We start from the raw sequence: 144,179 nt of genomic DNA on the forward strand, positions 1-144,179 counted from the left end.
TTACATCCAACGTAGTCTGCTGAAGCCTCCCTCCACTGCTTGTTTGGGTGACATGTAAGCGGATCTACTATCGGTGCGCAGAGTATGATGTCTTTCAAAAGTGCAAGCTAGCACCTGTTGTTCATTTACTACTTTAGCCTTAATGAATATGCAATTTTATTGTGCAAAGTAATGGGAGGGTAACATACAAATACATTTGTTTACTACACGCAACGTGATCTAACAAGTCTAAAAGCAATTTCATGTGAGTGCAACAGCATCTGTATTTAATACGTTTGAAAGGAAGGTGCAAACCGCCAAATGTTACGCAGAGATGGCTGCTGTTATCGTTGCAAGTAGGCAGACACAGCTGTAATGAAAGAAGATGTAGAGAAATTAAAAATATTAGATAATTATTCTATATCCAATATATAGAAATAAAATTATTTATTCGATGAACTATAAGAATTTAATTGTGTTTTTTTTGTATTTTCCTTGAAGCTTTGGTAATACTGTTTTAACTGTATGAACTGTATTAACATTCATGCCAATGAAGCAAATTTCGTTTCGCCCTGACTTCTTTCCTCCGTGAGATGGAAGAATTTAGAAGGATGTGTGGCGCTGAAGAGAGCCCCCAGCTGCAGTAGTGCGTGAAGTTTATCCAGCCAGAGGGAACGATCACTGTTCCCAACTGTTTACAGCACGGCGGTCGTAACAGCAACACAACCCATTGTAGGTATCAGAGAGGGAATGGGGCTTTGGGGCGTACAGGGACAGGAGATCGTGGAGCAACCGGGCACGCTACGGACGGTCGGCTGGCATTTCCACGCATCTGGGTCATTCCAAAATACTGTAGCTTTTTTCTGCTGGGGTTTCCCAAAGCAGTTTTTCAGGTGTGCTGTCCCAAGTACTTATTGCAGTCTCAGAGTGATGTCATTACACACGGTTAGTGGTATATTTGTGAGGCCACTGAAATGTCTCCTGCTTTATCAGAGAGCGTGGTGGGGTTACTGCACTAAATGGTTAACCAGCCTTTAGAAATAAGAAGGCCATAACTAATGTTGCCTTCAGGCAAGGCGCATTTATGTGTCGGGGAGAGCCTGGAAATCATTCCAACAGTCTAGTCTGTCTGTACTCACCAAGCAGCTGAGGATTACATTTTGGACAAAGTGTCTGAGCTCACTCTAAACCAATGTATTTAGAGTTATTTTAAGAGAGCCAAGAATTTGCTTCGATGGAAGGTATAATGCTTTGGATTCAAAAAGATAGCGTCACGGCTGGCCAAGGAGCCCAACCATAGAAAGCTTTACTTAATGTACTGTATGGTCTGCCTCTTCTGTAAGTGACCAGAGCACTTAAACTTGATCTGACACTGAATAGCTTCTAATGGGGTCTGGGGTTTTGCTGCACCATTAAACTCTCATCCACAGCCTCCTCTACTAGCAGCTCTCATCTGTAGACATCATACAGGAAAATCCCTGACGGCTGCTCAGCTGCCAGTTTGCAGCAGTACAATAAAGATGGTTAGGTCAGCCGGTGTCGGTCTCCCAGTCAGGCCAGTCATGTTCTTTTGACATTTTAAAACCTAGAATGCAATACCAATTTGAAAAGCAAAAGTCCTCTTGCAAATATTTTTGTGACAGCAGTCATATGTAGCAGACCTAAATTTTAGTTATGCAATTTAATAAATTTATGAGAATTGATACCCAATTATGAATTTTAATATTCATAAAATCAAAATTTCCGACGTTTCAGGGCACCACGGGGTTGTTATAATCCTAGAGTCTCCGGACCTCTAGGTAGTAATTACAATACAATTATTACTAGTGATCAGTTAGTTAATAATCGCTCAATAATCTTAAATCAATCAGTCAGTCTCATATCTAAAGTGTCAATTCTCTTGGCAGGAACTAGAAATAGGCAACACACACAGCTCTTGATTATATTACATTTCCTGGAGACATACCCTAACCTTAGAGTTTATTTATTATTCCCATAATGAATATGGGAAATGTCAGGTCTGTCATAATATCTTTAATAGTGTAACTTGCCCAACACTGCCTGTATCTCTGGGACATGAAGAAATTTGGGCACCATGGCTAAAATTTCCCTGGCATGCCCCTCCTGTAAACCTATCAACAACGCAATACCCTAACCAAATCCACTCTTCTTCACAGTGCCTAAACCTTACCACACCCAACCTCTATACCTAACCACACCTCCACCCTAATACTTGACCCCAACCTCACTCTGATCCCCATACCTACTCCATCTCTGATTACTCATTAATAATAATCTTTATTTGTAGAGCACTTTTCAAAAGTTTTACAAAGTGCTTTAACAAGTGTAAAGACAATAATACCCAAAAGACAATAATACAAAAACAATACAAGATAAAAGCAAGAAAACATTGAAAAGACTAAAATACACGTTTAAGATTAATATAAAATAAGTCAAGTAGAATAAAATAAAAGGGATAAAATAAAGTCAAATAAGATCGGGAAAGGCTCTCCTATAAAAGTATGTTTTAAGAAGGGGCTTAAAAGAGTTCACTGACTCAGCCGACCTGATTTCCTCGGGCAGGCTGTTCCAGAGCCTCGGGGCCCTGACAGCAAACGCTCTGTCCCCTTTAGTTTTCAGTCGAGACTCTGGAACAGACAACAGACCTCTGCCCGAGGATCTCAAGGTACATGCTGGTGTGTGTATGGGACAATAAAAGGTCAGAAATATAACAAGGCGAGAGGCCATGAAGAGCTTTAAAAGTGATCAATAGAATTTTAAAGTCAATTCTAAAACATACTGGGAGCCAGTGTAATGAAGCTAAAATAGGGGTAATGTAGTCATATTTCTTTGTTCTGGTTAAAAACCTGGCAGCTGAGTTCTGGACAGTCTGGAGTCGATCAATAGATTTTTGGGTTAAACAGGTGAAAAGGCTGTTGCAATAATCCAGGCGTGATGAGATGAAGGCGTGTAAAATGGTCTCGGTGTCCTTAAAAGTTAACATAGATTGAATTTTTGCTATATTTCTGATTTGATAAAAACATGATTGAACAAGTTTTGTTGTGTGCTGCTGAAAATTTAAATTACTATCAAACCAAACACCAAGGTTCTTTGCCACAGGCTTAATGTGATTTACTAGGGAACCTGCAGGTTTTTATTTTTATCATCTGCTGGGACCCGATGACCAGGATTTCTGTTTTTCATGCTGTTTTTGATATTAGGGGGCATCAGAGTGATGAAATACTAGCTATATCTATAAAAACATTAAAGCTCTGTAAACACTGGTTTATTTTCACATATGTAGTAGTACCTCCTTTAATAGCTGTGAACAGAATATCACCTTTAAGGACATAGCGTTCCCCTTTAAGGAAAATTGCATCCAACTGCCCTTTCCACAACAAATACCCACATTCAGTACAATGTGAATGGAGCCAGAAATGGTGTGTTGCTTGTTGAGACTTGATTGATGTGCATTTTTAAATAATGATGATTCATCCTCCCTGATGGCATCTTTTGTGCTGTTAAATGGCATTTTCAAGATTTAGTTTTCAGTCAAGATAATTTGTGACTGCAGTCAATAAGAACTTGACAGTCAAAAATGCAAAGAATGACTTTAAGCTGGATAGTGTCCAGTAGCCCAACTGTTCTTTGTCCTTTATCTTCCAGGTGATTTTTCTTATTGTTTTTTTCTTCTCATCATTCCCCCATGGGTCTTTGCATGACAGCTCGATATATTTTCTGTTTTCCCCTGTAGGCAGAGAGCCTCAGCCTTAGTGAATCACCAGTCTCATCACTTTGTTAGAATATTGTGTAACATAATACACAGTATTTTGAAGCATATACACATTCCTGGACATAAATAGTCCCACATCAGAGTCATTCCTTTTCTCCTCAGGCTCCTCTTTAACCAAACATAAGCCTTCTTTCAGACCATCTCAGTTTCACTATGCAGATTATCCCTCAAGGCCATTCCTTTGTTTCTTGGCTATTGGTTTTGCCTAAAACAGTCAGTTGGTAATTTGCATGCCACCATTGTTTCAGATGAAAAATGTCAGTCTGAAGTTTCTTTTATTACCACACAGCTATGCTGATGAAATTAATCGCAGTACAGATATGGCTATGACAGTACACCACATACAACATTAGTGCAAACAAAGGACAGAGTTTCCAAGGTTCCGAGGTTAGCGGTCCTGTTACTGAATGAAGGTGCGGATGAATAAATTGTAGACCCACTAATCTGTCACCAGGTCTTCTGGCCTTCCCCATTTGCTCCTAAGATGTTTCTTCCAACCTTCAGGCAATGATGAAAGCTTAGCATGACATTGTCTGTCGAAGTGTAGAATTTCAGTTTTGAATCAGAAATCTGATAACAGCAGTCAAGTAATCAATGTTGAGACTAACTGTCTTTATCTCCTTTAGTGTGGATGTAATAACTGCTGTTCCAGCCTTTAATCCCACCCTTATGACATGCAATCATGATTTTCTTGATTCACTCTCCAGTGCTGCACCTCAGTTTTTCTCAAGCTGGACCACTGGAATACCAAGTTGAACTATCTATGCATGCAACTTTACAACTACTGACAGGTATTCTGGTAGATATCCTATAGACCTAAAAGTACTATAACTGTGTGACAACAACAAGCTCAGTAAAACTCGCAAAACTTGCAGTGTGTTTTCTAATGTTTTTTCAGTCAAGGTGTTAAATGCAGATGAATCCATAACTCACGCTACATTAAACTGGCTAAAAGTTTCCAGCTAACCTCTCTGGACTTTCAATTGCCCAAGGAAGTGAAATGTATTTATATACTGCATGTAATACGTGTTTAAGTATTACACATGGAAAAACTTGTATTCCATGTTAAAATTAAGTTTCTTCATTAGGACTAAATCCTGTGTTAGTGGTCAGACACGTCAATCTCTTTGGAGATTTATGACTAAGGTCCCAATTATACTCTGGTTATTTGGTTTTACTGCCATACAGGGCCGGTCCTAGACAGTAAAAATATGGACAGCAAACATCAGACACCACAATGGTTTCAAGACAAAAATATATATTTTTTAATTTGTCTAAATTATATTTGGTTCACTGTAAAGCTATGGGACTAAACAAGGAAACATATAGCATGAATAATATAAACCTTCCACTTTGAAACATGCATTCAAATATAGTAATTTATCCTTTCGTAAAGATACACACACATCAGGCAATAAACACATCTGAAGCATACATTTTAGATAACAGTTGACCTGTACTGCACACTAAAAAGCTACTGGGTTATTTCGTCAACCCTTTTTCTGGGTTAGTTGTGTTGGGTTAAAATTATGGGTTATTTTTTCAGAGAGAGAAACCATTTTCTGGGTTATAGGGCTAATATTGACCCAATTCCTGGGTTGTTTGAGTTTCTGGGTTATTTTTCAGAGAGTAACCCATGTTCTGGGTTATAGGGTTGGCTTTCTCTCTCTCAAATTCAAAATAGCTTTGTTGGCATGAATGTATAGCAACCACCCCGCAGTTGTTATGGAATTTTCAAACAGTCATTTGAAATAACAGTCGCTTCGCGCTCCATCCGTTTTCGGTGCTTCTTCGGTGCAACTATTCAAGGTAAGCGAGTATTTTCAGCAAGTATTTTCAGTGTTGGTGTAACGTAAACTTTTCTGTGTCCATGTCCCCGTTGCTAGTTTAGCACCATTTGCTGAAAAAATTACCATGGCTTAGTTGCTACGCTGAGACTAGCGTTAGCCGTCATCTAACTAGTTGAAAGTCCGTGTAAAGTCACACATGACATGACGCAGCCAATGAACTTAAACCTTAAGTTCAATCCAGTTATTGAATGTTGTCGAATGTTTGAGAGTTGTTTTTTAATTTTTTTTTTATATAGAGTTTAATTTAATCTCTGTGATGGACTGGCGACCTGTCCAGGGTGTACCCCGCTTTTCGCCCGATGTAAGCTGGGATTGGCACCAGCCCCCAGGATAAGCGGTTGACAATGGATGGATGGAGTTTAATTTAATGCAATAAAAATGTAAAAGTGCTTGAAGTGTGTAATATTGTCACAGTCACCCCTAGTCACATGGTTTCTTTGTTCTGTTTTCCAGCCACTCATCTGTTTCCATGGTTTCTGTCATTTAGTTCACCTGCATCACCTGTGTTAAGTTAATTACCATCATCATCTGTTCCACCTGTGTTCTGTTAATCAATGTTCATCTGTGTTAGTATTTAGTTCCTTCAGTTCAGTCAGTCATATTATATATGTCATATATATTGGCCGTTCTACTTAGTAGTCTTGTCTAGTGTGTACATCCTGCCTGTCTGTACCTTTTGGAGTTACTTTATTAGTAAAACATTTGAATTGGAACTTTGGACTCCTCCTCCTCGTCTTCTTCTGCCTGCACCACACGGTGACAGATATATTGTAAAACAAAGTTTTATTTTCTGAAATAAGGCATACTGGCATAGTAACCCAAGTTAGGTTATTTTTGACCCATCTCCTTGGTTAAAAAGGGACCAACTAATTTCTGGGTTATTCCAACCCAGATATTGGGGTTGTTCTTTTGACCCAGAAGTTGGGTTATATTAATTACAATGTTGGGGTTTTTTAACCCAACATTTGGGTCAAAAAGAATAACCCAATTTTATAATGGGTTATTTTTGACCCAGGAGTTTTTAGTGTGTGCTTATTTACATGAGTGAATAAAGGTCAAGAATCTAGTTCATATTTTGAGGGGAATAAGTTATTCAAGCATTATTTTGTCCTGTACACAACATGAATACATATAGATGGTTGTAGTCTAATTGATTAGTATTTAGGTTAGCTATTTTCTCTCTTAATATAGAAATGTACTTTATTGTGTTGGTGTTACAATGATAATGCAAGTATGTCAGAAGAGTTTAATAATAGATAATATTGGCATTTGCCTAGAAAGGCTCTTAATTAGAATCATAGTTCAGTTCTAGCTCATTTGGAAACATTTTGTGGTAGGTGGCGAAAACTAGGATCTGTGTGTGCAAGCTACAATTCCCTTGGCTTTCTGTCACAGTGAAATGGTCAAAGGTTTGTCCAAAGTATTATTAGAATAAATAGATTCCCTAGCATCCATTTGCGGACAAATGGACAATATTCCAGATGTACTGGGTGAGTTACATATGTTCATAACTGACTGTGAAGATATGATAGAATTAGATAGATAGAAAATGTGTTTGGATCTGGCCATTGTGACATCAGTAACATAACTGCAGGTGTAACATAAACAGAACTAACCTGTAGGCTGTGTTTCAATGGGTATAGCTGGAGTGCTGGATCTGGTGGTGCTTCAGTTTGGCAGTAAACAGATACAACTCCTCAAGACCAAAGCCTAGTTATTGTGTCTTGCTTCCCAACAAAAGTAAAGGGAAGCGGGTTATGCTGCGTTATATTTCCCTTAGAAGTCAGAGCTGGGAATGACGTCACACCTGAGTGTTCCAGTACAACAACATATTTAAGTTGGAAAACCAAGATGGACGCCCCCAGCCATTGTTAGTACCAGTTGATAACAAGACATAACGCGTTATTTTGCACATACAAACATCATAGCAACATGTCCACAGACATAAATTGTGCAGGACTGTGTATGACTGATTTAATGAGACAGAAATAAGACGTGTGTAACACACGGCTCCTAACCCTAATAAGGATTACAGAAAATAAAATATTACAACTAAACTGGACCAGAATCAGTATTTTTTTAACTCGGCAAGGAGCAGAATGTTGCTTGCAATATTCAGTGACCACACAAGACAGTTATGAACTGGTACCTTGTATTTTTTAAACAATAAGAAAAAAATAATAACCATTGGAAACACCTCAGTTTCTCTCTCAAAGAATTATTTCCTTTGGCACTTTTCTGTAAGATTGAAACCTCTGAGCTCGTATAATTACCTCTATTTTTCAACTGGGCTAAAATCACTGAAATATTTTCAACTATTTCTCTTATTTTCTTACTGGGTTAACCCTATTTTCAATAACTCAAAATCTAAACCTTCAATATTCAGTTCTGGTGAAGGAACTGTATATGAATATGAAGGAACTGGCTAAGACACTTCCGTGTTGTTAAGCCTTTGTGACCGGGGTTACACGTGCAATAAAACAGTATATTAGTAAAGCTTTCACTACTGTTGATGCTCAGCCATCTTGGATTTTGAGGTTAGGGCTGGTGAGGTTCTCCTAACTTTCCAAATTGGAAATCCGACTTAAGGGGTCGTTCCAGTTGAGTACTCAGAAATTTCGACTTCCCATGTCAAATGGAATGCAGCTTCATCCCCAAAGGTAGCAACAACTGCTGCCCTGGAGCAGAAACCAAAGTCTCCCCTGTGTTTCTCAATATGGACTGGAAGGTGAGGCAGGTGAACATGGTTAACATGTGATACAGTCACTGCTGGGGAAAACACTCTAGGAAATCAGTAACTGTCAGGAGGGCAGTTCACACAAGTGTTAATTGTACTTCATATTTTAATCATTTTAAAGGTTTTAATAATTGCATTTTTCCTATCTCATGTTTTCATAGTGTTTTAATCCTTGTGTTTATCAGAGTACTATTTTGTTGTTAACCAGCTACAGCACAGGACGCAGGGACAGCGCATGTGGTACAGATATTTTATCTAGAGATTTTGTCTGTTAACTTCTTGTCATAATACAAGAACTTAAGGACTCAAGGCAGACTCGGAACAGTTCGAAGGGGGGAACAAAGGGTTTTATTGAAAAGTGCAACAGAAGACTGGGTGGTAGGTTCCAACAGGGCAGAATGGAGAACACGGAGGAGGGGAGTTTGTCCAGGCAAGATCTGAGCAGGTGTGGCGTTCAGCAGAGTTCCCGGAGGTAGTGCGATCTTGGGCACAGAGGTTAATCCAGGGAGACACAAAATTACAAGGCATCTTACTGGGGTAGATAGTTGGCCTTGACGCATGTACCACATGTGGTTAGCTGACAATCTGGCGAAGAATGTGAGGAGGACTGGGGTTGAAATACTGCAGGAGCTTGATTAGTGGAATGAGGACCAGGTGCGCCGCTGGAGCCAGAGAGTGTAGCCACGCCCAGACAGACATGGACAGAGAGGACAGACAGAAAACACTAGGAAGGGGGGAACAAAAGAACACAAGGTAGTGGGGAGATCCTGCAGTACCACAACACTTCTTGTTTTGGATGGGACAGAACAAACTAAGGACTTCAACCCAGGAAGTCTTGAGAGAAAAGAAGTCAATTTTGAGTTTTAAGTTGAATAACGTTACGTAGGTGACTTATGTGAGTTTGCAATGGTCACACAACACAGTGAAATACCAGCCTGTTCTCATTCCCAGGGCGTTAAATACCTTTGTCACATCCTTTGGCATCTGGTTCCAACACACATGGCACCCTTTAGCATAATGGTTCAACACAATGGGGGAAGCCGTTTAGTATTACTGTCCAGTGATAAAGGTAGGCGTACATTAAAGAACAGAAAAGTCAGAGTAGGAGGTGGTTGGGATGGGTGGTTTGGAAACTGGACTTTTACCCAGGAGACCGGTGTTTGTTTGCCGTATGAAACAAAACAGTTGACTTTGTAATGTGAGACAATACTATCAAACTGGAAAACATAATAAAGCAGGTTACTGACGTAACATTTTAGTTATGTTACGTAAGTTACGCAAATAACGTAAGCCAGCTTCAATTGAAAATTCTGGTGCCAATTTATCTGCTAAATTCCTGGGTTGAATAGTGTTAAAGGTTACATAAGTTATGTAAGTTACGCAAGTTGCGCAAGTTACGTAACTTAAGTAAGACATCCAGGGCTTATCATTAGGAAGTGCAGGCACTTTTAAATGGAACAGTAACTGTTCCATTAAAAAGTGCCTGCGCACATACCAAGACCTTAGACATGTGTTATGAAACTGTCAAAGTTGCACTGCATCCCTGCTCACTCCACTAGGGGCTTCCGACCACAGTGTGGTCTATCTGCACCCTGTCTATCAAAGGCTAAGAGAGAGGGAGAAGACTCAAAAAGGGCTATCAAAGTGTGGAAGAACAGCATAATGGCTCTGCACATTATGGGAGGGCTTGATATTAATGATCAGGTTATAGTAGTGTCTGATTTCCTTCATTTCTGTGTAGACTCCTTGATAAGCTCACCTACTAAGACCCTTAAAGTGTACCCTAATGATAAGCCTTGGATGTCTATCAAATTAAATAAACATTCAGAAAAAAAGCAGGATGAAACAGACGGGAAACACAGAGACAAATTAAAAAACACCTACCCTTGTCTTGCATGGCAGTGAGGTACTGGAAATGGCAAACCAGCTAAACACCTTCTTTTGTCACTTTGAGTGTGCTGAGGGTGCTACTGTGATGCTACCTACTATATGGAAAACATCTACAATCGTACCTGTGCCATGAATTCCCAGACCCTTAAGGCACTATGTCTTTCATTCAGTAGCATTAACATTGCTTGTCATAAAGTGTTTTGAAAGTCTAGTTAATATATTGGATCAAAATACAGCACTTTACAGACCCATTGCAATTTACCTACCAAGAGGGGTGGAAGATGCACTTATTGTGTGCCTTGAGAAACTAAAATATATTCTTTGTGGACTTTTCATCCACCTTTTAACACTATTCAATCCAGTAATTTCAGCCTGTTCTCATCTCAGGGCGTCAGATAACAACGCACCAGGTGCGTCTCCATGAGATGCTTCCGGAAGCATCTCTGAGACGCTCTGGGGCGTCCCGTACAGACTGGAAGTGCTAGCTAGCTACGTTAAGTAAAGTAATAAAGGTGTTGACAGCCCCCCGAAGCCCAAACCCTTACCACAACCATCAGAAATGTTAGTACCTAAACCTAAGTCCCTGAATGTATGCATGTCAACAGGCTAACCCTACAGCTGTGCACATCGGCCTCACAGCAACGTAGGAAACAGGGGCGTTTCATACGGACGCTGAAGGGTACCCTTTAGCGTTTTACTCCTTACACTTTGTCACGCTGTCTGAAAGCGTCAGTTATGACGCGTTGAGATGAGAATGTGTTGGTAATTTAGCAGATGTATTGGCTACAGAATTTTCAGTTAAAGCTGGCTTGATTTCTTGAAATGTTGATTTTCTTAGCTATAGAATTCAGTAGGTCTGAGTATGTAGATTACTCAGACCACCTTGCACAGGTGCCAGCGATGTGTTTATCCTTTATTGTTTATTTTATATACTAATTCCTGCACTAACACTTTCTCTAACTGGCACGAGTACTAACACCACCTGTTGCTGATTGGCTGGAACAATGTTGTGTAGCAAGGTCCACACCACTTTCTTTGTTTCCCATTTTCAGAGACAGGGCTGTCTAGGAAAAACTGATTTTTTTCAGAGCACACACAAAACAGAGAGCCACCGAAACCGTGAGGAAATATTCACTGAATTTAATGAAAGCTGTACCTTATTACAATCACAATGGCTTTGAGCGCAAGTCATGTGCAAAAGATAAGGACTCTTCTCTTCCACACACACTTGAAATTGTTCTTAATCTTTTATTTACAAATTTTGCTTGCTTGCTTGTTTAAAGATTTACGAACACACTAAAAAACTGTCAATTTCGTCTTTTCTACAGTTAAAGCTACAGTCATTGGAATCAGTAAAGGTTTAGTTGAAAAGTTACAAAGTGAATGAAAATGCAGTTTTATTGTTGAATCTATTGCTGGCCCAGCTTGCTATAAATTACTGTGATAGTTGCAATTCTTACCCCTACAGTGGTATTTGAAGTACTTTTAATACATTATTCTAACCGTAACCTTGTTCTTAATAGATTTCTACCACAGGCTCTGATTTTAGGAGATGTTCACATTTTGTTCAGTAAAAGGGAAGTCACCTCAGGTTTTGAAAGCTTATGTATGTCTTGTAAAACTGTATTAAATTTTATTTCTTTTCATTTATTTATTTGGTCTGGACCTTAATCATGGTAGGGAGCACAAACAAGACATAACAAATTACAACAAGACAAAATGTTGGCATACTGCTTGGTGGGTACCTTACATTATACTTTGGCAGATGCCTTTCTGTGAAATTCATTATGCTTACATTCTTATTGTCAAAGAAAAAAAAAACTCGTCTCCCAGACGGTTGTCATTACAAAGGTTGCAAATCCTCTGGTTTCTGTCTGGTCCTTTATATCTTCTGATGTCATCTAGTATTATTCACCCTGAAATTACAAATAGCCTGTCTATACTTTTGCTTTTCATGCAGCAAATACTTTCCCAGTATGAATGTTTAAATTCTACATACATATCACATGATGACATACTTTTAAGTTCACTTTGCCACTTTTGCATAAACTGGTCTTTCTGGTCTTTAATAAATGTTTTGTTGCAGCTCTGACTCTGGTTTTATTTGACAAGAGAATCTAATACTGTGTTGATGAATTAACAGCAAGCATGGTCTCATTCAAAATATGCATAATGTAAAGATGTTAGTAGCACAGTGCAGGTCCGGCATAGATATGTAAAATAATAGTAATGGAAGTGGTAATAATATAAATATCAGCTCCAGAAACACCTGCAGAAAGTGACAGAAGGAGAGGATGAGAAAGCACAAAACTACAGGAGAGGGAAGAAGCTGTGTTAGTAACATGCATTAATGGGATAAGAGTGCATACAGATGGAGAGGGAGTATTGTATTGTGAAGTATTAACAGCTATTTATAGTAACTTCTCTAATTTGAATGGAGTAAAAGAAAATGTAAACTGGATCACAAACACTTTTTTTCTGCAAAAAAATGTATAGAAATTACAACAATATTACAACAATATAACAAACCTAGAAATGTATCCTGTAATATATTCTAATGTTTTTCTCTAGTAATTTAAAGGAATTTTTATTTTATTGGCAACTTGGTATTTACTGTCAATTCTTTACAGTGCGTGTACACACGCCATTTTAATTGTGGCACACACCCTTATATTGCCACAACCCTGGCCTGGCACATCGTCTTGTTGGCCTATGATGCGTCAGCCACATGTCCTGCCTTTTGCCACATTGAAACAAGCCTCATCAACAAATACAGAAGTGTGAGGGATTTTCTTCCAGATGCATTGTTCTCTACAATAAATAGGAGCAACAACTTTGGTACTTTGTAGAGTGTCTTCATTGTCCACTGATATCTCTTCAGCACTCTATGGTAGATATGACCATGATGTTGTTGTGTATTCCTACACATTAAAATTCACAAATAGAGCATGTAGTGATCAGCCAGTGCGGATTTGTTCATTTTATATCAAATAAATTTGGAGATCCCAAATTCTTTTTCTCTCCCTGAGAGAAAGAGGAGGGGGGTTGAGATATCGACCCTCAACAGACAGCTGAAGCAACTCCAAAGGAGGGGTTGAAAGGTTTGCTTTCACTAAGTGCTAAACTTACCACCTCTGGTGAAGCTGAGATAAGACTCGGTGCCTGACTGTTAAAATGACAAATACTAACACTAACCAGAAAATAACTTTCTCCTGAACAGCCTATCAGAACTCTTTTGGAAGGAGGGCAGGAAACCCTAAACTGCCCCCCATACACGTAACCATGGCAACTGACCTTCCTCTTTGTTTAATTACCTCACAGCAAAGGATATTCTCCTCTTCACACCCAGATGTGAATTGGTGAGAAACTCCAGAACACCAGAGGAGGACAGCTCACATTCTTGTGGGGGCAAGAATTGTGTCTCCTGATAAACTTGCATTACCTTGTTTAATTAAATAATCTTTGTTAAGTTAACAGGTCTCTCCACTCCATTAGAGTAGTTATATTACTGTGTTGTTGCTATTGAAAAGAAGAATCCATGTAAGTTAATTTTGCAGTGTTTTAATCTTCAGCAATGATCCCTGACGCTCTTTTAAGTGATGTCTCCTTTTGACTTCTTATAATTAGAAATTATATATAACCGAAATTTTATCCTGTGTTAAATAATGTAATTAATTTCACCAGCTCCTGAGCAAATGATTGTTCAAAGAAATAATCATTTGCTATCTTCAGTCTCCTCATGAAACCAGAATTTCCTCAAGAGGACAAAATAAGTATTACGTCATTGTCTGTCTTCTGCTGTTTAATCTTACCGTTTTATTGTTCATAATATGATGCCATGTTCGTATAACTTGCCTATATATATTTAAGTAAGAATGTTTAACAGCCAATATTATCCAGGAAGCTATTTAAGTTCCATTCAATTTTATTTATATAGCGCCAAATCACAACAACAGTTATCTCACAGCGCTTTTCATAAAAGAGCAGGTCTAGACCGTACTCTGTGATGTATTTACAGAAGCCCAACAGTTCCCACCAAGAGCAGCACTAGGCGACAAAACTTCCTTTTAAGAGGCAGAAACCTCGAGCAGAACCATGGCTCAGGGTGAGCGGCCATCTGCCTCGACCGGTTGGGGGGGGGGGCAGCCTACACAATATACACACAGAGGTACAGACAGTAAAGGTGATGTTGCTATAGACTAAATGAAAAATGGTAAAGATATTTATAGTAGTGTTAATGGTAACAGTCGTAGTGTTAATTATTATAATAACAATAATTATAATACGACTAGTAACAATAGTCGTTGCAGCAGAGGGTGTCGAGCAGGAACACGGGGGCAGCAGGTGACCCGCAGCCACAGATCCAGACTCCACAGCTCCAGAGCCAGAAACACCTGCAGGAAGTAGAGGGACGAGAAAGCACAAGACTACCAGAAAGGGGAGAAGTTGTGTTAGTAACATGCAATAATGGGATGAGGTTGCATACAGAGGGAGAGAAAGTAGAGGAGAGAGGACCTCAGTGCATCATGGGAAATCCCCCTGCAGTCTAGGCCTATAGCAGCATAACTAAGGGATGGTTCAGGACTCACCTGAACCAGCCCTAACTATAAGCTTTATCAAAGAGGAAAGTCTTAAGCTAGTCTTAAATGTGCAGATGGTGTCTGCCTCCTGAACCCAAACTGGAACCTGGTTCCACAGGAGAGGAGCTTGATAGCTGAACGTTCTGGCTCCCATTCTACTTTTGGAGACTCTAGGAACCACAAGTAACCCTGCATTCTGGGAGCGCAGTGCTCTGGTGGGGTAGTAAGGTACTATGAGCTCTTTAAGATAAGATGGTGCCTGACCATTAAGAGCTTTGTAGGTAAGAAGAATGATTTTAAATTCTATTCTGGATTTTACTGGAAGCCAATGCAAAGAAGCTAAAACAGGAGAAATGTGATCTCTTTTCCTGGTTCCTGTCAGAACACGTGCAGCAGCATTCTGGATCAGCTGAAGAGTCTTAACGGACTTTTTCGAGCAGCCTGATAATAAGGAATTGCAGTAATCCAGCCTAGAAGTAACAAATGCATGGACTAGTTTTTCTGCATCATTTTTAGACAGGATGTTCCTGATTTTCGCAATATTACGTAGGTGGAAAAAGGCGGTCCTTGAAATTTGCTTAATGTGAGACTTAAACGACATGTCCTGATCAAAGATAACTCCAAGATTCCTCACAGTGGTGCTGGAGGCCAGGGCGATGCCATCCAGGGAAACTATATCTTTAGATAATGCGTCACGGAGGTGCTTAGGTCCCAGAGCAATAACTTCAGTTTTATCTGAGTTTAACATTAGAAAATTACAGGTCATCCAGGTTTTAACATCCTGAAGGCACATTTGAAGTTTAGCTAACTGATGAGTTTCATCTGGCTTGATCGATAGATATAACTGAGTATCATCTGCATAACAATGAAAGCTTATGGAATGTTTCCTGATAATATTGCCTAAGGGAAGCATATATAATGTGAACAGGATTGGTCCGAGGACAGATCCTTGAGGAACTCCATGACTAACTTTGGCATGCATGGAGGACTCGTCGTTAACAGGTACAAACTGAAATCGATCTGATAAATAGGACTTAAACCAGCTTAGAGCGGTTCCTTTAATGCCAATGAAATATTCCAGTCTCTGCAATAGGATCTGATGGTCAATGGTATCAAATGCAGCACTAAGATCTAATAAAACCAGTACAGAGACAAGTCCTTTGTCTGATGCAATAAGGAGGTCGTTAGTAATTTTCATCAGTGCTGTCTCTGTGCTATGATGAGCTCTAAATCCTGACTGAAAATCCTCAAATAAACTATTGCTCTGTAGAAAGTCACACAGCTGTTTAGCAACTGCTTTCTCCAGAACCTTAGAGAGAAATGGAAGGTTAGATATAGGTCTATAGTTGGCTAAAACATCCGGATCAAGTTTGGGCTTTTTCAGAAGAGGTTTAATTAGAGCTACTTTAAAGTACTGTGGTACAAAGCCTGTTGATAGAGATAGATTGATCATATCTAGTATAGAGGTGCTGACTAAGGGTAAAACATCTTTAAGCAACCTAGTTGGGATGGGGTCTAAGAGGCAGGTTGATGGTTTAGATGAAGAAATTATTGAAGTTAGTTGATAAAGATTGAGGGAAGCAAAACAGTCTAAACATATATCTGGTTCTACAGCTGTTTCTAAGGTTCCTGAGTTAAGAGATAAGTCGGTGCCAGTTGAGGGCAGGTCTTGGTGAATTTTGTCTCTAATAGCTAGAATTTTATCATTGAAGAAGCTCATGAAGTCGTAACTACTGAGAGCTATGGGAATACTTGGCTCAATAGAGCTGTGACTCTCTGTCAGCCTGGCTACAGTGCTGAAAAGAAACTTGGGGTTGTTCCTATTTTCCTCTATTAATGACGAGTAGTACGCTGCTCTAGCATTACGGAGGGCCTTCCTATAAGTTTTAAGACTATCTTGCCAAATTAAACGAGAATTTTCCACTTTGGTGGAACGCCAATTCCTCTCAAGTTTCCGCGATATTTGCTTTAATTTATGAGTTTCATTATTGATTGATATGGAGCTAACTGTCTTTGTTTTAGTATTTGCTTTTTTAGAGGGGCTACAGAGTTGAGTGTCATTCGCAGCGAGCCTGCAGCACTATCAACAAGATGATCGATTTGGCAAGGACTGAAATTAGCATAGGAGTCCTCCGTTACTTTGTGACTAGATAATGTATTTAGAGCTGATGGAATCGCATCCTTAAATTTAGCTACAGCACTATCAGACAGAGATCTTGTATAGAAATTTTTGCCCAATGGCGTGTAGTTCAGCAATACAAACTCAAAAGTTATCAAACAGTGGTCAGATAAAGAGGGATTCTGTGGGAACACTATTAAATGATCAATTTCAATACCATACACCAAAACAAGGTTGAGGGTGTGGTTAAAACAGTGAGTCGGGTCATGAACACTCTGAGAGAAGCCAATGGAATCTACCAGAGAGATAAACGCAGTACTAAAGCTGTCATTCTCAACGTCCACATGAATATTAAAATCCCCTACAATAATAACTTTGTCCGTTTTAAGGACTAAAGTTGACAAAAACTCGAAGAGAATTGGTTGCAGTGATTTCCAACTTGGGTGCGAAAGACTAAGAACAAGACTTTCAAATGAGTTATAATTTAGTTTAGGTTTAGAGCTGATTAGTAGGCTAGAGTCGAAGATAGCTGCAACTCCACCTCCTCGGCCTGTGCCTCGAGGAATGTGAGTATTAATATGACTGGGAGGGGTGGATTCATTTAGGCTAACATATTCTCCATCACCCAGCCAGGTTTCAGTAAGACAAAATAAATCCATATCATAATCTGATATTAGTTCATTTACTAGTACACCTTTAGAAGAGAGAGATCTGATGTTTAAGAGTCCACATTTAACTCTCCTATTCGTTTGCACTATTGCTTGTGGTTTTAATTTTTATGAGGTTTTTATGCACAGCTCCTCTTCTGTTTACCTTTTTAAATAATTTCGATGGTCGGGGGGCAGACACCGTCACTATAGGATTTTCACTAAGTAACTCCTGAAATGGAGGAGCAGAGAAGTGTGTTAGACTGCGACTCTGCGTAGGGTTTTGGGTGGGTAACTGCTGAAAAAGAAGGGCAGAGAAGTGTGTTAATCTGCGACTCTGCCTCCTGGTCTCAACTATGGGTTGTCATGGATTTGGTCCACCAATAAACTTGGCCAGATTTCTAGAAATGAGAGCTTCCTTCCCAAGTGGGATGGATGCTGTCTCTCCGGATCAGACCAGGTCTTCTCCAGAAAGTCTGCCAATGATCAACAAAGCCCACATTGTTTGCTGGACACCACCTCGACAACCAGCGGCGGAGTGACGACATGCGGCTATACATGTCATCACTGGTCAGATTTGGCAGGGGTCCAGAGAAAACTACGGTGTGAACATTGTTTTTGCATATGTACACACCGACTCAACATTAATCTTAGTGACCTCCGATTGGCGTAACCGGGAGTCATTACCGCCGACGTGAATAACAATCTTACTGTATTTACATTTATCCTTAGCCAGCAGTTTCAAATAAGACTCAATGTGGCCCGCTCTGACCCCAGGAATGCACTTAACTATGGCCGCTGGCTTCGCTAACTTCACGTTTCTCAAAATGGAGCTGCCAATGATCAGAGTTGGTTTCTCAGCGGGTGTGTCACTGAGTGGGGAAAATCTGTTAGAAACGTGAACAGGTTGATGATGCCCCGTGGACTTTGAATGCTTACGACTATTCCTCCTTCAGACAGTCACCCAGCCCCCCCCCCCTTTCCTGGCTGCACAGGGGATCCCGGGGGACGGCTACCAGAGGCTAACTCAGGCCGTTCCGCACCGACTACTGGGGACTGGCTAGCTACAGTAGCTAAAGACTGATCTACCAAGGTGCGGAGCCGGACTTCTAAATCACTGAGCCTCACCTCCATGTCTATAAATAAACTACACTTATTACACGTACCATTACTGCTAAAGGAGGCAGAGGAGTAACTGAACATCTGACACACCGAGCAGGAGAAAGTAGGAGAGAGAGAGGGAGAAGGAGAAGCCATCGCTAGCTGCTAAGCTAAAGTCGCTAACGGCTAAGCTAAAGTACTGTAGCGTCAGCTACCAAAACTTTAGAACAACTATGAGATTGAACAGCAGTCACTAAAAGATGGAAAGAGCTGTGAGTGCTTAGGCAAAATTACTGTAAAGAATAAGTGTTTAGCGAACAGTTGGCCGCTGTAATCTAACAAATGAAACTAGCGAGAGCAGCACAACACGGTACCAACACACAAGCACCGGAAATGGAAATGAGTCGACACGCTTACCACAATACGTCAGCAGTACGTCTCCCTTTCATCAGATGTGATTCCTATGAAAAACTAACCATTCTACTGACAATAACAATAGTTTCCTTCTTATCAAATGCTTAAAATCAAGAACGGTATAACCGTTTGACATTAAAGGTTTGATTGTGGGAAGATATTTGATTAAAATACGCGCAAATAGACTTTTAAAATAAACATTACAGTTAAAGGAAACAAGCCCTAAGGGGAACAAAGCCAAGCCCCCTGGGGACACGCCCCAAGGGGCCAGACAAGACAGTGGAGCTCTTTGTTGCTCGCTCTCTTCTCTTGCTCTTCCCTTGTACTTCGGCTTCCAGCAGCTCTCGGCACGCGCTCAGCGTGCTCCGTCTCCCAGCAACGCCCTAAGAAGTCCGGCCCGGCTTGCCACAAAGATTCCTTTGTTCTTTTCAAGCCACACACGCAAAGCATCGCGACCTCGGCTTTTCCCTGGTTTCCAGCAACTTACTTGCTCTATATTTTTTTGTTTTGTTTGTTAAAAGTTATCAGACTGTTAAGTCACGCAATTTTAATTCAAGAACGACCAAGTTCTTTTAAGCTTTATTGTAGTCGAGTGAACTTATACTGCTGCCACTGAAGTTCCACCCAGCCACGTGGGCTGTTACGCCAGCAGTAACAGGACAACCACGAAACTAGCCAAACTAACGGCCTAACTTACCACTGCAAGTTTTCTTCAACCTAAGCTGACCGAAGCCGGAATTCCAGGAAAACCTGCTAGTAAAAAGCCGGTCCTGGCATGCCAAACTAACTAGTCGTGAGGTCGGCCAAACACCAACCGACAGGGAGAACCAACATGCAGTAAGGCAAAACAAAGCCATTTTGTGGTTGAGTTGATGTCTAATAGTCTGTTACTCCTTTAGCTTTTATCCTTAAAACTCAGCCAAATTTAACTGAGTTAGTATCATCTAACTTGCGTTTTAGTTGCCCTTACGATTCAAATCCTTCCCCACAATAACTTAGACCAACTAAATTCACCTGGAACCCTTACTGTCATTGTCTGCATCCTGTTTGTTTAGTCATTGTTTATGTCTTTGATGTATATTTAACCGCATTTATATCCACTTTTAGTTAGTTAATAAATTTCACCTAAATTACAGAAACTGTATGTGTGTGTATTGTTTAAAATACACACACACCTCCAAGTCACTGTCACGGAGGATTTACGCCCTTCGATATGAGACTGACTGATTGATTTAAGATCATTGAGCGATTATTAACTAACTGAATAATTGTGTAATTATTAAACTATAACATTACCCAGGGGTCCGGAGACCCTGGGCGAACTGAATTTCCGGTGGTTTCGAGGTTTATGAATTAATATTCTCTGAATATTAATAGTCATAATTTGTATTACAAAAGTAGGTATGCTACAAGCATTTACAATGAAGCATGCAAAGCATGAAGAATTACAGTATTGAATGATTACATACCTGTACCTGCGAAATGTGGATGATCGATGACACTGTGGACCAGCCTCTGCCATTGTAAGGCCATGGTTTATAACATGGTCCACAAGTGTGGCCCATATTTAACCTGTGCCTTTGCACTCTTTTGCATCTTCCTATATTCTGCTGCCACACCGCCATGCATGCCTCCTTCATAGGCAGACTGATGTCCCCATTCAATGTTTATTTAAGCAGGCCTGTCCTCCATGTCCACAAACTGTAGTAACTCTGTTGTGCTCAAGCTGTCTACAGTAGATGTGTTTTATACCTGTTAGGTAAACTGGACAGCATGTTCCATCTACGATGTGAGAAACTCCCCATTTGCTATTGAAGTTCCAGTTTCACTTTAACTAATTTCAATTTAGCAGACTATTCTGCATGTGATGACTTACACAATGAAATAATTCTAACATATTTTGGAGAGTAAAACTATTCAACTGAGAAGAAACAGTCTGTTTTGATCACAAAGACGTATACAGCCAATATTGTTCAAGTTGTAGACAACAGTGCTTAGTCATGTCAAAATGAGCTAAAACATTTGCAAATGGTAAAGAATGAGAAACTATTTCTGTTGTGCACAAGTAACAAAATGTTGTGACGGATTTCACATTGTTTTGATGACTTCAGCTGTCACTTGAGAATTAAGCCAAAGCAACTGAGAAAAACTGTAAATGTTTTCACACTGGTGCCAGCTCATTAAATGGATTAAAGTGGAACTCGAAATTTGATTTTACAATGCGATTAACATTTGGCTGAGAAGTGTCCTTAACATGTTTAATCATGTATCAGAGGTGGCTTTGCTGGGTTTTATTAAATAATGTTACCATGAGTACCATCTGTGCTCTTATTACATGATGGCTTAGGGTCATTATTGTGCAAATTAAAGAGTTCATTCTGCCAACCGGTTGTTCTCCTGTCACTGGAAAAATTCTGTGTTATTTATGTACTTTTTAGTTTGTACATATTTTAAAACAAATCTTTTACACACAAATACTGAAATCATTTTTATGTACCTGTTGAAAACAAACAAACAATGAAGGAATATTGGTCCTTATGATCAACATTTTTCATATTTTAGTTCAACTTCACAGTCTTGAGTCAAAACTTCAAAAGCCTCCTGGTAATGACCTTGATCTACAGCAATAGGTGTACCTCAGGGGACCATCCGTCTGGAGCTGATGACTCTGCATACAAACAGATACAGGCACTACAGGTTTTTTAGTTCAACAATCTCCTAAGACCTGTGGTGGGAAACCAACATTGATTTCATCATCAAAAAGTCCAGGAGAGGATGTACCTCCTGCACCAGTTCAGGAAGTTCTAGCTGCCTCAGCAGCTGTTGGTCCAGTTCTACACAGCAGTCATCCAGTTTGCAGCAGTCAGGACTGTAGTGTAAGAGGTACTGTATGCCCACAAAGATCTTCCACAACCTCAAAAAATCAAACACTAACTTGTAATGTTTGTGACTTTCAGCTTTCACTTTCTTTTACTTCAGTGTCCGAAATATAGAAACTGACAAATGTCATGAGTAATAAATGACTGAAGTCTAAATTTTGGCTCCACACACACCGGAGGCGCACATTTAAAGTACTGGTACCAACTGAGCTTATGACATGTTGCTATGAAGGGAAAACAGCAGGAAATTGAAGCTGCCAACAAATATGAAGTCTCAACAGTTTGATCTGCAGAAATGTCTGAGAACTGAGCTAATGTCATAGATTTGGGGGGGAACAGCAGGACCAACTGACCCAAGAGTGGAGTAATAGTGCTATGTCTGTATACGGTTTATTTAGATCAAGTGAATATAACTTACAGGTAAGGGGGGGAAGAATTATCTGGAAACTATATACACAAACTGTCCAACACATGTAATGGAAGCAGACAGGGGACACTTGACAAGGAAGGGAGAGAGACGGACTGACAAAGACAGGAAGACTATAAAACACAGGGAGGGTAGGATAACTGGAAACAGGTGAAACACATAATAATCACAGGGCCATCCTTTACTAAAGGAAAGAGAGAATACCGTCCCACAATTCTTTGCGGAGGCAACATTTAAAGTGATGCACATTCTCAAACTCAAATGATAAAATCCATTGACCCCATTTAGGAAAATCCTTGCAATATAGAAGCACATTATGATACTTGAACAAGACTCTCCAAATTTCCTTCTTTCTTTTGGTTTGTTTTCTTTTGGCTTTGCTGTTATCCGATGCGGTTTCAACAGGTTAGGGAAGGAGATTTTTTTTTACTTTTTGATCATAGCCAAAACACACAAGGAAGGACATTACCAGGAATAAAACAGGAGAATACCACAAACCAAAACCCCAGGAAATGGTTGGAAGCCTGCAGTGAATGGATAAAACAGGAACTTTTTTTAAAGTTTCATTAATTCAAAGACTTATTTTATCAGTGAGAGAAAAAAAAAAGCTGGAAACTGAAAGACTGAATGACAGGTATCCTTTCTTTCTAGAAGCTCTGCTTTTAAAGTCTACCTGCCTGGCAGTGATGTGAAAGTGATGTCACTTGAGTTATCTTCTAAGACTTAAAGCTCCAGAAGCCACAGAACACATTAAATCTTTTTTTTTCTCAGGCTGAGAATCACTGCTCAAAGCTTTGGCATATATAATTGGTGGAGTGCCCCGTTAAGTTTTAATATAGAGTGTAATGAATAAAGAAACACTCTCTGGTCAGCCTTGTCTTAAATGTATTTTATTACAGCAATGGTACCAGGAAGAATCCTCCACACATCAAATGCAACTGAGTGTCAGCTTGCCAACCCTCCTTCCCACTAGACCAGTTATTATAGCCAAGCTGCCATGAGAGTCTTAACTGTCTTGTCTGTCTTTTAATCTTTATGACTGGACAGTCTGAACCTTCTCTCTCATCAGAGGTTGCAATGCCCCTTGTGGGTTATTCAAACAAATGATTTAACAGTGGTTCGGTGGTTCCATATTATACATATAGATGGACAAACATGGACAACTCTGGAACTCTTGTGCTGTGACTGCACAAAACATCCCTCAGTTTCTGATTCACACCTCTTATTGGCATCTTCTCCTTGCCAACAATGGTTGAAGTTCATGGGTATTGTAGTTTTTAGAGCAATGTCTGAGAAACAGGTGAAACAACTAAAACTAATAGCAGATAACTTTTAACTTAAACCTATTATAACATCAGTAGGACAGTCTTTATTTGCCACAGCAGGGGTTTGATACACAGGTAATCTGTCAGTTCAAAGTCCAAAGAACATTTATACAAGTACAATAACTGAAATTACAGTCAAGAAATACTATACAATCTGGCACGCAGACTGGGAAGCAGATGACTTAAATACTCTAGGGAATCTATTAAGGAACAGGTGAAAGTAATGAAGGCAGACAATTACACAGACTGGGGAGGGGCAGGAAGAGAGGTGATCTGAAACGTGAGTAGAGGTGAGTAACAAAGTACAAACAGAAAACACTGAATGAAAGAAACAACATAACAACAAAATGAACTTCCCCAGGGCGTGTTGACATCACTGATTTCACAGATTTTTCACATAACAGTGCTTCATTCATATACAGTATGTTTGCTTTTGATTGAAACCTTTTTGGACTATTGAGAAGTTATACTTGTGCAACCCAAAACAGAATTTTGTGACTACACCTCTGTGTTTGAATACGGCTGTTGTCTCACACCCTGAATTGAAACCACATTTGATTTTACAACTTGATTTTAGGTTCCATTAGTTTCTCCTGCTGTGTAACTGTCAAAAGAGTCAGATGAATTTACTTCCATTATTATTATTATTATTTATAAACACAGAAGCGCTAACTGGTAAGGTGGCACTGAGGTAACATGCATGAGTGAGTCATATTTTCCAACATGACTTGAAAAATAGAAATGAGAAAGAGGTGTGAAATGTGACTGCTTAGGTTAGCTGTGTTGTTGAAATATCTGTGTGTCCACAGTATGACTTGTGTACAGCTCTCTTTCCCGGTCTGTGCTGTGCAGTAAAATTCTAAATTAGTCTTTTGGAAAATCAGCTCAAGACTCATTTTATAACAGGACAATCTGCTGGATGCTGGTTAAATAAAGTGATATAATAAAATGAACTGTATAACATAATAGGAAACTGAGCACTGATTCATCATTTAGCATTAGCTTCCTTCACTGTGAGAGAAAAAAGATGTGTAGCACTCTTCTCACAGCGCTTAATTAGACTAAACAAGATCAAACTGCTTAACATCATATTCAGTGGACTCTGCTCCTCCTGAACAAAATGTGGCTTCATCTCAGTGTATGGAAGTACACGAGCAGTTGGCTAAGCTGAAAGTCAGTGCTTGGGGAGCTCAGAGTGCAGACTTGAGAAAGAATTTCAATGCAACTAAGAAATAATTATTTTCCCACCCTTACTGTTTAATGTTTTAAGGCTATATTTGTAGTCCTTAACCCAGAACTTGTGGGGTCCCCCACGGGAGTGTCCTGGGGCCATAATTCATTTTATTTTTATTTATATTAATTGTTAACATATTAAATTAATATATTATTTGGTTACTTACATACTGTGTCAGCTAGTTTGTGTTGATTTGTTACTGCGGGCTGGTGAAAGCTATTTCGGTTGTTTGACAGACGGAGACAGCAGGTTTAAGTCGAAGGCAGGCTGTAAGATTTACGTTTGGCACTTAGGCTGCTGACCGTGGTGCTGATCAAGGGCTGCAGGTTTGAGATTGCATGAAGTCATTGTGTGTATGTACCCATGATGCAAAAATATTTGCACTGGGGCCAATCACAATTATGTTAGGCTGCTGCTGTGGCTATCCAACACTAAACGTTCCCTTTATTCAGGGAAACCTAAGATGAAGCTAACAAAAACAGAATTTAGGTAAGATACAGTAGGTCTGAAAGCAGGCCTGCTAGATAGTACGACATTAAAAGTTCTTGCTGGCTTTACTTTAATTCCATTTAAACTTTGCTGCCTCTGTCACAACGTATCAGAAACAAGCATCAGACTGCTTAAAATAAAAGTATCAGGGTTATATATTTAATTAAGATCCAGACTGACAAACTGTTGATGGCTAACCAACCAGACATTGTGTTGAAGAGGGCAGTAGTGATTGTTGTAGCAATCCCAAGTGACAGCAACATCAAGCAGAAGGAACACGAGGACCTGGAAAAATACTGAGGGCTGAAAGACGAGCTAGAAACAATGTGGAGAGTAAAAGCAACAGTGGTAATAGGAGCACTGGGGGCCGTGACCCCCATACTGGGAGAGTGGCTCCAGGAGATTCCAGGTACAAGTGTTGAAGAGTGCAGTCCTAGGAACAGCTAAGATACTGTGCAGAACCCTCAGACTCCCCGGCTTGAGGATGACAAATAACCTCCCTGTTCTTTGCTGAGTGATGGATGACTCATACTAAGTGGAGAGCAATGTCTGAGAAACAGGTGAAACAACTAAAACTAATAGCAGATAACTTTTAACATAAACCTATTATAACATCAGTAGGACAGTCTTTATTCGCCACAGCAGGGGTTTGATACACAGGTAATCTGTCAGTTCAAAGTCCAAAGAACATTTATACAAGTACAATAACCTCCCTGTTCTTTGCTGAGTGATGGATGACTCATACTAAAATTTCACATCCACATTAGGCGTTGAGAAATGTTGAAATAAGGTACAATTTTACTCGTCCCTGCGTAAGTGCAGGTTTATTTATAGGTATTAGAAAATCATGTTTCCTCAGGGCCAGAGTATAAAACTGACAATTTGTCACGCAGAACATAAAAGCATCAAAACATTAAACATTGAACATGTATGGGTGCATCCTCATAACTAGCATTTTAGAAATAGGAAAGATTTGAGGAAACACTTGATTAGTCTGAAGTCTCATAGGCTATAACTGTGTATGCTGTTCGTCTTTTACATTGGATACATGCCAGGAAAGATCTCTTCAAAGCCAGTAATGGACAGAGGAGGGCTGATTACAGTGACCTTTAACTCTTTCAGTTTCAGTGTGTTAGTATTGCACTTCCATAAAAGTTGGGGGACAAGATAATTCTGAGTTGTAGTTCCTGTCTGTGAGTCAGGCAGCTTTCATTAGATCTCCCTTAGCTGTTCCACAAAATGCCCTGAGTTTAAACATAAACAAATATCTGAAATGTCAAGCCTAAATTAAGTTCTTTTGTCAGTAATATATATATATATATATATTTTAACAATCCCCAGCTTTATTATTAAATTATTGGTATTAAATGAGAAGTGAAATGTTGGCTTGACTGACAGGTGCCCATCAGGATTGTGACCTTGGTTGTGCACATCCAAGTTGTTGTGGCTGACATTATGTTACCTCTTGAAGCACACCTCTGAAGAAACTAGGGTCTTGCTCAGGGACGTCTTAGTGGATGTGCCGCAGTGGGGTATTGAACCCCCGTCTCTCACGCTAAAAGTAGACTATATATCCACTGCACCATCACCTTTTGACCTTTTGACATCCCCTTTGAGTATCAGGAGCCAAACACTGGCTGTGATTTTCTGATAATGTGTGCTAACTGGACCAGTTAATTGGTCTACAATAAACTAACTGGTGTGTTGTTTTATGAGAACTTTTGTTTGATACCATCCAGGCTCAATAAACCAGAACAGTCATCACCCGCCCTCCCTGCGGCCGGGGATCAGTACTCCTCATGACCGTTAGGGGGCGGCACTGAGGCAGGAGGGGCAGGCAGGCTTGAGTGCCGCTGAGCCGGGCACAGCAGACAGACAGAGGAGGGCTGCTGGAAGGAGGAAGGCTGCTCATGCCACCGGGGTTTACCGGGAATTAAAAATCTGTCGTCCAGCGCTGCGCGACGGGCTCTGTCGGTTCAGGAAGGAGGAATTAAAACACCACAAAATGCATCTTTGGGGGATTTGGATGCTGATGGCGGCTCTGCAGGTAAAATATTTTCCCAGTTTTCCAGCGGAGGCTGCAGCAGACACACAGCGGGACTGATGCCCGTTACAAGCGGAGTCAGAGAGAGGGGCGACGCGACTTCATTTGACTTCTTATATTCATTCTCTGCTATCTTCCGCTAAATTAGGGCCGTCAAAAGCAGCCTATATTTCACATAGTGATCCCAGACCTGCCCTGGTCCTGCTGCACAATGAGTAATTTGTCAAACATGCAGGAGAACGTAATTGTAGCCCGATGCTTCCTTTGTATGATCAAACACGAGCGTGTGTGCTAGAAAGAACCGTTACGCAGGTTACGCATCCATCGCCCGTTCCGGCACCTCCTCATGTTGTTCTCTCAAGCAGATGCTTGACTTTTGTCGGGCTGTAATCCAGTTCAGCCAGAGAGACTGAGACCCGTAGCGTTGTTTTTCTTGTGGTGAGAATACGTGGATCTCCATTTAGAAAAGATGGCAGTTTTATGTGTTTTAGGGTTTAAGACGTTTGAGGAGTCGTGTCTATTCTTGAGTTTGGCACCCTGTCCCTTAATGAGTAACGTTAGGCTACAAGCGGTATTTATTTCAGTATACATTCTCAAGTCTCCTCGTCATGTGCCCTGGAACAATTCTGCATTAAATGTAAAACCTGCCACTCGGAGTGGACCCAGCGTCTGGTCTAAGCTGACGTTCAGCCGTATTTCTCTGTTGGATTTGGCCTGTGTGGGCTGTGGGACTAGGAACCCATCGTCAAAGTGGGCATTGTGTGATTGAGATAAAGTGCAGCACCACATGACTATTTTCTATTTTCTAAACGTCTCAAATCGTGTTAAATGGAGGTTTGGCATTAAGCGAGAACTGCCACATTCGTGGATAGAGTTTGACGTGCAGGATTTGTTTGTGAGAGAGAACACTACACACAAGGGGCTCACAGTGCAGACAGGGATGATGCTTAGGCCACCTGCTGTTCAGCCCATTTCCACAAGTAAGACTATGACTTTTAAAGGACCATACTAATATTTGTCACGTTTCATTCCATTTACTGTCATTAGCATTGTAGCAATTACTACTGACCATGTTCTTAAGTGTAGGCTAACATTTGTTTTAGTATTTACTGTAGAACTTGATGAATGGCTTTTATTTGCTTCAATCCCTGAACTCACCCTGCCTATATTAGGGACAGAATGAATGGGACAGACCTTTGATTCCTATCCCACACAACTCTTGCTCAGCAAAGATGGGAAATAAGCTACTATGAAATTGTTCATTTAAACCAATGTGAATATTATTGTATAAAAATTAGGCTATCAAATAGCATATCAATTACAAATCATTGATTTGATCTAACTCAGAACAACAGCTCAGGACAACTTGATGCACAGAGAGAGAGTATCAAAAGGTAGCCTACCTTAGAAAGGATGAATGCCGAAGGTTTCTGTGGTTATTTCATCTTGGATTCAGTTTTGACAGACCTTTCTGATTCTTTTTTGATCGGTGGACCTTACTGACTAAAGGAATATTCAAGGAATAGATATATATTCAGATTTTATTCTTTACTGTGAAATGAGCTGAACGATTGAATTGTGGAGAATCTAACTGATGTAACTATGTGTTGCATATCCATATTAATGAAAGTTTAAACATTTAAATTTGTATGTGCAATCTAAGGAGTTTAAAACTAGCTCATGCTTGTGACCCGGTGGGCTTTAGAAGGTTTTATACATCCAGAGAACTTGCTTTTATTAGTCAAAATAAGCTTTTATTTGTTTTACCGTAATGGGTTTTGAGTCATTTCAGCAGTACACTGAAAAACATTTCACCATAACATTTCATTATATTAAATGAAATGAAAGAAAGCCAATAACTGAGTAGAAGATTAAAAAACAGATATTTAGAAACCTTACTAACTACATGACCTTGCCCTGCATTCATTGTTGTGCTTCCTCATGTTCGGTCTTTTGTCTTGCAGTAAAATATATCTTATGAACTAGGGTATGCTTTGAAAGTGGTCAGTAGCAATGTTACAGATGCGTTATTTGTATTTGTAAGAAATGCAGACAGCACCATACTTAACACACTGCTGTACTGGCAAATCATTGTGACAGTGTATTTTCATGTGTGAGCCTCAAAGCTTGTAAATGTACCTCGAGCAGGATTTAATGACAGCAGAAAAAGAGGAGATCCACACCATGTGGACAAATCAATAGAGAGGGGACAGTGCTGTGCCAAAGGGTCAAAGGTCAGGTAAAATAAACCCATCACCAATGTCATACGTCCCAAACAGCAGGGTCAGCACTCTCAAGGGATTACCTTAAATCCCCATACAAACCTTTGATACGTTTGCTTTTGTTGCTTCTTAGCCACAATTTTCATCTTCTTATGAAGGCTTTAATGGTATGTTTTCTATTTATACATGAAGGCACCTTTGAAGCATGCTAATGTATGTGGTTGTGGGATGTAAGAACATCAGGTGTGGCAATACGGTTACAGCAATGGGCAGAACGTTGTTTAAGTGTGTGGAGAATACTGTATTGATGCTCCAAGTAACGCTTGGAGTGCCTCTCATTCGTCTCACTGAAAACTTTAAAGTTATAGCAAACATTTGACTCATGCAGTATGCTAGAAGAGATAAGAGATATGGAAGGGGTCTGGAACAGATGCCTGGGTGTGTTTAACTTTCTGCCTGCATCATGGAAACATTTGTCTGTATAGTTTTACCCACCGTGCAGGACTGAATAATGTTATTAAAAAAGGTTGTCACTTCTGAATGCAGTAACTGATTGTGGTATATGATGTGATTAATGTGTGGCAAAATAATGGAATGACATTAAATTAGAAGGGCACTCGGGCAGTGCAGACCTCCACCAAGGCCAATAGTTTAGTCCTCTTTGAAATGCAAATCTGCAAGTGCAATCAATGTATCTGTCTGGATATATTTCCTAAACAATTAGAATTACAATGTCAAAATATCTTTTTTTTCCTAGCTGATGCCTCATCATCTCAGCTGTGCATTTTTTTTTTTACTTTGCATTGGTAGGAAAATCGGATTCAGATCCACTGCAAAATTGAATGGGTTCTCCCTTGGCCCATGCTACACCCTTCCACCAGTGTTGATGAAATTCAGGCCAGTGGTTTCTCAGTAATCTTGTTGACACACAAACAATCAAACAAACAGCACCGTCAACTTAACATCAGTGGCAGAGGTAATTATAGGCTCAGAGACAGGTTCATCAGTGAGATGTTTCTGAGGAGTTGTGTTGAGTTCATTAGCTCAAGAGGGAACCCAGCTGCTTAGAGTTAGATTGCGCCAGCTATCTTGTCAGAACTCAGATTTTATATGATGCAAAGATACTGTTTTAAGGTCAGACAACTCGGACTGTTCCCCAACTCAGCATGGCTGTTGAATGAATTGTGTGAACGTTTGTCAGAATCAATCAACACTTTGCTGATCAGTGCGTTTAGAATTTCAGTGTGGGACTCCATGACAGCTGTGCAAACGGAGGCTAGTCATCTTCGTCTTCTGGTCAAGCATCCCAACCCTATGTTTTTGGATTAGCTGTTGTCTTTAGTTAATGGAAATTTTATATTTTACTGTGGTTACTGTTTTACCTTTTATGCTGCATTATTGTAGGCCTGTGTTTCACTGTGTAGTGTTTGATAATTTTATTATGTTGCAGCTAGGTGAAGGTTCCCATTGAAAAGCAACTCATAAGAGGGTTTCCTTATCTGACCGTCCTTGATAGGCCTTCCTCTCTGGTTCCTACTCCCCTCCTCCCTAAAAGACAGCTGCGTAATACCCTTGACCACCAATGTGTAGCACCCACATGGGTGATGCACGGCAGCCTCACCACACATCAGCTTGATGCAGAGAGGAGGAAAAAAAAAAAAAAAAAAAGCTACGCTGTGGACGGTCGGTGATCGTTCCCTCTGGCTGAATGAAGCACGACGCTCCTGATTTTACACATGATCCATGATGATACAGAAATATAGAAATTAATGACAGAAAGCATACTGTCTATAATAATATAGACCCAGTATAGTCCCATCACAATTTTTTTTTCTCATGTCTTACTACCCCTGGCTCCCTCGTACTTCGCACCCTCTCCTTGCGTCTGGGTCATTCCAGCATACTGAAGCTGTTTCTGCTGGGGTTTCCCAAAGCAGTTTTTCAGGTGTGCTGTCTTAGTCTTAGTGCAATCTTAGGCAGGATGGGCAGGTACATGCGATTTCCACATATTCAGGATGCACTCAAAGAAACAAACCAAGGTTTTTACGCAGTGGCTGCTCTCCCTCCCAACTCACCAGGGCAGAAACCATTAAACCATGCAAAACCCTCATTTAAATACTGCTACCTCCATTGTGTTTGCACCTGTTGTCATCTATGCAATAATTCTTAGCTGATCACCCATAACAGGTCCTACAATTACACTCGCAATATTTTAGAATGCACACGCCCTTTTGTGCGCTTTATTCGGGGTGTTAGTAAATCCAGCCCATAGTGTCTGGTATATTTTGACAAAAGATTACGATTTTCGTACATGATATGACAGCAACAGCAACTGCAGGAATTTAAAATTGGCTAATGTTTAAATGTTTTTTTATTTAAAGTGTTAGATGTGTGAGGGGGTAAGAACCCTTAAAACTTACAAAATAACAATACATGGGACCTACATTTTTCATTTCAGGGAGAAATTTACACCAAATGTGGGGATAACAAATGGATACATTCATTTATTGTTATACTGTATACTGTTTAAATGCCTTGTGAAGGGCAGAAACACCTTAAACATGAACATGAAAACGTCCCTGAATTGTCAGCTTCATTGAAATATTAAGGTTTGGCTTAAGACTAGGCCACGTTGTGATTTCGATAATTTTCGATTAATTGTTCAGCCGTGAATTAAAACCATATATAAACTATTATAGGAACTTGTTTTTTTACCCCATTTGCGCTCACATTTTACACAACTTTTGTGGTTCCAAAGACATAATAGTTAATGCATTATGTGATGTCACGACCAAAATGGCCTGGAGAGACTCTACACCAAGGCTGGACTTGTGCATAAAAAGATGTACAAAAATGCTCTCTTAATATCTAAAACCTCATATTATGCAAATATCCCCAGTACAGGTGAAGGGGATGCTAGAACTCTGCTTTTCATGAGCAGTTAGCCTCTGCTAACATCATGCAGACCAACTTACAATCAACAATTGTCATGAAACTGTCCACATCCACTGCCCTACATGACTTCAGTCTTCCAACTGAAAATCACATATTTGACTCACTTATTACTTAGTCCAACAACTCCGTATGTACCTGGTTCCAATCCCCACCACCCTAGTTATAGCATGCTTGTCTGTCATTTCCTCCATTCGATAACCTCCATTATAAACATCTCTCTGTCCACTGGTACAGTCTCCTCTTCACTGAAAGTTGCCATAATCAGACCTCTGGAAACACCAGGTTTAGAGTGCAATGACCACAACAAAGTACAGGCCTATTTCCAACTTAGCAATTATGTCCAAAGTTCTTGAGACCATCTCAACTACAGATCTACCTTAAGAACAAGATCACCTATGACCTCCTCTGTGCATCTGATTCAGATCTACTCTCCATCCTCATCCTCCTGGACCTCACTGCAGCCTTTGATACAGCATCCCAAAACCATCCATCCATCCATCGTCAACCGCTTATCCTGCGTACAGGGTCGCGGGGTGGCTAGAGCCAATCCCAGCTGACATTGGGCGAAAGGCGGGGTACACCCTGGACAGGTTGCCAGTCCATTGCAGGGTATCCCAAAACCATCTGGTTTATTTAACCTTCACTAAGGAGCATTAAAGTTGAAAGAAATAATGATTTGACATTTATCGAAATCATCTGAGATGGCATTTTTCATCGTGACAACATTTTTGGATATATCACCCACCACATCCTTGTTAACGCTCTGTCACCAGTACGTGGGGATGTAATTACTGAAAGGTCCATTAGTACGTGTTGCGACATCAGGGCTTTATCATAAAAGTGCTGCAAAACGTCTGTGTATGCAAAATACAGTTACTTTCTCAGGCAATAAAGGAGTGCTGTTACTAAAATATTTTTAGTAGTTAATCTACCTATTACTTCCTCAATAAACGGATTAATTGTCAGTCAATGAAAATAAAAATAAAAATTTAGTATTCAAGTTATGTTATAAAACAGAAAAGCAGTAAATATTCACATTCAGGAAAGTGGAATCAGTAAAAAGTTGACTAATCAATTAATCAGCTAGGGCTTCCTGGCATGACCTCTGAGTCCTCCTGCTTTGTTCCCCACTTCACTTTTCACCTGTCCTCTAAATGTCACCACTTAAGCCTGCGGAGCTTTATGGATAAACGCAGAATTAGACCGGGGTCTTGCTATTCATAGTTTTTAGTCACGTGACATACGCGGTGACCTGGAGGGCAAAACAACAGAACAAATAGCGGCTCCCTGTAGAGACGCCACAAAAGCAAATCCATATTTGATTTGGATCACCTCTCAACTTAAGATAAAGAACCAGATAAACACAAACTGCAAGTGTTGGGCATGTCTGCTCCATATAACGTGACAGCATCCACTGCCGCTTTTCTACCATTAAAAACCGCCAGGTCCCTGCCGCCGCTCGACTGCGGTATGTTTACGTTTACCTTGTGGGGAATCCCTCACCTAACACAGCTCAGGCTTGTCTCCTCCTCGATTAGTGCATCCGAAAGCACAACAGCCATCCAGTATTTCCAGCAACTCAAAGTAACAGTGTATCACTTGCTTATTGGTTGGCAGGCAGCGGAAAATAACGTCTTTTTTGCCCTCCAAGGGAGCGCTTTCCATGGAATGTGAATTAGGGCTGGACGATACGGCCAAAATGTTATCACGATAAAAAGTTTCATATCTTTCAATATCGATAATTATCACTATAAGTATCAAATTGTTATTTCTTTAGAGTTTAAAGGCTGATTTTTGCTCTTGAGTGAAAGTTGAAGAAACCTGATGGTTAATTGTGGTTTAAACTTTTCTTTATGGTCAACACTTATTGCCAAACAGTGGATCACTTCACAAATCTGAGGCAGAACATTCAGAACAATTCTGATAAAATCTTTGTCAACAAATATGCACGAGTAAAATTTAAGCTTTTTTCAGTCCTTTTTCCTCAACAAAATAAACATCTTAATAAAAAGTCCCAATTTGTGTATTATTCTAGTGAATAAAATCAAATATTTATTGAATATTTGTTGAACATTTATTATAGTGTAAATTATATTCCGATAATTATTGTTATTGTTTTATTATCCAGCCCTACTTGTGCTATGTGTGTTTACTTCCTCCTTCCTTATGCTAATAGGGGAAGAGATGAAAGCCAGCCTTGCTAAATCCCCCCTCCCCCACCTCTTCCAAACATGTCAGGATGGGCAGCGAGGACATGAGGGTTTAAAGTTTTTGGGTTAAGTGGAAGCAAATCACAGCCCCCCTTCTTGGCTTCATTACTTTAATCACAGAAGAGCACCCCCACACATGAACACGCGCATGATCAAACTGCAGCAGATGCTTTTGTGCTGCTGTGTGTATGTGGGACAGGAGGTGGAAGGGGGGTCATGTTGGGCCGGGACTCAAACAACAGGAGAAACAAAAGTCTAGACGCTAATTATCATCAAAATTAATTGACCCAGTTGTCTGCTGCTCCTCATGGTGATTAATCATGGTCTGTTGGTTTGGACTGTTTTGGACAAACTCATTAAGAAAATGTGGAAAACTAAACCACTGGTCTGTGTTAATTGCTGCTCTTCTTCTTCCCATGTTTGTATTCTGCCTTAACAATGGCAGAAAACCAAATAAGTGTCAATCAGTGGATATGGCTTCAGTCCAGGGAGCTACGTGGGTGGGGATGTGGGGTGCTCGGCTCCCCTGAAAGAGACATCAGCTTCCCAGAAAGCCTCATTTGAGAAATGTAGGGGAACTCTAAAATATCTTAATTTTCAGTGCCACTGGTTTTTCTCAGTATAATATCTGTTTTCCTGTGTATTTAGGCTGCTGACATGAATAAAAGGCTGATATTAAAGCACTCAAAATGCATGTTTCTTCACGCATATCATTTTCCGATAATTTCAGTCTAATTAACACAATGCTGTCTGTTCTTGCTGTGGTCGTCCATGCGTGGGGCTGCATGTGTGTGAAAGATTTAATAGTGCTGCAAGCACCTGCTTCCAGTTTGATGAACCACGTCTGATAAGTAATGCCATATTATGTAGCCATGTGGTGTTTCAATGATATATTTGTAGGTTGGTGACAGGTTGATGCGTAGCCTACTGTGTGATGGTGTACAGATTGTGACGTTACCTCCAGAATGTTTTACTGTGCAGTGAGCATTGGGTATTGTTTTTAGAGTGGCTGTTGACCCAACATTTGAGGCTGTGGGCATGTTGTCGTGGGATGTAACCTCGGTCTGGTCAGTTTAACAAAGTAAACAATTACAACAGTAAAGAATTTTTGTTTCTTTGCTGTCCCAGGCTGTAATATCCTCTATGTGAATTTGAAAGGTATTGATACTATAGTTTTGCATGTAGGTTTGCGCATTCATGGCTGCTCGGGCTTGCGTAGTAGTAAAAAATAGGCCACGGTGTAATTTGTGCACTGCTTCAGCCAAAGGCCTCAGCTATACAAAAGGAGAATTTGCAGACTTGTTTTATTGTTTATTCCATATTTTGATTTGAGGTTATGGATGCAAATGAATGAATACAGAAGAAAGTGTCAACTTCAGCTTGAAGAAAAGTTATTAAAATGTCACACACACATCTGTGTCAAGAGGTTGTGTGGGCATCAAGATGTAATCTAATATGAATATTCTTTTTATTCTCTTTCATTGTTCTTTTCTTTCTCTCTCCAGGTTGTTGTTCTGGCTGGAGAGGACAAGCGCTCGTTGTCAAGCAAGCAGGGGCCGTTGCCATGCACAAGGGGCTTTACTCAGAAGGAATACATCATCGAAATGGACCAAGAGCTGGCAGAGGGACAAGCCGTCTTCAACGGTCAGTACACACACACACACACACACACACACACACCATAAGTTTGGAGAGGGGACAGGTGTTGGGTGGGGGTTGTTTAAGAGTCCTGCTGATATTTGAACCATTATGGGGCTTCAAGGGGACTGACCTTTGTGAGTAGGATTGGACTGACGTACTAAGCCAATACCGTCCCTGTGTTAAGACAAATGTGGTCCAGTCTGTGCCGTCCTGAATACTGGTTTAAATATTGTGATGAAACATGACTGTGATTGGTGTATTGAGCTTCCTCTGATTGTTTTGTGAAACCGCTTTTCTTGGAAGATGTTGGATGGTGGTTTTTATTCTTGGTGAATGAACTACTCCATGCCACAAGAAAATATTGTTATTAAATACTGGTTTAAGCAGCGTCATTACTGCTTTGGAAAAGAACCTGGTGAAGACTGAGATCATTAGAGGGCTGTGTCGTTAAATGCATGTCAGTGTGATTATTGCATGCCCCGCTGCCCTATTGGTTGTTCTCTTTGTCAATGGAAACCAGAGGAAACTGGGGAGCTATGACCATGACACCAAACGCTGTGAAATTGTCACTTCATGTAGTTAGGGCAGAACGATTGAGGGGAAAAAATCTAACTGCGATTTTTCTGCCAGATATTGTGTGATTACGATTTGATTTGCGATTTAAAAAAAAAAAGGAAAGTAAAATATACACTGTGTAATAGATAAAACATGTTATGGAGCATTTCAACATGTGACACCATCAAAACTGTGATGTGGCATGATTTTCAAAATAGAACACCCTGTGCGATCGCATATTAACAATAGACACAGTCAAAAAAGAAACAATTTAACTATGTAGCCTACTTAACAATGGTAGAAGCACAAAAATCAAGGACAACTGAAGAAATCGACAAAATCCGAACAAGTCAGGAAAATCAGTCAGGCAAAACGCTCTTATTCTGAAATTCGTCAACAATGGGGGGCAGGCTAAACGCTGAGCTGCTGAAACTCTTCCAGAGTGAGTTGACACCCTGGGCAGAGGACTGAACAAAACCACGGAGCAGCCGCTGCCTCTGTGGGTTCGGCTGACGGCATTTTCCCACACGTTTTCCTCTAGTTTGGTTTGTTGTTGTAAAATGTACACACCCTGTGCACGCTGTGATTGGTGAGTAGGACCGTAGCAGGAGGCACAGGGCAGTGTGACGTTGTCACACAGAGATGACATCGGAATGAATGTGTAACTGCATGACTGTTTAAAACAGGTCAGATGCTCTGTATAATTAACCTACATTTTTAATCGCCACTTCACGATTAGCTGATCGCTTCCTTTCAAATCGCAATTCCGATTGCGACTTCATCCCTAGTGTGGAAGCATTTTAGATCTGACACCAAAAAGGATGACTGCTGCCTTTTACAAAAAGCAACTGCCTTACAGTTACCATGACAACAAAAATGAAGTCATCCGGTTAGGTCATGACTGCCATAAAGCACATCAATGAAGAAAACCATGTCAATTTTAATCAATAAAATGCTTTAAGACAAACTCTGGATGGAGTACTACCGCATGTGTAAAATCAAGACTATACGATATTTCTTCTTCAGTTCCAAAATATGACTGCAGGCCTTCAAAAACCCATGTAGTCCAACCATAGTCTGCAGAAGCATGTTACCATGGGTCACAAATGCTGTAGTCTACCTGACCAAGCAGGATGTTTCTCTACGCTGTGTGTCAGAGGGGTTGGAGTGATCAGTATCATTTACTGGGCCTTGGGGTATCAGCAGCAGGCTGATCAATACGCAGTGTACACTTGTAGACAGGGTGAGAGAGTGAGTGTGAACAGAGCTGTTTCTCATTGGTCTGCCATGTTTTTTCTCAGCCTCGTGTCTGAATGTGTCTGCACTGGGAGAGATGTGTGTTGATAGTCTATCTGTTGTGTGTTTGCTGGTAGCTGTCTAAATGAGCATGTCACTGTTGAGAGCATTCTGCCTTTGAATATCAGTGAATAGGAAACACAGGCATTGTTTTTGAGTGTGATGGTGTTACTAGATTCGCTGCAGTGCCAAACACAGATAGTTTGGCTTCATTGTTGCTTATTGCTCTGATGAGGGTTGTGTCGTGGGCTTTGGCCCCGTTTGAAGTCCTGGACTTTCCTGCAAATTCAATCAACATCTACCGCTGAGCTGCTCTTCAGTTTAACAGAGGAACTGCATGCACACAAATGTTTTGCTCTAGAGAGTAATAAAGGTCAGAAAGTACAATAAAATCAGTTTTTGTGATTTTATCCTGCAGGAAGGTATAAAACAGCCAAACTGGCTTTATCTAACCACACTGATGTACCCGGCAAAAAGAGTGAGTGTGCTCACATCTTTGTGTGCTTCAGTGGGCTTGTATGGGCTCTGTGAAGTGTAACAAGGCAACAGTGACTGAAGCTGACAGAGCGGCGGAGATGAGAGTGTTTCAATGTGTTTGTCTGTGATTCCCGTGGTGTGTGTGTGTTTTTGTAGGTGAAGGGTGTTCAGAAACATGTTGTTTTACAGTGTAACCAAGCGGCAACCTCCAGGTCTGAAAAGTGAAGCCAAAGCGGAGTGCCTTAAACCTGCATTCTTTTTAATGGGCAGAAGGGGGCGACTCAACTGGTTGCAAAAAGAAGTCAGATTGTATAGAAGTCTATGGTAAAATGACCCTACTTCTCAGCTGATTTATTACATCAGTAAAAACTTTCCTAATTAGTTTATGCTCTCAGTTGCTAGTTTCCAGTCTTGTTCAACACAGCATGATGTTCATTCAGTAAACTATAGTCCCATTTAGAGGAAAATAGACCAGAAGGCAAGAAAGAAGCTTTAGGGCGGGGCTACCATGTGATGGACAAGTTGCTTCCTGTCAATCAGGATAGATACAAATTGTATTCAGTGCATTGTGCACATTCAGCCAGCTGTGAACTTGTTTTTGGGTGCTGCTGGTGTTGTTGTCTCAGAGCTTTGACACTTTCAAAAGCAATGTTTCCATCTAATTGACATGAGAATTTTAAGAGTACTTTTGAAATGTCGCAAAAAAAGGATGTCCAAAATATGTGCGTTTCCATCAGCTGGTTTGGAGCGAATAAACCAGGCTACGGCAAGCGTAGTTACGTCAGTAGTTGACGTTACACAATAAACAAGACGTATGGGTTCCAAACCAGAAGCACAACCAGTTGCATGAACCTGGTGACCAGAATTGTAAATATTCTAACTTGGGAAACAGCTGTGTGTTTTTTTATAGTTGCAATGACAGAATAAACTTCAACTTAAACTATTCACAGTCAGATAGCTAATTGGAGTTGGATTGTATTTGCCAGTATTAAGTGATAAACTGAACCAACGGCTGTGAACATGCTACATGTAGCTAAATGTATCAGGAACATTGATTTAGATCAGTGTTTAAATTTGGCTGAAACTTTGCTGGATATTAATGGAAAGCGGTACATTATTAGACAAAGTTCTCTAAACTAACACAATACTGTTTGTTCTTGTGTTTTATATGATATGTTTCCAAATGAAATAGGACTGTCTTTTTCTCTCCATAATCACACAAAGTCAGCGAGGTGTATTGGCAGCAGGATGTAAGGAGTGAGCCGTTCAAAGACCAGCACAGGGTGTCTTTGGTGGGTTACAATCTGATGGCTCTGGGCGCTGTTAATTATTTAATTGGAGCAGAGGAAGACTGAATTATTAATGAGGGGATGGAGGCGAGAGACATAATTAAACAGACAGACAGAGTGTCGGGGGTGAGCTGTGAAGGAAAGGAGGTTAGAGGTGGAGACTTGGTCAGACTGAGAGACAGACAGGAGGAGGAAGTAGCAGTGAAGGTTATATGATACAGTCTTTTGTTTCAGATACTGTCTTCTTTGAGTCCTATCTTGAGTCTATATCAATCTTTTAACAAACAGTTGCCCTGGAAACAGATCAGGTTTTAAAATAGCCTGTCCTGCTCCATCAAAAATTCCTAGAATCTGGACCAGTCTCTATTCTGGAGATCAGCTCGGGACTTTGGATAATTACAAATAATATCAAGAAGTAGGGCTTGGTATGGTGCCGCAATACTTTGATCCCGGCTGACATGTTTGTAGCACCTAGTACAGCTTCAAGTCAAATCAAAGATATAAAAATCCATATTTTCTTAAAGTAAGGTAGTATCAGTACCAAAACCCATGTATCCTATCAGCACTAGTATTGAAAATGTCACATAACGGGGAGCACTACTGTTACAGTGATTAGGTTCCGGTGGGCTTGATTAGCATTAAAGCTAACATTGTCTTGTTAACAAAACTAATCAGCAAACATTCTAATTATTAAATCCTGATAGGAAAGTGCCTAAAAGCAGTCGTGGCTGAGTCACGTTGGTGTGTGTGTGGGACAGAGAACAGGAATGGAAGGTTGATTCAGCTGCTGCAGACCAGCAGTTCAGTCAGTGATCATGTGTGTTCATGTGACTAAGACTACAGAAAAGATGAGTTGTACTTGTGTGTGTTTATTTGAGCTCCAGAGCTTGTTTATGCTGTGTTTGCATGCATGTACAGTGTGTGTGTGTGTGTGTGTGTGTGTGTGTGTGTGTGTGTGTGTGAGAGAGAGTCAGGCTGAGGTCAGTAGCTATCCTGTACTTCCTGTGGAATTCTGCAGACCTGACCTTCTCTGACCTTCCCATCCTTCCTTCCTATTAAGGCAGTGCGTGTCAGTTGGGCTCGTACAGCTGGCTGCTGGTCAGCGCTGTCATACCCAGCCATGGAAACCCCCATCCCGCACAGAGCACATTCATCTGCCCACATCCTCCCTCTAAGTGCCCCTCTCGTTGCCTCTTCCTTTCTTTTCCCGTTTCTTTCCCTTCTCTTGTCATGCAGGGGATTGCCCTACTTTATTCTAGCCTCATATATCACTGTCTCCCCTCGCAGTCACATTTGGGAAAAGGGGATGAGATACAGAATGAGAGCTCTCTCTCTCTGGTTCCCTCTCTCTCTATCTGAATCAGTCCCACTCTTTCTTTCCTCTCAACTGATTCCTGCTCTTGCCATTGTTTTGTCTCTTAGGGGCTTGTTAACATCTTAGCAATAGGATGTCCATTGCTATTGCTCTTCTGAATACAATGCAGTGTTTGTTACTTAAATGTTGTAGTAGAAAGTACTCAATTTGTACCACTGGTATAAATGATGACTTTTATCTTAAGGATGGGTGGATAGATGTCCGTTCTTCAGTCCAACGCTTTGTTCACTACATTAGCTGCACTTTCAAATCAAAATATCTAGCAACTAGCAGTTAGGTGGCTATATAGATAACATATTTTTATGAATGTAGACATTTGTATTGATACAGTAAATGTTCTAGAATTTTAGCTGATTTATAGATAAAATAACCAGATTGGAATATCTGGATTGGATAATACAGTAGATTTACAGCATCAATGTGAAGAAGCACCTGTCTATCAGATATTTAACTCAGTGTCATAAAACTATCCATCTCACTAATTTGTGCCATTGCCTGCAATGGCCTAAAAGATACTACAGGGTTATCAATCTCAGTAGAAATAGTATAAATCTTTAGTACGTTTCTCCATAGTCTTGTATTGTATACTGTCATATTGTCCAAACCTATTGCCAGGCAGGCTGATGGTGAAAGTCATCTGCATTTTTCTGGTGCCCAAAGGTTTAATTCCAGTGTTTTGGTGAGCACTCTGAGGACAAATTCAATTTAGTTCAATTAAATTGTTATAGCATAACCGACAACAGATTGAACATACAGAGCAGGTCTAGACCGTACTCTTTGTGATATTATTAACAGAGACCCAACAATTCCCACCATAAGCAAGCACTTGACGACAGAGGCAAGAGAGAAGAAAAGCAGCCCAACGCAATTTGCACATAGAAAGGGAGTAGTGGTACAGACATCAATGAAAAGGAATAACAGTACTAATAATGATCGCAATATTACTGATAATAATAATAGGACTAATAATAATAATAATAATAATAATAGCAGCGGGTGTCGAGCAGGAACATGGGGGTAGCAGGAAGCCCGCAACCGCAGATCCAGATTCTGCAGATCCAGAGCCAGAAACACCTGCAGAAAGCGACAGGAGGAGAGAGGAGACTAACTTTGGCGTGCACGGAGGATTCATCGTTAACGTGAACAAACTGAGATCTATTTAATAAACAGGTCTTAAATCAGCTTAGAATGGTTCCTTTAATGCCAATTTAATGTTCTTTTTCATGTTATAGGTTGTGATGGTCAATTGTGTCAAAGGCAGCACTAAGATCTAACAAACGAGTACAGAGACAAGTCGTTTTTCTGATGCAATTAGGAGGTCATTTGTAATTTTGACAAGTGCTGTCTCTGTGCTATGATGAACTCTAAATCCTGACTGAAAATCCTCAAATAAACTATTGCTATGTAGAAAGTCACACAGCTGTTGTGTGACTGCTTTCTCAAGGATCTTAGAGAGAAAGGGAAGGTTAGATATAGGACTATAGTTAGCTAAAACCCCTGGATCAAGAGTGGTCTTTTTAAGAATAGGTTTAATTCCAGCTACTTTAAAGGACTGTGGTAAATAGTTTGTTGACATATTTATCATATCTTGTAAAGAAGTGCTGACCGAGAGTAAAACTTCTTCAAGCAGCCTGGTTGAGATGGGGTCTAAGAGGCAAGCTGATGGCTTGGATGAAGAAATCATTGAAATTATTTGGAAAAGAACGATGGGAGAAAAGCAGTCTAAATATATATAGGTTACATATCAGGTTATACAACTTTTTCTATGGTTCCTGAGTTTAAGATAAATCAGTACCAGTTGAGGGCAGGAGGTGATTCGTTTTGTCTCTAAAAATTTGAATTTTATCATTAAAGAAGCTCATGTAGTCGTTACTACTGAGTTCTAGGGATGCATGGCTCAATAGAGCTGTGACTCTCTGTCAGCCTGGCTACAGTGCTGAAAAGAAGTTGTTCTTATTTTCCTCTATTAATCATTAGTAAAAGGCTGCCCTGGCGTTACTGAGGACCTTTCTATATGTTTTAAGACTACCATGACAGATAATATGAGATTCTTCTGCTTTGGTGGAACACCATTTGTAACCCTGTTACAGTATATAAAATTCAGCATCATGTCACCTTAAATGTACCAGCCAACACTCTCCTATAAAATAATAATACAGATACAGAATACAGAATTTGCTTAGCCAAATACTGTACATTAAAGAGAAAGTTGTCTGAATAATCTTTATGCACAGCGGTTTTGACATTGTTATACTGCAGAGATAGTAGGTAGTCGGTCGGGAACATCATAAGTTTGACACTAAAACACTAGACTAGCATTTCCCAAAGCTCTGCTGGCAGCACAGCTGATTTAAATGATCAGCTTGTTATCCAGCAGCTTCAGGAGTTCAAAACGAGTTGATCATTTGAATCAGCTGTGTTGGAGTAATTTATTCAAACAATGCGCAGCATTATATTTAAAGGCCATTTTCCTGAGCTCAGAATGAGCCAGAGGAATCTCTAAGACTAACCAATCTTTGGAGCGTGTCTGATAACCGTTGACTTTCCAATTTATTTTAGCAGTTAGATAGCTGGCAATTTTATGCATTATAGCCTTATAGATGAATAATAACCAGTGCCTGGTTCTCCAGGCAACCAAAGAATCCCACCCCACTAGCGAGTACAGTAGACAAAACTGTGTGATGAAATAGGCATCCGTAATAAACCGCAAAGCAGCATGATAAACTGCATCAGGAGGTCTCAGCACTGCAGTTGAAGCATACAGTATATCACCATAGTTAAATAGTAACATAAAAGGAGCTTCTACAATGTTAATTCTATGTTGATAAGACAGACATGATTTATTTCTTCAGAAGAAACAATTTTTTACTCAGCTTCCTCACCAAGACAGTAAGATGTGTGGCCCAACCCTAGTGTTATAACAACTACATCTGTTAATACCTCAGCTCTGTCACTCTTTCTGAAAGCACTGGTATTGGACGCCCTGAAATAAGAGGTTTTTGTAAAAATAAAAATTTTGAAGAAGAGCAAGTGCTTGAGAATGGGATGGGGCAGTAGCATAAATGACTGTGTCATCAGCATAGAAATGATATTTACAGTTCCTCACAGTGTTACAGACATAATTTATATAGAGAGTGAACAACAAGGGACCTAATATTGAACCTTGAGGAACCCCCTTTTGCACCACAGCTTTATTGTCACTTACTCTATTCTTAGTTACACTATAAGTAGCCTCAGAGTTTCTTTCAAATCAAGAGCCATCTACAATAAAATGCAGATTGAATGCTTGCAAAATTTCTTTTTTATCAGTGACTGGCCCTGTATCCAATACTATTTCTTTTTTCCAGAATTTTGCCGGATTGCTATAACATTCTGATAAGGTATACAAAGTATGCTAATTTCGCCTTTGGTAGAATAATGCACAGATTTCTCAGTTGCATAAAAGACTGCCAGTCAGAAATTAGTGTTGATTTCCTACCTTTCATACATGCTAAATTTATTTTACACAGATATATACACCTATCAGCCATATTCTGACCACTGACAGGTGAAGTGAATAACACTGGTTATCTCATTATGATGGCACCTGTCAGTGGGTCGGATATATATATATATATATATATATATATATATATATATATATATATATATATATATATATATATATATATATATATATATATATGAGGCAGCAGGTGAACATTCTGTCATTATAGCTGATGTGTTAGAAGCAGGAAAGGAGCAACTTTGACAAGGGCCAAATTGAGATAGCTATACAACTGGGTCAGAGCATCTCCAAACCGGTCTGCAGGTCAGTACATATCAAAAGTAGTCCAAGGAAGTAAAAGCTGTGAACCAGCGACAGGGTCATGGGGCAAGGCTCACTGATGCCTTTGGGGAGCGAAGGCTTTTGCTTTTGCATTTCAAAACAAAATTACTCAATCTACACATGCTTTAAAATTGTGAATTTGGCTGCTGAACTTTTTAACTAAATTCCTGAGGATTGAAGAGTGATGACCCTGACCCCTGTGGTGGGTAATGTCACAAAAGGCCTACTCATAAAATGCACCGACCTCAGCAATACGGAATCTCACTCCAAACTAAATTGAAAAGTTGGCAGCCCTGCTGAAAGTTAACATTGCATGGCTTTCTTTAATAAAAACTCTAAATGTCAAAGCTTGTAAATGAGGAAGAGTATTTCTCTCTCTCCTCAGTGAATATCTCTTCTCTGTGATGTCCGAGCTGAAGCACTGGAAAGGTCGTAATTACAGACTAGCAGCCAAGAATTACTGACATCCCAATGTGAAGGGAAGACGGCTACACTTGATCTTGTTTTATGCTCATCACTTCACTGTTTTAATTCCTTTGTATGTGACTGGGTTGGGACATTGATATCACAGCTAAAATGTGAAGACTCATAAGCACCCAGTGAACAACCTCTGCTCTCAAAGCATGAAGTCCAGGTCTGAGTGAGTGAGACGTCTCCCATCTGATTTCCCTGGCTGGAGTCAAGTTACGGTCAGTGATGCAGGATGTGTACGTGGTGGAGCTGGAGGAGCGTTTGCATACGTGTGTGTGTGTGTGTGTGTGTGTGTGTGTGTGTGTGTGTGTTTGTGGTGGAGTAGGAGGAGTGTTAGCACTGTTGCCATGCAACCATTAAGCTAATTTTAAAGTTGTTCTGTGCATAATGTTTTAACATCAGTATGCCACTGTTCCAGTTACCATGAACAAATGAGACCATAGTAGAGATGTCCAAATTAGCCTAACCTCATAAACTACATTAGTTCTGCCCACTTGAAGTGGTAATTTTGCCATATGCCTTTTAGTCCTGTCTGCCTTTACAGAACCCTGCGTTGGTGCTGTGAGGGAGTGTTCAGACTTAATGGCTGAGTTGACAGTAAGGATAGGGATATTTTATTGTCATTCCAGAACATGTTATACATGAAGGGAAACTAAATAATGTGTTCAAGTGCCGGTGCAGGTGAATAGGAGCTGCTATCATTCCAGAGTATGGAGACAAGAAAAAGAAGAAGAAGACCTTGAGATCTGTCAGAGGCTCAGGCTAAACTGCCACCAAACACAAACATACTCCACACACACAGTCCGTGCACACGTTACTAGCTACTTTACTACTACAACTAACAGCTGTACTGTTTGTGCGCTCGCTATTAGGGGCGAGTAAACACAGACTGCCAAAAATGGCCAGCAGTCAAATTTGAGTGAATTTTGCAAGGTGAACATTTGCACCATTAAGCCATTAAGCACTATCCCAAGTGGTAGAAAGCAATTCAGATCATTTCCTGCCTGGCTGTCGTAATGCAGAAGAATTGGTTTACCTCTTCCAACCACTTATATTAAATGTAGTTGATTATTTTTCTTCACATTGGCACATTGCTATTTTAAAACTAGCTTAAATGCTTACATAAAATATTTCAGCACAGAATTTGTAAAGTCTTAATCACTGCTGATCAGTATCGATATTACTCGATAGTAGTATCGCTCAGAGCTGCACTAATGAATGTTTCTGACTATGTTATGTCAAACTCTGCAGTGGCCTCAGCTTTACAGAGTTGTGGATCCTCTTGTAGTTCTGTGTTTGGGTTTTGTGGACTGCTCACCTCTGATAAACCCACTGTACACTAACTGCCCAGCACCAGACAAAGTTAACACAGCTGGTGAGGAAAATGGAGCCTTTAGCAGCTAAAGAGATAGATATTTCCCTCAGAAGTTGGTGGAGACCAAACCAGAGCCAAAAGGAGGGATTATAATATAATATACTTCACACAAACATGACTGAATGAATGTCATTCTGTGTCTGCTGGATCGTCGTCGTTTTTTTAGCTCGTTCCACTTCTTCATATGTTGTTAAACCACAGTGAAGACTTGTGGAGACTTGGAGTCCTGCACATGGGACATTTCTGTCACATTTCTGACAGTCCATAGCTACTCTTTAACTTTTCTTCCCATGAGACTCAACCATTCCTCCTTGACAAATGTCATGTATTAACAGATTTCCTCAAAGATAATTGCATTTTTTTTCTCTGGTTGTAAACACGTTTCGCTGATGTTGAGGAAACCAGATCAGTTTTTTCACTCTGCTTTTGTAATTCTATTCACTTTAACTCATATAAAAATACTCTAAAGCCAGCTAGAGACAGTTATGGACCACAGGCTAACCGCACAGTGTAGACAGAATGAGGCCCACTTCTACAGAACTTTCTTTGTGTGTGTTATGTACTGTATTTGTGTGTGCGGGGATCTGGTTCTCATTATAACGTCTACACGATGAACTGACAAAACCCAGGCAGTGCCACTCTCAGCTCCACAGATATGGCTGGAATGTGTGGATGTGTGTGTAAGTGTGTACTCCCACGGGTGCTCCTCCAGTTGTGGTTGTTCATGTTCCACTAAATCCTGTCCTCCCATTTGTCTTTCTGTGCTTCCCTCCCATCTCCCTCTCCATCTCTGTCTCTCAGCCAGTTTCAGTTAAATGAATGATGGCTGCATGCCTGACCTCACATCTGACTAATGGTGTGTGTGGGTGTGTGTTTTTTTGTTTTACTATGTTTCTGGGGTCCAAAACCCAGGATTTACTATACATGCGGGGTCCCACCAGCTGTGTGGGGATCAAAATGCTGGACCCCACAAGTTTAAAGGACTGTCTGAGGATTAAGGCTTGATTTTAGGGTTCAGGTTGGAATTAAGTTAAGGTTAGGGTACGGGTTAAGGTTAGGCATGTAGTTAAGGTTAGGGTAAGAGGCTAGGGAATGCATTATGTTCCCACAAACATAGTAAGACAAAGTGTGTTTATCCCAAAAAAATGTATGGATGATTTTCTTTCACTATGAACCCCTAAGAGTATGCAGAGAGTCATAAACAGCTTTTCTGTGAAGAAGAATGTAACCTCAGAAATAACCACAATAAACGGAACGAGGAGTCTATGTTCTGCAGGTAAACTCACAGCAGAGTGACGTTTCATCTACCGAGTTCATTCTTCTCACCTCAGACAGTGTCGTACTTAAACAATGGCCAAAAAAAAAAGTAATGTCCTGAAAGTTCCTTCTTGTTCTTGGAAATGGTAGTCCAAAAAATGCTTCAATTCCCACGTTGTGACACATCCAACAATGTCCTGAGCAAGACACTTAACCCCTAGTTGCTCCAGAGGCGCGCAACCTCTGAAATATATAGCAATTGGAAGTCGCTTTGGATAAAAGCGTCAGCTAAATGAATAGACGTAAATGTTGGGGGCGACTGTGGCTCAGGAGGAGAGCAGGTTGCCTGTTCTGCCATCACTGTTTGTAGTTCTGCTAAGTTGTATCCCGACACCTGACATTCCAGCTGATGCCCTGCAGTAATTATCACACCCAGGTTTCCCTGGCTAGGTTGCTAGTGAAAGAGCTTAGGCAGAGATGTCTTCTTATGTTATGTATTAGTCTGTAGCTAACAGAACACACGGCTCTTCCTCCAGACTGTAGCTGCTCTGACAGCAAACTTCACAGAATGAACAATTTGACTCATTTTTCCTAAAATGTTTCACACTGCAACGATGTACATGTCACTAAAATCTGCAGATTGGTCCTGTTGTGTTTACATTTTTGCCAGCAGGTAATGAGATCTGCACTGGTTCTTTGTTTGTTGTCCTGTAATATTTTCATTGTGTCTGCCTTTTAGAGCCGATACTGTGACCACATTAATTTATTAGGTAGTTGACAGAAAAGGAATCTTTTGGTAACCGCTTTTCGTTCAAGTCATTTTTCAAGCAAAAATGCTCAACTGTCTCTGGTTCCAGCTTCTTAAATATGAGCAGTGTCTGATCTTCCCTGCTCTGGGTTCAAAAACAAACATTTTGATCGCCTCAGGCTCTGAGAACATAGTGATGGGCATTTTTCATTGTTTCTGACGCTTTATATACCTACTGCCTTTCTTTACTGCAGCACCCTGTCATGTTATTAACTAAAACTGTCAGCCGCTGTGGATTTATTCTAAACGCTCTGCGCTGTAGCTTCTGTTGACGCGCTCACGCTCACACACTGTTCCATCCTGTTAAGGGTTTTTGACAGCAGGTGTACCTGTAGCAAACAAACACTGCAGACAGATCAGGCTTCCAAAACGTCTGGATTGGGCGTGATTCAGATCCTGGGAATTAGCTTGGGACATAGCTAGTCTGGTAGTGGATCTGGATCGTAATAATTACAGAAACAATTTCAAACAATTCGGCTTTGTAATAAACCGTGGTACCAGTGGAAATTAAATAAGGCTACAGCTAGCAATTAACTTCATTATCTACTCATTATTGTCCCCTTATATGTATTGTTTAGTCCATAAAATGTCAGAGATTAATAACATGTCCATCACAAGATGTCTTCAAATGTCTGTCAAATTTGTCAGACCAACAGTGTAAAAACCCAAAGATCCCATGGTGTACTGTGTACTGTAATGTATTGTGCTCCCGAGAGAACTTGTGTGTGTGTGTGTGTGTGTGTGTGTGTGTGTGTCTGTCTATCTAATAGTGGGGTAATATAATCAGGAGGGCATGTCACATTCAATTAGGGCTCTGCTGCTATCATCCTAGTCATTGTCCTGCCCTAGACACCAAAAACACATCAGCATGCACACACACACACACACATAGCTGTACAGTATACAATGGATATGATTATATGGTATGCACAATGATGAAGAAAGTGTTAGTGGGACAAATCCACCTCCTTCGAGATCTGGATACAGGAAATGATATTTGAAGAGACACTGCACGGGTGGTTTGAAAAATGAGTTGGCATGGACACTGTAAAAGAAGTGACACCATGTCATACATGTTAAAGACTACAAATTGTACCAAGAAGAAGAAATCTCATCATGCACTGAGACTCTGCCCCAAAATGGAAGTGGACTTTGAGATTCAGGTTATTAGTGACAAAACAATCTCAACTCCTGTAAGGCCCACTTGGGTTGAGATTGGTTCTGGAGCTCATTATTTGACTCAACAAAAGTATATGTAATGTTGAAACATTGCTAAAAAATTTACCGAATAATCTTTTATAATGAAATATATTCATTATGCTTTCTACTACTGTATTTTCTACCTCTTGAAGTACTTTAAACTTTGTTTGATACTGATACTTGATCTTTGAGGCAGATAGTGTGTTGATATCTTTCATTTAAAAAAATCTGCTTTTATAACATAAATCATTATTTTTGGTAAGGATCCTTTAAATTTGGTTTGGTTAAACATTTTAGAGTGTATCACTAGACTCTTTAGTGATCTCTGGCGGACACTATTTTTAAATGACCTCGTCATATCTGTCACATTTCTCTGAGGGCATTTACTGTTACACAGTGGCCAACATCTACGCCCAAACCATTTATCTGTGATGAAACCCTCCATTTACCTCCAGTTATCCTGCAGGTGGCTTCAAAAGAAAAACCTTTGCATGAACTGAGAACTTCATATTTCCACATAGCAGTCCACAACTATAAACATCATTAATTCTTTCTTTAATCTGGGACGACAGCTAACCCCGGCGGTCCACCAAAACACATTCCCAGCCAGTCCAGGCTGTTTCTGTGTGTGTGTGTGTGTTTGTTTGATTCACACCACATAATCATGTGGCTTTCCCTTCATTACATTTCTCCAGTTTTTCTCCTTTAACCCTTTCATGAGCTTTGCGAGAGCTTCATGCTGAGTTACAGCAGTATTTCTGTGTGCAAGCTGCCGGCGTGTGTTACCAACATTCAGCATCTTTGGATTTGACGTAAACAAGGAAGTATTCTGTGTTTCCAGAGTGGATCCACAGGACAGACAAAGACATCTAAAATGTCAGAATAAACTTAAAAGATTTACCTAAGTTGGGTATTTGAAGGCCAGTACTGCTATGTGTTCAGATCTTCGAGTTGGCAGGATGTGGACATGCTGGTTGTTTGAGGTTCAGGTAAATCAGCTGCCCAAAAACACTGCTTTTTAAAGTACTTGTACTTTGGTTTTAGAGCTTCGGTCACATGAAATTAAGGTTACATGATGACACCATGTACTGCCATTGAAGGCAGGTCCTGGCATGTGTCATTTCAGGGTCTGCCGTAACCCCCTCCCTCCTCACATCCTAAAGTACCAAACCAGGGGGACAACCAGGACACATGTCTTCTTTTGTAGACGTTGTGGGAAAATCCTGCTCTCACCTCCACCATGTTGGACGACATGACACCTGCCCTGTATGTTGTAAAATCAGTGTCTTGTCAATCATAATTTTGCTATTTCAGGTCCGCTGCTTCTACCAACCCAAAGAGAACAATAGGGATATCTAATCCACCCAAAAGCTGATGCAAACACGTTGCTTTGACATGTGATTCTTGCTGGTGGAGGTTTTAATGCAAAGTATCAGACACCCAAATATTTTGTCCCAATGTCCAGAGCAGCAGGGAGTGGTCCCATCTCTGGGGGAAGGCTTGGCTCAGGGAGGATTATGGGATTGTGCATTAGGAGGAGGAGGGGGAGGGGATGGTGGTGGTGGTGGTGGTGGTGGTGGGGGGGGTTGTTGATTTTAAGATGATGCTATTTCAAAGCCAGCATTCATTACATCCATAATCCAGCTGTGTGGTATATGGCTGGAAAAAGCCCTTACCCACATTGTTTGTGTGAAGATAGTGTGTGTGTGTGTTTGTTTGTGTGGACAGGGAGACAGCTGTCCTACGAGGATTAGCTGTGTGTGTCTGTGTCTGCATGTCCTGTCATTCAGAGTTTAGCCCACGTCTCACAGACAGACAAACAAACGCAATCCTGGCCTCCAGGTTTCAGACATACTTCTTTACGTGCACTCACTCAAACGTTTACCGTAAACCTTCAGTCGTGCAGTCCTGAGCGTGGCTAGAAAGTGTGACTCACAACCTGTCTCTAGAGCAAGACTGTAAACTTAGAAATAGCTTCCAATGAAAAGATGAAGACAGTGTTTGTGCGGCAGTGCAGTGAGCTGGGGAGCTCTTAAACGCATGTTTCAGTGATGTTAGAAGGCGTTACAGACGAGCTTGACTCTTCTCTCGTCCGAGGCTATATTCATAGCTTACTCACAGTCTTCCTGCACTCTGTTATGTCTTCTTGGACAATTTGATGGGCTCAGTAATACTTGCCACAATGCATACTTGTGTAAATGTGTTTTCTTTAGATTCCTAAACTGCTGGGCAGATAGGAAGCGCTGGTGAATGCTGCCAGCACCTGGGCTGCTTTCTTCTGTTGCGTGTTTCTGCTGACACTTTAATGCAGTGGTTTTAACCTGTTTGGCTTGTGACCTGTTTTTAAAGGAAGCTGCTGCTGCTCATCACAGGTTGTGTATGTCTACCAGCTGTAAACACTCAGCCGAAGAATAACCTGTTACTGAGTTACTGATTACTTCAATCATTTAAAGGCCTGAGGAAGTAAACTGTTTAAATAGATTCCTTTCTGCTCTCAGATTGATCCATGACATTTATCTTGTGGCCTGGAATTTAATCATTTTAGGGGCAGGGCCACTTGACCTTTGGTGTCGTCAATCTTATGAGGGCACAAAGGCTAACTGCCAGGGCAGCAAGGCCATCAGATAAAACAATGATTTTAAGAAATTATGAATAATGATGATAAATTTAAGTTGAGGGTTAGGGATGATTTTAGTTTTATAATTTTTTCCTAACTTGTTAAAATACTAACTTTTCAATAATTCACGGATAACAATGAGTCCGTGGCACGTCGAACTTTTGTAATGGTAAAAAAAATACAATTGCGATTATTAGTGGGAATGATAATATTTGCTTCACACATGTTTATAAAAACACGATTAAAATCATGATGATGCGACACTTGTTGGGGTCTGTACCAAACAAGCTGTTTTCTTACATCTGGAGAACAGGATCTGCTGGCCAGCATCTCTGCAGCACTGCAACACTTCATTACGCTGCTGTTTGTCACATATTTCCAAAATCAGCTGAGCAGTTCAGCCAGGGCTTTAAGGCAACTGTGGCCCACAGAGCAGATAGGGTTAGCATAAGGCCAAACTGAGGGGAAGTTCCTGCCCTGGACCCCTCCCTAGGACATGACCCTCAGGCTGGAGACCAGGGGGCTATGTGAAGACTGTGAGGTTATTATAATTCACTGGAGTAGTATGTATATTTAAAAAAAAACCCTATATATATATATATATATATATATATATATATATATATATATATATATATATCACATCCACACCATGTGGATTTTTTCATCCATAAATAAAACTCACCTAAAATCAAAAAGAGGCCTTCTAATAGAACTGGCTCGATACACATATTGTTTTTTGCTGTTTGTGAGCGCATGAGACTGAAAGCATGCGTCTCACACCAAAGAGTCTGACCCAGCAGTAATACTGGCTGTTTGCTAAATGGATTGTTGGCTGGTCAGCTCATTAACAGTTTGTTGAGGAAGACTGAGCCCAGTCTTCTTGAGCTCCAAATCAAGAGATTTTGAGTTGATATTAGAACTGAAGACAGTGTGCCACAGTAACCTACATTTGGAAATTAATCTGCTTTTCAGTTCACTTTGATTTAAGCCATGTCAGATCAGAAGAATATTCTGTACAAAGATGACCAGTAAGTGAAGTATGTAAGTAAGTAAAAGGCCTGCTGTAGTAATCTGGGATAGAGTACTTCAAATTTTCTTTAGATGAGTGCTAAAGTTGAGGGGTTTTTTCTACCACAAGTAACCTGTGGTTTGATACTTACCAGTAAATAAGAAAAGCCTTTTTCATGTATTTGAGCTCATTATTTTCAGCCTGCAAACACTGCTCTCTCTTCAACCTCGTTTCCAGCAGCAGCAGGCAGCTGTTCAGTGGAAAACCTCTGACCGTTTAGCCGTACAAATGAACAGCCCAGTATCCCTAGGAAAAGTGTTGGACATTTTGCACCTAACGATTTAGGTCTAACTCTACATGCCGATGCACAGCCGGTGTGCCCTTCATGCAGCGAGGCGGAAAGTATGGGTGCAGAGGTCAGGGTGGTGGCTGGACATGCACCGAAGAGTCTGACTTTGCAGAAGGGAGTTAGGGCCCGTGTCCACCAAAGCGTGGAGGGGGGGGGGGGGCTACAGGAGCTGGCCGAGTAAAATGGAAAGGATTTGAGGACATCTACAGGCTGAAGTGTGTAGAGTTTTAATACTGTAATATTACTTTTCCCAGTAAAGAGTAATGTAACGGATTACTATTTCCTAAACAGTTACTAATCAAAGTAGCGCTGCTACTGAACGCACCATCCCTGACGTAAATGCGCAACCGCGCTGCAGCTCAGCGGCACCGGACCTTATGTTGTTCAAGTCAGCTGTTAGCCAAGAAGCTATAGGAAGACAGTAGAACAGAGAGAGAGGTATTTTAGACAGCTGTAAGTTACATTATCGCCATTATTGTGTCACAGTCTAAGTTGCAAAGAACATTGTCGTCCGTTGTAAACTTTGTGCGACCAGCAAAAAGTTTTCAACCGCGAACAGTTCTACATCTTTACTTAACTAAAACATCAGCTAAAGTAGCGCAGCAACGTGAAACTCGGGAAAACTCCGGCGGCTGCTGCCACTGATGCTTGGACTCGTTGGGAGAGAGTGGCGTTATATCACCCAGTAATAAGTAGAGTAGCTAATATTACTTTTTTAAGGAGTATATGCTAAGTAACTCGTAAGTAGCTATTTTATTTCTGAGTAACTTTTCCAACACTGAGTTGACAATAAGGACCGGATAAATTGGGTCTGTTTTAATTATTGCTTGTTATATGCTATCTCTAATGTTTACTATGACGTTGTTGTTGATTGATCAGTCATGTAACCTATATAGGCTACAGTTTTCTGTATGAATGGTTGCTTTTTATGTCGTCCTTATGTTAAAGGTTTTGGCATGTTATAAATTAATTTCTTGTGAATGGTTGTGACAGGGTTTATATGAGGCCTTTTCATGAGGCTTTAATCCGCACGCTTTGCTCTCCTCATCAACAGGCAGGCAAACAAGCCCCTAACCATGGCAACAGCCTCTGTGTAGTTGCCGCAATCCCATAAAACTGTCGCGGCCATTCTCACGCACACGCCTGCTGCCAGAGTTGAAATGTCAAACTTTTTCCTACAGTTTATCAACAGAGAGAGACTGATCTGCTGTTTGATCTGAGTTTCCTGAATAATATAACTGTATCTTTAGGCCACCAGGTCTTAAACAGGCGACAACCTTTGCTGCTGTCTCTTATTCATTAAAAATAATCTATTATTCTACTATTATTCTTATTCTACTGAACTAATTTGAAAGTTAGTACTTATAATATTTAGTTATAGACTCAGTTATTTCATGTTGCACATTTAGCTGTGAAGTTGGTAAAAAATGAATACAAAATAATAATTATTGTAGAGAGGTTGCGATGGTGGTGATGGTGAGGGGGGTCTCAGTATATTTTCCTGCTTTTTTGCCCTTTGCCAATCACATGCCTGAATATGTCATTTTGTGTGCTTCAATTACGGATCACAGCTCTCTGTGAGCCCGTTCCGCTCTGTGCAGGCTACATATGGAGCATTTCAGAATAAGAGTCTTTTGCCTGCTGATTTTGTTGACTTGTTCAGAGTGTGCCGATTTGATCAGTTGTCCTTATTTTTTGTACTTTTACCATGATAAGTTAGGCCAGGGGCGTAAGAGCGACTTTGAACCTGGGGGGGACGCAGAAGGGCTATGATTTTTTTTTTTTTAATAAAGCACTTAAATGCTCATTTCTAATGACTTTTGAGAACAGAATGTATTTAATAGTGTGGCTGAAAGAGGGTATTTGCAGTGACAGAAGATGGAGAATAGACTGGAGAGGGAAGATTATGAAAACTCAGGTGCAGTTTAATATAACTTGAACAAAACCGACTACATACAATAAAAACCATGGAACAGCTGCTAGTTAATGTAGCTAGCTACAGTACAATTGTATTTAGTTATCCTAATGTTTCCTGTGTCTCACTTGGCCCTGACTCTCCCTGCAACAAATATTTGTGAACACAGAACTGTCTTGTGAATATTAGAATATACAGTATGTCTAGTAGATATCCATACAACTTACAAGCTCATCCTCCTTACTTTTTTCTACTCCTACTCCTGTGACCTCTGACCTCTTCCTCTTAAAATACTTTAGGATGCTCATCTCAGTGTGACAATTTTGACTACTTTTAAATTGTTTATGGACACGTAGCAGAGACACATACACACCTCAGGACACATTGTTTTAAGGCCAAGGACAGGGGCAAACAAATGGCCCAGGAGTTTCTCTCTCTCTCTCTGCATCTCAAAAACGACTGTTTGGTGAATTAATAACAACTGGTAGCTGCTGAGTGAAAGCAAAGATAAGTTTCACCTGCAACATTCTGTTTATGGACCGTCAGACATCACTAAAACAAATAGTAGCCTAACTGATGAGAAAGAAACCGGCTAATGTCTATCAAAATACATTGGGATACTAAGACAACAGGATACTGTTAATATATCAGAATCGATCCAGGGATCATCTGACTTACATGTTACAGTGTCTGTGTTTGCTCTGCAGAGAGTAAATACGCTTTAAATGCGCCGTTACTGGAAAGTGAAAGTATTTATTTACCGGCTTGTTAAAGAGCGACGCAGGCAGCTTTCCTACACGGCCAGCAGTGCCATGGTGTGCGCTCACTGATTTCAGTTGTATTAGTGGGACAATAAAGCCTTAAAAATGAAAAGACACTTGCCTGATTTTCTAAATGTTTGCATCTGCCCAGCTCTGTGACTGTGACAAGCGTCCGACAGCAGGGCTCTTCTGCGTAACTGCACGCACACAGCCTGATGACAGCTCGTTTCGGTTAATGAAGCCTGATGCGTATTAAAGACTGGTTGAATTATGAAGGTGTCAATCGAAAATGAAGCGCAGTTAAAAGTAGATTACTGGCCTAAAGAAAATGCTAGAGTAAAGAGTAAAAGTACAGTTTTAAAAAAGGAACGTGAAAATGTGCCAATGACTTTGTTTATTTAATTTATTCATTTTGCAAATTTGCGTTACTTGTAGACTAATATTCCCTATCAAATAATGCTCCCACCACAGAATCATTTTCTATTGCACCACTACTCACTCCATGTGTACTGTACAGAGATATGGGAAGCATGCTGAAATATTATATTATGCCATCTTTAAGATATCAGGGGTAGCGTATTCTGGTAGACTAATAATGATTTTTTTTTTATGTTACTGACGATCAGCCACTTTCTCAACGGCATACCCCAACAGCAAGGTTGCACAGATTGATGGGCGTGGAAACAGACCACGCTTGTGGGTCATCCGCATGCGCAGAACCCCTAAGTAGCACATCTTGATAGGCTATGAGCCAACTCCGAAATCGCCTGAAAAAAGTGAAGGGGACAAACGTCGATTTTGAAATGTGCGGGGGACATATGAGTTAGGCTACGCAGTTTAATGTTTCTTTTTTGTCTGTTTTAACTGTGTTGATAGTTGATATATGATCGGGAGTCTCCACAGGGTGTTTTTTTTGGAAAACTTACCGGATTCTCTATGCCGTTCTGTGTCTGACTTCCTGCCCGGTTCATCTGCTCTGTGGCTACTTGATGCTGCTTCCGTCAAAAATAGACTGACAGTGAATATTGAACTTAAGCTAAACTTAAAAAAAATACATAAATCGCAAATCGTAATTGGAATATCTTGCAGAAAAATCGCAATTACATTTCCCCCCCCAAATTGTTTAGCCCTAGCAGATACTGTAGAAAGTGAGAATTAAAAAAAAAACTTTGGTATTGAATGTAAAGAAAGTTTTTGCTTTTTACTTCTTGCCTGGTGAAATGGGGTTGAAATGAATGCTGATTTTGTGCTAACACATTCCCATTTACAGTTTTATGGGTGATAATATGTCACCTTACTGATTACTGAATGCAATGTTGTGTTCACACCATGGACAAATCAGTCAACGCAGCTTTAGTGACTGGATATGTTAAATAAATGTTGCTCAGCCATGACTGTGAGTCCACTGTTAGAAAGCCTTGTGCACAAGTGTAATTACAAGGTTTTTGTTTATCTATAACTCCTGAGCTAAACGTGACACTTAATCATGAAATGGATTTCAGGACATATCGCCCATCCTTATCATGGACTGCTTAAAAGAACTCAGGCCCTCAGGTACCTAGACTCCTCCAGGGTCATGCTCAGTGCATGAACACACAGCCATCACACTGTTCACATCACGTAACCTGATACCAGACTTCCTAAAGATCTCCCGTTTCCACCTCAAAGATTTCCCCGAAGCATTTTCCTCAGGGATATCTTTGGTGTGCGCTGCGGCGTGCCTGTAGCCCCGAGCAAAATGGAGTGGAGGAGAATATGCGTGTGCACTTGTGACAGCTCTAAATGCCTGTTCCTGAGCTGGATAAAAGGTTTATTTCACATGAAAGTCCTTTTAGTCCACAGATTGGCACTCTTTATCCAGGGCCATGTCGAAATTCAGGTGGTGGTTGTGGAGGATTTTTGGGTGGGGGGGGCGGGGGGATGTGAATGGCTTCATTAACACGGAGGAGATGGGTTCATTAACACCCAGCAGCCCTGCCGAAAAGGAGAGCCCCACTGCTAGACTAGGGAGGAACAAGGCGTGCTACATGTGTGTATGTGTGTGCTTGTTGGCAGGTGCAGGAGGTGATAATTGGTAGTAGTCTCACGTTAGCCCGGGCACAGATCTAAAAGTGGAGATCTTCACTGTCTCATTGGCTTTGAGATCCCAGATTCCCCCATGGCTGTCTGTGTGTGTCTTTGTCTCTCCTCTTTTTTCTCCCCGTCTCTCTTATGCTCTCCTGTGTCCAACCCTTTTTTTCTTTGAAGGGGACAGGCAGACGTGCATTCTGAATTTTAACTGGCACTGGGCTGGAGGTATAAATAAAAGCAGAAAGCAGAAATGGATTGCTTGCTGGTGTACATTATGGGCCAGATTTACAAAAGGTTTGCCTGAGTAAAAACGTGTGCAAACTTGATATCACCAACAAATTAGCATGTAAGCTATCGGTGCACGCAGAATGACGTCTTTCAAAAGTGCAAGATAGCACCTGTTGTTCATTTACTACTTTTGCCTTAATGAATATAATAATATATTTGGGGAGTTTAAATTTTATTGTACTAAGTAATGGGAGGGTAACATGCAAATGCATTTATTTACAACACGCAATGTGACCTAACATGCCTAAAAGCAATTTCATGTGAGTGCAACAGCATCTGTATTTAATACATTTGAGAGGAAGGTGCAAACCGCCAAGTGTTACGCAGAGATGGCTGCTGTTATCGTAGGAGACACAGCCTTAATGAAAGAAGATGTGAAGAAATTAAAAATATTAGATAATATTATTCTATATCAATATATAGGAATACAGTTATTTAATTTTATTCAATCGATGAACTATAATAATAATAATAACTATAATTGAAAAGATTTTTTGTATTTTCCTTGAAGCTTTGGTAATACTGTTGCGTTAACATTCTTTGTCAATTTTGTTTCAACCTGACTGTGGGAGCACTTTAAACTGAGGATTCACTAGTAAGGACCACACAATCAACAGGTACGATTAAGTGATTTATTGATGATCGAAAACGAAAGATGTACGAGGCTTCCAGTTGCTGAATAGACATTCGAAGCGTTGTGGGGAAGCTACGATAGGGAAATCCGCCGTAGCACCCGGGCATGACGGACCCCCTTATAACCCTATGGAGAGGGAGAAGATCAGGAGGCAGGACAGAGAAAGGGGTGGGGGGGGGGGGGGGATGCAGGATACGGGAGCGAAGAAGAGGAGTTACGACGTGTGGGTATTTATGGAAATGCTGGCAATGACGTGGTTGATGTCTGGTCCTGCTCCTGAAACTCTGCTAATTAGCACCACTTCATTTTACAAATAGTCAAATAGCCAACATTTTAAAGTTCATCATTAAACTATAGGCTACAACAAACAAACAACAACATAATGAGCACATTTAAATATATTTATATTTTGAATTTTGCATAATAACTTGCTTCTTAAAATGGCGCTCTCGGATTCAGCTCTGGACTCTCAGCTACAGTTCCCCCCCTGCTCTGCACTGCAGCCACCAACCCTGCAATAAATATTCCTCTTTTATCTAACTCCTCCCTCTCTTAGTCCTGCACTTGGGTCTACTAGCCTAACTGTAACAAATTGAAAAGCAAAGTTTTGCTAATAATAACTTGCTGTTTTACTTAGCCGACACTATGAGAATAAAGAAACGGAGTACTCTCTCTCTCAAACACGCACACACATACTTACAAACTCATGCTCGCTGTCACCTCTCCTCCATCAGGTTCTCCCTCACTCATGTCGTTGCCAGAACTTCTTTGGCATTCATCCTTCTTCTGCAGTTCCGCGTCTATCTATTAAATACACAGCCCCAGCTCGTGAAATGACAGCTCGCCACAGACGTCTAAACGACCAGCGCATAATGCGACTGTTGAGTGGGTGCCCCTGCTGGGTTACAGTAACCTTAACAAATTTACACCTTATTTATACTTCTACTAAACCAGGCGTGTTCAGTGTTGCTTTACCTGGCTTTACGGTGTCCCTGTCTTCTAATGTAATACCATATTTATACTTTTCTTACTGTTGGTTGGAGTCACTGCATCTGTTGTCATCAACTCGAGTACTTCACCTGTCACCTGCCCTTATTATTTCTTGGGAGTTTGGGATAATGCGTAATCATTTTTAAATATGAAGCATTCAGTTTTAAAAGTTTAGTAAATGCATGCTGTTTCTTAAGTCAATTAATAATCGTGTTAAATAATCTCAATTATGACCAAAATAATTGTGAATATGATTTTTGCCATAATGGAGCAGCCCTAAATTGACCGGAGGATTTTGCTATTTACCTCTTTTGTCAGAGCAAACAGAGATCGCCTCCGAAGATATCCTGGTCTGGCTCTCTGTATCATAACACAATACAAAACCAGCGGTTACAGTCGCACTGAGTTAAAAAGACAACATTAATAAAAAATAAAAATAGATACATAGAACTAGGCATGTCAACATTTTGCAGAACTAATGCCAATACAACTCCTGAGTTTTCAGTGTTCAGAGAAACATTTGAAATAAGATTATGAATTTGACCAAAAAGTTAATGCAGACTTTTGGTACTTGACAAGACGACTATGGTGCCACAAAGCGCTGTGAAGACAAAATAAAGACACTAAAGAACAATAACAGTGTGGTAACATAATGTGTTTGTCTCTAAGTGTCCTTGCTGTCCCCAGAGACTCATCAGTGTTTGTTCCCATGCGCCTCCTCACCCACGCTCTAGTTTATCAGTGGCGGGAGGCTGGGTGGGTGGATCAGCCTCAACATGGCTGCCGTGTGCTCCTCTAACCACTCGGCTAATCTGTCAGTCTGTCTGCGTGTCTAATGTGTGTGTGTAGTGTGATTAGAGGCAGATCAATGCAGGCATTGATCAGAGCCCTAACACGCATAGCATTAAGAATTGATAATGAACACTGATTGCTGTAGGTTGTTTGCTCAGACGGCTCTGTCTTAAGATTGCATAGAGGGGAGAGGAGCCAGGCTCTGCTTAACTCTGTCACATTCACAACGAACAACGTTGCTATGGTGCTCAGGCCCCTTCAACTAAATAAATGCTGTCTTTGATGTAGATGAAAATGCTCTGAAGGCCAAACCATCACAAGAAAATCACTTGAAGCCAGTAAAAGGATTTATAAAATATAGTATAACAGATATAATTCACCTTCAGAGTGCCAGCTTCTTTTGTGCTGTTAGAAATGGACAGTGGCTGGAATTGTTTTCTTAGACATGAACTGGAAACATACTTTGTGACCACAGCTCTAGTGGTCAGTCTAAATTCTCCAGGGGCTATTTTGTGGTTTTGTACTGGCGCTGCTACAATTAGATAAAGCTGTATAATGAAGTAAATCTCATTTAGCTTTGAGAGTCCACCAAGACAATCAGCAGTTGTCGCAGATCTGCGCTCCAGATATCGATTGCCTGTCCAACACTGTGGGAATAACAGATGGGAGCTCTGGTTAAGATGAGGCTCTCTTTAAACCACTTCACTATGTACTCCGCCTGCAAGCTCACAAGCACTCCTGATCTCACTCCTATGTGTGTGTGTGTGTGTGTGTGTGTGTGTGTGAAATGGAAAATCCGCCACAAAGCAGATTTATATCTCTGAGCAAGTCAGCGATTCATTATGATTGTGTTGATTTATGCTGATGCACAACAACCTGATGCAGTAAGATACACTATGATACAGAACTCTGTGGGATGTAAAACAATATGACAGCTCACTTAACATAACATACATATAACATAATGCACACGGCAGGGTTGACCTCTTAGGGGGACTTGTTGTTGGGCCCTTGTTAGATGTAAACCGTGAGGTAAAGAATAGTCCGATATGAAAAGAGCAAGAACAGGGATGCTGTTCAGGACAGGTCTACAGGTTTAGCTAAATAATGCAGAGGCCTATCTTGGTCCATACAGTACTTTAGTCTTGCAAAAATAATTCAATTATAGAAAAATGTGAGGCTTTTGGGGCCACTAGCAGTTTAGGGCCCCAAAAGTCAGATGGAGGAGCAAAAACAATTTACATGGCACAAGTGCATTTAAGGTGTGTCCAACTCCGCTTTTGCTAGTTAACCGGCGCATAATCGCACCTTACTATGTGAATAATGCGCCCTTTAAATAGCAGGAAAATATTTACTTTAGACCAGGTTTTTGTGGCTCAAAGGTGCAGTCACTTTCTGCTGCCACCATGCGCGCTGGGCGTAAAAATGACAACTGTGTCGCTCGGAAACTAGCAGTGACACCGACACTGGCAAATAACACCAAGCACAGTGAGTAAAGTTTACTCAGTATTCTGTTGGCTATTTGTTGACTCACGCTGAGTGCTTCTCAGTCTGTGGAATATATGATATAATAAATGACAGTAACTGAGTTAATGCACAATTCAGTATGACATTTATTTGTTAATGCATCCTGATGAAAAAGGATACAGCATTAAAGAATATGTAGTCAAAGAGCAAGTTACCTCTAAATCCAATTGTTTGAGTTAGTGAAATATATGTATGTGCTGTCACTTTATTAAAATATCAGTTGGTTCTAGTCCAACATCGATCATAATCACAGCAACCGAAGTCATTTGCCCTTCTAGACATAAGTAAGCAAAGACAGTATGCGTAAATTAGTCAGCACTGATGTAGAGGATGGGATTCTCAACGAAACAGGAAACAACTATGATACAGGCATGTTAAAGGTTGGATGATAATATCAATAAACAATAACAAATATTAATAGAAGGCTTTTATGACACGTTTCTCTGAGATTTCACAACATAAACCTTTCATTGTCAATATACATCTCCCTCTGTTAAAGGCAATACCAGCAACATGGCTGAAAGCTAGAAATATAAAAATCTCTCATTCAGCTGTGCCAAAAAGAAAGAAAAACCCATGGCCGCTCTGCTTCTTTAAACGACATGTTGCGGTCGTACACTGTTTCTATAATGATTAAAAATGTATGAGTAGCAGCAGAGGAAAACAACACGTGTCTTTGTAGGCCTGGACTGCAGCCATGTGTGAAGTGTGTTCAACACATATCCAAGCGCATTAAGGCTGCCAGCTGTTGAGCAAGAAGGCATGGTGGGTCAGTAAACGGATGGACCTGTGAACAACAGGTGAGGATAGTGGTCGAGGCTGCGGCTCTTATTGCCTGTGATTCATCTCTCAGCCCTGTGCTGTCTTCACATGCTAATGCCCTGACAGAGTGTGTAATGCAGGTATACCACTGCAGAGCTCTGTCTGCCAGCTCAGCATTCACTCTGCCTGTGTGTGTTTATTAGCAACATATTGGCCTTTCAGGGCCGTGGCTGATTGATTTTGCATGCTTCCCAGTGTTATCTCTCTCAGGAGGAGTGGGGGTGAGTCATGCAGCCCAGCCCACCGACACCAGAGGAGAACACTGGCTTTCCCAACAGGGGAACAGGGAGTATTGTTTTAGATGGAGGTTTTATATTCAGGGTGGGGAACACCACATAGTTAGTCTTTTAGGTCATTTCTATTGGAATACTTGAAATATAGTGACCTTGTGTATTTCCAATATCAGAGCTCAGCAAAATACACATAGGTAACACAAAGACTGTGAGCAAGAGGAAACCACTAGCCTAGCTCCATGCAGTATGAAGAAGACTTCCTTTAAGCTCCTTCTTATTGACATGTATTATGAAACATGTAGAAATAGAAATTTGGAGCAGTTAGCATTAGGACTAACATTTTTTTTATTATTTAGTTTTATAATAAACGTTAAAAAGTAAACATATATAAAATGTCCCTTTCCGAAAATATCTTCATGAATGCTGACATGAATGCTTGAAAAACAATGTAGAGCTAGTTAATTTAAAATAATAGCAGCATGGTCAGTGGAGTATAATGACGATGATCATGGCCCAAACATTTGTTAAAATGACATTTTTCTTCTTCTCAGCTAACCATGCTACATTGTTCAGTTTAATCACATCTAAAGGCACTGCCCATCCAAACTGCTAAGAAAGCCAGCACATTGTGTAGAAAATGTCCAGAGTTGTAAATGACGCAGCAGGAGCCTCTAACTGAACTGAAACTCATGAAATATTATTCTCTATATTTTTTGTCTGCACGGGTTGGGTTGACAGGGAGAAGAAGGAAGTTGGCCTCTGGCTTCGCTCCTAGACAGAGTTTATCTATCAACACCCAGCTGTCACCACGACACACACACACACACACACACACACACACACTCTCTCTCAGCAGTGGTTGTGAGCATTTAGCAGACAGAAAATTGTTTTGGAAGATTTAGTGAGGCTTTAATCCTGTTTAGTTCTCTTTGTTGTCTTTTAATCTTTGCTTGAGTGTGTGTGTGTGTGTGTGTGTGTGTGTGTACAGGTTCACATGTCCCTTAATTTGTGTGTGTTCATTTATGTAAATGTGTGTGTCATTTTATCTGCAAGTGTGTTAAGCCTGTCATAGCACTGCTACAGCTGGGCCTCGTGGGCCACACCATGTCACAGGATTTGGTTTGACTGTTGGCCGCCTGTCTGTTTATCTTTTTACCTTTCCTGCCTTAATATTGACTTTAAAATATGGACTTGTAGATGCTGACACACTGATTTAATGATTCAGGAGTTTTCTCGATCAGCAGTCACACCGCTCTTCCTGAATCTGTCAGATTAGACAGGATAAATCCCCTCAGGTCAAAGTCTGTGTTCCTCACGGTGACCCTCAGTGTCCTGCAGATACAAGATCAACACACTGTTTGCTTTACCCTCATGGCCGTACTCGTTGTTTGGACAGTCCACCAACATCGCACTGATACTGATGTTAATCACTAACAGGAGTTAATAAGCAGTCAGCTCCAGTTTTTGTGCCACACGACTGAATGCAACTGAACTTAAAGCTAACATCAGAGTTTACTTCGCAGCGTGGCTGTAGGAATGCTAATGTTGGTTGGTCCACCACATTGGTCCAGACCTAAATATCTCAACATTCATGTTCCCCTCAGGATGAACTGTAATAAGTTGGGTGACCCTCTGACTTTTCATAGCACCGTCATCAGGTCTTACAGATCTGTGAGTAAACTGATGATTCTATGCCTTTAGTAAGAAGTCATTTTGATTTAAGGTAACAGGAAAGTTGCATGAGCTTCATGCAGTTGGATGCGTTTGCAGTCAGTTTATGTGAATTAGGCTTCAATTTTGAGCTCAAACTTCTATGTCACTGTAAAGACTTGTACACAAGCTTGCAGCATTACTTGAGGGGCTTGATTTTGTATCTCTTGCACCCCTTATCTTTACTGTAAACTCTTGCTTTCTCCAACTTCTTATCATAATGTAAGGCTTGTAGCTTTGGTGCGTGCGTGCGTGCGTGTGTGTGTGTCTGCTGGGGTTTTCAGAGATAAACTACTGTTGAGCCTTTTTTTTCCAGCAAGGATATTGATCATATCCCAGTAGTGCATTGATCAAGCTGCCCTTGTGTGGCACATTCAGAACTGGGTGGGGTTCTTGGGAAATACGCCCCCGCCATTACCGAGTAGCTCTTCCAGACTGTAGCCCATTTACTTGATTATATTCATTTATCTCACTGCCCTTCTGCCAGCACTGTGTCTCAGAATGTAAACTTACACACTTTTGAAATACTTTTATAAATTACTAACCCTTACCCACTAACCTTTCTGAATATAAAATAAAACACTAATTCCCAACCAGTGCTTTTACATGCCAGTTTATTGGCAGTAATTGGGTTACAGATAAATTGTTATGGGTGTCTGTTGGCAGATACTGTAAATTCTGCTATTTACCTGCAAAGACGATCAGGCTTTCATTTGAAACAGGCATATGTAAGCATTTAGAAATGTACTAAAGCAAAAAGAACCTCCAGATTTTGAAAATAGGTATTGAGAGTTGATGGAATAGGTTATAGCATGCATGCAAGACATTAAAACTATGTTTGGAGACATGTAAAGGCTACCTCTCAGTTCCATACTCCAGTACACACTGCAGGTTCTGAGTATGTAGTGTGTAGAGTGGCAAAATGAAGTATGCTCAAAGCAGTGTTGCTAAATACTTCGTGTGATTGATCTTCAACAACAATGCAGTATAACTACAATCAGAATAAATTGTGGATGGTGGTGAAACAGCTCCAAAAAAGTAAGAAATCTTGAGAAAACATTTAGATGCCTTTTTGTAGTTGAATTGGTCATGATGTTTGATTGAAGGGTCTAGTGAAAAGACTGCACTATGGGTAATGTTGGATCCAGTGTATTTGGAGATTCAGCCATACTAGGGACTAAATATCTGGACTGATTTGATTTAAACCATCTCTTTCAAGTTCCCCAACTTTTTGAAAGTGCAATACTTAATTGCATATTTTGGCATCTATGGTCTTTGTCAAATAAAACAGCTTTGAAATATTTTAATTAGGAACTTCCTTATGTGTGAAATATGAAAAAAGTTCCATATATAAAATCACATAACAACATTTCTTAATGATAATAGTGTTCTCATGAACCCTCTGCCATCAGTTCACAGAGGAGTCTGTCATGAGACCTTCAAGACAAAATAGTCCTTTTATTAAATTCAGTCTGCTGCACTTTGTTCTGATGGATAAGATGCAGTTTGATAGATTTGTACTGCAGAACACTGCAGTGTCAGGGGTTCTGAAACGTTTTTGGCTCGTGATGCCTTAAAACAAAAGTGACTTCCACCCTGTCAAGCCATGCATATGGTGAACAGCTCAACCAGAAAATGATTTAGCCTTTTTAGCTTGTTTGATTTGATTCACCATCGCAGAAGGCCTGGGGGGCAAAAACTCTTCAACTGTTCTCAAGAAAATAGGACAAACCCGACTTGATGTGAATTTATAAAGTAGATGTACGTTGTGTTTCTGTGTCATGCATTATGTCATAGAGGTCTCAGGGCTCAGACTGAGAAGAGCTGGATTCAGTGAAAACTGGTTTCCTGTGATCTAAACTTATTTGTGAGGCTTTGACCAGAAGAAGTCACAAAGGGGTCATTTTATTTGGACAACATTAGGAAAAAAGGTGTAAACCCCAGCTGGTCAGTAGCAAATGTATTGAATCATGCTTTCATGATCAAAGAGTTTATATCTTAATCAGACAGAAAATGTGAATTTCCCCGCTCAGCAGTATAGTTACTGATTAAATACAGGCCGTGTGAAAGAATTGGATGTGGAGAAGAGGCTTGCTGCACGCCAGAATACCCTGCTCATTTGGACCAACCATTTTATGCAATTATGTTTAGTCAGGTTTATCAATTAGGAGCACAAAGCACATAAACATAGAGGGCTTAAATCATGTGATCACAAGCTCTGCATACATTATATATTGTAATGAAAACAGCCAACAATGGGGCCTGGTGCCTTAAACATAACAACAAATACACAGTTATAATAAACAGGGAAAATCAAGAGTGCAGTCACTTCCCACTCTGCACATTTCTGGGCAAGAATATGCATGAACACACACACACACACACACACACACACACACATCCACAGAATCACAGCAGCGCCTATCACTGCTAACCACACTGCCTGTGGTTGGTTTTCCACAGGCACCCTCTCTCATTTCTTCCTTCTCTGTCTGTCTCTCTTCCCCTTCCTGTCGCTCTGTTCTCTGTCTCTTAAGTGCTGTTTCCATCCAGCCATCAGGCACATTTAAAATGAACTTTTACAACACACTAAAAAAACTGTGAATAAGGTGTGTTTCTATCAGCTGAGCTGTGGAGAAGGGAATACATTAGCATCCTGAATGTGAAAAACAAGACAAAAATATGTGCTGGTTAGTGCTGTCCTTAAGAGCTACACAATACAACTAGTGCTATGTGGGTTTTTTTTGCGATAGACGGTTCTGTATTGGTTCTTGTTCCTTGTTGGCAAAATATCTGAATTTTCTAAGCTCTGATGGCAAAAAGTCTGTATCTAAACCTTTGTTTTTCCTTGTAATTTAACCAGGCTAACCATGTAGCTCTCGCTATCAGAATCAGAATCAGCTTTATTGCCAGGTATGTGTACACATACTGACTCTGGATTGTACAATGCTCATAATGTGCTTACTTATACAACACAATAATACAGTAATAAAATCAAACACAGGCTACAGTATTTAGAACACATATATACACACTATGAAGAAAACAAAATGGATAGATTGAGACAATAGTGTAATGAGCAGAGTGCAAAGCATGCAGGAGTAAATTATTATTACCATTCTGTGTACATGTCGGAGGTGGATGTGATATACAGGTGCACATACACATTCAAGCAACGGCAACGACTCTGTCTAATTTGATTTGATATATTTATTTTATTTATTTACCAGGGACCTGTCCAGGGTGTACCCCGCCTTTTGCCCGATGTAAGCTGGGATCAACCGCTTATCCTGCGACCCTGTACGCAGGATAAGCGGTTGACAATGAATGGATGGATTTATTTACCAGGGACAATGCACATTAATCAACATTGATGGTGCCCAACATTGTCAGTTCAATGCTTCAAAAAAATCAATTGAATACAATATAGTGCCAAATATCATCAGTATAGTACCTAAACAAGAAGGATCAGTCGATTCACCACTTTGGTCCAGGCTGAAACATCTCGGCTCTCTTGGCTTGGCAGCATTACAGTATTTGGAGCATCCCAGGAAGGAGCTTAATCAATCAAGGACAACCGACCTTGGTAAAAGATACTTGAAAATGTTTCGGCTCTTACCCAAGAGGCTTCATCAGTTCTAACTGACTGCAGGGATTCCCAGCGCCTTTCTAAGCTTTTGACCACTCATACGCTTTTACACTACCATTCACACTCAAAGGCTGAGGTGCCTCTGCCACCAGAAACAGTAATACACATTCACACATGCACAGCCATCGGGAGCAATTTGGGATTCAGTAACGTGTCTAAGGATACTTCGACATGCAGACTGGAGGAGCCAGTAAGTGATAAGTGGACGGCCACTTTAACCCCTGAGCCGCAGCCACCTCTCATCATCAAGGTGACGGATACCAATTGGATGGATACTGATGGATACCACAGTGGTAAAATGGCTGGGATTCCCTAGCAGTCAGTCAGAACTGAAGAAGCCCCTCGAATGAGAGACCTATCTTCTATCTTCTCAAGTCCAGTTGCCCTTGATTTAACCTTTCTTGGATAACTATGACCTGGATGACTGTATTTGGAAGTAAGAATTTGGAGCATTAAAATTTGGGCCAAAGTACTAGACTACAGCTGTTATTTATTTATGTCAGGTAGCCTACATATTTAATCAACACTTTGTATGGTCTTTTTAGGCTATAGCTTGTGATTGTGAACGTAAATTAGACTAGCATTAAAAGCTGCAGAATCTCAGCCAAGAGAAGTTATTACTGACCTAAACCATTAAAATCATTCATAAATTTAGTTTCTTTCAAATGTTGCTGACAACTGAACTTAGTTAGATTTGATGAGGGCTTCAAAAGGATTCTTAATTGTTAAGCCGATTCAATAATGGATCCAGATTTGATATAGTGCTATAGAACCCCAACCCAACTGCTGGGACGATCGATCACTTAATTAGTCAGTTAAAATGGAAAATGTATCACATCAGTTTTGATTTTATTTAAGTAGTTTATCAAGCAAATGTGCCAAATATTCCTTCAGTTCCTTTTCAAATATAAGGATTTGCGGATTTTCCATTGTTATAGTACTATAAATGTAATAGATTGGGATTTTGGATGGACAAAACAAGCAATTTAAAGAGGTCTATGATTAACTGTGATGAGCGTTTTTTTTTCTATTATTTCATAGATTACTTGATTAATTAAAAAAGTAATTTAAGGATGAATGTTTGATGAAATGAGTCCTGAGCTGCGGCCCTACATACAACTGCATTGCAGACTTCACGTTAAAATCATAATGGAGACTTTTCTGAGGCTGTGTTGAGGAGACATTCTGAAGACATTTCAAAAAATGTAAGCGTGCCTTTGTGGTTGCATCGAATAATTTGTGGAAATCTTATCAGATTTCTAATTTCCACCCTCCTTTTCTGGTTTGATACTCCATCACTTGTCAAAAGAAGTGCTCGGACAGAAACCAAGGCTGCAGAAGCCATTCTGGATGCACTGACTTTTTTAATGTGGAGACTGTGATGAGCTGACATTTGCCGTTGACAGCTTTGTTCTGCATGAGCGTGCTGTGTCTGCTCAAATCACACCGCGGACAAACTTGTGATGATTTCCGGTGAAATGCAGTCACGGTGCTGCGTACCTCCCCCCAGGCATCACAAAAGCTATTTCCTCTCCGAAGGAAGGCTATACTTGGCAGACAAATAAAGAGGAGAAAATTGCAGGGAGTGAAAACCTGCTGTTCCTGCTGAAAGCTGGTCCCATTTCTGCCCGTTTATGGTTTTACTTCTGCAAATCCTGCTTCAGCTTTGGGATTTACAGGCAGGCTAAACTCTCTCTGGCCAGGTCCATCGATCTTTCCTCTAATACTCATCTAAGAGCAAGTCAGCTTTTACATGACTTTTTCTTCACTCTGTTACTCAAGCATCCAGTTTTTCTTCTTCAACCTCTTAAAAGCCTTTTAATCCCTTACATTTTCCCTTAAGGAGCTTGAGCAGGGGAAAAAACATTTTTCCGCACTGGACAACTTCACATACAGTATCTGCTCGTTCCATGAAGGGTAAATAATTCAATTCTTGAGCATCCTTTTGTGCACTTTCTTTCCAAATCTCAGTCTGCATTTGGTATTTTTTCCTCCGCTGGAAGGGCGGTCTCAACTTCTCCAGGTCGCACAGCTGGGCAGCTGTTGAGTCTTGAGTTTTGCAGGATGGTGCCAGGATGTTATTTCAAGGTTTCATTTACAAAACCGGCAATCTGTCCAGCTCCAGTGACAGGGTGAAGTGTTCAAGCATCCGGAAAGAACTCAAAGTAGAGCCGGTGAAAGCAGCCAGTCATTTGTAGGAGCGGGTATCCGTTTTGTCTCTCTGGTACGATGCGCACGAAAAATAGGAATGCAATTGTTTTATTTGGAAAGGAATGCATTCAACAAGTCTGTTAGAGACCTCCACAGGGCACCTTTAACTTCTGCAGGGGCTTTCACACATTATTAAGCTCGCTGTAGTCTACCTGGCTGTCATGTTAGAGGTGCTGGAAACGGTTGCATCCTAAAATTCACTTTCCTGAAATTTTGCCTGAAGTGACCATCTTTAAATATAAAAATAAAATAATAGTATGTAAACTTGAGCCCACTGGTGGGTTCAGGAGGGATGTAAAGATTAAACACCCTATGAATTGGTTGCTGGGTGTGTTCAGATATTTAACCATATCACCATAAAGCACATCTCGCAGGTGACCGGTGGGTTTGTCCACTCAGTCTCACATCTGCCTCTGTCTGTCTCTCTCAGTGAGCTTCATGAACTGCGGTGGAGGGAAGGTGTGGTTCGAGGATGGAGATTCTTCTGACTTCAGGGTGAGTGAGGATGGTGTCGTCTACACCCTGCGGCGCCTCAGCCTGGTGGGAAAGGGAAAAGTCGCGGTGGCGGTCTACGGCCGAGACCTGCAGTCCAAACAGATCTGGAAGACGATAGTGCATCTCCACGTCCGTCCAAATGACAACGGCTCAGGACATGAACAGGTAACACAGTAGCAGAAGTAAAGAGCTGTTTCCATGTACGCCCACTGCTGAAAAAAACTGTGAATAAATGTGAAAAATATTATTCTATTCTCTCTATATTTGACTCTGCTGGGCTGACAAATATTTGGTTGTAAAGTCTTCTTAACGTTCCTCCATGATAACTGTGTATTTATGTGCATTATGTGCATGTGGCCCGCCTAGGGCTGAAACGGTTCTGAAACAACAACAAAAAAGTCCACGGTCTCGTACACACCCACTCCCTGGACTGTGGAGCTGTCATTTAGACAGTGTAACTGTGGAGGCGGCGGCCGTTGGAGTGGGGGGCGGTAGCGGTGTATAAAGTAGCTGATTTGTATTTCTAGTGGGTTATTCTAGGTAATTTCCTTATATTAGTGTTTATTCACTACTTGAATCTGCTCCCTTTCTCTTCATTTCTCTCCACGCTCACACACGCACACACCTAGCCTACACCTGTGGTCTGTCACTGCAAACTCACCGGTTTGCCCTGAGAGATCCTGGAAGACAACATCTCTCTACACGTTTAACAATCTCACCCGCAATTTAGTTTTCAAGTGCGCCGCATGTGGATCGAAACCAACGTGGTTACTGTGTGCTCTGCAGTGGCACGTTCACTGTTGCTCCGCAATGTAATATTTCCACTGTGTCCGCCTCTTTTAACCTAACACCAGATAACATCTCTCTCTTTTCTCTGCAAAATGCTAGGATGGATCGCCAAAAATACTTTGGCAGCTGTTAATATACCTGGGCGGCCAGCCAAAGTAAAATAAATGTGGGAAGCAATGTTAGTGCAAGGTGTACGCCTGTAGGCCTATATTTTATAAATATTACACCAGAAATCTATATTAATGTCTTCCAACTGCATGTATCAGTTGGCTATTTTGGTCAAGTCATGATTGATTGATCTTGCCTGCAAGTTAGACTACTCTAATTAACCCAAAAGTATAATAATAATAATAATAATAATAATAATAGCCGCGAACGGCAATAATTGAGATCCAAGCAAGTCGCAAAAAACTTGACATTTGACATTTCAGAGGAGAAGAAAAGATGCAGACGACTTGAGAGATTAAAGTGATGAAAGAATTTGGACTTTTTGGACCATTGGGGAAACCCAAACTTGATTTTTACAGCATCACCTTGGGATCAGAGAGTGTCATTATATGTACCTCTCTACTGGGTGAAATGTTCAACCCTCTGAGTGAACATACAGTGCACACACAGTGAGTCAGAGACATTTAAATAATCATGAGTTCATTTCATTAACACATACAGAACAGACAGCTTTGCATACCTAGATCACATGCCAGCACGTGTGAATCCTTCCTGAGAGAGAACTGTAATTTTTGACAAGCAGATCGTTAAACAGTCTGAACAATGTGGTGCTGTTATTACCCCTCGAGGCTTCAGTAATGTTGGATGAAGTATCTACAGATATAAAGTCAGCTTTTTCAGCCCAGCAGGCGTCTGAGGTGGGCCAAGTGCTGATTGCAGAGACAAAGCGAGTCAAACAGCCATCTGTTAGTTTGTTTCATGTACAACAGCGATAATAAAGCCCTCTGCATGTATTTAGACAAGACACTGGCCTTGATTGGCTGTTCTTCTAAACACAGCCTAGAAATAACTGGCTGCCATATGCTTTAGCTGCTATCAGCAACGCTTGCTGCAGTCTGCGAGGACGAGTATCACAGAGTGAAAGAAGCTGTCACCATCCTTCAGAAGGGAAACTCACGAGGAGCAGCCTGGCAGTTAACAGCTAGTCATTTGCCAGGGGAGCAGTGTCAGCACTGCACCCTTCAGCTGATAGGCAGCACCAGGATTGTTATCAAATGAAAGTGAAGAGTGAGACAAACATCACATTTACAGCCCACCAAGCTCCAAATGTCAGTAAAATCCGTCTTTGGTTGACAGATCAGACAGGGTCACCTTAGTTATATTAAGTGTTGCGTCTTTGTGCTCTATGCTGGCCGCCAAATCCTTTGAAGTACAAAATATATCTTGATTCTCAAATTGTTCTTATTCTCCAATATATGAACCTGAACTTCAGAGAGAAACAGGCTTTTATTTGAAGCACATATTATACACTGGCCTCTAATTCTAATTCCCCCTGATGATATGATGAAGTATGTCATCATATTTGAGGTAGAGGGCTCTCTGTTTTCTGATACAAACACTTTACATGTTGTGTTGATTAAGTATAATGTATACTTCTGTAGCAGTAAGTAAGTCCAATTCTTCTACTTTGCCATTTTTGATTGCTACTCCTATTTGTTTGATATTAAAATATAAAATGCATAATCCTCCCGTTTCCTGGTAGGCTTTTAATGTGAAACATCTGGCAGGAAGTGTTGCTTTTCATTGACTCTAGCTTAACAACACTCAAAAGAATGGCAACAGAGAAAGCACTTCAATGAATAACCAGGGCCTTTATTTGCTTAAATCACTGAACTCTCCCTGCCTATATTTGGGACAGGCCTTTATTACTTTACCATGTCTGTAAATCTGAATAATAATACTTTGGTGCTCATTATTTCTTTAAAATTAATTGAACGATTGAATTGTGGAGAATGGAACCAGTCTAATGATGTGTAGCATGTCCATATTGACAAACGTTTAAACATTTATATTGGTATGCACAATCTAAGCAGCTTAGAACTAGCTTAAGCGGGTGACCTGGTGGGCTCCAAGAGGTTTCATGCATCCAACTTCTATAAAAAACCAGACCAGGCGTCTAATTGAGACCTGTGTTTATTTGTCAAAACATTTTGCCCCACAAGGCCAATAAAAGGGACAGGTCTAATTGGGACTCTGCTTTCAATTGAAGTTTTACGGTGATTAGTGAAGGCAGTTTTGCATTAAAGAGGTGGTATTATGCTCATTTTCAGGTTCAAAATCTTATTTAGGGGTTGTACCAGAACAGGTTTCCATGGTTTAATTTTCAAAAAACACCATATTTTTCTCATACTGCACATTGCTGCAGCTCCTCTTTTCACCCTGTGTGTTGTACGCTCCACTCTTGAGCTACAGAGTGATGCATCTTACTTCTTTGCTGGGAGTTGCACATGGCAGTTCCCAGGTAAGGACTACTACTAGCCAATCAGAAGCAGAGAAGGGCGGGTCGTAAGAAACAAGGTAGTGTGATCCAAATCAAAGCCGCTTCACACTGAGAGCGTAACCTAGCAGATGGTATAAGTTACTCATAACCACACAACATCATTGTGATCATCAAAAATCACCATATTTCAACTCAATTTTACATAAAAATTGGCCAAACAATTTGGACGTTTGCTTAGTAGCTCTCACATCAGGTGTAACGTTAGTATTATAGCTATAACTTTAGCTGTGTTAGCTAACGTTTATGACAACCCCGCACTTGAACAGTCTGTGAAGTTACATTTCCGTGTTTATTTTAAATATAATTCACAACCAATAAAGCATACTTACAGGTTGTGATTGTGAATTTTCAGGCCCAAACAGAGTCAGAGTCGCATCGTCTTTTAGGACTAAACATTGAACTGTTGCCGGTGTTCTGACGATCTATGCTGCCTTGCCGAAAAATGCTACCACAGCGCAAATTGATAGACTCGACTCTACTCGGCCCTGCTCTGATAGTACGTAGCTTGTCGTCATAGTGACGCCACACACAACTGCTGCGACGTAATGTTCAATGCGACACACACACCAGCGATCCACACAGCTTTCTGTTTTTTTAAGTTAAAACGTTTCAACATTGCTCAGAATGTAAAGACAGATAAGCGGTATGAAAACCTTCCAGCTGTGTTTTCCTCTGCCGTTGTTGCTGCAGCGGTCTGTGTGACGGCGGGAGCAGAGGGCTCTGTGAGCGGGCGGCTGGCCGGCCTCACACGCTCCTCCCGCGGGTTGGTACAGGCTTCCCCTGCAGCCTCAACTCATTATTAAATATTCAAGCACATTTTTTTGTTCCATCACTTCTGGTAAAACTGTCAATATTTGAAATCTACACAGCTGATTTCTCACCTCCAAACTTCTCAGAAGTGGATTTAGTGATGAAGTTCTATACGAAAACTGTAAAATATAAAACTTCCTGTTGCTGGCCTCTGTCTGGTGCAGCAATGATGATGCAGTGAATATTCTCTCTGACCAATCAGCAGTCTGTCGTGTTTTCACGTTACATTTTAGTTTCCCTCAGCTCGCTTGGAACCTCGACGGAGGTGATACGAAAAAAAGTACCTGGAAGCAGGTACAGGTACAACATTTCTACAATGGAAACCCAAACAAAGGCGAGTCGAGCCAAAGGGCCTCCGCTCAGACTAGCTTGGTTTGAGGGCGTGCCTGACCCCGCTAGCCGCTTGGCAAGCTTTATGACGCGTTTGCATTGTGACGTCACAAGTAAAGGAAGTGAAGGGCTGGACTAGAAACCAGCTGTTTTCAGTTCAGAGCAGAGCTTTCTGTGGGAGATGGGAACTCCCTTTGGGCTGGACTTTTTTCACTCTGCAAACCTGTTACATACACAAAAAAGAGAGAGATAACTCAATAAAGGAGAGGGGAAAAGCCAAAAAGCAGAATACCACCTCTTTAAGAAGAGAAACTGAGAGCAGCAGAGTGGTGAGTACATGGCTGATGGAATCTGGGCTGTGGAAATGTACATTATACTGAATTTACCATGCAAGATGTTATGGTACAGGTCATTCTAAATACAATGAGTAAGATAAGATAAGATAAGATAGACTTTATTGATCCCACAATGGGGCGATCCGCTTGTAACAGCAGCTCAAGATAGAAGAAAATACAGCACACATAAAATAAAAAAATATGATGGAAAAATTCAATATGTAGTAGAAATAGAAAAATAAGAATAAGAGTTATATATAAGCTATATACAGATGCGATTGATATGCACATAGCACAGGTCACAGTAGGAGGAATACCAAGATATTCCCAGGGATGATCTGGGTCATCACTTTGAATGCTCTACATTAACTTTAAGCCTAGCTAACACACATTCATATGAGGCATTAAACAATCCACTCTTTTACTCATGTGCAGCCGTATTTTACCAGTGGCGCACATCATTCTTGTTAGCTTTTAATAAAATGAATAACAATAAAATATTCAAATCACAAAAAAATGTATTCTGTAATTCCCTTTACTCGTTGACTAAAGACAAGTCTTTTGCTCTGTGGATTTTAGGTTAAATATCTCATGCGTTTGGTTATGTGTGTGTCTTTGTGTGTGTGTTTGTGCTCATGGAACTGTCGTTGTTGCTGTATTCAACATTGTACAATATCTTTTTGTGAAAAGCAAAAGGCATTTCCGGCAATCGGCTAGGCTAAAAAAAAGGCTTACCTAGTCTGTTTCAGGACACTTTGTCATTTTTTGTGGCTCAAAAATCTATATAAAATAGGTAGACTATACTATACAAAAAAACTCTCCTCTTCATCCCACTACTCTCATGCATATATGCTGGACACCCAGCCTGCTCTGCACTATCCTCTGTGTGCCCTCTTCTACTTTGTTCTGTTTTTTCGGTTTGTGTTGTGAGCCATTTACTTGATTACATGTCATGATAACTCTCCTTTTGTATGTATATTTACAATGTGTTCTATAAATTTGTTATGCTTCATGTCAGTGATGGATTGCATGAGACTGATTTCTCTTTTATTACAAAACCTGCTGAAAATATCCATCCATCCCTCCAAGGTCAGGGCTGAGCTTCCCATGAACAGCAGGTGAATTGTGGGAGAGCAGAGTAAATGAGATGCTCTTCCTTTTCCTTATCATCCCCTGTGAACCCTGCAGTGAAGCTGCTCACTGGCTAATCATGCAGATCTGTGGTTGCATAGGACGCACACACACATACACACACACACAGTGACAGGTGGTGGTCATTTATCAGAGGGACTATAATGAGAGCATTAATCCAAGCCACTGGAATGAGGTCAGAAATACCCTGAGTCACCAAGCCATCCCAGCAAGCTGGCTCTGCAGCTCAGCCATGCTGTGTGTGTGTGTGTGTGTGTGTGTGTGTGTGTGTGTAGCCCAGTACACAAAGCTTGTTTACTGTCTCTGCAGGTAAAGCCCAGTGATGCAACACTGACTCAGCGGGTACCAGAGATCTTGTTTCCATGGCGCAGCGTGGTTGTCAGGGGTGATGGCACTCTGAGGCGGGTAAAGAGGGACTGGGTCATTCCGCCTATCAACGTCCCCGAGAACTCACGAGGACAGTTCCCTGAGGACCTAGTCAGAGTAAGACACCAACACACACACTCACAAAAGCAAGCCTGTTTTCCATTAACTGTGAGGACCCTGTGCTGAGTAGCACTGAAACAAGGAAACAAGCTAAATAACAGTTAAAGAGCACATTCATTCCAAGATAAATACAGCAGCTTTCACAGACAACGCATACAGAACACTATACAATATAGAACATTAAAGGAACATACAACCCTAGCTGTAATTAAAACAATCAAATGCAATTTAAGACAAGAGACAACCCCAACCAAATTAAACTAATACACAGGATGCAAGGACACAGTGTCAGTCTGCTTTTAAATGTTTACACTGAGGCAGACCTAATGCAATCTGACAGAATATTCCAGCAGCTGGGAGCATAAAAACTAAAAGCAGCTTCATCAACTTTGCATTTAACCCTTTCAACATACCAGATGACCTTAGAGACAAGCCTCTCAGAGATGTACTGTGGAGCAAGGCGCTGCAGGGCTTTTTAGAAAAGTAGTGAAATTTAAGGATCAATTCTAGAATCAGCTGGAGGCCGATGCAGATATCAGAGAACTGGTGTAACGCGATGACATTTCCTCTTTCTTCTCAAAACTAGCAGAAGAAGAAGCAGCATTCTGAATGAACTGAATTCGGCTCTTTGTAGGTTGAACAGTGAGCAGGGCACTGCAACTAGCTACTGGAGATTAAAGCATGGACCGGTTGGGATCCACCTGTGACAAGCTTCTTACTTTAGATACAGTTCATTCAAAGGCAATTTTTATCTCCATATTCATGCAGAGACCATGTAATCATGGTCGACTTGTGTGCATGTGAAGACCTGTCTTTACTGTGCTTCCTTTGTCGCTTTTGTTTTGATCACATGGACAGAGTGTTGCCTGTGCAAGCCTAAAGTCAAACTGACATAAGAGACACATTCAGGTCAAACAGGAAGTTTAGTTTGACTCTCTGCGCGCACTTTTACACAGGGTGTGCTTTTTATCCAGTTATTCTTGTTATTTATTACGTTCAGCTCTGTCTTCTGCTTTTCCTGTTTGTAGTAAATTAACTGTAAATCCTTCTGTGCCCTTTCCTCCTCGTCCCCTGTCTGTTTGTGCTTCAGATCCGCTCAGACAGGGATAAGAACCGGATGCTGCGTTACAGTGTGACGGGCCCCGGGGCTGACCAGCCTCCGACTGGCATCTTCATCATCAACCCAATCTCAGGCCAGCTGTCTGTCACCAAGCCTCTGGACAGAGAGCACATCTCCAACTTCCATGTAAGGCCCTCCACACTGTGACAGCTGAGGTCAACAGCAATGCTGCTAAACCTTTAATATGTCAGTGCAGGTGTTTGGATGTTCTTTGGCTTTATACTTATACAGACATCCTGCCTGTCTCTTTGCCTTTGTTCTTACTACTTACAAAGCCAGAGTTAAACTTGCCTGTTGTCTGGTTAGCATGTTCTCTCCAAGGTTTCTGTATTCAGATCTTTGGCAGAGTAAAGGAAATGACTCTGTGATTGTAAGTGGACTGAGTGTGAGGTTTGAGGTTTAACAGCACCAACAGAATGGTGAGTCTTCTGTAATGAAATGCCTGGTGATCATGTTGTGTCAGTTTCAATAGCCGGATTCTCCTTTTTTTGTATCTCTTGGAAAATATGGTTTGCAAAAGTAAGTCGGCTGCACCTGCTGTTCCTTCTGCTGCTCGACTCATTTTCAGATTGGAGCTACAGGTCATTAACATGTTTTCACCTTTATCAGTCAGAGCATTAGTGTTTCTCCCTTATTGGCCAAAAGAAGGCAATTACATAAATGTAGCAAGTTGAACCTATATGGGTTTGATAAAGGAATTCAAAACTGGATTCAAATCACATAAAAGGCAATTTAACACCAACACTAACACTTGTACAGTCTATTGAAAGTACGTTCACTTGATGGGTGAATCTGCTCCCAGTCTGCCTCATCACCTTGGTCGCATGTCATCGTTTTTATTTTCATCTTTGCTGTCACTCTCTGCTGGAGATATTCTCTCTCATGCTCAGAGATCAAGAAGAAATTCTTAAAAAAAAGAGACTCTTGGTGTTTGCTCACTATATCTAATACAGTCACATACACCTCAGAGAGCAGAGTCTAACCTTTTGATCTGTGGGAATGCACGCACACAACTCACACTAGGGGGGGGGGGGGGAAATCTGGAGTCGCAGCAGGGTGATTTGCATTTAAGCCGTCTGATGAATATTCATGTGATTGGATGTAGTTGTCAGAGCTAGGAGATGGGATTGGCCGGCATGGTTATTCATGAGGGAGGCTTTGGCTCTTGGAGAGACTCATACAGATGCTTCATACGCTTTAAAGGAACGACTTATCAAGGGCCCAAGACCAATCAATAACTTACTCAGTGTATTTGACCGTTTCATGCTAAGAACTTACATGTCATAGGCCTGCTTATTTAATTTGGAACATCAAAGACGGTTTTATAATAGATTCTTGATTTTCAAAGTGGAAAAAAGGCTAATATTGATTACTACATTTTCCATTCCACCCTCAAACCTGCAAAGGCATGCTCTACTGCACAACACAACCTGATGATCATTAGTTTTTTTGTCTCGCATTTCCATAAAATGTTCCTAAGATCCTACATTGGTGATCCCCTGACTTCCTTATCTCTGGATGGATTGGCACAACATTTGTTATAGCCAAACGTCCATGTTCCCCACCGGAAGAGTTAATACCCTTCATAGCACCCACCAGCATAACTGATGACATTCCCATCAGCCTCAGCTGTACTCTGTGTTTAATGTTAATTAGCATTAAACACACATTGTCATTGTGAGCATGTTAGAATGCTGATGTTAGCATTTAGCTCAGACCACCCCCTGTGTGCAGCCTGTCAGAGCTGGAGACTTTTTAAAATGGGTTGATGTTTATCTCCTGATCTGAGATCTGACACCCCTGAGTGTTCCACTGAACCCATGTAGTCTACAGCAAGTACTGCTGTTTAACATAACAGTTTAAAGCACCTAGAGTTGTACTTGTGATCAAGGTATACTAAATGAGTACTGTGTGTGTGTGTGTGTGTGTGTGCAGCTGCGAGCCCATGCAGTGGATCTGAATGGGAATCAGGTGGAGAACCCCATCGACATTGTCATTAATGTCATCGACCAGAACGACAACAGACCAGAGTTCACACACACTATCTTCAACGGCTCAGTACCGGAGGGATCCAAGCCTGGTGCCAACACACACACGCATACATTCTAACATACACATGCTTGTTACTTGTGGATTTACTCCTTTTTTACTGACATATCTGTGCTGACTTGTTGTGTGTCCCTGCAGGATCCTTTGTGATGACAGTGACAGCAGTGGACAAGGATGATCCAAAAACTGCCAATGGGATGCTGCGATACAAGATCCTCTCCCAGAATCCCCAGAGCCCCTCCTCCAACATGTTCACCATTAACAACAAGACCGGTGACATCATCACTGTGGCAGCGGGCCTCGATCGGGAGGTGTGTGTGTGTGTGTGTGTGTGTGTGTGTTTGGGTGGACATGTAAGGCTTATCCCTAAGCCCATATGGAGCAGCTGCTTCTCAGCCTGTGACTGTCTGTCCAGCCTGCAGTGCTCCCTGCAGTGGAAAGACAGCTTGTAGCTTTTTTCTAGTCATAGTCTTACGTCAGTAGATCCTGCAGAATGATGGGTCTGTTCTGAGGCCGTGCTGTTTGCATGCCAGCCTACAATGATTATCTTAACACACCTTTAAATTCTTAAGACAAAATTAGGGCCGTGTTATTGTGTATATTCATTAAACATGATGTCAGCTTAAATCGTACTTCACCTGAATAACTTAAAAATATGTTGACTTTATTGTTGTAATTACAAATATATTCTAAATCTAATTTTAGAAGAGGAAGCATTCCATTTGATCTGGACACTGGTAGACTTTAACACACAACAAGTGTTAAAGGCGACTTTTGTTTGGGTAGTTTAATCTATAGTGTTGATGTTTTATGCTATGTAAAGTGTGGTATTTCCCTTTTGCAAAGTATTAAACATGTAATTAATGTGTGCAAGAGGTGTACAGAACTCCTGTTAAATCTAGCAGTCATTAGCTCTCTGAACACTGTTGTTAAGTAGTACTGATTGAGTCATCAGCTACAAAGACTTCTGTCAAATGCTTTTAATTAGATTCATATCTAACTATAATCGGTGCAGCAATATTTGAACTGTGGCTTGTTTAATAAATGTTTCACATTAATCCAAAAAAGAATGGATGGTGGGAAGCTTTAATCTACAGTTTATGTGAAGTCTACAACAAGAATATGTGGACCATCTTTCCAGCTGCTGACTCTCTTTGTTCTTTGTTTGTTTCCAGAAAGTCACCCAGTATACCCTGATCATCCAGGCGACGGACATGGAGGGAAACCCCACCTACGGCCTGTCCAACACGGCCACCACTGTCATCAGGATCACCGATGTCAATGACAATCCCCCTGAGTTCACCACAGACACAGTAGGTCCACACACACCCTCTCACACATGCAGAGAGGAAATCTAATGGCTCTAAAACAGCCAACAGGGGCGAGGTGCTGTTCTTATAAACAGCACTGAAGCTCTCCGAGCTTTTATTGGCAGTGGCAGATGGCGGAGGAGTGAAAACCCATTCAAAATTCCAATATGTTTATCTTCCTCAGTAAAGCTGAGCAGGTTGCACTGGAAGGAGCCATGTTTGTGGTCTTTATGTTGGGAAACAGCAGCACTTAGCTCTGATGTAAGACAGAAGTAGTCACCTCCAAGTCGGTCTCATTTGTATCCAGTAATTTGGACATGGGATTACTGTATTTCTGTTTAAAGTGGCGTTTTTTTGTTCGAAATGCTACAGAGCATTAAAAAGTCTGTCTTTTTGTCCGACTCTGTCAGTTCTTCGGGGAGGTTTATGAGAACAGGGTGAACGTGATCATTGCTAACCTGACTGTGACGGATAAAGACCAGCCTCACACTCCAGCCTGGAGCACTGTGTACCGCATCATCGCTGGAGACCCCACTGGACGCTTCTCCATCCCCACTGACCCCACCACCAACGAGGGCCTGCTCACTGTGGTCAAGGTGGGATCTGGCCTCCACAACACACACGCAAACACACATATACCAAAATGAACAAATAAAAGTGTAAAGGCCCAAAGCCACCCATAATTGATTTTACAATACTCTCTGTACTTACCGTTTGTTGTCACAGATTTTCTTTCTGTAATATACACATCCTGTACATGCTTTAATCAAGTCATTGATATATTTTTATATTAAAGTATTTCTACAACTAATCCTTAAGGGACTTTCAGACTGCAAGCAGTAGCTGCTGCTGTCTGTTCTCTGCTGGTGAAGAGGTGTAAAATTCAGGGAACACAGATCAGTAAAATCTGCTCCTGTATTGTTTCCCTTGCTGCGGTTTCTGTGGATTGCATCCAGGGCAAGCTGCTGTGGCAAGTCAAAAAATCTGAATGCAGATGCAAAGAGCTGCTTGGATTCACGAAGGCAGCAGCAACAACCACTCATTGTCTGAAAGCACCTGAGATTGATATTGACAACTGACATTTCGGACTTAAAATAAAGCCGCCAGAGGTGTCATTTCTGATCATCATTAAACCAATTGTCATTAAAACAGTTTTCCTTCTGAATGTGAGGTCCAGGCATTTAATTTTTGGTGATTTTAATATTCATGTCTGCTGTCCTTCTAATACATTGGCTACTGATTAGACTTAGTGCAGTATGTGACCTGCCAAACCAATGTAAAAATCATACTCTGGACCTGGTCTTGTTCTTTGGCTTTCGCGAATCTGTGTGTGTGACCACAGGGTTATTTTATTTGACACTGTGCTTCCTCTATGCATGCCAAAACTGCCTGTCCCAACTCACCCCCGAATAATTTGTTCTACTACACCCAGCCGGTTTTCCAGTACACAGAGTGCCAATTCCACAGTCCCCGATACTGAATGTTATTTCCATTGCTACGCAGATGATACCCAGATCTACCTCCCCCTTTAGATACCCAAATCAGGCCGATGGTAACTCAATTACTAAACTGTCTCTAAGTTATTAAAGACTGGTTGGTTCATAATTTCCTTCAGTTAAAGACAAGGCAGAGATCCTACTATATGCCCACCCACATTATACCACTGTTACTGTCCAGAACCTCCGCCTACATCAGACCACATGCTGAGAACCTTGGTGTTACATATGAAGTCAATTTAAGTTTCAACTGGCAGGTAAATTCCATTGTCAGGTCCAGCTTCTTACAACTCAGAACCATCTCCAAAATTAGGCACTATTTGTGGCTGTAGCTGATGCCCCCGAAGGGTGTGAGAAGTTCTGAGATAAATATAGAGTTGAGACCATGGAGGTAGTGTAAAAGATCCAAGGATAGGAGTCATATAGTCTTTTTTCTTGGACCTTGTTAATTACCGGGCAGCAGCATTTTTAATTAGTTCTAAATGGGAAAAGGGAGCCTGAGAGACTGAACAACCTCCAGCTCTAGAACAGTGATGGAATAACCACTTGGTGTTGTGTTGGACGGTGGTGCTGAGAGCAGTGTATTCTGTAAATGTTCAGTGGGCGGGGCCGTCTACTGCGCTAAAGGGCTGGAGGAGGTCCTATGCCAAACTGATCCCTCCATGATGTCATGAAGAGAGCCACATTCAAACGGCATGTTTGCACACACATTTACAGAATGACTGAGCAGGAGAAAAGAGAGGATGGTTTTTCTCATAGTTTTCTCATCTTCTACTATCTAGCTTTTAATCTTGTTTAACCTGTTTTTATTTATTTATGACTTTAAATTGTGTTTGACTTGTTTCTAATTTAATCTTGATTCATTGCCACAAAATCTGTTATGCACATGCTGTATATGTCTGTCTTTGTGAAGCACTTTGGTGTAAAACCTGTTTGCTTTTTAAAGTGCTAAACAAATTAGATACACTGAAACGGAATATCAAAGATGCTAAGGAAACAAACAGTGGTGGTGTGTACGGTTGCCCATGTTTAATTTCAGATTTCAAATCAAGTCACTATTATCCTATTCCTCCCTTGTTCTGTCCAGCCCGTAGATTTTGAGCTGACCCGTTCCTTCATGCTGACAGTGGAGGCAGAGAATGAAGTCCCGCTGGCCCGCGGTATTCACCTGCCTCGTCAATCCACAACAACTGTCTCTGTACGAATCCTGGACATCAACGAGAGTCCAGAATTTAGCCCCAACCCCAAGTCCATCAAACTGGAGGAGGGTCTGCCTGCCGGGTCTCTTCTCACCACCTTCACTGCCCAGGACCCCGACCGCTTCATGAGACAAAGTGTCCGGTAAGAAATACCAACTGGAAGCTATTAAAGTTTTAGAGACTTTCATTTGTGATAATGAGTTCACAGACTTTTACTTGTAAGTCAAAATATATTCAAAAATTTCAAAAAAAATATTAAAATATAATATAATTTAACTATGAAATGTTGAGCACGTATAAGTAGAGAGCTGAATGTGTCTTTAGATAAGAACCTTTGAAAATCTGTATGCCTTTCATCTTTTAAATTAGCCTTTCATTTACGGGATTAGAGTTCATTCTGAAGTCACTGTCATTGACAAGGTATGACTGAAAGGAAATATATCAGGTTAGCTGAGTGCAGACACAGGAACTCAAGAGATTTGGATGCAAACTGAACATCAGTGTTTACTAAACAGAGTGAGAACAATTTACCACAGGTGAATCAGGCAGTCCAAATAACAAGAATAATCCAAGAAAGGTTCAGGCAGTAATCCGAGGTTAAATCCAAACACAGGTTATACATACAGTAACTGAAGCAAGAATACTCCACATTGTATGAAGAACAGACACTAAACAATGGAAAGACAGACTTAAGGGTAGGCCTGTCACGATAATTACATTATCGACTTATTGATCGATATATGGACTTGACCTCGATGATTTTTGCTGATCTCGATATTGCCCATTGTGTTTACATGTGTGTTTGTTTACATAAGGATGAACGTTGCATATTTAGGACATTTAAAAACAAATGTCTGAATATTCAAAAAAATTCAGTTGCTCTTTGAAAGAGTGTTGTGCTTTATTATGCTATCATAATATAAGTGGCATATGGTTTTAAAATAGTATGGTATTGTTTATTGTTTTATCGTTTATAATTTCTGGGACACAATATCAAAAGTATTTATCGAAAAAAGCCCATTTAAGGGGCAGGTCTCTCTCTCTCTCTCTCACCCCCAACCGGTCAAGGCAGTTGGCGCCCACCCTGAGCCATGGTCCTTGCCTCTGTCACCAAGTGCTTGCACATGGTGGGAATTGTTGGGTCTCTGTAAATAATATCACAAAGAGTATGGTCTAGACCTGCTCTACATGAGAACTGTTGTTATGAATTGTTGCTACTTAAATAAAATTGAATTGAATAGGGTGGGGGAGCAGGAGAATGGGGCATGTGTTCATGAGCTCCTCTCTGGTGAGAGAGTATCACAGCAGAAAACTGAATTTACGAACAAAACAAGACAAAACACAGAGGCAGTCCTCAGCTGCACCATGTTGATCGAATTCTGGTGATTCATAGTGTTGCACTCCATTATTCACATGAAAAGTGAGAGAAAAGGCTTTGTAGCAAATTAAAAAAGAGAGCTGAGAACTGATCAATCACAGCGTGAAAGTGAGTGTGATGTTGGATTGTTTCAGTAGCTTGGTAAACTCACGGGCAGTTCTGTACTGCAGTATTAGCACCTTCGTACGCTGTTCATCCAGTATGTGAAGTCAGCACTTCATAATTGTTTCATTTCAAATACAATATGCCAGAGCCAGCACAGTGAAAAAAATATAGCTGCTTTTATGAGCACAGTATATATAATAAGATTATATGATGATCTTTGGAAGAAAAATAATGTTTTCCCAGAAGTGTTCAGTGTGTGAACTATACCACTCTTCTAATGACCATGAGTTTTGATTAGTCTTTACCTTTGTTGACATAGTGAACGGGTGAACGATTGCCTTCTCAATTAGTGAGGGTGGCGTGCTGTTCTCTGTTGCAGCCCCATATTAAGATAAAAGCTGATATGATGCCTGGATTCTTCTTCAATAAGCATCTTATCTGGAGGAAATGTATGTCTTTCTATACCCTGCAGCTCAACAACAACCAGACCAGAGCGCAGACAGCCTGGCGGTACTGCTGCTTCTTGTCCCTATCCTTCTTTCTTCTACATCCCACTATTTGTTTCTAAATGTAGTGCTGAAGTCTAGTGTAACCTAGCAACAGCCAATGGTGGACGCACACTGTGTTCACAAAAACATGCAAGCGCACACACACGCAGTGTCACACATAAAGCGAGTGTATTGTGCACTATAGAGCAGGCCTGGGAGAGTGTTTGGTTTCAGATTTTTCTTTTTTGTTACTTTGTCTTGTGTAGTTGGTGCTGCTCCTACATATATTCATAACGGTGCCTTTCTACTCTTTGTCTTACCAATTAAAAATATACAAAATGGATAATATTCCCAGTGCATGCGTGGTTTATGGGGTTTTTTGGCAGCTCTGCTCTCCTTTGTTTAAAGCTGTGCTATTTTCCTGTTTATTCACATTATTTCTCTGGGTGCCCTGTTTGAAACTGCTGTTACAGCAATGCGGACGTACCAGTGTGATTAAATCCTATTAGGTAAATACATTTCATCAGCAAATCACAGGCATTTGCTGAGCTTCATTCAGGTTATGGGTTGTTTCCAAGTCTAGAAAACATAACATGTAACGTATTTATGCTGACAAATCTGTTTTTTGATGTCATTAGTTATAGGTAGAATTATTTCCAGTGAGAATGAATGAGTTGTGGTGGTCTCACGAGAGTGCTGCAGCCTCCATGTATCAGCTCCGCAGTAGCTGTTTGGCCTGTAGCCAGGGAAGCAGATAAAGACGCCTCTCTGTGGTGGTTTCTCATTTTGTCTTTCTCTGACTGAATCCAGGTACTCCAAGATGTACGACCCTGCCAACTGGCTGGAGATTGACCCGGTTAACGGTCGGATTTCTACCATCGCCATCCTTGACCGAGAGTCTCCCTACGTCAAGAACAACCTCTACAATGTTACCTTCATGGCTTCTGATAACGGTGAGGCACAAGGGCAGCCCTGGTGTCCTGCAGTAACCCCTCCCCCCAGATATAGAGGTAAACTGTGTTCACAGTGCCTCAGTGCTCTGGTTTTACTGTGGAGTCACTGTCATAGTCCAGCTTCTGCAGAGTGACTGCAGTGTTGGGGAAGCTACCTGGAAACAATGTAGCTAGTGAAGCTGTAAGCTCATCAAGTAGTTAAGCTACAGCAACACTACACTTCTACTGAAAGTAGCAACTAGCTAGAAAGAGTAAAGAAAAGAAAGTGCCCAACACTAGAAACATCTACTCCTAATAGATGCAATAAAGAAATGTATTATTATATCACAATTATGAAATAATAAAAAAAACCATTAGTAAGCCTTTTGTTTATAAAACAGTGATATAGTATTTAGTCGCACTAGCCGCTAAAATAGCTCACTACTTCAAACATCACATGATTCTGAAAATAGCTACTCTTCCTAAATGCCACTGCGAGAAGTGCAAATACATTTACTGGATTTTTTCATTCTACTGCACAGGGCTACACAAAGAAATCAACATTGTAGCTCCCTTCATGCTACATGCACAGAACATATATACAAATATTAAAATTTAGAATAGAACAAAAATAAAAACAAGGTATACAATAAGGTCTCTTCATGTAGCAACGGTACTCCCCAACACTGGGTAATGTTTCTGCTCTATAAGCTGCATGCCCTGTAATCGTTTTTTGAGTCCACCAGGGGAAATACATGTAATACTGATATTTATATATATTTTATGTCTTGCAAATCTCAACTTCACTCAGTATGAATGCTAAATGGTGTGGTTCTTACATGATTTTTGACGGCGAAAGGAATTACTTTTGTGATTGCAGTTGGACATTTGAAAATATCTTTATACTAACTAGTAGAGTTGGAATAAAGAGACTAGATGTTGAAGTTTTATTTTTAGGCCTGTTTGCATGTTCACAAATGGCCAAGTGAGTGAGGGTAGAATGACTTTATTGTCTTTGCTATGAGATGGTCCTTTGTGCTGATCCAGGCTATCTTCAACCTTATTGGACTGTCCATAGTGTAATAATCCGCTTGTGTGGCATTTCTGTGGGCCTATCAGAACTTTGATCTTGTCTGCTAGATAATGTCAGCTTGAAGACACCCTTGGCAGATGTGTCTAGTGAAACTCAAAGTAAGCTTTTATTTTTATAGTGAACATTAACATGCATTGTTACTCATGTTTGTCATGTTTGGCTACAGTGCAGCACTTTAGTTGCTTCGGCTAAAGCCCATGACTTTCTTAAATGTAATGTTAGCTAAACTAGCTAGTGTTAGATAAATTCATGGTGTTTCTCAAACCACATGGTGGAAAATAACTAAGTACATTTATTCAGGTATCTTAGTATGAATTTCAGATGCTCATACTTTATCTGAGTATTACACTGCATTCCACTAAATTTATCTGACAGCATCAGTTACTAGTTACTTTCCAAATTCTGATTACAAAATACAATCAATAAACAAATTATATTATTAAATCAATGAGGAAATTCATATGAATGAAAATGAGCAGTTGCAACATTAAAGGGCCTGTATGTAGTTTTTCAATGAAATTACTCACATTTATACTCCCTTTTTGTCAATGGGTTGTAGCCTCACTTAGAAATGAAGCACACACCTGTTTTCTCTGTTGGTTGGAACAGCCACTATTCTGCTTTTAATGAGGACACTGGGATGGGATGTAGCCCTGTGCGCGCTCCTGAGCCTCTCTCCGACTACAGCAACAACACTGCAGCTAACGACATGCAGTCCACTAACACCATAAAACAGCTGGCTCCTAGCACAACACAGACTCCAACAGAAACTCCACCTTAGGATAAAAACAACAATAAAGGTTTATATGCTGAAACCCATCAGACCAAACTGGGTTCAGAATGTCAGTGAAAACAGAGTCAACATCAGAAAGGCTGGAGTCAAAGAGAGAGTCACGTTAGCTCGCCAGCTAACGCCGAGCAATTAATAACGTTATCCGGTACAAAGTTGTTTTCCACATTACTTCACTACTAGCTAACGTGATTCCCATTACTAGCCTGTGTACCAGACGTATTATGTCAAAGTGTTGATTTTAGCCGGCAAGAAATTTTGTAACAGTACAAAGCAAATGTGGAGCGGTTTGTTTACTAGCCTATAGTGATGCAGGCAGGATAGCCAGCTAATGCTACATTAGCTCGGACCTGCCGCTGTTTGCTTTCCACCATCTCAGTCGCTGTAACTAACGTGACATACTATACAATACTGCAACAAAACGGCGACAACAACACAGAGGAAGACCCATCGGCTACAGTAATGTTACTGTTTTAAAGTGTGGCAACAATCTCATTATAATATTCAGTCTAGTTCACTAACCGTTTCATTATCATCATCCAATACATTTAGCTGTGTTGACATTGCTGAGCCTCCGGTGATACACAGATAGTAATGTTACTGAAAAGCAGACAGGCGAGTTAACGCTGATGTATAATGACGGCTAAATGCAATAAGTTAAATGTAACATTATTATGTAACCAGCATGGATTAGTTCAACCTCAATCTTGTTGAAGATATTTTGTGAGCCAGGTTCAGGTGTGAAGAAGTTTCAGAGACTGATGAAGACTTAACATATCATGATTTATTGAGCCCGGCCGAGGAGATGCAGTGCCAGCATCAAACATGTGAACACGTTAAATGCCAACACCAAATCTGAAGGATAACATCTTGTGGTCCCTTTTATGTTTCTGTCTTCCCCCTAGTGCCTGTAGGTTTCTCTATTAGGTCACCTTCACCTAGAACACCTAATCTATCTGATGTTTAGACTCCAATGCTTCGTCATATTGGAATCTATTACTATCCATGAGTTGGAGTCTAATCTGTGGAGCCAGTTAGTTCTTGTAAACATTCTTGTAGAACTCAACCTTATAAGATTCCCAGAGAACACTGATATCTGCTAGCCTGATGCCTGAGCTACTGTAACTAATCAGTCTATTGTTGGCTCCCTGACAAGGACAAGTACATGTGAGAAATACCTAAAGTTATAATGTCAGAAAACACTTCTGGGGTCAGCTAAAGTACTCTAAGCTAGACCTGTCTTATCTTTCCCTGTTCCATCAACAAAGCCCCTTAAGAAATATTCAAGAAATCTGATAAAAATATTACTGTAACGTTGCAGAGGGAGTTTCCAGCATGTTGTGTTACTGCTGCTGAAATCTACATATTGCTCCTTTAAAACGATGAACACATTAATAATCCAATAATATGATAAAGTAAAGTATGGTAAAGTATAGTATGGTAAAGTATATTTTGAAGTACTTTTACTTAAACCTGCAGTGCAGAACCTTTGTTTCCCCCTTCTTGCAGTTAAACACTGTTGGCACGTCCTCATGATGTAGACCTACAGGTTAACTCCTCCCAGGCTCAAGTTCACAGCTAGTAACAAAAATACTGTACACAGTTCCTAGACAACAATCCATTATTTAGGTAGAGTAAATGAAACAGCTACATAGCCTGCTCCAAGTGTTTTACAAATAGCAACCTGTCTGAGAGCAGTGACACCAGTGGCTCTCCAGGTTTGTCCTCACGTCTGTCACTTTCTTTGTGACTGTAGTTTGGTTTTATCTGAAGCAAACAAACTTTTTTTGATGTTTTTGTTTTTGTTGCCATACTCCTAGCTGCTCTAGCTGCTCTGTCGCTACGGTTGCTTCAGAGCCATGTAGAGAGAGGGTTGCATCATCTCCATTCAGTTTCAATTCAAGTGGCTTTATTGGCATGACTGCATAACGCTGCCAAAGCATATTAAGACTAACTATAAAATCATAATAAACAGTAAAACATTGTCATAATAAACTTTCTGTCTTTCTGTCTAGTGGACCTTTTTCTTACAGCAGCTTAACTTTCATTGGTTGCTGCCGGTTGTCCATCCTTAATTACATTTCAATTCCGTATTCCTGTAATCAAATGTCCTGATCAGGGAGACTTGTGGGATTACATGGACACAATACTCCCATTGATTTCTAATGGAGATGTTTTTCTGCCTATTTATTGCGTGATTCCCAATGTCTTCTTGCTCTTGTTTTGATCACAATTGTGCTTTATATCCATAGAATATAGGACTCTCTGTTGAAAGTGGAAAATTGTTCAAGAGTAATGTCATTCAGCAGTGGCTCCTTCTATCCACTCTAATCCACCCTCTCCACACAGAGACCCCGCTGTGCTCCATGCTTCCTGCTAACTGACTGCCTTAGCACATTCTCTGCCCTTGCTGGGCGCACACACACACACACACACACACACACACACACACTGTGCAAGGAGCTCAATGATACAAAACCACACTAAGACACAAGGACAAGCACTTGCAAACATCCCCATATGTGTACCGATCGCCTATTATTCCTTAGCATTCTGTAGTTTATACTATGTCCATGAGGAATACATGTTTTGATTTGCCAGAGGACATTCATTTATTTCATGTGATGCAGTAGCCTTGTCACTGTCCCAGCTATGCATACTGTTAGCAATAGTTTGCATAGCTGGAAGGATGTGAATAGTAGCATTTAGCCAGCGAATTTTCAATAACTTAATTGCTGATTACTGTATAGGTCGTACATTCTGACATGTGGCATTATGAAACTGGACGTTCACTCAAAGGATAAGGCTGCAGATATATTTTTCTTTTCTTCAACAAATCCCATGAAAAGACAGGACAAAAAACATCAAATGGCTAAAACCATCAATGTGTCTGTCTCTCAGTACTTTTTGCCTTCCCTACTGTGTCTGTGGCTCTCAGCTCCAAGCACATTGGTTCCTAATGGAGCTCACAGATATATAGTTTCATGTTTAACAAGCTCAGTAATTTCCTAAAACAGCTGCTTACTGTAGTTTTTACCAAACATTGTGCATCTGTTAGGGACTATTTTCAGCGGCGGATGAATCCACATATGGTGCTCTAGTGAGTGTTTGGGGCAGCAGGATGGTGTATGTGTTCATGATGAAGGAACATGTGATCCAGTGCAGCAGCGAGGCTCACTGATGGGTTTAATAGTTTCAGAAGAAGAGACATCAGGCTGTGACTTGTTAGTAGAAACTTTTTGATTGGCTCTTTTTAAAGGAATTGATGACTATAGGGAAATATTGTATTTTCCTTGAATAATATGCGGACCACCAGACCTCTTATGTGTTATCATGATGTCAAATGCTCCCTTTGGGCAACACTTTTTTTGCCAAGCAAAGTATCTTAAAAACTGCTGACAGATCTTAAATTGCTGTTCATTTTCATCAACCCCAGAGAATGAATCCTAATATTACTGTTGATCAGACCCTTCCTCTGGTTTCACCATCAGGCCAAAATGTCCATTTACACATAAGAAACAGTAAATGGCAGGTTGCCGTGAAATTTGCCTAGGATATCATCCTCACTTAGAGGATCAACCCTTTTCATTTTGGACACTGCATGAGCCATTGTGCCTCTCCCAGGCAAAAATATGAACTTTGCTCATAATATTTTGATGTAGCAGTAAGATAAATCAATCTTTGCTGGTTTTAATGAGGCTAAGACCCGTTTTTCCTCCCACAATCCTTAGGACAGGTTTTATTATGGAGTGTGATGATTTTACCTGTGTTTTAAACTTGTTTTAGAGTAGTAGTAGAGTAAAACAATTTCTATGCGTATATGTTTATCATGTTTACCATTACCATGTTTATCTTCTTAAGTAAAGCCAACTATCAGGCAAAGGGAAACGTGCGTGAGATTTTGGTGTAAAATTGAGTCTTCCAATAATAGTTATGATTCATCTCATCTGAATTTTGATTCAACTGAGCTATCAAGCTGACTGTTTTTTTACTTAATCAACCTGCACATCACTGGTGGCCTCTCCCCAGGGCTACAGATGGTAATTAATTAATGAGACAGTAAATGTTGCTCAATAATGTTTTGTTGATTGTCGCTGTTAAATACAAATAAAAAAGTAAAAAAGTAAATAAAATATTGAACATGTTTTCATTCTGTGTGTCCAGGTATCCCACCTGCCAGCGGGACAGGTACCCTTCAGATGTACCTGCTGGACATAAACGACAATGCACCACATGTGTTCCCCCCTGAGGTGGAAATGTGTGAGAAGCCAGATCCTAACGCTATCAACGTCACAGCCAGTGACTCCGACCTGACCCCTAACGCTGGACCGTTCGCCTTCGAGTTGGCCATTCGTCCATCAGATGTACGCCGCAACTGGACGCTCAGTCGTGTCAATGGTCAGTATGGAACAACGTGTCTGAGTATGTCAATTTTAATCATTAATTTATTCATTCTCTTACTCTCACTGCCTGCTTAAAGGGAATAATGCATAAAAAGATCTACCTCTACCTCAGCCTTTGTCACGTCCGGAGAGGCCAAAAGGCTTTATTTACCTCATAGTAAACTGTTACTCCAGGTCCAGTAAAATATTTTAACTAGAGTGCATTTGAGACTACAGGCTTGGACTGAGTCAGACATAAATCCCCAAAAACTGCCATTTGAAATTTGACTTGGACATGACTGCAAGGAGACTGGAGTTATTTGAAACCTGACTCTGAATAGTTGATGTGAAACTTAAAAGCAAAAACATGTTTCATGTTTTTATCCAGAACAAAGCAGTAACAATAAAAAAGAAAGCTAAAGCATGCCTTATTTATTAAATGGGTTTATGCATAGACAGGACGTGGTCTTCACTTTGTAAAAATGACTGCTAACACAGTACTGAAAACTAAATGTTTAAATGCTGTGTCAGTGTAATGGTCAGCATTAGACTTACAAAAAGGCTTCCTGCACTGTTGTCATACACCACTCAAGTCTTCTTCTCAGGGGGTCCTGTGTTTAAGGTGAACCAGCAGAGATCTTAAGGTGTAGATTGGTTTGTAGCTTGAAGACTATCGCTAGATAGATAGAGCAATATTTTGAGAAATGCTATTAATACCGGATTTTAAAGAACTTAAAGATAACAATAATGAATTAATCCTAGAAGAAGGACATACAGCAAACCTCGCCGCCAAGTATGTGTCCATGTGTCACAACATGAGGGACAGCGAGTGACTCAGCCAAATGTTACACTTAACGTTTGCTGCGTGGCAGGTTAAAGCCCCCCTCCAGTGTATTTTGACATTTCTATGATATTTCATATTTTTCTGAGTCATTTCCTTACAATGTTGATTACCCACATAGTTTGCCAAATATTTTTTGCCAAATAGCTTAATTTTGTGCTCAAAGTTGCAAAAGTTGCTTAGTTGTTAAAACGGGGTTGTGACGTATGACTATAGAAATTCCATAAGTCATACGTCATTCTCCAAACTTGCGCAGGTGCACTGTCATGCCTCGTTAAAAACTATCACGGCTCCTTTAGGCAGAGCATCAAACCGATAAACATCGTTGTGAGCTAGCTAACCAATATATCATGTCATTTACTTAGAACTTACAGTAGGTATGACTCTCTGTGTCTGATTGTTGGTTTGTCCTTCTAGTTTAGTTAGCTAAGTTAACCAAGTTGTAGTTAGCCAGGTGTAGTTAGCTAGCATAGTTATTGCAAAAAGTTAGTTAACAGAGGGTTTCCTCCTCTTGGTTTAGTGTGCTCATTTTCATTATGGCATCTGTGCATGCGGTGTTGGAGGACAGATGACAGAAAACGCGTTGCACTTTCACCTGCTACCGTCTTATATACAGTCTGCAACATGCATTTTGCTGACGACCGTTTTACCAATGCATCGGCGGAGCCACCCCCCACACCCCCGCGGTAAAGTAAGCGCACCATAAAACGTAGCTGGGAGTTATTGTGTGCAGTGCGTGACAGGACCATCGACTGTATGATTGATAACAGCTGATACGCTTCTTAAGTTTCAGTGCGCTGAGCGCTAAGGACCTCCATATTAATGAGCTACTAGTTGACAAAAACAAGCAGAGAAGCCACACACTTGTGGTGCCAATGCTCATTATTGAAAATTTACCAAAAGTTTTGATACAGTATATAGGTTATCATCATCAGAGTAGTTATGACTTGTGATTGTGTAGCTGCTCTTGTCACATCTTTGCCTCTTGCTTGGCCAAAGCCATGAGTGATTCTTTTATAAAACTAATTATCTTACACATCTACAAAACTCAGTACACATTTAGAAATATAACATTATACACTGAAACACACATGAACAGAGTGTGGCGGCCCCTCTGCGGGGTTCATACTGCTGTTGGTGTGCTTTCTGTCTCCATGGCTGCAGACCTGATTGGCAGGGTAATCAGTGGCATGGGACACAACCGGGCCCCGTGTGCCTCATGCATATAAGCCCAGGCAGCAGTCAGTCTTGGGTTGGACCTCCTCATCTCACAGCTTCCTTTGTTTGTTTGGTTTCTTGTCTTGCACAACATCCATGCAGCACATTTTCACTCATCCACTCCGTACACTACTGACTATACAGATTCTTCCCACTAATTGGTTGGCTTATTTTCTTATAAATAAATCACTGTTATTTAGTTTACCCTGTGTCCCCCGTTTTTGTCCAGTCCATGAGCCGGGCTGTGACAACAGGAAGAACCTGCAAACTCTACACAGAGAAGCCCATAGCTGGATTCAAACCTGCCTCATGAATTGAAATTAATTAATGAATTATTAGGATGTAATACTCACTCACACACAGACAACACGTCATGTTAATTAATAAATATTTTTACTTTGTCAGCTAACGCTAGTTCGCTAGTGTGAATAAGTGATTTGAGTGCACAACTCACCGTTTCAGCAACGCTGATAGCGTCGCTCCTCAGCTCCAGACTTCTGATACCATTTCCTCCACCGATGCATCGGTGAAACAGCCGTCAGTAAAATACATGTTGCAGACTGTGTATAAAAAGGTTGCAGGTGAAAGTGCGACATGTTTTCTGTCATCTCAAGACATCCAACCACTGATCCAACATACAGATGCCATAATGAAGAGGAATAATAATTATAAACTAAAAAATAAAATGAACACTCTCTGTTAACTAACTTTTTGCAATAACTATGCTAGCTAACTACACCTGGCTAACTACAACTTAGTTAACTTAGCTCACTAAACTAGAAAGACAAACCTACACTCAGACACACAGACACAGAGAGTCATACCTACTGTAAGTTCTAAGTAAAATATATGATAAATTGGTTAGCTAGCTGACAACGATGTTTATCGGTTTGACGCTCTGACTTAACGAGGCGTGAGTTTTTTTAACGAGATATGACAGCGCCTGCGCAAGCTTCTTCTTCTTTTTTTCCGGCAGTCCTGCGCAAGTTTGGAGAATGACGTATGACTTATGGAATTACTATAGTCATACGTCACAACCCCGTTTTAGCAACCAAGCAATTTTTGCAACTTTGAGCACAAAATTAAGCTATTTGGCAAAAAATATTTGGCAAACTATGTGGGTAATCAACATTTTAAGGAAATGACTCGGTAAAATATGAAATATCATAGAAATGTCAAAATTAACTGGAGGGGGGCTATATATATATATATATATATATACAATACATATAACACTTAATCAAAAAAAGCACACTGAACTGAACGTAACTAATAAATATAATGGAGTCCTCCCTGTTAGTGTGTCCAGGATGCTTTTAAGTGGGGGTGAGATTCATCTTCCACTCCCCAAACCCGTTGACCTGAACGGCCCAGTGCATTTGCTGCACCATACTTAACATATCCTCCGGACTAAAGTTCTATACTTGGGTATAATATATATTAGATGTTCACTGAGGTCAGGAGATAGGTCCACCAAGCGTTTTTTACCAGCTGAAAACACCAGCTGCTCTTCTGGGAGCGCTAGGCTTTGCTTTGGAGGTGCAGCGTTGTTGGCTTTTTTTGGCTTGATACCGTGGCTAATATCCGTGGAGGTGATGTGCTGCAAGTAGGCTACCTAAATTTACTCAATGTAAAAATGTCACCACAAAGTAGGGTAAACCTACGTGCTCCGGCCCTTGCTCTGCATGAAGAGAAGGCTTTAACATGTAGAGCAAGGGGACAGACTTGCTATACGTGGGTTCATGAGATTTTGTTGGCGAGAAAGCACCTCACCGAGTAGGTTCATCGTTTCGTTCAAGAGATGGTTCGGTGTGGTGTTTGTTCCACCCCTCCTGCACTGTGATTGGACGGCTGGGTAAAAAGTGACAGTGACGAGTTTCACCCAAAGTTGAAAATGTATCAAATCTCGGCGACCGGGAAAAACACCCAGTGCCCAGCGTGGAATAGACATTTAGCGCCTCGTCACACTGCTGCCATTTTTACCATGTTGGAAATACGCGGCACTCCCATGGCAATGAATTGAATAACGACGCTGGCCTCAGGAAAAACGCTTTGGTGTACACAGGCCCATATGGTCCTAAACTCTGGAATAAGCCACTAAATCTTACCTTGAGATTAGCGCTATATTACTGAAGTTGAATTGAACTGAATCAGAATATTTACCACAGATGTGTATTCCCACGGTCAATAATGAAACTCTACACTCGACAACATGAGACTTGACTTATAACCGTCCCAAAAGTCCACTGGCAAGTAGAGGTAGATGATAATATAATCACAACAAATTTTCCTTCCACTGACTGTGAGCTGGGTTTGATGCATCATATCAAGGAACTAGTCTAACCTCAGACTGATTCATCTTAGAAATAATCAGAAGGAGGAATATTGTGCTAAGAATGTCATAAACCAGAGGACTTTGGACCAGAGGACATGTGACAGTGGCGACCAGCTACAGGTGATGGTTCAAGAACCTCCACTGGCCTGCAGTGACTAACCTACCATTTTGCCTTTGTGAACTTGCCATGTTTGATTTAATTTCTAGAATACTTCAACATTTGTACAGGAAACAGTTTTCTCTATTACTGGCTATTGCTTTCATTCCATTTCCTTGATTTCATTTAGAACACTATACGAAAGAGAAATGATCCACTTTCTCCTCTTAGATTAAAGCTACATAACAAGGTAAATCTGGCCCTGTTTGATTGTAAATCAGATGTCTGGGGAACAATTGCCATTCAGTTGCCGGAGCCATTTAGAAATAGACAAGTTATTCTCTTTTTCACTACAGTTTTTCCTACCTCACAATCACTAATTGATTTTTGTGGGTTCAGGCCTGGTGTAGGGTTTGTGTAAAGTTTCTAAATCCATTTCCATTTTAGCTGGCATCTTGAAAATTAATATAAAATAATATTAATATTTTCAGCAACTGCTGTTCAAATGTATTCTGCAAAGCAAAAACCCACAGCTGCTCCAGTGACCGCCACTAGCAGACTCTAGCAGAACTGGGCAGCTCCCAGTGTAATTGAGTGGAAGAGCATCAGTATGAAGCAGGATGAAGTCTGTAGGTGAGGAACTACTGCGCTTTCCTATCTTTCAATTTCTCTGTCTATCTAACCTTCCATCTTTCTCTTATCATACTCTAGGTGAGTACGCCCAGCTTCGACTGCGGATCGGCTCCCTGGCCAGTGGGATCTACGAGGTTCCTATCATGATCACAGACTCTGGCAACCTGCCCATGTCCAACACGTCCTACCTGAGGGTTAAGGTCTGCCAGTGTGATCACCATGGAGACTGTGTAGACATGGAGCGAATCATTGCTGCTGGGCTGGGTACCGGAGCCATCATCGCCATCCTCATCTGTATCATCATACTATTAGGTGAGCCACACACACAGGTTGTTGCTGTAACACTTAGTAGACTGAACACAATATACACGATGTGTAGAAACTGAATTTGAATTGACAGGAACTATGCAAACGTTACAACCCCTTAAATTTCAGCCATGGAAAAAATAAATGTAAAAATATAAAGAAATAATAAGTGTATTTTCTGCTTTAAAGCTGACATCTGAAGCTAGCAACACTTTCCATCCACAGTTGTTGTGGCAGGCTGTATGGAAGGCCTTTGTAAAGTGTGAATCTTCTTGGCTGAAGCCTGATTGAAAGTGTAATACATGTATATATTACAATATGGATATGAATATCTTTTTGCCTACATCCATCACAGTTTACAGACCTCCCTTTGATAACAACTATTGGATGGATTGGCATACAGTTCTGTGGTACAAGAGGGTACATACACAAGGCACAAGGGGCAGTAGTGGGGTTTGGGGTAACAGTCACATTTTGTCCATTAATTACCACAGGGAAACAAGTATAATTTTACTCCATCTATTATTTACATTTAAAGGTAAAGAAATAACCACTTTTGTTCCAGTTACTCTTAGTGAAGCTTGTTTGGTAAAGCATAGGTTTGCCATGGCAGAGATCCCAGGCTCTAATCCCGTGAGTGTCAAGCCGGTTGCAGTTTTTCATGAATTATGTACTTGTTAACAAGTAGCACTTCATTTTGAGCTGCGTCCTCACCATATTGCTGAAAGGTGAGTGTAGTGTTGAGTGGACAAACAGGAACTTGTGGTCTGACTTGTTTAGAGTAAATTAAATGTTTTGATTAGACAGTTTGAATAAAAGCACCTTGGCCAACTGGGCTTTTTTGAAAACAGGCCCAGTGAGAGAGCTTTGCAGGCTGAGCTGTGGCAGAAAAATTATTAGTGCAGCAGGCAACATTTGAGACTAGAGAAGCCTTATTGAAATGGAATCTACACTATATTTTAATAACTGCAAATTTCACTGGAAATTGTAACTGCACCTCATGTTGTACAATTAGAAATGTACAAAACTTTCAAATAATTTTTCATGGCCATTTTTGAGCACACATTGCAGGAGGGTGATCCAACAGTACCTACAAAAGGCAAATGGAACAAAAGAAAATAGAGCTTCAAGCAGCAATACTGTACAGTAAGGGCTGCAGTTTCTTAGTATGGATGGACTATTCTTTCCCACAAAGTATAATACACTTTTAATTAGTAATTACATTATGACTTAATTACTTGCTAAATTATTCATGCAGCATTGTTAATTTCCTATATCCCTTATACAGCAGATATTTAAAATGGAAGTGTTGAAAGGGGATAAGTTTCACTTTAGGTGTAGTTTCTTAATAAAGTGTCACTTTAAGTTTGAGCATGTTAGTGGAAGCGTGAGTTGTTGTGAAAGCGCTGATGAAGGGGTCAGGATTCTGATTAGGAGTAAGTGTGACATTATTTGAAATGTAGAGTTAGGTGGAATAGCTGAATAATGTTTCTTTATTGATCTTTTGTGAATTTCCAGTTCAAATGTTTTCAAAACAAAATGTTGCAATGGCACCAGCATTAGAGACTAACACCTGTAACATCTTGGGCAGTTTGATCATGGAATAGCAGTTTGTGAAGAGGACAGAAGGAAGAAGAATGGAAAAGGACAGAGCCAGCGGAAGTAATGATCACATAAAGACAGAAGAGTTAGTTTTATGCTCTATATGTGGCACGTTGACCACGCTATGGAATGAGGCCAATTCTGGAGTCCGGCACAAGCAGTGGTCTTGTTATATTAAATAGACTAGATATGTTGTCATGTTGAAAGGCTGTGAGGCTGCAAGCAGCCAGTCTTTGATGTTGTTTCACAGAAAAATGTTAGTAATGGTGACAAGCCATTTTTCAAATCGTCTCTGTGGGGTTGGAATTGTCCTCACTTACAATTTCACTGAGCGTCCTAATGTATTTTGGGCCTTGCAGGTACAGCAGTGTGGGTTTACAAACATGCACATACACACCCTCAGCTCCTCTGTCTCATAAAACTTTAGATATGAGAAGATTAATATGATCAAAAGGAGAAAGATTCGCAAGTTTTTAAACCCACCAGTTGTGGCCTCAGTTGTGTGTTTCTGTCATTCCTTAAAATACAGCTCTTATATGAGGGGATTTCAGTGGTTGTTTGGTTCTACAAGGCTGAGCAGATAACAGAGGCTTTGCAGTGACATAAATCTTGAATTAATTATAAGGAAACAGGTCTCCTGGAAAACAGGCTGATAATTGAACATGTCTGAAAGCAGAACCAGAAAAACACAGATATAGTAGCATAGCGAGTAGAGGGTTGCAATGTAGCTGTAAAAATAAGTAACATTTAATGAGGTAGCTGTGTATCCAAATGTTGAGAAGTTGAAGAATGTAGAGATGTATTTGCCATCACACAGTAACAGCTGTGGCAGCTAGTGGTATTTTAGAGCAGTGGTTTCCAGTCTTTTTGGCTTGTCATCTCTTAAAACGAAGCAAAGTCTACTTGCGACCCCTTGTCACAGTTTATGGCCTTAGTGTGGATTGGGGTTTAGCGCCAATGGATTAAAGGTTAGGTCTTATTTCTAACAAACTAGATGACGACTCAGAGATTTTATATTATTATTATTATTATTATTATTCCCTCTTCTTCTTCTTCGTATGCATTCAACGTAGTGACCAGCATCTACACTGCCAGAATTATCCAAGAAGAAGAACAACAACGTTGTGACAAAACACGCTCTGCATGCATACTGTCAAAATAGATTATTTATATCTAGAACTCCCCAGGCAAAAAAAGTTATGCAGCGGAACATTTGGGAGTGTATGATGCTAGTCAGGTTAGCCAAGTTAGTCAGGCTTCTGTACTGTTGCTGCCTCTGAATGGCAAACTCAAATGAGAGACCAGAGCTGGAGGATTGCCCCGTGATATTTAGATCCACTGTATGGGTAGAAAACAATTAGTGTCAAACCATAAGTCGACATTGTTCAACTGAAGTCGGAAATGTCTGCGGAAACATATTCGGGTCTCACCCGAATATGTTGATTAGTGAAACAAGACTGGAAGCCTCGCTACATGTCTGTGAAGGTTCTCAGTCATCCAGGTCATAGTTATCCAACGAAGGTTGAGGTCAAGGGTACTAGAATACCCTACTGGGATACTAGAAGATGTTTCGTCCCTAATCCAAGAGACTTCTTCAGTTCTGACTGACTGGTAGGGAAACTCATCTATTTGACCTCTGTGGGATCGTTTGCCAGGATCGTCGATGCCCCTGGTTTGTTATTGCTCCTAGCTGTGGTAACGACAGCCGTCATGGTCTTTAGAACCACCCGTGGCCAAATCTGAACGACCATCGTTGGTATCTTCACCTGAGGCCAATAGGTTACGTTTGTTGAGTTTCCTGGGAAGTGATGAAAGGACAGCATTGTAAGTGGGGGATAAGTGGTGGCGTAGACCCCCTCCTCTGTTCAGCGATGGCTTCTTAACCCAGGTGTAAATGGCTTCCTGGACACCTCTTTCAAACCATCCATCTTCTCTGTCTAAAATGTGCACCTGGTGGTCCTCAAACGAGTGTCCTCTGTTCTTCAGATGTAGGTAAACTGCTGATGCTTGACCTGAGGAGTTGGCCCTTCTGTGTTGAGCCATGCGTTTGTGTAGTGGTTGTTTAGTCTCCCCAATATACAGGTCTGTGCATTCCTCACTGCATTGGACCGCATACACTAGATTGCTTTTCTTGTGTTTGGGTGTGCGGTCTTTGGGGTGTACCAGCATCTGTCTTAGTGGGTTCTTGGGTTTAAAAAACACAGGGATGTGGTGATTGTTGAAAATTCTCTGATACTCCAGACACATGGAATCACAATGTTGTTGCATTTGACCTTCTTCTCATCATCCCCTGTAGTGTTGGTCTTCCTGGATTTTGTGGCTGTTTTCACAAAGGTCAATTTAGGCTTTTCACAGGCTGTAAGTGCCCCCTTCAGGTGGTTCTATTCCTTCTCTCTGGCTTCTGCACTTGTTGGTATGTGGTCCGCTCTGTGGTTCAGGGTTCTGATGACTCCTAACTTGTGTTCCAGTGGGTGGTGGGAATCAAAAAAGTAAGTATTGGTCCGTGTGTGTGGGTTTCCTGCAAACCTCAATTTGCAGGCTTCTGTCCTCTTCGATGTGTACAGCACAGTCCATGAACGCCAAACTGTTGTTGTGGGCGTCTTCTCGTGTGAACTTGATGTTTCTACCCACGGAGTTGATGTGTTCTTTGAAAGCTTGCACTTCCTGGGTTTTAATTTTGACCACATACATGTGTGTCATCCACATACCTGTACCAGTAGTTCGGTGCTGTTCCTCTGAAGGAGTTGAGGGCTTTTCCCTCCACTTCTTCCATGAAGATGTTAGACACAATGGGTGACACTGTCTGTAGAATCCTCCTTTGTACTGGAAATAGGTGGTGTTTAGACAGAGGTCGAGTAATTTACAGATCTGGTCAGGGCTGAGGCTAGTTCTGTTGTCCAGGTTGTTGTCGTGTAGTAGCCGTTTACTTACGGATTCTATTGCCTCCATGGTGGTGATGCAGGTGAACAAAGAGATCACATCATAGGACACCATGGTTTCATCTGGGTCCAGTTTCAGTCCTTGAACTTTGTTAACAAAGTCAATGGAGTTTTGGATGTGGTGGGATGTGTTACCAACCAAAGGGGCTAAGATGGTAGATTTGTGTTTGGCAGTGTTGTAGGAGACCCAGTTGATGCTGCTGATAATAAGCCTGAGTGGGGCTCCTTCTTTGTGTATCTTAGGTATTCCATATATGCAAGGAATGGTGAGGTTGGAAGGGGGGGCCTTCACATTAGAAAGGGCTGCCGATACCTTTAGCCTGAGCTGTTCTGCTTCTGTTTCTGTTAATGGCCGATTCTGTAGCTGTGATGAGGTCCACTATAGGTAGTTGCTGTGGTGTGACGGTAAAGTTTAATCCTTTGGCCAAAACGTCTTGTTCTGGTTGGGTGAGTTCCCTATCTGACAGATTTTTCACCCATCTGTTATCTGTTTCCCTTGTTGTGGGGTTGTCGTCCTTACTCCTCCAAGACAATTCTCCTGTTTTGTTTGCGTTGCCGGCTCTTGCCTGTAGGTTTTGGAATTTTTGGATCTGTCTTTTCTTGCTCTTGTTGTGTTGAGATAGCTGCGCTTTCTTGATGAAATCCATGACCTTTTCCAGTACTGTACTAGGCAGATGTGTTTCCAGTTTTTTGTGTAAGTTGCCCGATTCCTTAATCAGGGCTTCAGTGGTGAAATGGATCTGTCTCACTCTCTCATTCAGAAGCTGGTGTTGTGCTTTCTCTAAGATTATACCGGCTCTGTGTCCTTTCACCGTGGAGCGTAAGTGTAGGCTGCTGGGTATGATTTTGTGTTGTCGGCATCTCAGGTTAAATCTTAGGTGGTTTCTGTAGTCTGCAATTTTCCTGGCTATTCTTTCATACTCAATACCAATCTGAGGGTGTTCATCCCAAAATGACTAGCAAGATGTCTGAAGGACTGCAATGTGCCTTTATATCAGTCAACCCGTTAGGCCTTCCCTGTTTAAACCAGCATAAGATGCAGATTATCAGTGTGTATCCTTTCACAATAATTCTTATTGTCAGGTAATTATACACTAATGCAAATATACTTATGAATATTATTTTCCATTTCTTCCATATTCTGCCAATACAAACCCCCCTAAATGTTACACACTCGTCTTTTAACTGTTCAGTAAGAATGGCCAATGAGCCCCTAAATGTTTAGATTTTTCAAAATAAATGACAAAAATGTTATCATCTACATGTTTTTGTTTTCCCTGCTGTAACGAAAATGTACTGAACAGTGACCACAAATCCAAGGTACATACCGACCCGTGAATTTTGCGTACTTTTACCCCCCTACTAGCCCGACACAGCACAGCAGGGCGGGGCTTGAGGCAACCCTCCCCTCTCATGAACATGAATTTTCTCTTGTATTAACCTGTGTCCTCATCTTCTTGTCACACTTTGTCTGCAGTGCTGGTGCTGCTGTTTGTGATGTGGATGAAGAGGCGGGATAAGGAACGTCAGGCCAAGCAGCTCCTCATTGACCCAGAGGACGACGTCCGAGACAACATCCTCAAATACGACGAGGAGGGAGGAGGAGAGGAGGACCAGGTACACGTGCGCACACTATAAAGAATTATAAAAAAAACTATTAAGAAGTCCAAGAAGCCATTTGCACTAATCACTCAATCGATGTTTCTGTCTCTACTATTATTGTGTTGGTATGTTATTTCTGATAAGCTGAGCTGACTGTAGGTTAATGTTACATTACCTGTGATTGGTGGTTTTGACTCTAGGTTTAAATCGGCCTCCAGCTGCACTTATGTTTATCAATACTAAATATATGCACATCCTCTTAGCAATTCTTGCCTCCTTCTTCCGCACGCACACTCATACACACATATGCTCAGAAACGAACCATAAAAGGCACAAAATGTTGCCACACAGTCACATACTCTGCCTCTCTACAGTTTTCAATCATCTGTCCTCCAGCTAAGATTAAGTGTACTACAAAAGAGGACCTCGAACAGGATTAATTGCTTTCTGTTGGAGAACAATTTCCTGTGTCCCTCCACACAACTCCTCCACTGGTGCCAAGCACATAAGCTGCTCCGCACCGATGCTGGGAAAAATGTTTAACCCTCATTTGCCCGGTCAACAAGACTGAGAACATGCTTTACTGTAAAAGGAAGGGAGTTAACACTGTCTATGTACACAATGTACCACACACACACTGGCAAACATCCACTTACAGCTAAGATAAGAGATATGAGAAGCTTTATTTATCCCTCATTAGGGAAATTCACTTGTTACAACAGATAAGAAAACACACAAAAAAATAGAATAGAATAATACAGAATATAATAGAAATAGAGTTATATGCACACATTTTATATACAGATGTGATTGATATTGAATATTGCACAGGTCACAGCAGGAGGTAATTGCACACTGTAGAAGTAAATATAATTGCACAGGACAAAATATATACAGCAGTGTAGTTTGCCGTTAATGTAGGCTATAAACAAGTGGGGGATTCATCATCATTTTACTGTTTGCTCGCTGTTGCACTGAAAATGAACAAAATTGCTTTTTATATAACATTTTATACAGACATGCATGGTCCCCAGAGAGTGGATCCTAATTGGTTGATCCCCTGACATTTTGTTTAGCGCCCTGAGCAGGTCATACGTTTCATTTACCAGAGGGATCGGCAGAAAACTGTGTACAAACATTCATGGCACCTGGAAAAAAATACCATTTCTCTAATTTGAACATTTGGTTTTGATTATTGAATTAATGGTAATTAAGAAATAAGAAAAGCTATTGCACACCACTTCAAATAACAATACACATAAAATGAACCCTTAAGTTGTGTTGTTTGACTTTGGTTGAGTTAATAACTTCCTCTCCATGAGTTAATATATGGAAGGAACCAACGTACATGTAATCTGTCCGCAGTATAAAGAACAGAGGAAAAGTTACTGAAAGAAAATCAGTGTTTGCTTCATTTTTCTTTCATTTATTTAAGCTTTGGATAAATTGCAGTCAGTCCCCATGCTAAGCATGACAAATACACGCACACAAACATACAGTACACATACACTTATTACCTCAATTCATAACAATTGTTCCCTCGCTTCTACACCTCACCTTTAATTAATACTTCTTTACCTCAGATGCTTGTTAAAGGTAACATAATGCAGTGGGGTGGACAGATTGGTTGTCCTGGAGCAGAGTATGGCTGGTGATATTTTGATTGGTGGAGAGGAAAATAATGCTGCATTTTAGAGCACAGAAGCAGGCAGAGGCTGTGCATGTGTTGTTGTTGATAGCAGTGATCATGCAGGATCTTGTCATATCACACTGTGAGATGATTCTGATAATATTTTGGTGTCAGACAGCATGGGAAAATACATGAAAGCAGAGACATGTCTTCAGCTTGCATCACCCATGTGCACTGCTCAGGCACTGTGCAGCAAACTTTGCTACTGTTTTTTTTTCTAAACTTTATTAAAAAGCATAACATATTTACATGCCACTGTTATGTATGTGTATATATCTATGGGGACTTATCAGTGCCTATAATCAGTGTATTATCATGTAGTATCCCAGTTTGTTGGATTGTAGAGGTGGGTTATAGCAGCAGCCACAATGTGAGAATGTAATATATCTAATGTTAGCTAGGTTGTTGCTTAGCAAACTGTGGCTACAGTTGCTGCTATGAAGTTAACGTGAAGCAAAAATGCAAAGTGGATAAGACAGTCCCAGAGCAGCACACCAGCTCCAGACAGTGATACTCACGACTGTCCTGCTGCTATAGTTAACATCACAACAACAACATGTCTTGGTGAACTAGAAAGCTGAATGTCTGTGGGTGAGTCATTTAACGTTACCTGACTGGAATTGTTTTTTCCACGTGTTTCCCATTTAGTGAGCCAGGGCTGTGTACAAACACCAGATTTTTTTCAGCGTGCCTATTCCCAAAAGACTCAACACACACTCACTTACACACAAACTATGCAGTCCTGTGAGCTACTAGGTTTCTAACCCATCAAAAATCAATAATTGTAGGCACCCAATAATTTTGTTGTGTTTAGCTTTTCAAATAGTAAATGTTACCAGACAGTTATATGTCTGTGCAGGGTTTTCAAATTATTTTGCATGTACAAGTGTCTGACCATGAACAATGAACTATAAAATAGTTCAATGAAATTAATTGAAATTAATGACTTCCTGGAAGGACATAGGCTACCATTAAAAAGTTCAAAACTTTCCAAACAAGGCATTTCATAGAGAAGTTGAAGGGTACCTTCGGCATCGAACATGGATTTCTCAAAGTGTTGGTATTTGACGTCTTGAGATGAGACCTGAGAGGCCATCAGTCTAGCTGGTCCTTGTATAGAAATACTGTACATGAAGAAGCACACAGCATTTCCTTTCTTCCTGCCAGGTCATTGCAGGGCTCTCAGCCACTCTTCAGTGAAAAGTATTCTGCTGGCCGGCCATTATTGTGAACAAAGCCCAAGGTCAGTCCTCAGTGTGCTGTTATTGTCCTGAAACGGCAGCTTTGGGCAATTTCCCTGGAGACCAGAGAGCACTAAATGGTTGCTGTGGTGACTCAGACAATGCCATTCAACATGAACAGATCAGAGGCCGTGACACATACTTCCCCTTTGCCCGCTGACTCTGCTGATGTTGTGTAAGAGAAGGTGAAAGAGGGACTGTGCTTCTCTAAGTGGATGCTAATTACATTAGCATTAGAGTCTGGTTCATTCCTCCCTGAGGACGGATGATGTTGGAGAAACGGTAGACGTTGCATCAGATGAGCTTGTGGTGCTCGTTTGAAATTCTCACTACATCAACTGTTAAGTACAGCTGGAACATTGAGGTAGTGCTAGGTCAATTTACTATAAGTGTATGTATGTGCTTCTCCTTCCTGATGAAGATAGCTACTTATTGAATGAGTCAAGTTCATTATGCTAGAGGCATGCAGTGCACTCAGCATTTATTATGCATTTATAGGTAAGTTTGTTAGGGCTTGGTAATAAAGTTCAAGCCAAGAACCCATTTTTGTGTGAATTTACAGCAGCCCATATATTCTGCCGAGGTCACATGATGTCTGTTTTTAAGGAGGGTTAGGTAGTAAGTAAGTGACGTAGTCTATTACAGCCTGCACATCATTGCATTATTAATCAAATCAGTCTTGGTATTATGCATTTCAAACAACGTACAGCTGGGATTTCACCATACTATGTTGCAGCAACAGGTCACCGTCTTCTCATTTATGTGATGCTTTAGTTGATTTCTGTGCACTAGCCTGACTGATTTTGGAACTTTAAACCTGATAACAAATTTGATATTTGAGTATTTTTAAATTTGACATTCCAATATATTGGCCGATATTCTTTTTATTTCTTTTTTACAGAAACACAAAACATAAACAGAGATTATCCCTAAAATGTGTTATGTGTAGTTATGAAACCTCACTAAGATAACATGACATAATGCAGTTTAAAAAGAGACTTTTTATTGTTAGAAATAGTACTTTTCACAGTTAAATGAACGAGGAGGGTCATCCATACTTTACTTTCAAGATTGTCACAATGCTGTGGTGGTTCAGGGAAAGGGTTAAAGCTTAAAGATGATTAAAGAGACGGCAGAAAGTAGAGCAAAAAACCTATAAGCATATAAGCATATCAGGTTCTCTTTCATTCTACATTGTCTACGTTGACAATGTCCAATTAGGAGTTTTCCAGCAGACACAGGGAGAATGGGGAAGTGGTTTATATCACCCAATAAAAGTTAGAGAATTTTGTAAAAGAAAAATCACATTAAGTCACAATATAGTCATAGATTACAACAACCTGCTGTGATGTGCGTTCCCCCAATAAGACAACTTTAGGACTGCAAAGGGAAAATGTGTTTTTCAGCTATGCTAGTAGCCTGACACTAGGTAATGTGTGTCTGTTGTTTGGTCGGTCACTCGGTCCACCACTTTGTTCCAGACTGAAATATCTTGACAATTATGAGACTGATCCCTGATGCTTTTCAGTCCAGCTGCACTGGAAACCAGACTGACAAGACTTCCTCCTGACTATTCTCTGAGTTCTGGGGCCTCATTTCATACTTAAGGGTCTGAGGATGGAGGGCTTGCTGTACGGATTTTAAAGCCTCTTGAGGCAGATTTGTGATTCGTGATATGGGGCTATATAAAAATAATTAACTTGACTTACTGTAATACTAACTTGTGAATGTGTGGTTATGTGTGTGTGTGTTTAGGACTACGATCTGAGTCAGCTGCAGCAGCCTGATGCCCTGGAGCCAGAGTGTGTCAAGGTGGGGATCAGACGCCTCGATGAGAGGCCCCTCCATCATGACCACCAGTACCCTGTCCGCTCTGCAGCCCCCCACCCAGGAGACATAGGAGACTTCATCCACGAGGTACAACACACAGGCTCTGTTTGCGTTGGACAAATACATCTGGGATCCTCCAATCATGCGATGCCTTTTACCATTTAAAACATCTTTGTGTAAAGTGTGACCACGGCACAGGACGGTGTCCCGTCCTTACTAACTGACACCCAATCTGTTTGCCCAGATTAAATTCTGGTGTCAGGCACATGCACTTCTCAGCACACAGGAAGTGATGAATCACAACTTGAGTGAAATACAAACTGTCTGTTCGACAGCAGTAAGCAAACACTGTCCAGAAAAAGCTGGATTTGTCAATGTTAGACCTTTTACTTCTCTCATCCCTTTTCTATCCTTTTGTATGAAGCATCAAAGGCGAGGTGTGTGCAGTTTACCTCATCACCTTACAGGATTTAGGGATATTGAAGTTCAAACTGTCTTTTCAAATAGAGCTGCTTAGTATTGGCCTCAGTTGTATGAGTGATATGTGATGATGTGTGTTTAAGAAACAGACTGTAGCGAGAGAGAGAGAGAGAGTACAGTGTCTGTGTGATCAGGATTAGCTGGCCTCACACTGGCCACAGCCTGACCACCTAACTGTAAATCTACTGAGTTTAGATCTAACCGTCAGTTCGGGGTTTGGGGAACACTGTCACTTTGTTCCATTTTCTTATACTATATACACGTAGTATTTCCTATTTTTGTTGGAGCACATAGCATAGCATACAGGACATTAGTACCGTATGCTATTTTGTACCAAAAAAATTGATGTGAAAACTTAAAGCTGCTTTTATGTTTTTTTTGCCAAACATATCAGCCACAGTAGCATGTTCACCAGCTACTCGTTGTCTTTATCTGTGTGCTGTTTGGTGCTGGACAAATACAGGTAGTGGAAAGTGGGTTCATCAGAGATTTAAAAAAAGAAAACAGCGACCTGCTGCTGCTGGAAATGAGTTTGATGAATGACTGAACCAAAACAACTAGCTTAAAGATGCTACAGTGGTAAAAAACAGTTGAAACAGAATCAACTTCTTAAGAAAACGCAACGTGACATCAGGCTGCAGTGGCCAATGTCGAGATCAGACCGGTCAAACTGCTCCACAGTCAACCTGAAATATCACTGGAAACGACCGCTATGCAGGCGACTTCATAGACCAAATGGTGAATCTCTCCCAGCTGTGTCCTCGCTTGGTTTATTTTGTGTACCCAACTTCAATGTCTGTGTCTGAGAGAGAGAGAGAGAGCGAGAGCAGTGGTGGTCGAGCAAGCTAGAGAGTGAATGAAGAAATGGAGCAGTGTAGTGTTGATGGAGTGAATTGCAGAGATCTATAGAGGTCTCTCCTCAGAGGGATTCCTGGTGTTACACTCAATTTTACACATGAAAGATGACAGAAGTAGTAATGTGAGAAAATGAGACAAGAGAAGTTCAAAGACTGCCCACTTCCACGCCTCCACACACCTGGCCACTTACTGCGTAATGCGAGGAGTTTGTCGGATTCTCTGTTTAGGAAAGTTCATGACCAAAACTGACTACACTGTCTGGACTACATTGTAATGTTTAAAAGTCTAGTACTGCTTCCATATTCTTTGTGTGTGCGAGATGAGTGTGTGTGCGTCTTTTGGCCGGGCTGCATAAAGACATCTGCCGTGCGGAGCTATGAATAATGAGCAGGAGCTGTCAGACATGGCAAGCTGATCGAGACAGCTTAATCTGGCAGACATGACAAGCTGATGCTTCTCGTCCTGCCTCTCCTCTCTCTCTCTCTGCGTTAATTCTCTCCTCCCATTGACTTTCAGAGTGACAGGAGTGTCTCGAGTCAGACGGCAGACGTGGCCCACAAAACATTTCCACAGATGATCAGATTTGCAGCTTTCATTTCTACCATTCTGAGCGGCAGTTGGAAGCAAAAAATACTGTTAGTTTAGGAACATTTTTTAGATGTTAATTTCAGATGGTACTTTTATTCTACACTTCAAATAAACTGTGTATGTGTCTAAAGCATGTGTGTGTGCAGGAGGGGGGTGGTGGTTTTTAAGTTCAGGCTACGCTGGGTAATCTGCTGAATCTCCTCCTGGAGATCGAGGCAGCATCTGTCCAGCCTGACCCAAATCCTCATCTCGTCTACGCTGCTCCATAATCCCTCCTTCTCCCCCAGCACGCCCTACTGTCCATCTCAATACACACACAAAAAACACAGCCTTTCTATTTAACACTCCCTCCCCCTTGCTGTCATCCCGCTCTTGTGCCTGTTCTGCAGGGGCCAAAATGGGACTCTGCTCCTTTTAGATGGTCTGAATGGGTCAGTAAGGGTCATCAGACATGGTTTCAGGGGTTTGACATGGGTGTTACGCTACTCTGCTTTGGTGTGAAATCATGAACACCGGTTTCTATAATACCCTATATAGTTACTATAGAAATATTATAGGATTACTGTAATCCTGCACTAGATATCGTCAGAGTCTTGTAGCTCTCTCAACCATAAATTCTGCTTTTCTTAGTCTCAGAGGCACTCTGTGGGTTGTTGCCCCGTCATGTGGAAAATCATGGCAGGCTCCATTTTTAAGGAAAGTTGACAGCTCTGCGTAGAAAATACAACATTCTCTGGTTTAGAGGTGATGTATGGATCCAAAGATTAAACCTATCTGGTATGAGTCTGGTCTGAATGTGCATTGTCTCTATATCACATCAATCCCAGGTTTTGTGTGTGAGGGTTTTATCAGTAATATTACTCCCCTGCCTCAGCCACCGCTGATAAAGTGCCAAGTAACAAATGGAATCCCCAGCTGATCCACTGGTGATGTGTAGTCACCGGCAGTAACCAACAGCAGACTATGGTACTGGGCACCTGTAGTTAATCTATCATAATGTATGCATGTGATACAGGATCTGAAGGGCATGGTTAAAATAATAAAAAAGATCCATATTTGGCCAGTCTTTTCATTTGCTTACCTTCCTGTCTCCTCTATTTTTATTTCCAGTCAAACCCGATTGATAATAGACCACCAGTCCTTATTCCATAAATACAGCAGACTAGTTGTTTTCACCACGGAGCTAGACAAGGATGCCCTCTCATGTCACTATTATTAATCTTCCTGTCTCCTCCATTTTTCTTTCCAGGGCCTGAAGGCAGCAGACAACGACCCCACCGCCCCCCCCTATGACTCCCTGCTGGTGTTTGACTATGAGGGCAGCGGCTCCACTGCTGGCTCCCTCAGCTCCCTGCACTCCTCCTCAAGCTGCGGAGACCAGGACTACGACTACCTTGGCGACTGGGGGCCACGCTTCCGCAAGCTGGCCGACCTGTATGGCGGAGGGGATGATTAGCACCCAAAACCCCCACCAACAACAACCACCCTCCCAACCCCATGCTTGCTCCAAGGCTCAGGTGGTGGGTGGGGTTAAAGAAAGAGGATATGGGGTAAACATGGGGTATGGATCGGCACTTCTGTATTACTACGGGACAGCTTGTAAAGAGACTTGCTGCCCCTTGACGACGGTTGATGACACTAGGGACCATTCTGACTCCTGGCCTAGCAAGGCCTGGCAACAGCTAGCATTCAGGCTAATGGACATTATCATCTGAGCGTTAGCCCCTGTGCTAACAAATGTGAGCAGCCAGAACAGTGCGCTCAGTGGGGATGTCTCGTTGATGGTTAAGAGCTACGACAGCCATGCTACAGACGCTCATTTACACTTGAATCTCACAGTACAGGAGCACTGGGGTCAAACGTGCCTTTTTGTACATTCTTTTGATTGTGTTCAGTCTTGATTCTGTACGTTGCTTTAAAGCTCCCGGTGTTTTGCAACGGCAACTGGAGGAGCACTTCGCCATGATAATGAGTGCTTGTGAAAGTGTGAGTGTGTGTGTGGGTTTCACCTCATTACCTGTATGTGTGTGTGATTGTGTGTGTGAGTCATTTCCACAGAGACACACTGGATGGACACTCTAAAGGGCAAAGACTACTAAGAGATGCCTTGGATGATCCTACCAGCAAAAAACATGGCTTTACTGTACAGCTCTGGGTGTTAAAGGTTTTCTTTTTTCCATCGAATTCAGTCCAAAAATTATAATTACTCTCCCAACGGTCTCCAAGTTTTGTCTGTTACACACAGTCCTTTACTGATGCCTGAAGTGGTATTATCCCTCACCAGAATCACAGCTGAGGCAATGGACCACCTCTCTCTGTGATACATTTGTCTCGTGGTCTCTGTGGCTTTTTGAAGTGCATGTCTGTGTGCATAAACCGCAGGCTGATTTCACTGCATTGCTCTGGTATTAATGTGACTGCCCGTGTTAACAAAGCCAGCTGAGATCAGAACCTTTTCATTTCCTCTCTGCTCCCCCACACTGTTTTTTCTCTGCAAACTCTGATCATTCCACATCACATCACGTCAAAGCTTTGATTGAATAGCTATAAAGAATGCCTGCCTCCCCTGGCTTTCAACATTCTTAGATAGTTGAGGACATTTAGTGCCACAATGAACTTAAATTATTTGATGCGGGAGATTTTTTACAAGCAGAAATTGTTATTTGTAGTGCAGTTTAAATATTGTGGTTATGTCCTTGCTGCCCTTTAAGAAATTGGAACTTAAAGTGGGATGTAGTTTGGCTTACATGCGGGATGACAAAATACTGCCGCAAACTGGTGAAAAACACGATAATAAAATATAATTTCCATGTACGTGTTGGTGCAGATGGAGGAAAACAGAAAGCAAAAACAACAAAAAAGAATAAAGGCCACGAGCAAAAAAAAAAGTTAATCTAAAAACATTTGGAGCACGTTTGGTTGCAGAGCAACAGTAAGATCTATGCAATGACAAACAAATACAGATTCCCATCATGAAGAGGATGAAATAAGTAGTGAAATTTGTAATGACTACGACTGAGAGAGCGAGGTTCAGCAGACATGTTTGTATTTACAGATGAAAATGTATGTTTGATGAACTGCTTGTGAATGGAATATAAAGTGACTGACAGGTGGCTAAGTCAGCTGCTTAAAATGACCAGTGCCGCACCTTTGGCCTGCATTGTCTGGATCTGCAGCAGAACGGTACAAGGGTGAAAGACCAGAATGTGAAACAGCCAGAAAAGCCATTAACCAAACTGCTCGCTCTACTTCTGCAAATACATATCTCTCTATAGGATTTCAGGAATTAAGTTGAATAAGTTAAGGAGATAAGTGGGTAAGTGTTGGACCAGTTTGGTCGAGAGCCAGTTATTTTGAAAACTTCTGGCCAGATTTTCATGACATTTTACATGCATATTCATGGTCCGTTGTGATAGACAAAATAGAAATTTAAAAGGTACAGAAAACAATAGAATCACATTTTTTGTATATTATACATTATACTAACATGGCAGACCGTGGGAGGTAATGGGAATCTCACAGCCATAAATGGATTTGAGCTAAAGGAGAAGGACTGGAACTGAACATCAACAATAAAACCACATGGGAAGTTTGTTGGAAGTAGCAGACCGACTAATGCTTCAGCTACACCAAAAAACATGAATACTTCTCATGAATGACAAAACAAGGTCTGCATTTGTTGGTTTGTATTTATGGGAGCATTGTGTAGCATTCCATGTCTGCTCAAGGCTACAGCTATAACAGTGAAATATGCGTAGCTAACAAATGCTCTATCAATTACCATACTGGCCTATTATAAGGTGAAATCGCATTATTAATGTAAATCCCTTGCGTGTAGCTTGTTTAAATAAGTGTTCATGTGCAGTTCATTTGTCATTCTTTTCAGCAGTCACATGGTCAAACACTCTGCTGCTGTGAATATGGAAATGTCTTGGTTTTCAAATATAATACGGGGTGTTATTTCATATTTCATATCCAGAAAAAATATTGTATTATAATTTGGGTCAATACCATAATTAGTGTAATTGTTATAAACTCACCAATTTTGTACCTTTAAAAATGAACGGCCAAACAGCCGTGCCATGTTGACTTCAGGGCCAGTGTTACATTGGGTTTCATGGCTGTATGACCTGCATTTCTTCCTGTCCCAGCCTCTGACAGTGTTGTGGTGGGTTATTTATTAGTAGGAGGCAGATGTTGGTCAAACCCAGAGCTGTACAAAAGAGCTTCATATTTTTGCCAGTTTGGTCTTCCAAAGCAAGTGAGAAGACATGTACAGTAATGCTAGACTTTAGATAGATACCTTCTGGTTTTGTTTTGCTTTTATCACAATGTAACTTATGCAGCTGATTGCTACATGTAATAAAGGGAGACATCAGTCCTTGTTTTGTAGCAAAGATACTTCTCGATACTCTGCTGTGGTGGATTAAATACAAAAAAAGGCAATGTTTCTTCTGTCTGCTGATGATTTGCCTTAGTGTTCTCTGGTACTCTCCAACTGGCTACTCACTGTAAACTGAAATATGTACAGATTGTATTTTTTTCTCTTGTTGTTCTTTTGGCTGTGGTCTATGAAAATGACATGCTAATATCCTGAATCCTTGTATATGTGTAATTTGGATTACAAATTAAAACGTTTTTGCATGTTTTTATCTTTTCATTATGGAAAATTTTTCAGATCTTTTGCAAAAAAGTTCCCTACACTAGAACTAAGTGGGCTCAGTAGTAGCGGAAATTTTAAAGCAATTTTTTAAGCCGGCTTGGGGGCAGTAGATGAAGCAGTAAACACATCATTGACATTTCCACATTCTAAAGCTGATATGGCTAACACATGCTGCCTAATTTACACATCCAGCAAACTCTTGTAGCTCAGATTTTGGTCGTCACCACCCCCTGAGGGAAATAAGTGACTATTTAGCTGCTAAGTGCTGCTACTGGAAACCGGATGATGAGTGTGATTAGACTGAACCAAAACAGTAAAGTTAAAGGTTCAATGTGTAAAATTTAGGATGATCTATTGACAGAAATGCAGTAGAGACAAGATGTATCACTCAGGGTGAAAAGAGGAGCTGCAGCAATGTGGAGTATGACAAAAAAATACGGTGTATTTGAAAATGAAACCATGTAAACCTGTTCTGGTACAACCCCTAAATAAGATTTTGAACCTGAAAATGAGCATAATACCACCTCTTTAATAGAGACTTAGAGGAGGTCATATATATGACCCAGGAACATTGAATCTACCTGTGGATCACTTTTCTCCAGTTCATGTTGGTCTGTATAAGATACCTCTCTCCATTTTTAGCCAGATGGAAATTAATGTGATGTAAAGGCGGGGCAGATGCCTGCAGTCAACTAAGCAACTTTGATAAGCTTATTGAAGCATTATAGTTTGCAATGTCTACATGACATATTCCAACTATCATGATTTTAGTTGACATGATGGTGGCTGCTCAAATTATAATCAGCTGGCTGAATAAGCTTTTTTGTTTTCTTTGACTACTATCACCTGAAGAATATATCAAGGGATTAAAGGACTTATGTCTCAGCAAGACCTGGAAAAACATATCCATGCATTTATCTTCAGTCGACTCGACTACTGTAACAGTGTCCTTACAGGCTCCCTAAGAAATCCATCAGACAGCTGCAGCTGATTCAGAACGCTGCTGCTCGAGTCCTCACTAAGACCAAAAAGATGGATCACATCACTCCAGCTCTGAGGTCTTTACATTGGCTTCCTGTATGTCAAAGAATTGATTTCAAAATCTTGCTGTTAGTTTATAAAGCACTAAATGGTTTAGGGCCAAAATACATTTCTGATCTTCTGCTTCGTTATGAACCATCCAGACCTCTCAGGTCGTCTGGGGCAGGTTTGCTTTCTGTCCCCAGAGTCAAAACTAAACAAGGAGAAGCAGCGTTCAGTTATTATGCTCCGTATATCTGGAACAAACTCCCAGATGACTGCAGGTCTGCTGAAACTGTCAGTTCTTTTAAATTAAGACTGAAGACTTTTCTTTTCACCATTGCTTTTAATTAAATATTTAGACGGTGAGAAATGAGTAGGTAATTGGGTGAAAAGATACCTGAGAGTGAGATTGAACAGAGTGAAGGAAGTGGTGTTAAATCTCGCACCTGAGTGATTTGCAGGAACCTCTGTCCACCTGTAAACGCGCAGGTGAGAATTTAGGGTCACCAATTAACCTAGCCTGCATGTCTTTGGATGGTGGGAGGAAGCTGTAGCACCCGGAGAGATGTTGTTGAAATGCGCTATACAAATACACTTGCCTTGCCTTGCATTGAGGTGGATGGTCAACAGCTGTCGTCACACTGATGATAAAGGTGCAGTCAGCACAAAATCAACACAAAAGCTCAGTGTTCTCCACTGAGTCATGGTTTGTGCTGGCCTCATGCTGCTGGCAGTGGCAGTCAGCCTTCTCAGCACTTCAGACACAGTGAACCTCCATGTGGAGGGAAGAAAGGAAAATCTAAAATATTCGACTTTTTCTGTGATAACTTCATTATTCCTTGTGTTTCAGGTTGTTATTGCTACAACATCTGTGTGTTGAAACAAATATGGTTACCTTCCATTTAAGGTTAGAAAAGATCATCATCAAGGTTAAACAACAGAAATGTAAATGTGGACCCTATAGTATGAAACACTTATCCTCAATTTATACTTTCCATCTCAATATGGTTACTGCATTAATCTTCATGATTACCCTGCTCCTTTCAGGTAGGTTTTTTCCCACAGTCCAATTAAAGTAACCATAAACCCTGATGTCCACTAGATATGGCTGCTTCACATTCTGGCCACATCACAGCTGCATCTTAAAGCAGCAAAAAACAAAGAAAAGTGAAGAAAACACCAAAAGGTCAGTCTATTGAGGAACAGACTGCATCCCTAAAATGCACCTAGCTGACACTTGAATCATGACAGAGACACAACGAAGCCAGGGTGCAATCAGAAGAGCCCATTTCAAAGACAAAGCATTTATTTGCCTGAGGTTCGTATCCTTTGTTCTCAGTTTCACATCCATTATGGCCTGTCATTTTTAAAGGAGCATACAGGCATTCCTTCTCAAAGTTAAAGTTATATATATATATAGTCATTTAGCTGACACTTTTATCCAAAGTGACTTATATTTGTGATATATGAGGTCGGAGCAGCTGGTGGTTGAATCGGTAGGACTTGAAACCAGGTCTCCCACACCAAAGACACGTGTCTTCTTGATTGCGCCATCAACACTGCATTAATAATTATATATATATATATGTGCTGAAAGGGTCATTGTTAACTGGTAAATATTTCACAAATACTAGATCAAAGAATAAGCCACCTCAGGATATGAATAAAGTGAGACAAGCAATTTATTTTACGTTAAGGGGCCATGTATAGTTTTCAGCTGCCTCTAGCGGTGAGGTTTCAGATTGCAACCACTACCTTTCCAAGTGTGTGCTCATGCATGTGCTCAAACTAATGAGGGAGCCAAAACAAAGACCGACACAGCTTCATACAACATGCTGGAAACTCCCACTGCAACGTTACAGATATATTTTTATGACGTTGAACTAATCCATGCTCGTTGCATGACGTTACATTAACTGCAATTAGTTGACAGCTTTTCAATAACTATTTGTGTATCTTTTACTGGAAACTCAGCAATGTGAGCAGAGCTAAATGTATAGGATAATAAAAAAGGTTAGTGAGCTATATATAGACTTCAATAATGAGAGCAAGTTGTGGGAAGTATTTATTTTTGTAAGACAGCGTAGCTTTCATGTAAAATCCACAAGCTGATAAGACTTAATGGCTAATGTTAGCTAGCATTAGCATCCTATACTGTATAAACTTCCATTTGATAAGTCTTTACTGGTAAGTTGAGTGTTACAGCCTCGGCCTCTGCCAGTCTCTTCGGGGTAGCCAGAAGCTCGGCCTGTCCCAGCCAGCCGCACCCACACAGTCACCATCTTCCCTGTATAATGTTTGATTTCACAAGGACCATTAGTTTTGGTCTCTGTGAGGCTAGACGGTCTTATGTGGGTAGGAGGTCTCAACCTGGCCTTCAGGCCCTTCATGGCCCACATCATTCTGAGGACCCAGCCTTGGAAACAGTTTACATTGCCTGTAGATGTAACTGTGTCTGTATGTGTTAGCATTGTGATAGAATAGCTAGACCTATCTAGGGTTTATAATGTGTCTCACCCAATGCATGCTGGGATAGGCTGCAGACAGGCAGAAAATTGATGAATTCTCTTGAGGCTTGTCAGTTGGCCAACTTTTATTTCAATTCAATTTTGAATCACATACTGTATATATAACTATGAAAGCATTGGAATGAGGGATGATTATGAAGGGGTAATTCCACGTGCTGTGATTACACAACAGATCCCAGCATTGTTTGTCCCAGTCTAGTCCTAAGTTTAAGGCAAAGTAAGTAAGTAAGTGTGATCAATTCATCAAGATCTACTACCAAATTGAAGTTAGTGTTACAAAGTAAGTGATGCTTTCTTTGTTTCTAATAGTGGTAAACAATAATAATGTTGATATAATATTAAAGTTACAGATAGCCCAGCTTATACTATTTTGTATCTGCAGCATGAGGTCAGTCCTGGTGAGAACCATCTCCCGTGTTTTAATAGAGAGTGTTGAAAAGCTGAACGCAGACGGCAAAAAACAAATATCCAGGTTCACTATGACATCTATAAAGACAGACTTCACATTTTTAACTTAGAACTGAGAAAATCGAGGCGGTCCTTTATCTCTGACATCAATCGCCAAATCGCCTGGTTTTCTACTGTTGACAGGCTAACTAACACTCCTGTGTTTACTGGAGCTCATGAACTTCTATCCACCAGGGTCCGCAATGAATTCACCTCCTTCTTCACAGACAATATAAACTTGCTTTGCCTTTCAATGCATCAAAACCATTTGTGAGACATTTGAACCAAAACCACACAGATTTGTCAAATAGTTCCTTTAGTATTATTCAGCTGAGGAAAATGCAAAAAGATCATGACTGGATGATGTGAACTTCATGAGTTAAGTTTATATTTATATTTGTGTCATTATTAAAGTATCAGCACACCATTTATATCTTTTGATTCATTGTGAAGGGGACAGGTAGTAGAAGATTTTACTTCTCCCTCCCCTTTTCTGTCTTTGTAATGTTATCAAAAATATAATGCCCATGTCATTTTCAATTAGAGCTAAATAACAGCCCTTTTTCTCCATAATTGTCATTCAAGTCCAACGTCATTTTATGGAAGTATGGTTACATGTATTAAAATTGAATTAAAACTACTGTAGTCCTTTCGGAGAGAGGACATTCTGATACACGCAGCGCCACTAATGTGAACATAGTTATCACCATTAGATGACTGCTGAGAACAATAGATGTTTGATACAAATGACAGTGAAGAAGGAAATCCAGTCTTCAGTCATTAGGGGTGTAATAACTGCTTTCCCACTTCATTACCTCTACTGTGGGAGAGCTGCGAAGGTGTCATTTTATGTCCAAATCTACTGTTGTAATAGAGTTTTATATAACAGTTTTACATTGCTATGTAAATGCATTAGGCTGTGGGGAATATTACTCCATCCATTATGCTACACTGTACTGCTGGGGATACAGATAGCAGCTTGCTTTCCGTTGTCCAGCTCACAGGGACTCTATCTGAAAGTGTAGCTTGTGTATTTGGGTGCATCTGGACAAACTGTACGTGCTTTCTAGAGCTGTAGCTGGTTTAGATCTGCAGTGTTGCAGCATTGCAGGGTGTTGTGCTTTCAGCTGTACACAAGCACACACATAAACATAGCACACCAGATAAACACTTCGCCTGAAGCTCTCATCTCTTTTATTATACATAATATTAACTTCATATTTGACCAAATATACTTTATCTTATACTATACTTTCGTGTTGTCATTCTATTTCTATATATTGTAATACTATTGCTGGTATGTGTGGATGGACACATCTAGCTGAACAGAGTTAATTCACTCATTCAAGTTAAGTGATGGAAAAAAAAGTCTTTGTCACATTTTGACATGTCAGGTGTAAATTATAAAATGAATGATGGCTGAAATCAGTTTCAGGGTCCTGGCTTTGTTCATACTGGCTCACTGTCACACTGGCTGGCATAGTTTACTGGGACACTTAATGTTAATTAAGGTTATTACCAACACTTGTGCTTTTATTACTATGACAAGTCAAACTGTCTGCAGGGAAGGAGGACTATGGAACAGCACCAGTAGTGACAGAGCCTGAGCTGGAGGAGAAAAGAGTGAACAAATGGTATATTTTCTGTTCTTGTATAGCCCCTTTCTAATCTTCCGACCACTCAAAGCGCTTTACACTATATATCACATTTACCCATTCACACACATTGATACACGGATGGCAGAGGCTGCCATGCAAGGTGCCAACTGCTCATCAGAAACAGAAACTAATCTGTGACAAAGTGGATTTGCTCACCACTTGTCCCATACAGGTCATTATCTATAGTACACCTTCTAGGTTATACAAGTGTTTATTTTTTGTAATTTACCATAGCTTGTGTAAAAGTGCACCACTTACTATCCCGAGTTGTTTGTGTTTGCATTATGTTACAGTCTACAGCAAAGCATATGATAAGTTAAAGTAAACACACAGTCATAAATTAGTTTCAGTTCCATTTTATTAGGTTGCAAGTTTAAATATGGTTTAATAGTTTTCCTGTGTTAATACTTACAATTGTTTGTTCCTTTGTTCAGTTCCACCATGCAGGACAATTGTTTGGGGAGGGGTCGGCCTAAGCGTTTCCTGTTTTATAGGAATAGGGGGGTCATGGATGACATCACCGGGCCAACCTAAGTAGAGGGTTTTCTTTCTTTATAGGAATGTTTCTTTTGGTTGTTTTTGGTTATTATAAATACATGTGTAAATATCACCGATCTGTTTACTATTCAGTGGGAGTGGAGTGAACTGGTAAATAAGTTCCAAATTTTAAGAGACATCAAGAGATCAACCTGCATCAGGACTTTTTTGGGAACTTTTACTAACGTAAACGTAGAGTGCCGGCGCGAAAAATGGAGTCAGAGGAGAGTGTAGAGAACGAAGAAGACACAAGAGGAGTTGTGAATAGGAAAAGGAAAGTGATTCAAGTGATAGCAGCCAGGCAAGAAAAACAGATGAGAGGTTGCAAGTAGGAATGATAGCAGTGACAAGAACGGATGGGATATTCAAGGACTCGCACGAGGTTGGAAAGTTTGTTGGAGATAAACTCGGAGATGTTCGGTCCATTAAAATAACAAGTAGTGGGATGGTTGTCATCGACTGTGTTACAAGGCGTCAGAGAGACCAAGTGTTGAGGATTAAAACATATAAAGATTTCAGCTGTTTGAAATGCTTCCCACTCGGGGAAAAAAAGAAAAAGAAAGGAGTAATAAGCGGCACACCATTGTCAGTGAAAGACAAGGACTTTTGGAACATTGAAAATGTTTGTGAGGCGAGAAGACTGACAAGATTCCGCCAAGGAGAAAGAGAGGAAAGTAATTCAGTGTGCCTGACTTTTGTGGGAGATTTGCCTGAGAGGGTCTACCTAGACTACATATGCTACAGGGTGAGGCCTTATGAAAGAGCTCCATTAAGGTGCTTCTGCTGCCAGGAATATGGACATGTAGCAGCAGTATGTAGAGGAGTCAGAAGATGTGGGAGATGTGGGAAGGACATATAAATTTGTAAACATGTAAAAAGGAGTGTGAAGAGAAACAAGAACAAGCTAAATGCATTCACTGTGCGGGAAATCACCATGCGGGGTCTGCGCAATGTCCGGAAAAAATAAAACAAATAAAAGTGAGTAAAATCAGAGCAGAAGGGGGTCTAACATACGCTGAAGCTACCAAGAGACTGGAAAGAAAGAATGAACGAGCAGCAGTACAAGAGGAACAACAGCCGAAAAAGAAGGGAGAGGATCAGAATGTGATATTCATGGACAAGAAGCAATTCCTCACATTTATTGCTATGGTGGTTAACTGTGCTGTGGAAATTAAGAGCATGTCAGAAAGGATCAAGATGGTACTGGATGCAGCAAGGAGATTCCTAGGCGTTGCAGACATATCAGGGGAAGAAATAGACACAACTCTGAGGGAAGGATTTACATCATCTCAGACCATTGAGTCTGACTCATAGAACGGACAATGTACGGACAACGGAAGGGGAGAACATTGGGTAGTAACTGTAAATATACTGCACTGGGAGACCATTTCATTCAGTAGGTGGCGGTTATGCAAAACTTTGGATGTCAACCACCACAAAACCCCAAAGAAGAAGAATGTGAACAACGAATAGAGGAGGATAGCAATACGCCACTGATGAGTCTAGTCTGCCGGAAACAAGAAGAAGAAGAAGAAGAACCTGCATCAGAATGGGATGGGCTGAAGCAGTTTGGGTGTGAATTGAACACCCTATATAAACAGTGGGATCTGTGCTCCCAAGGGAGGAAAAAGAAGCGAGGCTGTGCTGCTGTGAACACGTGCCTTTTGTCAACGTTGCTATAAGTTTAATGAGTTCTTTTTCTTAAGTCCATTTGTTTGTTTGTTGAGTTGTTGGTGTACTGCAGACCACTGTAAATCAAAACAATCACCTCTGGGAACATACGATGTTTGAGTCTGCCTACCTACCGCCTTCCTAGCCACTCTGGTCAAGAAACACCACATAATCATTCACACACCTCCAGGATCAATTTGGGGTTCAATATCTTGCTAAAACACTTTGACATCCAGAGTGGAGGATTGTATTAAACAATGAAGGTAAATACAAAAATACATTGAAGATCAAACAGATAAACCATATTTTACATGATGTGATCATGCATGATCACAATATCATAGTCCCATCCAGTATTGAGGATTTTGGTGATTTGCAGTTGAAAAGGCATCAGGGTTAAAAAGCAAAAATGTGAGTCTATGCCTATTTTGTGTATGATGTAAAAGTTGCATATTTCTGTCTTACTACTTCTGGCTTACACACCGTTTTAGTAGGGAAGCGGGAGCAGGTGTTCAGGTGGGCAGGGGCGGGCATGTGATGGGGAATGGTGGGAACACAGGGGTTACTGCAGGGAAAGAGGGAGCAGGATCTGAAATGACAGGAGAGCTCATTGCAGTCATCATGACTTGGTGTAGGTATTTCAACCTTATAGAAAAGGTAACTAAAGAACAAGAACACATCTAACTGTCCCTGAAAGTCTCCCCACTGACCCCTGAATGTCCCTGAACCTCACTTTGACAAACCTGTACTTTATGATCTCCAAGCCTTGTCCCTTTTCCTTCTACCATTAAGAATATATGGTAATAATGTGATGATTTTGCAGATGCATGTTTGATATATCATTTCCATGTCTGCTCTTTGCAATTCCCATGCCATTCCCTGTCTGTACAATAGTGTGTAAAGGTGTTGCAGTACAGATAGCGTCCAAACAAAGCTCTCAGCTCTGAGCGCCGGCTGCCTCCACAGAGAAAACCCAACAGAATGACCGGCTTATGTGAACCAAACGCAGCTCCTATCAGAATCCTCTTTCCCTTTTCCCTACTGCTGTGTGTGTGTGTGTGTGTGTGTGTGTGTGTGTGTGTGTGTGTGTGTGTGTGTGTGTGTGTGTGTGTGTGTGTGTGTGTGTCTGATATCGGTTGTTGAAAAGAGATGCTAATATTTTTGGGTCAAACAGTTGGTCCATGATAGTCCTTGCCTATGATATTCAATATCTTTTGTCTGAACAGGAAGGAATTTTGTAGCTTGATTTTTTAAATGCAAGCATCGACTGGAGTAGTACTCGGGTTATTAAGTGGCAAATGAGCTATGTCCTGCTGCTGCTTCTCTGACTGATATCCTGCTTTTAAAAGAATTATGTGGGTTATTTCTTTTATTTTTTCATGTTAACTCTGGGATCCTCCATTATTCTGCTCTTCTTTCTCTGACTGCTGTGTGTTGGCTGCAAATATTGCTCCAACTTTTTCGTGCAGTCCAATATCTTTCAGTTTTCTGCTTTTCATGTTGAACCAATCCAAATATGATTTCCCCAGAGCATTATTCTTGTCAAGGCTACTGAAATAGCATTCACCTGTGCTTTGTCATGTCCTGCCTGTCTTGTTGGGGTGGACAGTTAGGTCAGAAACCGGACTTTCACCCAGGAGACTGGCGTTTGATTCCTGTGGGAAGCAAAAAGTCAACATGGATTACTTAACTTACATTAGTCACGTAAATAACATAGTTATCTTTTTCTAAACCTAACCAAGGTTGCCTAAACCTAAACTAACTGCGAGTCACTGTAGCCACAAGTGACAATTACAGTATAATAGTGAATGCTGAAAGGTAGTGCACCAGTAGCACAAGTAGGAAAACTCAGTAATGTTACACAGCAGTATCACCCTTAAAGCAGTTAAAGCCTTTGGGAAATGCACTTATTCACTTTTTGTCCAAAGACTGATGAGATGATTGTCAGTTCCTTTCAGCTCTACTTAGCGTTTTTGCCTTTTTTTCCCTTATTATTTTGGTTGTACGTCCCACAAACTCAACTCTCATCAACTCCATTATGCTATATGTGCTGTTGTACTTCTCAGCATGCAGCCATATTGCCCCAGCCACCTTAAACAGGTCCCCCCATTACAATTTTACTCCTGCCCCTTAGAGAGTCTGTGCTCCACCACCACCTCGATAGCACATTTGATCCATTTAATGTTTTTTAAACTGACAACAGCAGCCAACAGAGTGTTCCTGTGAGTGGTATTCACTCTGAAACTATAGTCAGATTCATGGGTTTCCCTCCAGGCAGTGTTTTACCTGGAGCCAGGGAGGAACTATTGAAAGTCAGTGCTCAGGTTCAATCTGTAATGTTAAGAACCACAAATCAAGACAGAAATCTTGGTGTAGTCATGGACTCAGACCTGAATTTGAGGAGCCACATTAAGACAATTACAAAGTCAGCCTACTATCACTTGAAGAATATATCAAGGATTAAAGGACTTATGTCTCAGCAAGACCTGGAAAAACTTATCCATGCATTTATCTTCAGTCGACTCGACTACTGTAACAGCGTCCTTACAGGCTCCCTAAGAAATCCATCAGACAGTTGCAGCTGATTCAGAACGCTGCTGCTCGAGTCCTCACTAAGACCAAAAAGGTGGATCACATCACTCCAGCTCTGAGGTCTTTACATTGGCTTCCTGTATGTCAAAGAATTGATTTCAAAATCTTGCTGTTAGTTTATAAAGCACTAAATGGTTTAGGGCCAAAATACATTTCCGATCTTCTGCTTCGTTATGAACCATCCAGACCTCTCAGGTCGTCTGGGGCAGGTCTGCTTTCTGTCCCCAGAGTCAAAACTAAACAAGGAGAAGCAGCGTTCAGTTATTATGCTCCGTATATCTGGAACAAACTCCCAGATAACTGCAGGTCTGCTGAAACTGTCAGTTCTTTTAAATTAAGACTTAAGACTTTTCTTTTCACCATTGCTTTTACTTAAATATTTAAGATTTTTCTTTTTACCACTGCCTTTAACTAGTAGATTGATAACTTACACTGCACTGTAACTTTTACTGTCCTGTTTTCTTTTTCTTTGTTTTTAGCTTTTTACCATTGCTTTTAATTAAATATTTTACACTTTTATTATTTTTTAATGTGTATTTTTTCAATTTCCCTATGTTGCTTTTATGTTTTATGTAAAGCACTTTGAATTACCTTGTTGTTGAAATGTGCTATACAAATAAACTTGCCTTGCCTTACCTCCTTTAACGTGTTATTATGTAGCGTGACAGCTGCAGGAGCTCTGAAAAAGGCAACTACCCTGTTAAATTTTCTGATGTTACTGCATTGCCTTCTCTCCTTTCCACAACACCATAGATGTGCGCTTCCTGCTTTTTTAAAGCGCTGTAATGATCAATTGATTCTTGTAAGGATTACAGGTACACTGTCACAGTGGTGGCTGGAAGGTAAGACATAAACACTGAGATGATTATTGTGTGGCCAGCTGAGTGCTGCTTTTCAGGACACATAGTTTTTGTTCTTCTATCATTTCAGGTTTGTTGGAAATCATTTCACTTTGACCTTTTCTTGATCTGCTGGTTTCATAACTTTTTAGTGCAGCCCAAAAAGAGTAACTTAATTAACATCTGTTCCATGATTACTGGAGTGAAGCAGAGGGATAAGGGATCTTTTCATGACCAGCAAATATTAAGAAGAGTCTGGTCTCGGTCTACCAGAGCACATCTTAGTGAGTGAATTCTTTCTGCTGCAATGCAAGGTGTATGTTTTACCTGCTAAACCCCAAGTCGTTTATCCCCTCTGCAATCTGTCTGCTTAATGCTAAATAACCTGTATTACTATTGTCTTATATATATATACAGCTTGTATGTATTAAGTCATGTATTTACTGTTCATTCTTGCAAATTTGTTGTTATTCAGTTTCAGCTTTTTGAAAAATAATTGTAAGGTTGGTCAAAAATGTGCCCTAGATAATGTCACAATATGTTATTTTATGTTACGGCCATCAATTTTTATTACCTCAACTTTGTTTCTGAAGACCATGTGGTTCTGTCAGTGTGGCATGGTGGATGGGTCTGAAATCTGTGAAATATGAGCTTCAGACAGTCAGAGGTCTGAATCAGAGCTTTACTGAATTCAGGATGCTTTGTTGTTAAATTTACAGGAGGAACAAAATTAGTTGCACAGTTGCTAAAGTCAAACTGACCCAGCATCAAAAATTAATTGATTTTATCTGCTGAATGAACTAGCATTTCTACAAATTGTAATCTTTCGCTTCAACTAGCTATTAGCAGAACACGCAACAAACTGAAACTTAGTGATTGTTTTTTTTTATAACAAAATGGCTTGGGTAATATATATATATAATTTTTACATGATCACCTTAAAACACTGTTGACAAATGTTTAAACAGTTGCTTATTTAAACATCCAGCAGACACAGAACACCTGATGAATGTCCAGTATTCTCTCTCTTTTAGCTCTGTTTTGATTTCCATTGACTCCTGAAAGAAAATATCTGTGTCTTTGGCTGCTAAATGCTCCACTGTGTTCACCAGCTAGTTTCTAACTGTCTAATGTTTACTGATCTGCAGGTACTGAACAGTGTGTTTGTATAAGCTTTTCAGTGAAAACAGCTGCCGGCTGCTGTTGACAATGAGGATTCTAACCAGGGGGGACGCCAGGAATTTTGGGCCCCATGACAAAAAAATCAAATTGGACAGCTGTTGTCACTACTTCTTTAGGACTTAACTGTCCCATCAAAAGCTTTACATAACTCTAATTAAAGGCTTGCAAGTGTCTGGCTAGTTCAATATTATTAATAGCACAATATTTACTGCTGGTGATTTGTATGTGCAAGTCTGCATACAGGATGCCGTTCACCATTTGCTTCTCAAATAAATTGCCCTTCATGATGGGAATAATAAAGTCTGTATCTATAGATGTCATTTAACAGCCAAAATTCAATCTAAATGAATGTATCAAACTGGATTATTTGAATATAGTCTGTAACTTACATGCATGCTTTTTTATTTTATTTATTTCATAATGATCATTATGTGAGAAAATAATTTGTGTTTGAATGTCTGTCATTAAAAAATATTTCATTGTCTTTTTTTGTTATGCTAAAAAGAGCAAGAGATGATGCTAACTGGCATGTCATTAACATACCTTTGCTCACCTTCTTCACTGGGACAGGGTGGCTACAGTTATGAGGAGATTGGGGTGCTGCTGACTCATCTGTTGTTAGTCTGCTAAAAGGGGCAGAGACAGTGATTTAATATGAATATCTTGCTAAACGTTTCCCTGCACTGATTAAATGTTGATGATGTGCAGGGTTTGTGCATGATATGAAATTAAATGAAATAATATTTACACATGCAGAAACATTTGTATTATTTGTAAGGGGGAAGTGTCAGTATGGGACCCAGAAGCTGTTTTGGTACTGATGGACCGTAGCCTCCTGCCAGAGGGGCGAGTCTGAAACAGTTTGTGTCCAGGGTGGAAGCGATCAGGTGCCATCTTCCTTGCTCGCTTCAGAGTCCTGGAGGCCTACAGGTCCTGAAGTGATGGGAGATTGCAGCCAATCACCTTCTCTGCAGAGTGAATGATACGCGTACAGCGTACCAGATGGTGATGGAGGAGGTGAGGATGGGCTCAATGATGGCGGTGTAGAAGTGCACCATCATTGACTTTGGCAGGCTGAACTTCTTCAGCTGCCGCAGGAAGTACATCCTCTGCTGGGTCTTCTTGGTGAGGGAGGTGATGTTCAGCTCCCACTTGAGGTCCTGGGAGATGATGGTGCCCAGGAAGCGGAAGGAATGAGAGTAAGTGAATAAGTTCATTTCTGAAAGTGAATAATTTCATTTATAAAAGTGATGAAATATCATATTGGTGGGGGGGGGGTGACTGGACCAGATATAATTTATCATGCAACAACCACACAGGGCCCATATATCAGTAAACCTTTGAATATGTGTGTGTGATATTATATAGGATGCGCACATGCTGGAGGCCAGTCTCCTGTTCTGAAGTTAGATGTCTGACCTGCCAAGCCTCCCAGCTCACCTCCTACTCTCAGGAGGACAGCAGCTCCTCGCTCTCTATGCAAAGTAAAGACAGTCACTCAGCAGGAGATGAAACAGATGCTCCATATCATCACCGCTCCTCTGCTGCCTGTGAACTAGAAGGCTTATAACGGGACGTTCGGGGGTTCAGGCTGTTATGGATTTGGGCCACTCCGCTATCTAGAGGAAAGTTTAAGAAACATGCTCATTAGCATGCTAAGCTGGGAGTCCGTTCAAGGCTGCTATACTTCAATAATCCTATTTAAAAGAAGAAGGAAAAAAAGAAAAAATCCCTTCCAGCTCATTCTATTTCTTTTCTCAGCATGTCACTCATCTGTGTTGGTCACTACCTGACCTTTTCTCTTTTACCATATTTCTGAGGTAACCTGTAATCTTGTTGACCTGCTCAAGCAAATCCACCGTCCTCCACTTGCCAAGAAAAGTGAAAGTGAGATTAAAATGCCTCACTCCGTTCACACTGATACAGGCATCCAAGGGCATAGGTTACATTTTGATATTGGAGGGGAACTGAAGAAATCTGAAAAGTGTGAGCGTTAAACACTTAATTTCCTGCATTCTGTGGAATCTTTCTGCATCAATGTCTGCCTTTTCTGCATTAGTTTATGGTGAAAATGTCTTTAAATATGTAAATGGCAACACATACTTTTATTCAAAATATAAGATTATGACATAATATAATGCAGTAAGGCTCTGTCCATTCCTCTCCATCCCCTCTGTCAGCACATGTGAAGTTCCGACTGCGCCCCCTCCATCCACACTCATCGATCGTGACAAATCATTGACATCCTGAAAGAAATTCCCTTTAACCTGGAAACGCCCAGGATGTTGTTGTGCACCTTGGCTGCAATGACATCTCCAACCAGCCTCTGGATTACTGAAACAGGACTCTAGCAAACTCCTTCACTCCCTCACAAGCCATGGTAGATGGGTCTTTATTAGCAGTCTCATCCTCCCACACAACTGTAGAAGGGTCGCCTTACTCGCACACTGAGTCTCAAATTAATCTGGCCACACTCAATGTAGCTTTTATTGACAATTAAAATTTTTCTCCCATGATGGTGTCCACCTAAAGGTCTGGGTTTACTACTCAGTTTGGACCTCCCCCTTGCACTGACTAGCCCACATCGCGTGTCCTTACCTGGTTATTTCCAGCCACCACAAACAGTGGCGCTTCACAGTGGCGCTTCACAGTGTGCGACCCAGTAGTCTCCCAGTTGTTTCGTTGTTTTTTAACCGTGTTGCGTGTGTATGAAAGAAATAACTTGTCAGTGCTTCACTAATGCAGATTATGGGATTACTCGTGGAGCTTTTAGCACTTTTTTTGTGTGTCAACGCTACTTCTGGACTTCGCCAGTCACGCCATAGAAGGACATGGCGTATACGGGAAAGCTAACTGTGAGCTTCTCCTGTCCTTACGGACTTCTGCAGCTCGAACTGTACCAACGGGCATACAGATGGAACTTTGCAGGCCGACTAAGACATCAGGTCATCGGAAACAAGGAAGAAGAGGTGGTTTACGCCGGAGACTTAAGACTCTTTGACTTGACAACTGCTGCAAGCTACCGCCACTTCCTTCGGTCCTGCTGTCAAAACATACAGTCTATCAGATACAAGATAGATGAGCTGGAAACATACGCCAAGTTTAAAGGGGAAGTAAAAGACAGTTGTCTTCTTGCTTTCACCAAAACATGGCTCGGTGATGCAGACCCGGACTCGGACCTGAACTTAACTGGGTTTAGAAGCCCAATTTGTATGGACCGCTCACTGGAGATCACCGGCAAAAACCAAGGAGGAGGCGTGTGCTTTTACGTAAACAAAAGGTACTGTAACACTGTTGTGATCAGAGAGAAGATATGTACCACAGATGTGGAATTATTGTCCATTTCTCTCCGCCCCTTTTACTTGCCTCGTGAATTTCAACAGCTCTTTTACACATTAGTGTACATTCACCCATGATCCAATGCAACAGCTGCTGCCCAGCTGATCGCTGAAGTCAGGGGCATGAACTGGACACTATCTGCCCAGAGCACCCAAGTTTATCCTTGGAGATTTTAATCATTTCAATCTAAAAAGACTTTGAGGACAAATGAACAGTATGTGACTTGTTCTACCATACAGAAGAACACCATGCTGGATTTATGCTATGGCTCAGTAAGCAGGGCTTACAAACCTCGGCCTATGCCTTCTTTTGGTGCTTCTAACCATAGCAGTGTCTATATCATGCTTGTATACAAACCATTCTTCAGGCACCTGGAGCGGGAGGAAAGGACAGTGAAGATCTGGTCAGAGGCCAGCATCTCCTCTCTCCAGGCATGCTTTGAATGTACAGACTGGCAGTGTTTTTATGATGGTTGTGGTGATGTTAATGAACTTACAGACACTGTTTCATCATACATCACATTCTGCGTGGATTCAGATAATCCCAACTAAAAAAGTGGTTACTTTCCCAAACAATAAACCCTGGGTGACCAAAGAACTTAAATCTGCCATCAATAAAAAGAAAATAATATTTTATTCAGGAAAGAAAAAAACGTTATTGTGCAGACCAGCTCAGTGAGGTGTTTACAACACTTTTTCAGATGTGTATCGAGTGTGGTCAGATTCCTGCCATATGGAAAACATTAATTATAATACCTGTCCCTAAATCCAATAATCCAAGAGAACTGAACAAATTCAGACCAGTTGCATTAACATCACTTGTGATAAAAAATGAAAATGTCTCCCTAATCGATGACATACTAGATCCCCTACAATTTGCCTATCAAGCTGGGTAAAGTGTGGATGACTCTAAGATTTTCATTTTAGACAGATTATACAAGCACCTTGAAAAACCCAAATCACATGCAAGACTTATTTGCTGATTTTTCTTCAGCTTTTAACAAGATGCAGCCTAATATTTTAATTGAGTGACTTGCTTTTAATTTACCTGATCCGATTTTATTGTTGCTCTTAAACTTTTTAAACAGAGTCCAGCAGGTATTTGTGAATGGCCACATGTCCACTATCATCTGTCCAGTATCATCACTTCAAACACTGGTTCTCCGCAGAAGACATTTTGTCCCTCATCCAAGAGAGTTCCTCAGTTCCTCTTGGTCTCAGGCGAAGATGCCAACGATGGTCATTCAGATTTGGCCACGGGAGGTTCTAACGACCATGACGACGGTCGTTACCACAGCCAGGAGCACTAACGAACCAGCAGAATCAACAATCCTAGCTAACGATCCCACAGAGGTTAAATAGAGTTTCCCTACTAGTCAGTCAGAACTGTCTTCTGCTGTAGTTCTGCTTTAATCTTGAGAAGCTGCCGAGCTGCAGTCCCTATTCATTACTCAGTGTAACTTACACTGTACATTTTCAGCTAAACTGAGGCTTATTGTTGAACATTTTCTCTCCACTCGCCTGCCATTCCCTGGTCTTGCGCCAAGTTTTGAGTGCGTGTCGTCTGGTCCATCAATGGTGATAAATGATCTGAACGTCCCGTGAGGTGGGGACAACTCTGCACCACACCGGTGAGGCTAGGGCTCTGTCTCTTCAGCAGGGGCATAGGTATAGACAGTGCTGCACTGGGGCCCGTACTGTACAGGGTACCCGTGACGGGTGTGGCGTCGCCGACGTACGAGCTGGACTTTGTCAGTTACATGGCAAAAATGCTATAAATCTCATCAATCTGACTGCAGTCAGTAGTTTTACACACGTCTGTAGCAAGCAGTAGGAATGAATTTAGTCTTATTTTCTTTGGTATTCGTGTTACATAGCCCACAAATGCAGTGATGATTGCTGGGTAATACGTATATGGCGGGCCAATCTTAAATTTCTATTTGAGGATTTGAACAGATTGAGATTGGAAGGTTATTGTACTGAAATTGCCTGTAAAAGTCTGCTTCATTTAAGCACCCAGTGGACACCTCCTGCACAGCTGTTTGTGGTGATGTTTCAGGATTCTGACAATGACAGCACTAGCCATGCTCCTTATAAATTTCTCTTTGACTTCTGAGGCCTACTTTGTAAAAGTCTAGGTGACACAGTCCGACTCTAAAATCCATCACATGATGGTACTGCTGCATCCAGGCGCTGCAGCAGTAGCGCGTGTGTGTTGGAGAGAGACGCACACAAAGATCCATCGTCAATCAACCGCTTATCCTGCGTACAGGGTCGCGGGGGGCTGGAGCCAAACCCAGCTGACATCGGGCAAAAGGCGGAGTACACCCTGGACAGGTCGCCAGTCCATCGCAGGGCCACACACAAACAACCACTGATGCCTAAGGACAATTTAGGGTCACCAATTAACCTAGTCCGCATGTCTTTGGACGGTGGAAGGAAGCCTGGCACCCGGAGAGAACCCACGCAGACACGGGGAGAACATGCAAACTCCACACAGAACCACAAACTTCTTGCTGTGAGGCGACCACCACCACCCATGCTGGGCGCTGCGCGGGTTGATCCGGTTGTGGTTTGGAGGGCTGCGGTGGGATTGTAGGGCGATTGTAAATGCATCTTGATGCTTTGTGTTTTTTTTTTCCCCTTCCCTGGGCAGGGTCTGTGGATGGCTGCTGGGTGTTTAGTTTGTGCATTGGAGTCCGGGGGAGGCATTTCCTCGTTGGCTTGGAGGGACCAGTTTGCGTCCCTGATTTGCTTCGTTGGCCTCCACGCTTCCTCACCTTTCCGTTGGCCGGTTGTTGGACCCCTCTGGATACTGAGGTATATAGTTAGTTTTCGGGAGGTGCAGTGTGGGTGCAGGGCAAGGCTGTGCTCCAGTTTGTTCTGGGTTTGTGCCTGGAGTTCTCGACCCTTGACGGGTGGGTGGGTTGTTGGTGGCATGCAGCTGAGCTGGTTGATTTTGCCTCGTTGCTGGTTTGGCTGGTGTTGCACGGCGGCCTGGGGGCGTGCTGTGCATGGGGGATGTCGGCTGGCGCGGGTGGCCTTAGTTTTTCCGGCAGTTGGGGGGACGGCGGACTTTTATTGGCGGGAGCACGGTGACCTGCGCGCCGCGTTTGCTGCCGGGCTGGGACTTGCTGCTGGTGTTTCTCTCCGCTGGCTTTCGCTGTCGTGTTCTGCCGCTCGCTCTCTCTCGTTTGCCCGACCTCGCACGCGCGATTCGCGAAGGGCTGCTGGGCATTGGGTGTCGCCGTGCTCGTGCAGTGTGCGCGTTGGGCTCGTCACTTGTGCATAGATGTTGATGATTGCGTGGCATTTGGGCGTTTTGTTTGTTCGCTGTGCGGCGGCGGTGGGGTGCTGGGTGGAGGGGGACTACTGGGCTATGTTGCGTGCGTGCGTGCTGCGTTTGGTCCGGGCGATGCTCTTCCGCGGGTTACGCTTCTTGTGTTCCGTCGGCATTGAGTTGTCAAGTGGCATTTGGATGGTCGTTTTTATTTTTTTATTCATTTTTGGGGGCGTCTGTTGGTTGGGTCGGGGTCTTCCGCGTGCATCTGAGTGTTTTAGAAATTTTTTATTTTTTTCCCCCCGCTTTCTTTCTCCCACCCTTGTTGGCTACTGTGGTTCTTGCATGCATGTTGCTGGGGTAGGTGTGGCACAGTCACTAACAACTACATTCTTTAACAGGCTTATGCGCACACACGTGTGTATACACACACACACACACACACACACACACACACAAACAAATTTAGGTTGTCCCTGGTAGAATTATTCCTGATGCTTTTCTTTCAGTTACTTTTAAATTAAATTAATTATTATTATGTTTGTTGTTTGTTTCTCCTCCCCAAGCCCCCCTCTCTGTTCTATTGCAGGTTTCGTTGCTTTCTGCAATTGTTGTTTCTCTCTGCTTTTCCCTGTTGTCCCACCTTCCATCCCCCTTCTCTTACAGGTGTTGTCCTTTCTCTGTGCTGTCTGTTTGTGCCCCCCCATCCCCATGTCTGCCCCCTGTCCGGCCCAGTGATAAATCAATACATATTTAAATAAATAATAAAACAGACAAAGGAGTATTTTAATACTCTCTTGTTAAAGTAAAATCTGTCTGGCACAATATGGTATCCAAGTCATCATACTCTGTACCAGGCTGCTGGGCAGGACAGGTTTAAAAAAAAAAAAAAGAAAAGAAAAGAAAAAAATTGAGGTATTTACTGCATCTAATCGTATCAGTTGTTAAACTGCGCAAAACAAGGAAACAAGGCACACATATTTGAGTATGCTTCGTAACTGTGTAGCCCAAGGGACCATCATAACAGCCTGCACTGGGGCCCGCCATTTCCACCTTACACCACTGCTCTTGTGTGTTTTTCTGCCACTACACACACGCTATGCCTACAATATACATTAATACAATTATAAAAATGAACAGAAATAAACTAATTCATCCTCAGCACTGCTCTATTGATTATAGAGTTTAAGGGGGCTTTCCCACCTACCTCGTTGGGTCCCAACCAAAATTGCAGGTGTGAAACCTCCTCCGGACCACAAACAGACAAAAAGAGGTAGTCTCGGTCCGAATCAAACTGAACCATGGTTCGGTTCATTTCTGGTGTGAAAGCATTTTTTGGATGGTTCAGACTTTCAGACTATTTACAGGAAGTTTGGCGGTTGACGTGTAAACCGGAAACAAACAAATGCACAGAGAAATGCATTTAAATAAGGACAATCCTAAATCTCTCGTGACAGATCATCTTTTCAAACAGAGGGCCATTACAGAAGCACACTGACACATACATCTTTGGTTTCCCCTGACATGGAGGTGCAGAAAGATTGCTTGCCGTCTTCTCCTCCTCTCTCGTTATAATATTCGCACGACGATGACATTTAATGCGGAACTAGTATTCAGTATAGTTGGTGTTGCAGCTAGTAATGCCATAATAATAATTGTAGCAGAAGCCTCTTGCTACAGGTAACCCCAGAACAGATGCCGACTCAGGAGCTCGTCCAACCAATGATTTATTTCACACTGCACATATATACACTCTACATAAAGGACTTTGCCGGGCCGTCCGTGCATTTTCCCTCCAGGCAGTCCTCCGCCGTTCACACCAGCGTCCAACACAAAATCTTCCCATGTACAGCCTCACTGGCTGTTCTTCATATCACAGCAGGCAGCAGACATCTGAGGTCCAGCACACTACTGCATTTAGAGGGAAAGCTTAATTAGTGAATGAACAGCAGCTGTGACAATTTGCTCTCCCTGGCTCTGCTCACCTCCCCCACCCCTCCCCACTGCAGCTGAAAGCAAACCATGCCCACCTCCACATAAATATAGTGGCAAATATGGATATGTTTATTTTTTATTCATTCATTCTTGTCAAAGATACCCGCTGAACTGTTTAATAAACCAATCAATGTCAAGTATAGGGAGACGCAGCCCACATACATGATGACGACAGGACACAAGTTTGTCATGTAAAGTCCTTTAGTGCGGTCGCACAATTGCAGTGTGAAACCAAACCAAAACTAACCGAATGTGTCAAAATGTATCAAAATATGAACTTTGGTTCAGACCTTGGTCTTTCAGGTGTGAAAGCCCTCTAAGAGTCTGAAAGCTTGGGGGAACAAGCTGCTCTGCAGTCTGGTGGTATGGCAGCAGAAATTTCTATATCTCTTCCCAGAAGGCAGCAGGGTGAACAGGCTGTGGCTGGGTGGGTACTTTAGTATCCTTTGAACTCTGCATAGGCACCTCACCTCACCACTATCACTGATGCTCGGGAGATGGGTATCAATGATCTTCTCAGCAATTTTAATCACCCGCTGCAGAGCCTTCCAGGCCGTGCACATCCAGCCAGTTTGTGATGTTTCCAGTCAGGATGCTTTCTATTGAACTTGGCGGGGGAATTTGACCTTCTTAAAGAGGTGGTATTCTGCTTTTTGGCTTTTTCCCTCTCCTTTATTGAGATATCTCTTTTTTGTGCATGTAACAGGTTTGCAAAGTGAAAAAGCCCAAAGTCCAGCCCAAAGGGAGTTCCCATCTCCCACAGAAAACTCTGCTCTGAACTGAAAACAGCTGGTTTCTAGTCCAGCCCTTCACTTCCTTTACTTGTGACGTCACAATGAAAACGCGTCATAAAGCTTGCCAAGCGGCTAGCGGGGTCAGGCACGTCCTCAAACCCAAGCTAGTCTGAGCCGAGGCCCTTTGGCTCGACTCGCCTTTGTTTGGGTTTCCATTGTAGAAATGTTGCACCTGTACCTGCTTCCAGGTACTTTTTTTCGTATCACCTCACTTCCGTCGAGGTTCCAAGCGAGCTGAGGGATACTAAAATGTAACATGAAAAACACGACAGACTGCTGATTGGTCAGAGAGAATATTCACTGCATCATCATTGCTGCACCAGACAGAGGCCAGCAACAGAAAGTTTTATATTTTACAGTTTTCGTATAGAATTTCATCACTAAATCCACTTCTGAGGAGTTTTGAGCTGAGAAATCAGCTGTGTAGATTTCAAATATTGACAGTTTTACAAGAAGTGATGGCAGAACAAAAATGTGCTTGAATATTTTCGGAGTTGAGGAGCTGTGCGAGTGGCTGCGGGGGAAGCCTGCGCCAACCCACGGGAGGAGCGTGTGAGGCCGGCCAGCCGCCCACTCACAGAGCCCTCTGCTCCCGCCGTCACACAGACCGCTGCAGCGACAACGGCAGAGGAAAACACAGCTGGAAGGTTTTCATACCGCTTATCTGTCTTTACATTCTGAGGAATGTTGAAACGTTTAAAATTAAAAAAGAGAAAGCTGTGTGGATCGCTGGTGTGTGTGTCGCATTGAACATTATGTCGCGGCAGTTGTGTGTGGCGTCACTATGACGACAAGCTACGTACTATCAGAGCAGGGCCGAGTAGAGTCGAGTCTATCGATTTGCGCTGTGGTAGCATTTTTCGGCAAGGCAGCATAGATCGTCAGAACACCGGCAACAGTTCAACGTTTAGTCCTAAAAGACGATGCGACTCTGACTCTGTTTGGGCCTGGAAATTCACAATCACAACCTGTAAGTATGCTTTATTGGTTGTGAATTATATTTAAAATAAACACGGCAATGTAACTTCACAGACTGTTCGAGTGCGAAGTTGTCATAAACGTTGGCTAACACAGCTAAAGTTATAGCTATAATACTAACGTTACACCTGATGTGAGAGCTACTGAGGAAACGTTCAAATTGTTTGGCCAATTTTTATGTAAAATTGAGTTGAAAGATGGTGATTTTTGTAGTGGTTTTATGGTAAGATGTGGAACAATGATGTTGTGGACTTGTGAGTAACTTATACCATCTGCTAGGTTACGGTCTCAGTGTGAAGCGGCTTTGATTTGGATCACACTACCTTGTTTCTTACGACCCGCCCTTCTCTGTTTCTGATTGGCTAGTAGTCCTTACCTGGGAACTGCGTATGTGCAACTCCCAACAAAGATGCATCACTCTGTAGCTCAAGAGTGGAGCGTACAACACACAGGGTGAAAAGAGGAGCTGCAGCAATGTGCAGAATGAGAAAAATATGGTGTTTTTTGAAAATTAAACAATGTAAACCTGTTCTGGTACAACCCCTAAATAAGATTTTGAACCTGAAAATGAGCATAATACCACCTCTTTAAGCTTCCTCAAGAATTATAGTCTTATTTTTGGGAGAAAACTGGTAGTTCTATGTAAAATCAGACATTGAAGACCCCCATATCGCAAAAATGGTATGATCCTTGTTTCGATGCGAAGCTTTGACTTTGAGATTGGCAGTCGAATCAGACTCAGCCATCGAAGCACCGAATCTTCGACTATTCGGGGTCAGCCCTATTCTACACCATTAAGTTCAGTTTCCGAATGTCGAAATCTACATGCTGGTTGCAAAAAATCTAAATAGTGATGGCGAAAATGCCAATACACGTTTTTCTGCCCTCACCCAAAATGAGTAGAGCATAGCTGGGTTCACTACAGATCTGATCCTGGTTTCTGCAGCAATGTACAATATGCTATACTATTTCATTTAGCAGCCAACATTGAATTTTACATTGAACAGTGGGAGCTGACCTGGTTTAATAGAATGCACAAATCCTAACTCCTGTGGTATAGCACAATAGATCAAACTTCATCATACAGGAACTGATATTGAGTTTACGTTATGCAACCATTATATATTACGTTATGACTGAAGTCAGCCAGTGAGTTTAGTTCTGCCTTCAGAAAACAATGTCAGCACTGAAAGAAAAATAACTCCTTTTAGTTGCTCACGCAAATTTGGACTGCTAAGGAGCAGCAGTTGCAGTCCTCTTTCATGCCTGCTGGGACAAAATGGCTGCACCTCTGGGGTTCTTCCGCTTCCGCGTGGGCTTGGCCAATAGAAACTCTGTTTGGTTTCAACTTAAAGTCACCCTGACTGAATTAACTGCCAAGCCTTATGTTTCAGAGAGGGTGTATGGCAGGCTTTTCTTGTTCCATGTTGGACTTACATTTACATTACATTTTATTCATTTAGCTGACACTTTTATCCAAAGCAACTTACAATTGCTATATATGTCAGAGGTTTCACGCCTCTGGAGCAACAAGGGGTTAATGGTGTGTTTCATTTGACATGGGAAGTTGGAATTTCCGAGTTCCCAGTCGTAACTTTCAACTGGAATGCCCCTGAAGTTGGATTTCCGACTTGGAAAGTCGGGTCAACCGCTCTACCCCCTACTTTGTGATCCAAGATGGGGTCCATGTATCAGGAGTAAGAGCTGTAGTTATAATGTTTATTTAGCACTTACCACATAAAAATTGTACACATTCTAGTTGCTGTTTTGGACATGTAACTACTGTGTTTAGGATGCGTGTAAACAATGGCTGACCTCCACCCAGTTACAGTTGTATTGTGAGTGAAAAGATTCCCCCCAAAATACTGTTAAGATTTTACTGACTGGACATGTAGAGATGTTATTCAAAATATATATGTAAGTAAAAAAAATCTCAGTGCTCTCTCATTGTTCTGATGAACTGGCTAGAACTAGGACCTTCTCATTTCCCATATTTGTGTCTTCTTGCCTCCTCGATCCTCCACTCCTTGATTCGCGTCTTAGTCCCCCACCTGAGATGCGAGCTTGAGGTGTCGAGGAGGCGATGCGAGCGCCATTTTAAAGCAAAGTCCATTAAATATGACCTGTTGCACAGCTGCATCATCTGTCCACTGTTTGATCTGTGATCTCTGTCGATGAGCAGACTACCTTTTGGCACTCAAGGCCACAGATCATTCTTCACAATCCAGAAAGATGTCTGTCAACATTATAGCAGGTGAGAAACATCTCGAGCCTTGGTCCAATAAACATTATAGCAAAACAGTCAGATTACAGCAGCTTATGATTATTCACTACACAGAAATACAGTAACTTTTTTTGGGTGCGACCTTTGTCTGCACACAGGAGATCATTTCAGCCCTCAGCATGATAAGGTGAGAGTTTCATCATCAGCCAATTTACTAAAATGACAATTAAAACTGTCACCACAGGACATTCTGTTGGAATGACGTGCAGACTACATGGGCACTATTGTTATAATACAGCAGATCAGTGCTGAATGCTCTGGTTTATATTACAGCCTAATAATTTGACTCCAGCAGCTGATTGCACTGTTTTGTCACGATTATAGCATCTGAACTGATGTGATGGGATCGGCTCGGACATTAACAAAATATCTATAGGCCTATGCATTAATCATCCACCCGCCCCCCCACCAACTAATTATTTATCAGATTTAGAGATCAGCACCTGCATGACATTTACCTCACATCCACCGGGCCCTGTGGCTTTCCAAGTGATTTTTTATTGCGTTATATTGATGAATGAGTGTTTTCTTTGATGATTGACTTTAATGATTAAGAGAGGCTGCTGTCAGTCATTTAAATGTTTCCATCCGTGCAGTAAAGTCACAGCAAATTGTGGGACAAAACAAAAAACGTGCAGTAATAAACTTGACAGGACGGATAGAGGAACTTTCAGCTTCTATAATCTGTGTTTAGACGCTCAGATGGAGCTCAGTATTGATCACGAAGATGGCTGCTTTACCCAAACAGTTTCGCTGTATGTGTATTGTATGTATTAATTTATGTTGCTGTGGCTCGTGCGTAAATGTGCACAGT

General features: G+C 41.1%; 1 protein-coding gene across 1 annotated transcript; it reads left to right on the forward strand.

Moving 5' to 3' along the window:
- The first annotated feature begins 27,325 nt into the window (after positions 1 to 27,325).
- On the forward strand, positions 27,326 to 118,208 carry LOC119901259 (cadherin-2-like). Its single transcript, XM_038716853.1, has 16 exons — positions 27,326 to 27,511; positions 36,401 to 36,539; positions 72,479 to 72,708; positions 78,778 to 78,951; positions 80,045 to 80,200; positions 82,010 to 82,154; positions 82,262 to 82,434; positions 83,299 to 83,436; positions 83,844 to 84,029; positions 86,017 to 86,270; positions 88,910 to 89,052; positions 95,079 to 95,312; positions 100,499 to 100,732; positions 106,745 to 106,884; positions 111,556 to 111,717; positions 114,806 to 118,208. Exons 1-16 carry the CDS (start codon positions 27,470 to 27,472, stop codon positions 115,010 to 115,012), a joined length of 2,757 nt encoding a protein of 918 aa, XP_038572781.1. The 5' UTR covers positions 27,326 to 27,469; the 3' UTR covers positions 115,013 to 118,208.
- The last annotated feature ends 25,971 nt before the right edge of the window (positions 118,209 to 144,179 follow it).

The sequence above is a fragment of the Micropterus salmoides genome, unplaced genomic scaffold (assembly GCF_014851395.1).
Source record: "Micropterus salmoides isolate LMB-PRFRI ecotype aquatic unplaced genomic scaffold, ASM1485139v1 Ms_hic_scaffold_13, whole genome shotgun sequence".
Taxonomy (NCBI): Eukaryota; Metazoa; Chordata; class Actinopteri; order Centrarchiformes; family Centrarchidae; genus Micropterus; species Micropterus salmoides.

Excerpts from the sequence above, each read along its gene's own strand:
- LOC119901259 (XM_038716853.1), top strand. The coding sequence starts at position 27,470 with ATGCATCTTTGGGGGATTTGGATGCTGATGGCGGCTCTGCAG. Across the intron at positions 72,709-78,777 it reads ACGGCTCAGGACATGAACAG|GTAAAGCCCAGTGATGCAAC; the intron begins GTAACACAGTAG and ends CTGTCTCTGCAG. Across the intron at positions 89,053-95,078 it reads CTTCATGGCTTCTGATAACG|GTATCCCACCTGCCAGCGGG; the intron begins GTGAGGCACAAG and ends CTGTGTGTCCAG.